This window comes from Hydra vulgaris, chromosome 08 (genome assembly GCF_038396675.1).
Source record: "Hydra vulgaris chromosome 08, alternate assembly HydraT2T_AEP".
Classification (NCBI taxonomy): domain Eukaryota; kingdom Metazoa; phylum Cnidaria; class Hydrozoa; order Anthoathecata; family Hydridae; genus Hydra; species Hydra vulgaris.
In genome coordinates this window covers 59845742-59989920 of record NC_088927.1, presented here as the reverse complement: position 1 = coordinate 59989920, position 144179 = coordinate 59845742, and the positions used below count along the sequence as shown (strand labels likewise).

At 28.0% G+C, this 144179-nt stretch overlaps 2 protein-coding genes across 3 annotated transcripts; one reads left to right on the top strand and one right to left on the bottom strand.

Annotated features, from left to right (window-relative positions):
* The first annotated feature begins 69094 nt into the window (after positions 1-69094).
* LOC100198901 (serine/threonine-protein kinase/endoribonuclease IRE1) lies at positions 69095-121371 on the top strand. Of its 2 annotated transcripts, XR_010640286.1 has the most exons (25): positions 69095-69193; positions 69921-70026; positions 70897-70933; positions 77288-77363; positions 79966-80038; positions 82948-83079; positions 83161-83262; positions 87612-87671; positions 88029-88215; positions 88435-88516; positions 90778-91104; positions 99218-99353; positions 99559-99649; positions 100263-100335; positions 105842-105898; positions 107695-107754; positions 107927-108026; positions 109450-109640; positions 109769-109913; positions 109990-110047; positions 110161-110230; positions 110319-110442; positions 116400-116467; positions 120339-120942; positions 121014-121371. XR_010640286.1 is itself a non-coding variant. In XM_065804064.1 (24 exons), the coding sequence occupies exons 1-24, from the start codon at positions 69122-69124 to the stop codon at positions 120507-120509; spliced, it is 2598 nt and encodes an 865-aa protein (XP_065660136.1). In that variant the 5' UTR covers positions 69095-69121; the 3' UTR covers positions 120510-121371. The 2 variants fall into 2 exon arrangements, 1 of the variants encoding a protein (XP_065660136.1); XM_065804064.1 differs by having other exon boundaries at positions 120339-121371.
* Positions 121372-134944: 13573 nt separating this feature from the next.
* LOC136083508 (uncharacterized) lies at positions 134945-135619 on the bottom strand. The gene has a single exon (XM_065802910.1). It carries the CDS (start codon positions 135617-135619, stop codon positions 134945-134947), a length of 675 nt encoding a protein of 224 aa, XP_065658982.1.
* Between the last annotated feature and the right edge of the window lie 8560 nt (positions 135620-144179).

The following is a 144179-nucleotide window of genomic DNA, read 5'->3' as shown; positions in this document are numbered from 1 at the left end:
CATTTTTTTAAAAAGCGGTTCAGAGTTTGAAAAACGGAGTTCGCATAAAAAATTTTAAAATTTTTTATGCGAACTCCGTGTTTCTGATGCCGATAAAGAGATTTAAGTTTAGTTTTATGTGTATTTCCCCATATAATATTTGCATATTTGATATCTGATACAGTGAATAAAAAAGTAATATAACTGTGTTAATTGCTTTTTGTTTAAAGTACCTCTAGACTTGTATAGAATTCCAATGCTTTTTGCAACTTTATTAGAAATATTATTGATGTGTGATTTCCAAGACAGATTTTCTTCTATAAAAACTCCTAAAAATTTTGTCATTTTTTCTCTTTTTAGGATTGCATTGTCTATAAAAAGATCAGGCATATTTACACGCAGTATCTGTTTTTTATAGTTTGGATGGAAAAGTATCCATTTTGTTTTTTCATTATTTCAAGCCTATTTTTTTTGAACCAAAATTTAATTTTTTTAAGTTCTCTGTTCATATCATTAAAAACTATGTTTATATTTTCATGTGACTGAAAAAAGTTTGTGTCGTCTGCAAAAATTATAGTCTTTAAATTGGATGCTTTGTTAAGATCATTTATAAATATATATAATTAAAAGAAGTGGTCCAAGTATAGATCCTTGTGGGACATCATATGTTATGTTCACTAATGTTTGAGGTTGGGAATCTTTGTTAAAAATAAATTGCCTTCGGTTGGATAGATAACTTTTGAACTAACTTAGAGTTTTACCTGGTATGCCATAACATTCAAGTTTTTTAAGCAAAATATTATGATCGACCGTGTCAAAAGCTTTTGACAAGTCAATGAAAACACCAAGTGTAAATTTTTGATTTTTAAAAGATTCGTTAATACAACGTGTTAATTGAAGAACAGCATGTTCGGTTGAGTTTTTTTTTTAAAAACGGAACGAATTTTCATAAAGGAGCTTATTAGTAATTAGGGATGCGTACTTTCTGTTATACATTATTTTTTCTAATATTTAAAATAAACAAATGGAAGAACAGAAATATGTAATTTGTTATATTGGACGGGTTTTTAATTGGCGGATATTTATTTTCAAAACTTTTAACAGACTCATCTTATAGAAAACCATAAACAAACTTAATAAATTGTTTTATATTGTTTGAGCCAGGATAACTATAATTTTTTGCTTGTTGAAAATTTAATGATGTTGTTATTCCGAATCCCATATCTATAATCTTTTATGTTTTTACTATCTAAGTCGTTATTAGGTCGATTAGGTACATCTATTAATTGTTTGAATTTTTTCAAACAATTAATAGATGTCTTTGGCGTTAAACCATAGTTTATATAAACATTTTTCCAATAATTACTTTTTCTTAATTGCTTTGCTGTTTTAATTACCGTAATGCAACTCTTTGCTTTAAAGGGCAACAATTATTGGGCCAGGATTTTTATTATTTGTGTTTTTTTTTTAAAAAGATGAATTCTTGCAATTTTAAGGCTATCAGCGCCAGTCTCCTCAAATACCTTAAAAACAGCCCTTTTATCACCAAATTCTTTTTCATTAATATCAAGTTTGTTTGACTCCGTTATGCCAAACAACATTTTAATTGTTAATTATATGTAAAATTTAATAAAGATATCAGTATTATATAATATATATTATAAAATGTATTAGCATATAATATTCTGTTTGTTATAACAAAAGTGTTTGACTTATTATTTGTTTTAGAAAAGACAGCGCACCCTACGATACAATAACATTCACTATCTAAAATATGAAAAAATTGACCAAATTTTCTAAACACAACCTTCACAAAAGCCCCCAGTGTTTGTTTATTTTTTTGACTTTTTAACAAAATATGATATTTCCATAAAGTTAAACATAGTTTATAGAGTAAAACCGGGTCAAACTGCACAACATATCATACTGCATACTTGTCGAAATTATCAATTAAAAACTAAACGGATATGGCTATGAAAAAATAAAAATAGATTCAAATACAGAACTATCTCCTCTATTCGAATTGATAAAATTATACACCAATTCAACACCATTTTTTTTTTATACAACTTTAACAGGGCACGGTGATTCAATACTTATGAAAGCTTGGGATTTTATTATGCGCATGCGTCTGTTACAAATACTCGGTTATCTAATTTTATATTTACGTGTTCAACTTGTATATTACCTTTCAACCTTGTTTCCTGTTTTAAAAGACAATATTTTAGTGGTTGCTAATAATTTTGCTCCTAAAATGAAATTAAGATAGTTTAGGCATAAAATCAATGTGAAAAATATGTTTAAACATCCACTTTATTTTTATTTTTGATAATTTTTGATTTTATTTATGATAGAGAATATTATCCTGATTAAGAATCGTATAAAAACATAGACCTGAAAACCAAAGGAATGTTCTCTAATTTGATGTTAAAGTGTCAAAAAAATATACCAAAAACGCTAATGTTCACCATCTTTTTTTATAACACTTTAAAATTTCACTATTTAATTACGCCACCTGGTTTCTGTAGTTTGAAAGAAATTAAAATACTCATGAAAATTCCGAAAGTATTCATAAAAATTCCGATGCAAAAAATTTGCAAAAAAAAATGTAGTTATAAAAGATTCTATAAAAAATGTTTCTGTATTTCTTTTTTAAAATTAAAATGGCGAACGTTAGACGACCGACTATTATCGAGTTTGATAGCCTTAATTTACCGGAAATTGGTCGCAGGTTAAAAACAAATGACGAGTGCATCCGGTGGTGCAGGGAGTTTGGTTTACTTGCTATAAATATGATCTGTCCTCGATGTAACATCCAGTGCAACGAACAAAATAGTCATAATGTCGATGGAAAGATTTGGAGATGCTTGCAAAAACAATGCAAAAAGAAAAAAAGTATTCGTGTTGGAAGTTTTTTTGAAAGATCTTAACTGAAACTTTGGCAAATAATAGGTATTACTTATATTTGGACTCGTAGCGCCGAAAAAAGTTGTGGCCTTTCAGTAGAAGACATACGAAAGGATTTAGAAATTGGTAGCAATAAAACTGTAGTTGATTCGAATCAATTTTGTAGAGACATTCCCGTTACTTATTTTCTTAACAACCGTGTGCAAATAGGAGGGCCAGGTTCAATAGTGGAAATAGATGAATCACTTTTTTCAAGAAGGAAATACAACCGAGGTTACCGAATTAAAGAAGATCAATGGATTTTTGGTGCGTACGATATAGCAACTAAAAAAGGGTTACTCATTCCTGTAGCGCACCGCGATGCAGCAACCATATTACACATCATTATACAATGGATTCGTCCTGGAACTGAAATATAGAGCGATATGTGGGCAGCATAGCAAGGTTTAGCTGCGCAAGGTTTTCAACATGGTACAGTAGACCATACTCTACTTTTTGTTGATCCTGCAATAAATGTTACAACAAACAGGGTTGAGGCAATGTGGCAAAGAAGCAAAGCCAAATTTAAAGCTATGTTTGGACCCACAAATAGAGAAATGATTCCCGATTATTTGTCAGAATTCATGTGGGCGCAACGTTTTAAAGAACATTCTTATTTTCACTTTTGGAACCAAGTTGTAGCTGAATAGCCCGTTTGATTATTATTTTTGTATATAGTAACATTTGTCTATCTAAATTCAATAATATATTTTAAAAATGTATATATATAATCTGAAAATAAAAAGAAAGACTTATTGAAATTTGAAGTTTTTTCAAGAAAAAAGTACTAAAATAAAAAGAAAATACAACAAATTTCTCCATAAAATGTTTTAGCAAAATAAAAACCGGGCTATAAAGTTTTTTTAATGATTTAGTTCATAATGTTTACCGCCTTAATTAGAACTTAGTCATGTTTCGAAAAAGATGGCAAATATTAGCGTTTTTGGTATATTTTTTTGACACTTCAACATCAAATGAGAGAACTTTCCTTTGGTTTTCAGGTCTATGTTTTTATTCGATTCTTAATCAGGATAAAATTCTATATCATAATCAAAAATAAAAATAGGGGGGTAGAGATGTAAATTAGCGCCTAATTATTAACTTTAAACTGGAATATACCTAAATTAACACTTTACATAGATGCCAATTATGGACGAAGTAAAATTTTTATGATATTTGGGTTAGTTTTTAATAAAAATATTGTTAATCGTCTCTCAAAAAATATTAGTTTCTATAACCGATCATTTTTTTTATGAAATATATTTTCATTTTTTAGTCAAGAGGTTTTTATAAAATCTTCATTTTGATGATAGCTGAAAAACATCAACAAAAATTATTGAGAGTATGCAGAATTTGTAGAAATTTGACCGGAAAAGACTCTATAAAAACCATCAGTAGGCGTGAAAGAATTTATAATATTTTTAAAATTAATATTTTTGAAGATTGTTTAAATTTTCATCCAGCACAAATGTGTTTGAAATGCAATGCAACTATGGTGAATATAGGTAACCGAGGTAATAAAACTTTCAATGCTGTACCAAAAACATGGTTAAAATCCCAAGCAAACGAGTGTAATTGTGTATTTGATAAAGCTGGTCAAAAACCAAAGCCATATGTAGGAAGACCAAGAACTTTTAAAAGATGGACACAAATAAACCTTAATCTGTTTCTAAAATCCTTACCTTTACCTTTAAACCAAGATCAGTATTCTGAATTAAATCTTCAGCTTAATCCACATTTAACATTTTGTATTTGTAAAGTTTGTGAAAAATAATGCATCAACCAGTTATGATTAAAGATTGTCAACATTCTTTTTGTAGCCTATGCATTGTATTGCTTATTAAAGGTAAATTAGAAAATAAAGCAAAATGTCCTATATGTTCAAGCTGCATCATGGTTGATAGCCTTTGCAGTTCTGTGCATGTATCAGAAATGATAAAACATTCCTATATAGCATGCAAATTTTGTGAAAAAATAATTCCTTTTAAAGACTAATATGAATGTCATAATTGCCAAAAAGATCGTTTAAAGAGAGAGCGCAGCGCAATTATTGATGATTTCTAAAAAGTCAATAAATCAAGTGATATCCCTCGAAATATTGAAGCTGCAGTCGTGCATGTCATTAAGCAAAAACTTGATCGTTCGAAAACAACTACAGTAGAATTTCCATCTGGTGGGCCAAGAGTAAGTATTCAAAAAAAAATTAAATTCGTTATACAAAATTTTGAAAAAATGAATTAGTCCCAAGTTTAAAATAAACGTAATAATAGAGATTATTGTTATGATATTTTTTGATGTATAAATATATATATATTTTTTTAAAACCTCTTTATTAACTGTAACACCTAAAGCTTACAAGGAAAGTGCATCATGCAGTACAAGTACGCCTAAAAAAAGATACAGACTCGTAATGGAGGAGCTTAGTCAACAGATTGGAATTTCTAAATATTCACAAGTAATGCAAACTGCAGCTATGCTAAAATCATTTGATTATAATCGAATGAGAAGAATTTTAGAAAATGCTAACGTTGGAAATGTTAAATAAAAATTGGTTGCCTTTAAAACCTATGTGGCCACAATTTTTATTTAACATTTCCAACGTTAACATTTTCTAAAATTTTTCTCACGTTTCTCTAAAATTTTTCTCACGTTTTCTCTAAAATTTTTCTCACGTTTTCTCTAAAATTTTTCTCACGTTTCTCTAAAATTTTTCTCACTAAAATTTTTCTCTCTTGTATCCCCACGTGGGGATACAATGGAATAAATTAAAAACAATAACTAAGTAAAATATTTTTTCAATGATTCTCAAAAAAAAAAAGATGTGTTAAAGTGAATTTTTAATAATGTGTTAATAATGCTTATATAATAAAAAAATCATAGTTTGAGGGAAAATGTTAATTACAAAATATTGTAGATGGTTGAATTCAAGAAATGTTCAGACTGCTTCTAACAGTAAACAAAGAGTTGTTGCAAATTGTTGGATATGAATTTTACATTTCAATAGAAAATAACAAGTCTATTCTTGAAATCAAACAAATCCCTGGGCATACATAGAAAATCTACCTTCAAATATTGAAAATATTCTAAAATGTTCTTCTTAAAGGTATAAAGTTTAATATATTTGGAAAAGTTATAAAGTTTGATATATGTTTTAGTTAAACAGATAAATATAAATAGTTGAAGCTATTATTCTTTTTTTAATGTTTTGTTTTTTTTTAATTTTAAGTTTCAAGTTAATAAAACAAAATGAAATAAAGTGTGATGAAATCCACATAAAAATTGGAGGAGACCATGGAGGTGGTTCATTTAAAATGAGTTATCAAATACTTAACCAAGATCAACCAAATTCAAAATTAAATAGTATTGTGTTTAGCACATTTGAACCCAAAGACTATCAAACTAACCTAATAGTAGGGCTGTCTCGTTACACACTGCAAGTTGATGAGATACAAAACATGATATGGCAGTATGTTACAATGCAAATGATAATAGAAATTATAGTTTATATAAAATTATAATCTTTTTATTTATTTTAATTTTTGTTTTTTTATGCTTACAATTCAATTGTTAATTATCAGTTTTTTATATTTAGAAAGTGTAATGTCCGTGCCTTTATGTTTGGTGATTATGATTTCCTTTGCAGTGTATATGGAGTTACAAGAGCTATTAGTAAGTTTGCTCTGCTTTTATTACACTTATACAAAAAAGCATTTCTTTTAGAAAGTAAGTAAAAAAACCTTATCAAGAAAACTTAAGAACTTTAAAAACTTTAAAAGTTAATTAAAACCTCACTATACTGTTAGCATTTCTTTTATGCATAGGTCGACATTGCTGCCTTTTTTGTGACATCACCAAAAAAAATTTATAACTGGCTTCAATATGTAGAGAGCATGTTGTTTCACAACGATCTCTAAACTCCTTAAACAACGACTTTCATCGTTTTCAAAGCAATAGAGGAAATTTGGAAAATGCTGAATTTTTTAACTATGTGATTAATGAAACTTTATTTAATATTCCTCTAGACCAGCTAATATAATTTAGCACTCTGTTTTTTAATCTTTTCAGTACTTTTGATGGTTCAATCGTGAGCTTAGTATTGATAGTCTAAAAAAACTTCAGAAATTTTCATAGGTTTGACCTGCTTTACATATATCTGTGGGTACCTATTTAATGTTCGAAGACGAATGCCACTTAATAGATATAAATCATGCTGGAGAACTTGCTTTAAAGAATAATATAATTGATAAAGCTGTAGTGCATCTGTAACTCCAAAGATGCATTTGCTTGAATCCCATGTAGTTCAATTTATTCAGAAATGGGGATTAGGCATTGGCGTTTATGGGAAACAAGGCGGCGAAAGTTTACATGCCGAATTTAACAACCTTAATCGTTTGTTTTGGCATATGAAAGCCTGTAGTCGTTTAAAAAGCACGCTGAAAGAACATTATCTGAGAAACCATCCGAAAGCTAAAGCTATGAAACCAGAAATAAAAAAAAATAAAAAAATTTACTTAGATTTTAAATTTTATTGTATACAAATTTGTATTGAAAATCCAATACTTTAATAAAAAGGTTTACTAAAGAGTATATTGTTCAGAAATGTATTATTATTTAATAATAATAACGATGGATCTCTTTTCTGCGCCATTACCGAAAACTAAAAAAAAATAATTGGACTTCAAATTTTATAGTATGGAAGTTTATATTGATATAATTAATACTGCTGTTGAAAATTTCTCGGATCTATAATCAAATAGTTTATAAGGCAACATTGTGCATAAGAAATGTATCATCAATAGAAACTACAGTAGAATCATAAGTTGTTACTCAATAAAATATGACATTATCTATGTCTGCAAGTTAAGGGCAAACGTAAAAAGTTCCATAACTGGGGAATCTCTTATACATTTCGAAGTAAATGATTACAAGTGTTATCTCATAAATTATAAATACATGAATCTCTTAACATGTTTGTAATTACTTAGTTAGAATTGAATGGTACAACACCAGTCTTCGTGCAAGTTTAGGTTTTTATAGTGGTAAGAAATTTTTTTAGAAAGCATAAAAAGTATGGAATATATACATAGCTTGCCGTTAAATCATTTTTTTTTAGTTAAAAAAATGATCGGTTAAAACAGAACATACAGATTTTTTATGCTTTTTTTACAGAATTTGAATCAATCAAACTTTTTGGTCAAAAAATTTTCAAACAAAAGATATTCTATAAGTTGTATGACAGATGTTAAGTTTTTAAACTTAAAAAACCTTTTACTTTGAACTGAGATATTTTCTTTGTTTAAAACATTCTCATTTATTTTTATGATTTAGGTTAAACATTTTAGGATATAAAATTCCAAAAATGTATTGTGTTCATTTATTCATGTGAAATTTGTACCTCATTAATAACAAATAAAAAAACCAAATTTGCCGAAAAATCTAATCGCCATTTTTTTTCTTAACTTTTTAAACGTAACTTATGCGCATGCTCACAATAAAATAACAGGCTTAAATCACCGTGAAGGAGTCAAAAATTTTATATATTTTTTGTCTTTGCGAACAAAATAATTATAAAAATAATTTGAGCACAATCTTGTCGGAGATTTAATTTTAATTCTGATAGTATAATTTTTATGCGGCTAGGACAAAAAGTTAAACAAAAAATCAAATAAGTAAAAAAAACTTTTTTTTCTGATAAAACCGCACACTCGATTAATTATTTAGTTAAGTTTTTCGCAAGTGACAAAGCGCCTATCTTTATCTAATTAACTAAGAGTTAATTCCGGTTTACTTAAAAATGAAATTTAATGTTATTTGTTAATATAATTATCTCTTACTCATTAAAAACTAAATATTATATTATTTCTCGATATAATCATCACTCACTCAATTCAATTTAACTCACTCACTTAATATTTCAAATAAAAAAACAAAAGCATTCAAGGAAGACAATATACTAGCCGCATTAACAGGTATAAAAAAAAAACATCACTGACAAAAGCTATGTTCAAGCATAGCGTTCCGGTCTCAAGGCTCCAAGATTGCAAAATCAACAATAACAAAGGATTCCTTGGCTCAGGTGCAACGACGGTACCCTTTAATGAAACAGAAAGATTGATGGTGCATGCGTTCTAATTACTTGGTGGGTTATGTATTAACCCAAAATGAAATCCTAGAATTTGTATGTGGCTACCTTAAACGCGAAGATCAATTGCACTTATTCAAAAACGGCAAGGTAAAGACTAGTTTTATGCCTTTATGAAGAGATGGTCAAAATAAATTTCAACAAGAAAAGCGGATAACTTAGCATCTAAAAAAGCCGCTTCTTGTACGCCAGAAATAATTGATCGTTATTTTGAATGCGTCGCCAAGCAATATTAACAGACTGATATAACTTCTGGATCGCATATTTAGAATTATGATGAAACAGGTTTTTGGGTGATCAAGGCAAAGCAACCGTAGTGTGTCGAAAAGGGACAAGACGTGCATTTAAAGTTACTGGCAACAATAAAAAATTCATTCAACCATCAAATGGTTGCAACGCTGATGGGTATTTTGCACCACCAAAATACCCATTAGCGTTGTGATATACCTAGTCTAAAGAATTTTTCATCCTGACTGGGCAAGAGGTGGTCCAGTTGACACTAAATATTCAATTTTAAAATGAGTTTGGATGGAGCACGATACATTTACTGATTGGCTGAAAGAAGTATTTACACTCAAAACTGAGAAAATAGTGGTATTCATATTTTAGTATTAGATGGGCATACAACTCACATAACTTTGGAAGCACGTCTGGTCACGCGTATGTGTGGCCAGACAAAATGACTTATTATGTGTTTTCGCAAGATGACTTATTATGTGTTTTTTCTCCAATTTTACGACATTTCAAAAATTACCATTCATTAGAAATAATCAAACATAAGGTAATTTTTTTTTAGTGAGAAAAAAACAAATTAATGTGTATAAAGCTATACTGTTTTCAATAATTAAAAAAAACAATTTGTGTATTAAAATACAAGATATTAATACAGTTTTGTTACTAAACATTTTAATTTTTTTTGTTGGGTTGTTAAAAGTCATCTTGGTCCGTTCGCTATCTTTCACTATTTATCCTTGTTACCTCGAAAAGTTTGCAAAAGGCGTTTTAATATTCGAACTTGCAAGGAGGTACATGAACCCATTTGCTAATACTTTATTCGCTATGGTAGTGAATGAATTCTAATCTATTAAAGACTGATAATAAAGTGCCTAGTAAGTTTTGTGTTGTTCGTTGAAGTCGAGTAAATACACTTTATTTAAATTTCGACTAGCAAAAAAGCAAATCACGTTATGGAAATATTACTCCTAATTAAGTTAGTTAACTACGTGAAAAAATGAAGTAAAAACAAAAAATTCAAAATAAGTCTAAAGTCTCGGCATCTCAACTTTGCAGTTTTAGATTGCTAAAAAGCCAACATTTTTTACAACTAAAAGATGTTGGCTTTTTAGCAATGACACGGTTTCTTAAAAGAGCTTAGCTATTTTAATTGAATTGCAAAAATCTATGCAAAATGAGATATTATCATTTATGAACTTACATCAAACGGTGATTAAAATATTTTTAAATAATAAAATATAAGATTAAATTGCAAATTTAATTAAAAAAATCTATTGTAAAGAATATTTGTACCGTCACACACCAGTAACCTTTCCTCAAAATGAAGTCGCGTCGTTTCATCAATATTTGCATATCTGCTGAAAAAAGCGAACTATTACGAAACTGATAACAGAAAAAAAATGATATTAAATAAGTTCTAATTTTTATCTTATGAGCTTTCTACTTATTTTTTCAAAATAAGTTTTGATCAAAACAACTTAATTTATGAAAACGTTTTTTCCTTAGAAAGTCATACTTGGTGTTGTTTTACTATCCGTGGTTACACATGGTTTAGGTATCTTTTTTCTTTTTTATTTCATTTATTTTGCTGTTTAACAAAAATAATCAAAATGCATATATATAAGAAAGAAAAAAATATGTCCGTAAAACGAAGGCAGTAAAATCTTGTCAACAAGCACCGTTTTTGTATAAACAATATAAAATATAAACTTTTCTAATTACAATGATCTTTATAAAAAAAAAGAACAGGCAGAAGCTCTATTCATAAAGTCCCTATTTGTACTTTCAATAGAATATAGATATTATTTTAATAATCCAAATGGGCATAAAACTGCTTTGCTGATCAGTAAACCAAATAAAGATAAAAAACTGAAGATATAGAATCAAAAAACTTCAGAGTTACTCAAGCACATATGAATCTCAAACTATAAAATTTTTTTTTTTGATTTGAAACTTAAATGAACTTAATGACTTTGCCATACATTTAAATCCTTTTTGATAGATATTCCATATATTTGGACCTCGATATATTCAGTATATTATATTCAGTATATTTATTAACGTTTTTAGGCAGTTTATATTTGTCACTTATATTTGTTCTTAGATAATAGTTTTCATTTCAAATTATTTCAAACTTGTTGTTAAGGTTTTCATGAGAAAGAGATTATTGTTGAATCAATACATAAAAATTAAATGCTGATAGATATTTATTTCAAAAATAATCATCATTTTCATATTATTCCTTATAGGTTTAGCGTGTTCACGCTTATTTCTGCACGCATTTTTTTTGCACGCTATTTCTGCACGCTATTTCTGCACGCTATTTCTGCACGCTATTTCTGCACGCTATTTCTGCACGCTATTTCTGCACGCATGTTTTTCTAAGCTATGAATTTTTTTTAAGTTTTGATGGGTGAGTACTTGCCCATGATATATTTGCATAACTGATGAAGTAATAAATTAATCCAAAATATATTAGTTTGAGACTTTTTTTTATTGATATACGAACGAACTCGATACATCATACTAACCCAGTCAGAATTGTGATGCGGGTGCCGTGTGGGACCCGTACGGGATGTCAAATGGGATCCGTACGGGATTTGGCCGCGGGATCTATATGGGTACCATACGGGCCAAATAAAAAAAAAAATCGAAAAATTTATTGGCTGCTTATCTTTTTTTCCCGTATTGATCCCAGAATTTTCACAGATATAAATTTTTATTTTTTAATATGGATAATTTAGATTTTTTATACCTTAAATAAACGACTACTTGTTTAAAGCAATTTTTTTCATTTTAAACAAATGAAATAATTTAATTATGATAATTTTTTATAAAAGTTTAGAAAGCTAAATGTTTTATATGCAAATTGAAAACACAAGGACTAATACATGTACGTTTTATCAAATAAAATAAACTGTTATTACATATGCAATCAATATATACCTACTAAATCGAGAAGGTATACTTACTAAATAAATTCATTATGTTTTATAGTAATATGTGGAGACTACCTAATGCCATACCTTTTGATAAAATATATTGGAAAAAAAGTTTACCATATAAAATATTTTGCTTTTCAAACTTTTTAAAAAAGTTATCATAATTAAATTAATCATTTCATTTGTTTAAAATAAAAAAAGTTGCTTTAAACTAATTGTCGTTAATATAAGGTATAAAAAATCTAAGTTATAGTAAAAAATAAAAAAATATCTCCGTGAAAGTTCTAGGGTTAATACGGGGAAAAAAAAAAGCAGCCGATAAATTTTTTGTTTTTTTTATTTGGCCCGTGTTGTGATCCTCCTAAGCATATAACACTTTTATATATTTGATTATATATATTATTTTAAGATCAGCTAATAATAATAGTTTTGAAAAACTTTTAAAACAACGCGAATTCTAATCATTTTTAACGTCTCTATTTCCTATTTTTATGCACGTTTTTTATAATGCGTTCCGCATGAACGCACTTACCTAATTCAGATCACATAATTAGGTAGTTATCATTCTCAACTTCTTTATCGTATGGTGATTTCTCAACTATTATTGAAGGAAATATATTTTTGATGTTTCTATTGAATAACAATGTGGCTGGTGATTTTCCGATTATAGCATGAGGAGCACATTTATAATTTCGAAACATACATTGAAGTTCCTCTCTCCAATTTCTGCCCATAAGTTGATTTTGCTATTACTTTATGAATCTTACTTACGGTTCACTTGCGGGTATCGCGGTGTTATTTTGTTATGTTTAATATCGGCATTTTCAAAATACAACTTTATAGCCTCACTTTGAAATGGTGGACCGTTGTTACTTCTTATTTTGTTAGGATAGCCAAATATAGCAAATAGTCTTTCTAGTTTATTTATGATACTTAAATAGTGCTGTTGTGATTTTCATTATGCCAATAAATGGGTATCTGGAATATATATCTTCTATAACAAATAAATACTCCCCTGATGGTAATGGTCCAAAAAAATCCATCGCTAATTCATCCCAAACATGTTCAGGTAAAATCGACATTTTAATTGGTTCAGGATCTGGCATGCATGAATTAGCCTGGCATCCATGTAATTGTACCAAAAGCCTAATTGGCTTTTGGTACAATTACAAAATTACTAATCCTTTCTTGCGGTCCTTCAACTTTTTCAATAATGTCAGCTTCTTCAAGACACCTTAGTTCTGCTCGAATATCTTTTCGAAGGTGATAAGGATAGCGACGTAAATTTTGTGCAATTGCTTGTATGTTTTTATCTACATTCAGTTTACATTGCAAATTTTTTAGCTTACCATGTCCTTTGATTAAATCTTCATAATCTGCAATCAATTTTAATAAATCATTTTTGAATTTCAAAGTCACTTTACAGTTTGTATCAAAATACTGCAAGTTATTAACTTTTTGATTTAGTGGAGATTTAATTTCATCATCAATATTTTTACACACGTTAATATTCTGCATGATTTTATTTGATTTAGCCAATGAATTTACACCATTATCTTTATCACAAAGTTTCCATTTTCATCACTTTTTAAAATATTCAGCTCCTTTGCAGTTTTAATTCCCATGATATTTCCAACAATATTTTTATTTATAACATAGATTTTGTTGGTAGTTATTTTGTTTTTTGTTTCAATTTCAGCCTTTAAACAACCTATCAACTTTAGAGGCGTTGAAGCATAAGGAAATATTACTATTGATGATTTTTCTAGTAATAAGTTAGGATTGTGGTTTTTAATCCTTTCAAAAGTGTTTTTGTTAATTAAATTCACACTAAAACCTAAGTCAATAATCATTTTTATTATAACATTTTTCAACAGTACATTTATTGATTTTGTTTTATAGGATTGTCCTCTTTGTTTTGAACTAAATGTTAGAGCAAACGTTTCCTCTAATTCATTTTCTGAGCTGCTTTCACTTTTGTTTTTATTACTTATCTCTTTTATTTGCTGCATTGTCCTGTAAAGCATTTTTGAAAACCTTCTGCAACAAATGGCTAAATGATTTTTCTTTTGACATTTATAACATGTTTTTCCATTAGCTTTGCACTCTTTTTGATGTCCAACAAAATATTTTTCCCCACATCGAAAACATAACAAGTCATTTTCTCTTTTACATATATTTTCACCTTGGTTACTTCCTGATTTAAAATCTGTTGCTTGTTTTTGTCTTCTGGAAATAGTTAGTTTTTTTAAATGATCTACCGCATCAAGTTTTTTTAAATGATCTACCGCTCCTCTGTGATTTGTTTTCTTAATTGACATTTATTTTGATTGTTGTTTTGATATTTCCATGTTGCGACCAATTTCAACACATTTATCAATGTTTATTTTTCTATCCCATCTTTGTCGCCAATTGTTTTGATCCTCCTAAGCATATAACACTTTTATATGTTTGATTATATATATTATTTTAAGATCAGTTAATAAAAATAGTTTTATACAACTTTTAAAACAACGCGAATTCTAATCATTTTTAATGTCTCTATTTCTTATTTTTATGCACGTTTTCTATAATGCGTTCCAAATGAACGCACTTACGTAATTCAGATCACATAATTACGTAGTTATTATTCTCAACAGCCCGTATGGTACCAATATAGATCCCGAGGCCATATCCCGTATGGTTCCCATTTGACATCCCGTACGGGCTCCATACGGCACCTGCATCACAATTCTGGCTGGAATAGTGCTTTAGTTTATCTAATAGAATATCTAAATATTTTCGCTCACTTCAATGATAAGTATTCGCGACATTAAGTTTCTTTCTTTTTTTTCTTCCAGAAAATTATTCCTAACTAAATTATTTTAAAATATCCATAACAATTAATCACACTTCTTTTAAAAATAAATAATCACGACGTTAAACATCCTTTTTTCATCTTTTTTCAGATATTTATCTCCTAACTTAATTATTTTAAAAATCCATAAAAATATATCACATTTATTCATACCTGTAATATTAAAGTTTTATAGAAAACACTTTTACCAGTTCGTAATAATAGTAGTAAATAAATATAACAAACAAATAACGTCTGTAAGAAATTAGGTTTTTTGTTTTGGAAAATAATGAACATTACTTTTGGTATATTTAAAATTTTTGTTGTTATTTTGATTCGTCTGTTAGTTTTGACTTAAAAAATTACTTTTTTGTGTGCGTTTTTCAGATCAGCTGATTGGGGTAGGTTACATGAAATTTTTAAATTCATCAAATTCTAGGTTGTTATATATCATTAATAAGAGATTCATTTCAATATTCCAAAAGTGAAAAAATTTTCAAAATCAAACCACCCTACAAAAAGTTATGACGTTTTAAGTACCGATTTTTTGATATTAGGATTTGTTGAAGAAACTGTGGTTAAAATAAAGTTTTTATTAACTAAAACTATTATAACTTAATCAATTCTTATCCAAAAGTTCACATCTTGGTATCAAAAGATAGCTACAAGAGTTATCTACAAATTTATAAAGGTTTCTAGACTACGGGCGCATTCGGGGGCAGGAGGGAGCACAAAACCACCATCCTTACCTGCAATAAAGACTAACTTTTAACTATAACTATTTATAAAAATTTTTTTTAATGAAAATGTAAATTTTTATATACAAAATATTTTAGTAATTAGCTATCAGACCACAGTTAATTATAGAAGTTTCATCATTGTCTTTGGGTGGATGTAAGGGTGATGGTTTCAATGACTCTTTTTTTTTATAAATATTTATCTTTATAATTAAAAAGAAATCTAGTATTCAAATTAAAAATTATATTTTACTACTTTACTACATCACTAGCAGCGCCCCGTTTTACAACCTAAAAAAAAATTATATATTTATAAGAATTCGAAAAAATATTTAAAATGTAATTAAATAAATAAACTTTAATATAAAAACATCTTTTACCAAATTTCAAAATACATCACACAATGCTTAGTGATAGCTATAGATGGTTCACCCTCTGACCTGAAAAAAATTTTAAAAACAAAAAATGTTTTACAATATTATTTAAATTAGTTTACGTCTTGGCTTTTAGTTAATAATTAAGATATTAAATTCCATTAATAAAACTGTATATTATTCATTGTTAACAATAGACACGACGTAAACGTAATTTTTTTGGTAGACGCTAGACCCGTCAACCAAAAAAATTGCAAGTTCCACTACTCGCTTTATACTTTTGCTTGTTCCACTACTCGCTGTAAATTTTTTTTTCAAGTTCCACTACTCGCTGTACATTATTTTTGCAAGTTCCAATACTCGCTGTACATATTTTTTGCAAGTTCCACTAGTCACTGTACATTTTTTTGTGCAAGTTCCACTACTCGCTGCACATATATATATATATATATATATATATATATATATATATATATATATATATATATATATATATATATACCTAGGGTATATATATATATATATATATATATATATATATATATATATATATATATATATATATATATATATACATATATATATATATATATATATATATATATATATATATATATATATATACATATATATATATATATATATATATATATATATATATATATATATATATATATATATATATATATATATATATATATATATATATATATATATATATATATATATATATATATATATATATATATATATATATATATATATATATATATATATATATATATATATATATATATATATATATATTCGTCGGTGCTTGCTCAGCAACCTTTTGTTTAATTAAGGTCCACATATTTTCAATGGGATTGAGGTCTGGGTTTGATCCTGGCGATGGACCTAAGACTTCAATCCCAGAATCCCGAAGCCAACTACTCACTGCCCTTGTTTGATGGCAGGGAGCACCATCATGCTGAAATGTGGTGCGATTGAGTATCCCCATATGATCGGGAAGTTTCTCTTGTAGGATACTAAGGTAGACCTGACCATTGTTTATTGTATTTCGTGGCATGAACCAGATACTTGGCTTTTTTTGCAGCACGATAGCACCGGAGATTGAAATCGTGTACCAACCGCCTCCTGATTTTTCGGGAACTTGGTGGGTCCGACATGGATGATGATATAGCTGAGGAGGACCGCGTGGGATGAGCAATACAGGCCCTTCGGATAAGACGATCAGCTTATAATGAAGTTACACGTGTCCTTCCAGATCTTTTGCGTGAATCCAGTGTACCCAACTCTGTTGCTCTAGCAATCCCTTTGATGACTACCGATCGGGACACCCCCAGAATGGCTAAAATTCTCATTTTAGTGAAGTTTTGCTGGTGGAGCACCATAATTTGCGCACGTTTCGCGACTGACAAATCCTTTCCACGTGCCATTAGAAGATTATGGGTCGGAATATCTGCAAACACACCCAGAACAAAATCGTGAATTGCTAATATTTACTAATATTTAACTAACTACCAAGTAAAACAAGGTAGATTGAACATAAAAATCAACCTTTACTCCTTCTAAAATATAATTTATAATTTCTACCTGTTTGAAATGATTCCAAAATATGGACGTAAAATAAAGTCGTATTTAGAGTCCAAAAATAGAAATTTCTAACGTGTAAAGCGTGTTAGCAGACGTCTACACATGCACGTGAATCAATCTAAGAATGTAAACAAGTCATACATTGCATAAGAAATTTATAGCTTTTCATATGATTGGTTGTGTGTCTCTCATAATGAACAACGGCTGATACTGAAATCAATGGTACATTAATAAGCTATAAATATCTTTGTATTCAAGCTTAAGATAGGAAACAACGCTCATTCTGTAGTTTGTCTTCTATATTTTAACAACTGACACTAATTAGTGCAAATTAGTCATTGCGGCATAGTCTATAACCGCCGAAAATGGCTAAAACGCCCAAAATGCAACGGTGTTCCAAACTTTTGGCCAAAGCTGTATATATATATATATATATATATATATATATATATATATATATATATATATATATATATATATATATATATATATATATATATATATATATATATATACACAGTAGAATCTCTCTAATTCGAATTTTATTGGGAAAAATAAAAGTTCGAATTAGAGAGATTTTGGAATTATAGAAAGTTAATTTCTCTTAAACGCATTTCACGGTGACTTTGCATTTAATCGAATTATGGAGGTTTTCGAATTACGGAGATTCGAATTAGAGAGATTGTACTGTATATACAGTAAAAAAATAGTAAAATCATGTGGTAAGATAATATATATATATATATATATATATATATATATATATATATATATATATATATATATATATATATATATATATATATATATATATATATATATTGTCAAAAAATAGTAAAATCATCTGGTAAGATAATAAAATGCATGTCCAATTATCAAAAAATAATGGCAACTTATTCATATTAGGAAAACATCAACTTACTGGATACAATGTCAGCAACTAGCTGGAATTTTTTCATATAATAACACTGTACAACAATTTTTAACTTTTTGAAAAAAACAAGAACCAAATTAGGTTATCTTTATTAATTCAGACGTGCTGATTCCAAATATGTAATCAGTTATGTTGTAGCACGTCACAATTTTTTGTAATAACGATTTAAAGATGTAACGTAAGATGCATTTTTCTATACATATGAATAAGTGTATGAACATGTTTGTTATCACTTTTAACACAAATTGTTTACTTGTATTTAATTTTATTTAGCCTGGCGTTTGAATGCTGCATCGGGTTCATCGCGCTGCAAATTCCAGCAGTAATCTGCAAGCCTGCCGGGGCTCCACTTTCCCTTGTATCTGCTTTCCATTATGGCAATACTCTGATGAAAGCGCTCGCCATTTTCATCATATACATCTCCATTGACAGAGAAGAAGGAAAGATGGGAATGAAGAAAGTGGAGCTTCAGCGACATGTTACAACCTAGTCGTTGATAGGATGTAATTTATCTGTCAACCAAATCAGCGTAATTTGGTGCAATATGTTTTCCAAGAAATCCCTGGCACACCCGTTTGAATGCATCCCATGCTGCAAGTTCATATTGATCCATCGTTCCCGAAAACGTTTTATCCAGCATCAGTTCTCGTATTTGGGGCCCCACGAAAATGCCCTCTTTAATTTTGGCGTCACTGATTTTAGGAAATTTGGTCTGCAAATTTCTGAAATGCTGGTCTGTCGTGATCAAACGCCTTTACAAACTGTTTCATGGTTCCAAGCTTGATGTAAAGATTGGGCAAGATGATCTTCTCTTTATCCACAAGAGGTTCATGAATGACGTTATGGGAACCAACCTCAAATGTTTCTCGTTGTGGCCAACATTTTCTCATATAATGTTCTGATTTCATCCTGCTATCCCATTTGCAGAGGAAATTATATGTACTTAGTAAAACCAGCCTGCAATCCATTTAGTATAGCAACAACTTTCAAATCTGCACATATGGACCATCTGTGATCTCTGTATTTAATTCTGTCCAGAATAAGTAATATATTCACATAGCTTTCCCTCAGGGTTACCGAATGTGCTATGGGAATGGAAGGCAGCACATTTCCAGTATGCAGTAATACTGCCTTAATACTATAAAGTGATGCGTCAATAAACAAATTCCACATAGATGAATCGTATTGTATTCCTAGATCATCAAACAACCCACTGATGTCATTACAGAAGCAAAGTTCTTCATCCATAGAGAAGTATTGCTGCAGTTCCCGTGATCGCTTTCTAAATGACGACACTCTTGCATCACCAGCCAACAGATGCCACTCCTGGAGACGTGAAGCCAGCAATTCACTCTGTTGCTTTGTTAAATACAAATCTCGAACGAGATCTTTCAGGTCAGATCCTGTTATGAAGTGGGGTTTACTCTCTGTATATTCTGGCAACTCGTAACTATCATCGTCATCAGTATCGTCGTCTGAATCGTAGTGTCAATGGCATTTCCGTTTTTTTTTCGTTGTTGTACAGTGTAATCAACAGCTTCAGAATCATATTCTTTTCTAGTCCAGTAAGAAATAGTAATAGCCTTCCTGTCTTTTTTACAAGTTTTTCTACTCTGCTGTTGTGCAAGACTGTCATTGCTGTATCGGAATCATATCATTCATAATTATTATTGATATAGTATATATTAAATATATACTATATTATAGTATGTATTTAATATATACTATAATATAGTATACATTGTAGTATATATTAAATATATAATATACTATAAATATAATATACTATAAATAGTATATTAAATTTAATATACTATGAATATATTATATATGTCTATATATTATTAGACAAATATTAGTATATTACTAATATACGATATATTCTAAATACATAAAAAAGCAATATATTATACGATTATATGATAAAAAGCTTTTTAAAAATGTAATAATATGATTGGACTGAGCAAAAAACATGTATTATTGATTTTATATATAATAAATGTTATTTTTTACATTAATACTTTATAAATGTAATTTATAAAGTATTAATGTATAATTAGTACTTATAACACAAAATCATTGTATAGAAAAATCACATAAATTTTTTAATAATAATTATTGGCTTATAAAAACGAATTCTGAATATCCTTCAGCATCCCCCTCCTTTTTCCCCCAAACAGAAGTCGGAAAAACAAAATTTAGGTACCAAAAGTGAGGGTAAAAATACGGTATCTGCTAGTTAAAATAAATTCTTGAAATTTGGCATGGGCATAGAAAATATGTAAACTTAAAAAAAAGAATAGGATAGAAAAAAAAGATCTAATCTTCAATATTTACTAAGCATTAGAAGTACAACACAGTTTTTGATATCAATTAGTGATGTGCCATCGGCAAAGGCCGATTAAGGCTAATTATAGAGTTTAATGTATGTATATAATAGTAATATCTTGATATAAGGTATGCAACTTGCATATATAAGGTGTGCCTATGCACCTGTTTAGTTTGGATTAATAGTCAATACCGATGCATCAACCAATGCCGATTAATCAACCGATGCCATCGGCCAATTAATCGGCCAATGGTTTAGCCGATTAATCGGTTGCTGGTTACCAATAGCATAGGCTAATAGGTCGAATCACTTCTGATGAATAGGAACATGTAAATATGTAATTTAAATCCTAAATATTATTATAATACCCTTAAATAAATACATTAAACCTATTATTACCCACAATCGGCATTAGCCAATGGCACATCACTAATATCAATAAATAACACTTTAACTTTCGTCAATATAATAAAAATATACTCTTTAAAAAAGTTTGACTATTCTACTTTTAAAAAAACATCTAAGTTAATATGAAATTCTTTAAAAATATGCTACAAAACACCATACTACCATACTGCCTATACGCGAAGTTCTAAAAAATGTGGAACAGATTTTTAGCACAAAAATTGGTTCCGTAAAACACGGGATTTGACATACCTAATTGGAGATTATGAAACAAGTTTAAAACCAGAGAAGTTAGTCCTATAAAATATCGTTTTATTTAAAGTCGAAGTCATACCCACATGGCATTTATGGTCTTTTTCATTTCACCATTAGTAAAAAAATTTTTAAATACGGAGATAGAAGTCCGACACAATGATACTAAGAATTACTACTTTCACATTGCTGCACCTATAAATGGAGATCTTAGCAGGCGAATATATATATCAAACCACTTTGCAATGTGTAGACAAACGTTGTTGTTATTCAGAGAAGTGTTAATAGTAAATTGTGATCACAATTGATTTAAATGGAACGAATGTATTTTCTGAAAGGAATAATAAACTCAAAAAATTTAACAAATGTCAAAGTTTGTGCTTCAAATCCTTGACATCCACCTCATAATGGATCAATAAAAAATCTAATTCTTGAAAATGAAGAGCCAGGTAATACTTTTTTTTTTTTTTTTTGCGGTTTGTGTCTAACGCATCTAAATTAGCCGTAACAGAGTCTCTTTTTTTGTTTTGTACTTTAGTAATTCAAAAAATACATTATAAAACTTTAAAATACACTTTGTATTGTTATTTACATATCTAATTTAATTTCTTAAACAGTACTACAAATTTTCTTTTTCATAATTTTATTTTTAATTAATTGTTTAACTGAACTTATATAGATTCCATTTTTCATACGGTATTTTAGGTGAATCTTTAGCAGAAGCCGTAGAGGGAAAAAGTAATGTTTATCAAATTTAACCAAACATTGGAACGTTAAACGTTTTTTTAATTATAGAAATGTTTTACTTTTTTATTAATTACTTGAAATCATTAAAATGTGGTTTTTAAATGTGGGTTTTCTTTACGTATATGCTTTTTGTATATTTACAACGAAAAAACAGAAAAAAAAATAACTTGGTGGCGGTTTTGTCAAAATTAAAAAAATCATTTGATATATATTTCGATTTAAAACTCAGCAATTTTTCAGATGAACATAAAAGTGTTATTCATTTGACTATACGAGACGATAATGAAATATACGGTGATCGAATTCCTGGCATTTGGATTTTTAAGCAAAAGTCACAGGTTGCAATAAAATGTTGATATAAACTGATCTTACACTGCCTCTGTAGCATTTAGAAAGGCACAGTATTCCGGTTGTTGTTTTTTTTTTTTATTGCGAAATGAAATTCACTGTACTTTCCTCTTCGTTTTGTTTGATTCTTGTAAAGACCTAACTTTCGAATGTTATATTCTTTCTTAGACTGAAATATTAATCGAATTTATCACACATTGAATTGTATTGATCAGTGTCAGTTCCTTTAAGTGTTTTGTATACTTCTTTTACATCCTTCCATGCTAGATTCAGAAGCTACGGCTTTTTTTGTGCATCTTGCATGACTACAGTTGCAACTAGGTACAACTCAAAATTTCTTTTCCATCTCTCTCACTGTTTGTCTAAACTAGTTGTGTCATTTTGATTTATAGTTAAATAATCCACAGGTAAATTATTTATTGCTTTCGCCATAGTTTAATCTTCGTCGCCATCTGTTGTGCTCTCAATTTCAAATAAAACTAACAACTCTAATTAAATTTTTAAAAATTCATTATAATAATATATAAACATATTACAACAAATATCAACATGAAGCAATCATAACGCTGCTACTTAATCTTTCTTACTAACTTAGGATTTATTATTTGATTATAATGCGTTCCACATGAACGCGCTCTTTTAAATCAAATATTATGCATTTCATTACCAACTCTCAACAGGTATGTCTTAAAGCTTTTACATGAAAATTTCTGTGACAAGTTTAATTTTACTCGTATACTATATGGTAGGTATTGTATGAGCAGTTTAATGATAGTTCCGGTCAGTTTAATGATTTTTGTTCCGGTCAGTTTACCGGTAAATCACAATAATTGAGCCATAAGTTTTTTTTTTGCAGTAACTATTTATAATATTTTTGGGTTATTCTGTTATATAGTAAGTTAAATAATGCGTTTAGGTTTTTTTTGTATTTTTGTGTTGTTGTTGCTTTTTTTTTTTTTTTTTTTTTTTTTTTCTTCTCAATAGAAGAAATATAGTAAAAACATTGCGAAGTTCATTTTATTTATTTTGTTCATTAAATAAGTTTGCTGAAACGTTTAGTTTAACAGTTGCTACTATGTATTTTGGAGTTGCAAAAATACAAAAAAAAGTTGTCTCAGATTTTTGAAAACTAAAGTCCTAGTGCTTTAAAATACTCAGATTAAAGCAAATATCAAGTGTTTTTACTCTGGGGATAGTAATCCCAGAGATTGTGACCGTCAAAAATGGTTGCCAAATTTAAGTTTTCTTTTTTGCAGTGTTTCGTGAACAATCTTTTTTTTTCTGTTAATTGATTTAAATATTAAAGAGTATCAAATTATATAGGTTTTGCTCAAGAATGCTCAAGAAAAAAAAAAACTTTTTTTTTTCAATTTTCATGATGTTTTAAACCGAAAAAAAAGTTTAAATCACAACTTCAAACTTCCGTGAACTCGCAAAAAGTATGGTATCAAAAGATATTGACCAAACTATTATTAAATAGCGTGGAATTGAGTCATTTTTTAAGAAATTAAAAAATTAGCTGCGACTTTTTGAGACTAGGCGAGAAATTTTTATTCGAAGTTTGCGCTACCTAGATTATAGCCAATTTTCAATTTTTTATTTTCCCAAGTGAAAATTAATCAAAAGTCTTCGTAAGACTTTGTATTCAATAATCAATTGAAAATGAATTTATTATAAATAATTGACATTTAATTTGGTAATTATTTGCATATGTGTTATTATTCTACGCTCAAAATTGACATTCCATGCTTGAAATTAATATAATTAAAAAAAAAATTAAAAAGTTCAAATAACAAAAAGTTATATATTCAACTAAATATAAAATCAATGGATTTTACAACTAAAAATATTATTAGCTGTTTCAAATATTCAACAAAAGAAGAAAATATAAACAATGCTTTACTTTTCATAACTTCCAGAGTTTGTATTAGTGATGGTAAAAAAGAAAACTTGGTACAAAAGTTAAATGGAGTTGAATCGAATTACTAATGATTTTGAAGCGATTCATCAAGAAACGCAGGTTTTTTTGAAAAGAAGCACTACAAATGAATAAATCAAAAGTTTGAAACAGACTTTTTGTCATTGGAGTTAGCACAAAACATAACCTGTACCTGTTTAACGTGTGAGACAAATCTTAAATGAAGATCCAAACACAGTTTGGAAAAAGCGTAAACTAAAACTTAATGCTCGTCATAAAGAAGTTAGATGACAATTAGCAAAAGAACACATGTCTTGCCAGGAAGAGTTGGATAAAATTCTCTTTAGTGATGAAAAAAGCTCAATTTAGAAGATCCGGATGGCTATCAATATTATTGGCACGATCTTCGGAAAGAGAAAGAAACTTGGATGAGTCGTAACTTTGGTGGTTGAACTGTTATGGTTTTGGGAGCTTTTTCCTTTGCTGGAAAACTTCCACTGGCATGGATTTCAACAAAAATGAACTCATAGGACTACATTGAGTTATTAGAAATAAGTTTGCTTGAACATGGTGAGGAATTGATGGGTGAAAGTTTCACTTTTCAACAAGATAATGTTACTATCCATAACTCAAAGCTTACAAAAACTTGGTTTAGAGAAAAAAATATTCACGTAATGGAATGGCTCGCATCTAGTCCAGATTTTAACCCAACTGAAAATCTATGGGGAACACTTTCTAGAAAGATTTATGAAAATGGTAAGCAATTTGAATCCACCTTGAAGCTGAAAACTCGTATCAGAGAAGCTTGGAATGAAATATCTATAGAAACTATCCAAAGTCTTGTGACTAGTATGTCAAGTCGTATATTTGAAGTCATTAAAAATTCAGGAAGCAATACTAATTATTAAATGAGCGTAAAATCAAAAATTTTTTTGTATTTTCTTGTATATAACGTAAATGAGGGTAATTTTATTTTCTCCACAAATTGAATAATTTTAATTTTTTTTTTCCATTTGTAATTAATTAAGCATACTAATTTATAAACTTTTTAGTTGTAGTAGAAGATAATAAGAAATAAATTAGATTTAATAATTGTTTCACTGCCACTTTTGTTAAATTAGAACGAAAAATAAAGGTGAGGCTAATTCTATTTTCTCCGTTGTATATTTCTTTAATAGTTTGCAAACCTATACTTCTATTATATATATATATACTTATATTTATATATACAGCAAGAAATATATCAATTTATAATAATTTTTCTGTTTATATTTAAAATTTATTGAAAAAAATAAGATTCTGTTTTTAATGTATTCGTTTTCTTCTAAAAAAAATTTTTCGCGACCAAATCTCTTTGAATATTAGGAAATATCTATTAAATCTCCTTAAAATCCTAAGTTTTAGCCTCAGTTTTAATAGTGGAACCCTGATAATTTGAGATGCATTTTCAGGTATTTTTTTTATTTTGTAACGCGAAGACCTTTCCCAACACCGTGAAGGGATTGAACAATTTAAACTTTTTGTAAAGAAAATCATTTGTGGGTCTGAGAAGACTAAATAGTTGCTATATATCTTGCAACCTGTTTAAATTCATCATTTTGCCTCAAGTTAACATTTAGACCTGACGCTGTAATATTGATTACTTTTGCTGCATTGAATAAAGATTCTTTTGTTGTCCATGATGACCATATCTTACCTAATTTTTCAATGAACCCAATATGATCAACTTTCATCATATTAAGTACAGTTTTGATTTATGTTGGCCATAATGATAGTGTAAACTATAATTTTTCTAATCCAAGATTTTTGTTAAATCTTTTGTGTCTGGCGAACAAACAAAAGGAAAAGTTTGTTTTTCACAACTTTGACTCACTTAATACTATTTAGTTACATTATTAGTTTTATATTCAGATTTTATTAAATTTATTTTATATTATGCAATTTAGTCCAATCATTTGATTATATAATAATGAAGGAAATTTACGCCGAAATTCGAAGAGTGATCATCTAATTAATACTACCACTGTTTTCTCTACATTTTTTTCTTTTAACTTGCTATCAAAGAATTAATAGAAATTGAGTAGAGAATTGTGATCTTACACTCCATGTTCTGTAGTTGATATAAGCAGGTTTGAAATCTTTTTCACGGTAGAACTTAAAGCTGTTTTACTGGTTATTCCTATTTCTTATAACATCGCATGACAAGTAACTACATCATTAACTACTTTTTTCACTGTTTAACATTATACCTGTAATTTAAAGTTTTTCAGCAAGCTCATTTAAATGAAATACACTCATTGCTTTAGTGCAGTTTAAAGCATGGTTTATAGGTAGTCTTTCTCGTCTCATTTGAGTTAGACTTGAGGGCTATGCCATAAATCTTGACCAGAAAGAACATGATATTTTATTTAGAAGTATTGCTCTAACTGCATTAAATGATGATTTGCTGTATAAACGATAGTTTTTCAAGCTTCTATTAGCATGCATATGATGCCTAGTTAGTCTTATTATCATTACTATTTACAATAAATCTGCATAGCTTGCTAAAAATTTTATCTCTGTAAGAAGCAGCTTGAAATTTTGTTTTGGGTCTTAACATGAGATTGAACCTTTTGTCTCATTTTAATTTACTTTAACTTTAAAAACAAGTTTAAAAGTATTTTGAATATTTTTTTAAAGCATTTAAATATTCTGATCAAAAAAACTTACTAAACTAAACCAAGTTTTTTGTGTAGATACAAAAAAGCTGCATTACAAAGTACAGTTGAAAAATCTGAGCATCATTTAAACATTCTATTTACATGAATTTAACATAAAACACTCATGATATTGTCGTGCTAAATTTCAACAGAAACAAAAAAGTTGTTCAAAAATTTTTGCCATAAAACAAAATCTACAATTTAAATTTGACATGGTAAAAATGGCTTTATTTTGCAGAGCTGTTATTGATTCATTAAGGTGTGTAAACGCAACAACTACTTCCAAGAAATTTAAATGACCGTTAGGGATGTTCAAACTTTAAAAATCTTTAGCACGAAAGCTATCTAACATGAGCTTTTGCGCTAAAGATTATTTTTTTTTGCCGTGTAACTATATTCCTTCCAAAAGTTACTAACAAGGTAATTGAGGCGAAAAGAAGCAGTGACGGATCCAGGAATTTTAAGTGCAAGTGGGAGGGGAGGTATGATATTTTGAAATATTTTGCATTTTGTATCACATTTGCGTCCTTAAAAAAAAGGCTCTGTATTTCTAGAATATTTTAGGATTTTTTTCTTTCAGATTCTGGTAAGGGATATGCATTCCCTAACTCCCCCTTCCCCACTGGATCCGTTACTTACAAGAAAACTTATGTCTTATTGCCATGCCCCTTGATAAATTCCGTAAATATAAAGTTTAATTCCAAAATAAGAAACTTTGTTAACTATATAAAATAAACAAATGTAATAGTGGTAAGATAATAAATAAAACATCTATTGTAAAAAAATAGCAAGAAGTGGTTTTGGCGTAAACATATTCTTTTAATAACATCGAAATATTATTTAATTTTTATTTATTAGAAAATCATGAATTCAACTTTTTTTTTTGAAATATCAAACTTGAGAAAACAAAAGTCAAAGAATCAAAAACAAAAGTAACATCCCTTATCAAACAAATACATAAATAAATTTGAAAAGTTACAAAGTAGATCTCACTCAATCTTTTCTAAAATTAATTTTTCATTTATGTGATGAAAGTTTAAATTTAATATGTTTTTAATTTATGTGATTAAATTTCAATCATCAGGGTATATTACAATTTCAGAAATAGTTTTGTGGTATATCATTCTTTAGTAATAACTGTCTAAGTTTAGCCTCAAACTCATTAAATATTGTTAGAGTATTAAGTTAAGTTAAAAATATTTTATTCCATGCCTTTGATTTAATTAAAATTTGCTTTTAATTAAAATAAAAAATTCAGTTGCCGCAAAATAACTTTTGGTTTGTATATAGGTTATTTGAATATTTAGTTAAGTATTTATTCTGATTTTTTTTGAATAAAGAATTAAAAATTTTTGGAATAATACTTTTATTAATTTTAAACATAAAAATTAGTAAATGATAAATATTTATTTGATAGATATTTAGTATATTTAACTTAGTAAATAAAGGTTGGGAGGGCGGATAGTGGGTTTCATTGGATATAATTCTGATTGTATTTTTATGCATATTTTAAAGAGATTATTCAGTTTATTTTTATCGGCACTATACTAAGCAATGCTAGCGTAATTAAGATAGGAATGAATAAAGGAGAAATATAATAGTTTTAAACAACTTGAATTTAAAAACGGTTTTGCCCTATAAAGTAGGCCAAGGCTCCTTGATATTTTACCTTCAATATATTTTATATGACCTCTCCACATAATATTTTTGTCAAAGAGAACGTCTAGAAATTTTAATGATGCTTCTCTTTTTATTTCGTAATTGTTAATACAAAGACTTAGAAGTTTTAATAGAATTTTGTCTCATTCATGATAGAGATAGGAAAAAGTATACTTTTTTTTTTTTTAGTTAAATTTAGAGATAATTTGCTTGCTCTAAATTATTAAGTTAGGTATAGTAGTTCTATGTTTACATAGAAGTTAGGTATAGTTTACATAGAAGTTATAGTTATGTATAGTTAGGTATAGTTTACATAGAAGTTAGGTATACATACAAGTTAGGTATAGTAGTTCTATGTTTTAATCAACATTTTTATATCATTGTGAGCATAAAATAGATTAGTATCATCTGTAAACAAGATTGTGTCTAATATATTACTTATAGATTTATTTAAATAACTGATATTAATCAATGATCTTAACGTTTTCCATTTTTTTTTTTTTTTAATTTATTTACAGTTGACACTTTTACATACAAATTAAGTAGATTTATATATATATATTTTTTTTGTTGTTGTTGTTCTTTATTACAATATTTAACACAACATTTACAAATATATCAATAAGAAAAATTACATGCAAAGAAATCGTTAAAAAAATAAAATAAAAATAAAGCAAAAGAGCGCGGATACTCAAAGAAGACCATACCGCTCTTGTCACCGAGAACCGTTGTTGAAGAACTTTGAACTTAATTTAGATTTTAGAAAAAACAAAAATAAACAAATACAAGTTTTAAACTTCTCTTTAGTTGTGGTCTTTATGGCTTGAATTAAAATACTAATTCTTCTGAATCGCACGACTCAAGCGAAAACAATAATATCATAATATTCTTGATAAGCAAATACGTCTCGCATCTTACTCGCATCTATACAACCACTGATTCTTGTTACTCAAATGTATCTTACAATTACACTAATCTTAATTGTTAATTAATTAATAAATAAACAAAAATAATAAGAATATGAATGCACTAGGTACATCCAAATGCACTTTAAGGTTGTCCAAAAGATTGTGTAGAAGAATTTATCAAATGTTGGTGCGTTTACGATTACGCTTCCACCGAAAAAAATGCTAAACCACTGTCAAAGGATGGTTAACTTCCAAAAGTATCATACATGCAATATTTGCAGATATATAGGCAGATATATTAGGCTAATTAAAGTCAAGTAAATTAGCTTAATGGATCAATAGTAAAAAAAACTTAATAAATCAATAGCAAAAATCAAAAACGAAAATAACGATTTATTTAAGATTTGCATAAACTAAACATGTGATTTTATAAAGCCAATAACATAGATCATTCGTAATTTGCAGCGACAGTGTTTTGAAATCCAATTTTTGATTTTTAATTTAAATTCATTCAGAGTTAATGGTGATTTGCAACTCATTGGTAGTGAATCCCAAATTGATGATCCCGAATGCGAAAGGGGTTCTAGACCGTATTTCACAGCCTGTATATTGTTATATGCAAATTTATCCCCTCTCAGACTAGTATTACAAAAACCAAAATCCTCTTCCGTTAATTTAGGGGCAAGCCCCAATTTAACTTAAAAAATTTCCGTAACCAATACATGTAAATTCTTGTGGTGTATAGTTATCGAACCACTTTTTTCAAGCAGTTCTTCAAAAGGAGATTGATAGTCTTGATATAGAATTCTATGGGATCTTTCATGCATTCTGAATATACGATTGTTCAGTTTTCTGTTGTGAAACAACCAAGTTAATGGATAATAAAATAAATGAGATGTAATAAAAGCGTAAAGTATAAGCTTTTTTAGATTCAAAGGCATAAATGAATTAAGTCTGGAGAGCACATTAACTTTTTGACTTGCTGATTTACATAAAGTATTAACATACTTATCAAAGGAAAGTTTGTTATTAAACGTTATACCAAGTAATTTTTCATTATCAGATTAAACTATTTCCTTATCACAGAATCAACTTTGTCTCCCTCAAGTCAACTTTGAGAGATTGTTTAATAACTATAATAACTAATAATAATATGATATTTATCTGAATTAACTTTCTTTTCATTGTTTTTGAACCATGAAGAATATTGATATGCAGTATTTTGCAGATCACTCACAACAGAATTTAAGTTATTTTTTGCACAGAAAGGAGTGTTATCATCAGCAAATCCTGCAATATCAACATTAGTAAAAACAGAAATAGATCACTTATGGAATTATGATGTAGTAACGGACCTAAAATTGAGCCTTGCGGAACGCCAAACAAAATATTAGAGTGAGAGCTATATCGATCATTTATTTTTACTCTCTGTTTTCTGTTACTAAGATACGTTTAAATGAGCTTCAATGCGTTACTGCTGAGGCCACATGTATTCAGTTTTGCAATAAGAAAAACATACGGAATGCAATCAAAAACTTTTGAAAGTTCTGTAAGCAAAGCTCCAAAATGTCCTTTAATTCTTTGGTAATGAAAGGTGCTTAATTTTTTCTTACGTATCTTTTTTTTGAGACGCGCGTTCATTCAATACTTTTAATACGTTGCTTATAAAAGTATTTAAACCATTTCTCAGGAGATTTTTTTCCATTATTTCATTAATTAGGTGACATCAAATGTTTTATTATCAAAATTTTTATAGTTTTGGTAAGTAACTATCTTTCTAGGTTATTTTGGAGAATGACATTTTATTAACGTTAATATCAACTTATGGAAATCAGATAATTCTTTATCTATTGCGGTGGAGTGGCAGAAACTTGAAGAGTTATTAATTAGGATAAGGTCAAATGTTTTTGGATTGATTAGGTTTTTAACTTACAATTTTACTTACATACACAATAAAATTCTATCATATACTTTTTGCTTATTACGGCGTTGAAAACCCCCATTATAATAAAATGTTAATATTTTCTTGGAAAAAAATCTAATTTTCTCCAATAATTTTTAGAAATTTTTTACTAAAAGAGTTTTGAGGGTTGTAGTAACATGCAACAAGCCATTTTTTTCAAAGATTTATTTAAACAAAGAAACTTTCATGGTTATTATCGTCACTTAATTTAACCAATATTTGTGATGGAATATCTATTCTTATATACAGCATTAAACCCCACCGTTTTTTGTTCAATTTAATCTGTAGGGTTGGCAGTAACCTTTAATTTAAAACTGGTTTTATCGGAAAAAATTGTCAATCTTAAATTCAGCTATTAATACAATATCAACTTTGCATCAAACTTATTCCTTTAGTTAATCACTCTTACTCCTAATAGAATTGATGTTGATATTTCCAACAATTAGCTTTGTTGTATTGTATATTCTAATTTCATTCAGTTCGGTAAATTAGGATAAGTTAAAGCTTTGTATTTTTTGTTGCTTCGATTGCTTCATTCCATTTGACAAAAATGTTTGATTTTTTTCAAAACTATTTGGAAAGTTAAGGCAATGTATTCAATTGCCTCAGACAACAAATCGAAAATGCTGCTCAAGAATATTTTTATTTAGTAAAGGTCTTTTAGTCTTTTTTTCTTTTTATTGAGTGCATTAAATAAAATTTGTTCGGATTTTGTTCTCTCAGGACGTATGAAAATGTTTTCATTAAACGTCAGACTTCAAGTAGGGTCCGCCACATTTCGCAGTCGCACTTTTTGTTTATGGAGGATACTGTACTCTCGATTCCCTAATAAAAGGGAGGGGGCATTTATTCATTTGGAAATTTCCTACCAACCCCAACCTTCTTTTGACCCCGTCTATTAATTTTTACTTGTTATCAAAAAATAATGTATATATATATATATATATATATATATATATATATATATATATATATATATATATATATATATATATATATATATATATATATATATATATATATATATATCAGTAAAAATTGGCCTTAAAAGTTAGAAAATATTCATTTCAGTCACTGATAACAAAATTTTCCAGTGTAAGCAGACTTTAAAAATCACCAAATAAGTAAATCTCAATTTATCGAAAATGAACTTTTAATTTATTTCTCACCAAAGTATAAAACTTATATCAACATATTAAATCCGCTCGCCTATAACTCAACCTAATTTTGAAATTATACGGTGGTGGTGTAGTGGTAGAGTGCTCGCTTGATAAGCGAGAGGTCGATCTCCACCACGTCCTTGAAAGTACCGCGCTCAACTTGTTTTCCGCGCAGTTGCCTTGTTCTTCAAGGTTCGCGTTTTAGAGTTATAGAGTTGAGAGAGGGTCATAACCACAATTAAGTAGCCTCCTTGTCTGTAGTAGCCTTCTAAAAAAAATTTTGGAAATTGTATATTATGACGTTTTTGATTTTCAACTGACATATTTTGACTTTTATATTTACACCTAATTAAAACATGTACTATTAATTTTCCCCCTACTAAATCGTTGACCGACTGAATTTTTGATCTACTAAATTTTTAACTTGCTGAATATTCAACCTACTGTATTTTCAATTTTAAACTACTCCTTTCCGGTGTGTATTTTGTATATTTTGTTGTTGATTTAAATACGAGTTAAATTTGATCAGCCTTGGGGCAGTTGTTGAAGCGCTTTCATTAGAATCGGAAGGTATAAGGTTCGGTGAATGCTTAGAAAAATGATTAATTGTTAATTTAAAAAAAAAAAAAAATTTGGTAGTTTAAAAAACAATGTTAAAAACACAGACCAGATAATCATTTGTAAATGAATTTATCTCAAATCGGTTGAAAATGGAAATCGATAAAATATGTCGAAAAACAAAATCGGTCGAAAACGAAAATGTCATAAATTGGTAGGAAAAAAAAAGACTATAAAAAGTTGAAAACAATTTAGACCCTAGTTGGTCGTCTGAAAATGAATTCCACTTTTTAGTAGATGTTCTTTTTGTCGAACAACTTAGTAGGTCAAGATTTTTGTAGATCTAACTGTTTGACACGTTAAATCCTACTGTAATTATTATAAAACAGCTGATAGAAAATGCGCATTTGACAGCAAGCCATGCCAGATTTAAATAGTTTTATGCGTATTTTGTAAAAAATATTAGTTTGGATTTATAAACTGGAAACTCTTATAAAAAATACAAATCCTTTTTTGATTTTATTCTGATTCACTCACAACAAGGCTGCAAGAAACCACAATTAAGTTGGGAGTTACTAGAAAAAAAGAATAGAGTTGTAGAGTATGGAAACGGTTGACAGAAGACTTAAAGTTGAAGGTTGTATAAGTCAGTAAAACTTGAAGATGGGTGAGAGTTCCAAAGGGCTGAAGTGCGGGGAAAAAAGCTAGACGATTAAAAGTTTTGGGAGCATTCGGAGACAAACACAGTAAAAGAATGAGACTTTGATGAATGACAAGTCAAGCGAAAATGAGTTTTGGTTGATGGAACTAGAGATGAATGGAATTATGGAATGATGGAACTAGAGATGCTCCTTTGAGCAACGGCCGAGTATTTGTAGAAAAGAAAAAGAGATACAACTTTACGATAATTGGAAAGAGGCTCATGCTTAGCAGATAGACCGGGTTGAACTACGTTTACAAAGGGTTTTTGAACATTGTCTAGAAGAAAAAGAGCATCATTAGAATAACCAGCCCAAATATGACAACAGTATTTTATTCAGGGACGAATAAGAGATTTGTAGAGTTAGAGAATGAAATCAGGAGAGAGAAAATGGCGAGTACGACAAAGAGAAGCAACCTTAGCAGATGCTAATTTAGCAATTGATGTATATATGGTGCCCATGAAAGGTCAGTAGTAAATGATAATCCTAGAAGACATAAAAAAGAAGACTCAGTGATCGGGTTGCCATTCATCAATATAGGAATGTCGACAGTATTGCGTTAGTTGTTTGCAGTAAATAACTGAGTTTTTTTGGAGTTAAAATTTACAAGCCACAGTGAGCCCCAATCAGTTACAAAAGTGAAATCAGTGTCGTGATTGACTGCATGTTCAAACAATCAAGAAGAGATTTTTTCAAGACAGGAGTATAAAGTTAAGTGATCAGCAAATAGAGGTGCTGTAGATGTAAGATTGGCATGAAGATCATCAATTAAGATAAAAAAAGAAAGAGGACCAAGAATAGAACCTTGAGATACCCCAGAAGTTACTGAAATGGTTAGCGGTTAAAAAAATTGATTCAATAATCTCAAAAATTTTTCCATATACACCATAAGAAGAAAGCATATAAAAAAAAACCAACAAGCCAAACTTTGTCAAAAGCTTTAGATATGTCAAGTGCAACAGCCCCAGCCTCACCATTTCTATCTAATTCACAATAAAATCTTTTATTCACAGCAATTAGCAAGTCAGTCGTAAAGCGAGAGGATCGAAAACTGTATTGATTGTCTGACAGTAAGTTATTTGGCTCAAGATCCGACAACAGATGCCATTTTCCAGCAGGCAGAAAAACAAGACTCAGTCAAGCACTTATTAAATAGTTTAGAGAGAATTGAAGAGAGTTCTGGAGAACAATTTTGTAAGACTATGACAGGAATGTTGTCTGGACTACATGACAGGAATATTTTCTGAACCACAAGCCGTAGATGAGTTTAATCAAGATATGACTTTAGCAACGGAAGCTGGAGTGATTTGAATGTCTAAGCATGGGTTAACCTGTTTAATTGGAATGGAAGGAAGAAAATGGCCATAATATTCGAGAGTCAAATTAGCAGTGAAGTTCTTTGCAAACTGTTCAGCTTTCTCCTTGGGAGAGGTAATAAAGCAGTCCCATGAATGAGAGATGAAATGTTAGACCTTTCTTTGTTAACAACACTGTTTTAGATTTTCCTAAAGTCTTTAGAGCCTAACTTCTGAGATAAGAAACAAGATTTAGTGAACTGAAAATAATGCAGCTTAGCATCTGACAGCACTTTTTTATATTAATTTTTTGCAATAGTAAATAGTTGTTTGTTCTCAAGAAAGTTGTTCTTTTGAAAAATATAAAAAAAAAGATTACGCTTAGATACAGCAGCTGCACAAGAGAGTGAAAACTATGGGGTAGAATGAGGCTTGACTTGGAACCGAAGAGAAGGAATAAAAGCATTTATTCCTGCCTGAATCTAATAGGTTAAGTAGGAGGCGCATTTTTTAGCTGAGAGGGAAAAGATATTAGCCCAAAGACTTTCACAAAGAAAATCACAAAAAGAGTCTCAATCAGCTTTAGGGTAGTAGTAAGTAGTGCGATGATAGAGTGAATCCGAAAATGAAGTGAGAGATGAAAGATTTAAAGAGATCATTGCATAGTCAGAACCACCCAAGGGGAGAAAAAAGGGAGAAAAATGAGAAAATGAATACAAGTTAGGATCAGAGACCAGGCATAAATCAAGGAGTGAGAGTAAATGATTAGGGTTGTCAGGCAAACGAGTTACAACGTTAACTATTTGAGTAAGAGATTGAGAAATACAGAAGCTATAGGCTTTAGTGCCAGTAGGGTCAGTGGCTTTAGAGCCAAGCCATTCAGTGTAATGAGCATTAAAGTCACCAATAGCAACAATATTGGCAGAGGGGTAAAGTGAGTGAGCATTGTCAATTTGATCAGAATATACATCTAAAGGAGTGCAGTTTTGGGAAGAAGGAGAGCAATAAAGAACAAAGAGAAAGGTGATAGAGCAAAGAGGTGCTACGCGGAAGCACATAAAAGAATGGTCAAAGGATTCGAACATGATTTTACAACAAATAGGTGAGTTGATGCGTAGTTATACCCTTAAGCCAAGCATGTGGTTTTTGGAGTCTTTGCGAATCAAAGTATAGTACCATTAACATTGAGGTCAGAAGAAGGGATAGCAGAATTTAAATTAGTCTCCTTAAAAGCAAGCAAGTCTGGTGAATTTTGCAAGAGATAAGATTCCACTGATGGAAGGTTGCTTTGCAGACCATGGATATTAGTAAAAGGTATATTAAAACAGTTAGGTTGTGAGTTTGGTTTTTCATATTTAATAATTTGATTTACTTTTGGCATGTTTAAGTTTAAAAAGAACTTGATTCATTCCTAGAGCATAGCCTCCCAAGCAATGAGTTATGCAATTTTCTTAGTCCTGTTAATTAACTCTAATTTGTAACATAGGGCTCCTTATGTGGCCTCGACAATGCGCACTTAAAGCATTAACAGGGACATCATCCATACACAACGTGGCACTGTTAATACTTTGATGTTTTGCAGCTGTTGATGGAATCAGCCTCTCTGAGAGCTACCACAGTTTGGGAAACCTTATTACCAACCGGTCTCAGAACCATTAAACTGAGTTTAAAGCTGTATCCACATTGGGAGATAACAGGAAGAGCTGCATAGCCACTATCAAGAAGGCTAAAGCAAAAACCTATAAGAAAAGTTAAGAAGATCCATCCTGAGCAGAAACAATGTAACGAAGGTTTACATCTACCTCAGTCTAATAGTTGAAGAAGGGATTCAAGGGTAATCAACAGAATTATTCTGCTTACCCCTTAAGTCTTTGCTTAGGAGGTCTCCTATAAGAAAATAGCTGGATGAAGTTAATATCTGACCAAGATGAGTATTTTTATCGAGACACCATCTCTAGTTTTTACTCAACCAAGAGCCCCAAGACAGAGGATTTTTAAGTCGCAGTTTGTTTCTCCTAGCTTTTGCCCAAATTTATTTAAAAAATTAATATAACTCAAATATACATTGAATTCTATCATTTCATACCTTGCTTATTTCATTACGTTGGGTATTATTCTATGACATTTCAATGATGTTGTTACATTTTTTTGTCCTTTTTTAGAAAATTTTGAAAAATAAGTTAAAATTTCGAGCAAACACTGACATTTTGTTGTTTGTAAAGGTTAAATTTTATTATGAGGATTGCAGTTGTTTTATTTGTTTTTTTTTTGTTCTTTATTCAATAAGAATTTGATTTAAATTAAATATGATTATAATTTGATATTTTATTACGAGATATATGCCTTTATATATGAATATATATATATGAATCTTTTTAGATTTTCTCAAGTTAATTTTAAATTTTTTGTTTGCGCAATTCAAGTTATATATGTTTATAGTTTGCATTTATGTTTATATTATGTTCAAAGTTAAAAAGTTTTTGATAAATATGTGTATGTGGTAATACGTGTTATACAATTGTTTTATAAATGCGTTTTTATAATAGTATAAAATTTTGTTTTATCTAATGTTTATATGATTGTTATATGAGGTATTTATATGTGTGATATAAAGTTAAATAAATATATTGTGTTTTCTATTTGAATATATGTTTATATTATGCTGTTTCCGTGTTTTCAAAGTGGTGTGACTTGGAAAACGTGTAGAGCAAGGTTTGTCAACCTTGCCAGTCAAGCTGCGTTACTGCTTTAGGTCTAGGTGTTGTCTAGCTTTCAATATTAATTATTCTGGAAACACATAATAATATCTTTTAATAATATTTTGCGTAATGTTGTTACTTATGTTACAAATGTTGTTACATTTACCTTTATGTTGGTGTTTATTGTTAAATAAGAGTAACAGGTACTTTTATTAATGTAAGTCACTGCTTTTCTGCTTTTAACCACTCACTAAAAAAGCCATTCAAGAAAAATCATTTTGCCATTTGTTACTTACACTTTGTTTATTTCAATTTGATTTTTCAGAACCATGATGTACCAACATGAATAGTTTTCTAAAAGCTAACATGAAATAACAATATTTAACAACTACTACTCTTAGTAAATTAATTTTCAATTCATATGTGATGTTTTTCTTTTTATTTACTTATTTGCTACATTCATTCATTTCAAATTTATTATATGATGTATTTATGCGATATAGAAGAAGAAAATATTGTAAATTTTTATGAAGTTTTAAAAAAACATCAACGAATAATTAGTCCAGTCAACATTCAAACTTCAATGTTGCATATGTCATTTTTAAGTAGTTTCTAGGCTTTTCTAAATGTGTTCTTTATTTGCGTGGTTTTACAAGCAAGGTCTGCAAGCAAATTTGAGCTGAAAAATCTTTTTAGCCTTCAAGGAGAATTGATGTTGTTCTTTGTTTTAATTTATTTAAATACAGTAATTTTAGACCGAAGAACTGGTACTGATTTGAGTAAGTTTACTGTTTTGTTTTAATTTATATTGGATTTACTTTATATTAGATATATGTTCTATTAGCAGGGGCTATTCTAAACCGTTTTCGATAGCGTTGACCGTATTCAGGCGCCACTTTGGGCGCCGCCCAAATTAAAATCTGAGGCCCTTTTTTTTAACGTTTTTTACGACAAATATTGTTTTTTCGCAAAAAACCGCCAATATTCCTCTAAAATTCTCCGGTACGAGGGGGCACCGCCGCCCATCTTTTTTTTCTTGAATAAGCCCTGATTAGATTTTATGTTTTATGTATTTAACATGGAAAACTGATTGTAACTTGTTGACACGTAAGTTCATATTCATAAATGTGCTTATATTTCAGTATACTTTATATTTCTCTGTATCTATATAAATATTCTTTCTTAGAAAAAATTACAAAGAATAGAAAAAATACATAAATTATTGCTGGAAGTAGTTGAAAAAAAATAATGATGCTTTTCCATATTTAAAGCGTTATGCTTCTTTTTAAATGTATGTAAATATATATATATATATATATATATATATATATATATATATATATATATATATATATATATATATATATATATATGTATATATATATATATATATATATATATATATATATATATATATATATATATATATATATATATATATATATATATATATATATATAGTTACTTCAGAGTAAATTATACTGACAGACATTGCTGCAATTTTTTATACAAGATTTTTATACAAGGCTTAAAGAAGTTATTTGTGCAAATGTTAATAGGCGAGTAAAATAGTAAAATAGTCAGTGAAATATTTGTTGTTAAATGAAAGAGATAGATCAAGGCAAGATAAAATTAATTACCGCTGAAATGTAAGAAATACTGCTCGGCAAACAGAAAACTTATTTTCCAGAGTTCAGTGTCATGCAGTCTTAATGTCTGTTAATTTGATTTCACTTTAGCCACTTTAGAATAAGCAAAGTATGAATTCTACTATTTGTAGTAACAATTTATAATAGTTTTAAATTTAAATGATTTTAAATTTTTTATAATTTCAAACATATTTATGTTCTTTCTTTTTTTTTTTTTTAATTAGTTGCGCCTTCACTTGATTAGTTTGCTCACTGTTGAAACAGGTTTAATTTTGTAAATTTAATATGATGTAAAATTTAATCTATTAATCATTAGTTACTATCATTTATTACATTTTTTTTTTTACTTTTTTTAAAATGCTTCTTCGGAAACACTTTCTCTCTCTCTCTCTCTCTCTCTCTCTCTCTCTCTCTCAGATGAGACTTAAATGCAAACTAGTACTTGGAGAACTTATAAAACTTATGTAATTACTGAGCTCTTTCGTATTTCTTAATACAGTGAACGCTCTATATAACCAAATTTTTTATAAGCAACATTCTTTATATGAAAGCTCTATAAAAGCATCCTTTTTATAGTTCAACTGTTCTGTATAAGCAACTTATTTTTTTGAAGTTAAATATTTGAGTTAAGTCCCCCTAAATTACACCATTATTGCAACCACGAGATCAAATAATACTTTTGTAATTAAAAATTGTAATTTTTTTTTTTTCATTGCGTTTTTTAGGTATTGACAGACTTTACTTGACTTGTTGTTAACTATAAGCGATGACTTTGCTGATAGGGAATCAAACTTAAAATATTATATATAGATAAATTTTTATTTACTTTTTTAGATAATATATCAAGTTATTAATGTGTTTTTATTGTTATTATTGATTTAATTACTAATAACTCGTATTACAGGTTGCTTACTGCTAATAATAGATTATTTTGATTAATGTTTAATTAATGAAAAGGGCAAGTAAGACAAACCTATATTTAGTAATAGGCTATAGTTCTCAATTGTTGATTGTTGATAAAGTTGGTAAATACTGACGACGGATTTTTTGTATGCTTATTATCATTTAATAATTTGACAACTGATCATTTAGAGTAGATGACCAACCATGATTCGTATAATATAACTACTAATTATTTAATATGTCCTGTTTATGCATAATTACATTTGTTTATCAAATAGTTCAGAATTTGATAGATATTAATTATAATAAGAATTGATATTCAATATATAGGGATCGTCCATAAAGTACGTACGCTCGGAGGGAAGAGGGGGTCTGCAAATGGCGTATATGAGATGGGAGGGCAGTAGGTCAATTATAAAAGAAAGGAGACACTAAATTAAAAATAATATCATAAAATGTAAGATAAATAGGTTAAAAGCGTAGGTAATTTTAGGGAGGTGGAGGGTACTCAAAAAAGCGTATTGCAAAATGCGGGAGAAGGAGGGGACGAAAAAAAAGCGTACGTACTTTATGGACAACCCCATATATATATTTACAATTCAAGGATGTTTACAAATAGTGTAATTACTAATTATGCGTAAACACCTAATAATGAATAATAACATAAGAATAAAATAGTAACAACTCGAAAAATCATAACGTTAACAATAATAATAACATTAATAATAACTATAATAATAAAAATGGTATTAATAACGATAATAATAATGGGATTAATGAAAATAATGATATTGATAAAAATAATGGTATTAATAAAAATAATAGTATTATTAAAAAATAATGATATTAATAAAAATAAAGGTCATAATAGTAAAAACAATGATAATAATAATAATTGCATATTTACATACATACATACATACATACATACATACATACATACATACATACATACATACATATATACATACATACATACATACATACATACATACATACATACATACATACATACATACATACATACATACATACATACATACATACATACATACATACATACATACATACATACATACATACATACATACATACATACATACATACATACATACATACATACATACATACATACATACATACATACATACTCTAATATATATACTCATAAACACACATACATCCATACACATACACACATACAAACATATATATATATACACACATACGCATATACACTTATACATACGCACATACATACATATACATACACATACACACATATCAACACACAACACACACACACACACATATACACACACATTTATACACATACATATACCCACACATGCATACGCACATACACATTCAATCATTGTACAAAGACTTCAAAAAACCTGTACATAAATATAATGATTCTTAAAAAAAAAAAAAAAAGTTATAAATAAGTAAAGTATACAAGAGAAAGTATTTTTAATAAGACTATTAACAGTGATATATTGCTTTTATTGATGTTATTATTCTAGTAGCTATCCAAATAGTGTTTTTTTAATTTATTGAGAGAATTATATCGAAAAATTGAGTTTTCAGTTTTAAAAGAATGAGGGAGATTGTTCCAAGCATTGGTGCACTGATGTTTAATTGATTCGCTGCCAAAATTTATTGTCTTAGTATGTTCTACAAAGATATTGTTGCATGAAGAGGATCTTAGGAAGTGAGAATGTTTGTTACATATTTGAAGGAAATAGTTCTTCAAGGAAATCGAAAGTTTATCATGAAGATAATCCCATACAAATAAAAAATTTTAAAAAAATAATATTGTCGTTTAGCCTAAGAAATTTTGATAATTTATACAGCAGAGAAACATTGTCAAATAGGAAATTTTGAAAGTGAATAATCTTAAGTGCTTTGTTTTGAAGTGAAACAAGTTGGTGTAAGGAACATTTTTTTTTTACCCCAAATCTGACTCGCGCACCTAAGGTGCGATTCAAATATGGCATGATAAATACTCATAATTGTTTCAAAATTTACGAAATGTCTGATCTTGACTAACATTCTAACTGATCAACTTAGCTTAGTCTGTAAGTAACTTTGATGGTACTTAAAAGAAAGACTCATCCAGCCAAACTCTAAGGTACTTCACAGTTTTTGACGAGGTTAGTGTCATCGGCAAAATGGTATGTTAAAACATTACTAATGAAGGTGTTTAATTCCTTGATGTATACAAGGAAAAATAGAGACCCCAATATTGACCCTTGAGGGACTCCCGAAATTATAGTTTTGGTTAATGAAGATGTTTCCTTAACTGTAACGTATTGAAGTCTGTTATTTAAGTAGGATTTACACCATTTAAGTGGAATTCCATATACAACATAGTATTGTAATTTGAAGAAGAACATCGTGATTTACTGTGTCGAATGCTTTTTGCAGGTCAAAGAGAACACTAAAAACAAACTTATTTCTATCAAGGGCATTTCTTACAGTTTCTTTAAAATCAATTAGTGCATGTGTAGTAGAATGGTTACGTCTTAATCCGTATTGTAATTTATGAAAGCAATTGAAGGTATCAAAAAATTGTGCATAGTTTTTTCAAATATTTTTCCAATGTTGGGTAACAAAGAAAAAGGTCTATAATTAGATGGTTCAAGCTTTGACCCATTTTTGTGAATTGGAATAATGTTAGCAATCTTAAAAACGTCAGGAAAAGTTCCTTTTTTAAATATGCTATTAACCATTTTAGAGATAAGTTCAGATATAATTTTTGAATATAGTTTAAGAACTGAAGTCGGAAGACTATTGGAGCCAATCCTTTTCCTATCATTTATCGCGAAAATAGTTGTTTCAATTTCTTCTTTTATTACAGGTGAATAGAAAAGTAAGTTAAAGTTTGGGAATATAAGAAAATCGTTAAATTTATTTATATTTATAGTTAAATTTTTTTTTATTGAAATTGAACGTTAAATTTTTTTTCGGAAATAATCACTGATTTATTTAAAAAATAATCATTAAATGAATTAACAATAGTTTTATTATCGATAATTAAGTTGTTATTGATCCTTAGTTTAATAGACTGCTTTTTTGTGAAACTGTTGTAATATATATATATATCTTTGATGGGCGGACATAACAGTATAACTGCATTTTTGACCATTTAACGATTTATATGAGAAAATGTGTCTTGTGTATGCCGGCATCAATGGTATTAACAGTATAGTTACACCATTCGGTTCAAACAGAATAAAAGTAATAACCCATTTCTCAAAATATGACTTCTGTAGCAAAATAATTGGTTTCATAATAACTTTTTTTTGCTCTCCTGAAAAGTTACACTTTTGCAGTTATACTCTTATGTCCGCCTATCGAAGTGTCTGGACGTTCGGCGAACAGACACTTCGATAGGCGGGTTAACAATTTTTAAAATTAGATGTTTTAAATATAATTACTAAAATTTATGTAATTAAAATTTCATAAACATTATTTAAAAACAAATTTGTTTATAATTGCTGCTTAACCTTGTATTAAAGTTATAAAATAGTTTTAACTTAATAAATCTAAAAAATAAAGTTTGTCCTCGTTCTTTGTTTACGCTAATAAATGTTTACTTTTTAAAACCTGTTTACTAAAAAAATGTGTTTCATTTATTTTATTTATTTATTATTATTAAAGTAAATAATGACGAGTAGCAAAAAAACGCAGCATCTTAATCTAGTTTCTAAAAAGGAAATTAAAAATGCTTGCATACTTCATCAAGGAGAAGTTGGTCATAATAATAACAAATTGCGTGGTTTTACTGAAAATGCGCTTGCAAAAGTGAAGAATGCTTGGTAAGTCACAACCTAAATATCCAAATCAATTTATTTCTTTATATATGCCTAAAACAATGGTACAGAAAAAACAATAAATAGCATGAATTTGATAATAATATTTTTTTACTTTAGTCAAATTCGAAATGGCTTTAAAATCATAAACATTCTACCTGATACGTGCCCAACAACTCTCTTGTTTTATTAAAGATGTTACAATATATATTTGAATATAAAAATATAAAACATTCTACAATATCGGAAAAATAGATCAGAAAAAGAGAGTGTAGGCGTGGATGATGCATCTTCATCTAATCGCAGAATCTCAGCTCGGAAAAGAGATAGATCAGGTAAATTAAAAAACCCTTGGGTGGGAAATGCAAAACAAAGAAAATTACCCTCAGTCTTCACGTTTTTTATTGTTTTATGAACTACTTTAAACTTAAAATAATTCCCTTGTTTCAGGAAAAATTATTGCGGATAAAGAATGTTGCATTAACTATTGCAAAAAGACTAATAAAGATAGGAACAGATGTGAAACGCTTACAAAATGCACAACGGAAAGTGCAGCAAACATGTTGAAAAAATGACATCCCTTGACTCATGGCTAGTATATTGGGCATAGAATGGCAAACCATAATTTCCTTAAAGTTATATTATCATTGGTTTTGTTACGTACAACTATAAAAGACCCCTGTTTAACTACCTAATTACACCTAAAAGGATACCAGAAGATATCCACACTATTAGCTATCTTCCTGCTATTAACTCATCGCCTACAAACTTGAGCACAGTGCTTGAAGTTCTGCTCCAGTCAAAAGCTAAAGCCGAGAATCTTGGTCTCTCAGAAACTGATGTTGCAATGGATCAAGCTATATATGCAAAAGCAATGGAAATCCTGATGAACCCAAATCATATTGATCTTAAAAGATTTATTGTCCTCCAAATGGGTGCATTTCACACATCTTATATTTTTCTAGGTGTTATTGGCAAAAGATTTAATGATGCTGGATTACAAGACTGGATAACTGAAGCTGATATAGCCGGTGGGTGGTTTCTTTGCCGTTTGAATCACATTTCTTCCTCACCTGAGTTCGTTAACTGTTTAAAGGAGGTAAATAAGTTTGCCTTAATATGCTTTATGTCTGTGAATTTTTTTTTTATTCACCTTCTCAAGGCCAAGAAGACCACTACAGTCGGGGAGGCTACTTTTTGTAGTTATAACCCTCTCTCAACTCTATAACTCCGAAACACGAACCTCGACGATTATTTCTAGACGAATTTTGACAGTTGGAAATCCTTGTTTGATGATGATTTCTTCAAAACTTTAGATGATTACTCAAATATGTTAAATGATATTGAAAATTTCGGACCAACTTCCACTCTTTGGTTTTCCTTTAATGAAATATTAAATTTTTTTTGGGACTCTTCATTTGGAGGCAACACACCAAATGCTACCGTAGTTTTTTGCATATGGTCGTCCGAATTATTCTCGCTTTTTAAGTTTTTTTTGGACCGAAATGATGCAAACTCCTAAAACTTTGTAGTACAAGCTTGCATAAACTGTTGATAAATACTCATCCAAGTATTTATCAACAGTTTATGCAAGCTTGTACTCCAAAATATTTTATTTGAATTTCAACAAGTTTAAGTTTTAAAAATAGCTTCAAATTAAATCTTTATAATTTATTATCTTTTTGACAGGGATGGAAACTTCTCCGTAAGAAGAACGAGCGGTACGTTAAACAAAGTTCGATCTGACCAATGCATTGAACAAACTATAAATCGTGATCAGAAATGCCAAGAAGGAATAAAAGGTTATAATACATCTGAAGGAGCTGATCAACTTGAGGTTGAATGGATGCTCAGGACAATGGCAGCCATATATATATATATATATATATATATATATATATATATATATATATATATATATATATATATATATATATATATATATATATATATATACATATATATATATATATATATATATATATATATATATATATATATATATATATATATATATATATATATATATATATATATATATATGTATGTACAGGGGCTCATAAAGACTTGTATATATATATATATATATATATATATATATATATATATATATATATATATATATATATATATATATATATATATATATATATATATATATATGTATATATATATATATATATAAATATATATATATATATATATATATATATATATATATATATATATATATATATATTTATATATATATATGCACACAAATATACACGCATGCAAAAAAATCGAAAATGTATTTATCCTTGATGTAAATGATCAACTTGAGGTTGATTGGATGCTCATTCACCTGCCCCAGAAGATGTTTTGCAATTAATTTCCTGTGCATGTAAAAAGTCAAAATGTGAAACACGGGTTTGTATTTGTCGATCACACTGATAAAATTGTACGGATTTGTGCAACTGTTCATCTTGTGAAAACACAAATGATTGGGACGACACTTTAACAGAATATTATTCGACTGATTCCGATGCAATTTCAGGACTTACTGAAACTGATTGAATATCTATTTATGATACATATATATATATATATATATATATATATATATATATATATATATATATATATATATATATATATATATATATATATATATATAAATATATATATATATATATATATATATATATATATATATATATATATATATATATATATATATATATATATATATATATATATATATATATAGGGCTACCATAGTCCTGATTTTTACGGAGGAGAGCCCAGTGCTAAACTAATTAAAATAAAAACTTTTATCGCGTTCTCCAGCGAAAAGATCAGGACAATGGCAACCCTATATATATATATATATATATATATATATATATATATATATATATATATATATATATATATATATATATATATATATATATATATATATATATATATATATATATATATATATATATATATATATATATATATATATATATATATATATATATATATATATATATATATATATATATATATATACATATATATATATATATATATATATATATATATATATATATATATATATATATATATATATATATATATATGTATATATATATATATATATGTATGTATGTACAGGGGCTAATAAAGACTTGTATATATATATATATATATATATATATATATATATGCACACAAACACACACGCATGCAAAAAAATCGAAAATGTATTTATCCTTGATGTAAATGAAGTCATCAATCAAGAAGTTCGAACTTTTTTTAAAAACCTGTTCACAAAATGTTTTTTTAGGAAGAATTTACCTTTCGTTTAAAGTTAATATATATATTTGAAAAAACAATTAGCATGACGTCATCAGTACCAAGTAAGGGCTCAAATTTGACCCATTAAGCACTTTTAGAATTGCTTGTAAGTTTTTCTCAAGATGTTGTTATTTATTGTAAGCTTATCTAACATTTAACGTAAATCTGTATTTTTTACTTTGATAAAAAAGAATATATATATATATATTAGCGTGACGTCATCAGTACCAAATAAGTGCCCAAATTTGACCCTTTAAGCACTTTCAGAAAGGCACGTAAAGTTTTTCTTACTCAAGACATCAACCTTAAACTATTTAATTAGTTTTTGTAATGTCTACTTCATTTCCTAGAAAAAATTACACGTAGCGTCCAGACTATAGTAATTCTAAAGATGGCATCAGAATTTCATGTGGGTGGATTTCTTTAAGTGAAGTAAATTTACTTCACTTAAAGAAATCCAGGATACTTTAGAAAATTACATGAAAAAATATCATGCCCAATATGATAAAAAAAAATCTAAGAACTATATCTGGTTTCAAAAAATATTTTCCATCACAGAAACATCTTGATATTCCTGACTGCCTTACGTATGGAGAAATAGGATTCAACTGCATCCACGGTGGGAAGAAGTTTAAATTAACCGCTGTTACAAGACTAAAGCAAAGGTATGCTTAACTTATTCAATTTTATATCTACTTATATGTATTAAATTCACATATGGCGATGAATAAAAAAAGTCTGTTTACCTTAATTCAACACGAACTCGTCAGCCTCAGATGAAAAATAGAAAAAAATAGAATTAGAGCTATAGGATATTAAAAGGTATACTTAAAAAATTAGACAGATATCTAGAAAGTAATCAATAATATAAAGGTGAATCAATTGATTATGTCACAACTAAAAACAATAAAACTCTTTTCAATATACATCCTAATATTGAACTCTGGTAAATCAGTAATGTAACATAGCAGATCATAAATTTGAACTTTCTAAATGTTGTTCTAATACGGTTAAGATTGTTTATTATGTAAGACAAAAAATAAAAATTATGTTAAAATTAAAGAGAAAATAAAGAGACAAACAACATTTTTTGTTAAAAAGTTTGTACTTGTCATTATTATTTGTCAGAAAAAGTTATTGGTCCTGTTGCATCTACCTACCCTATTACATTGTAGGGCTGTATACTTCTCATTTGGTGATAAACAAAACAAGTAAAAAATACTGAAGAGTGGTCATATGAAGTGTGTAGAAAGAGTGTTAGAGAACCCTTTTTGGTTTTCTTATATTAAGAACACAATGTGCTCCTAGTATTATTATCAAAGTGGTCATAATGGATTTGAGCATAATGTAAAAGTTAGAAAATAGATTGAAAAAAAATAGTGAAGGAAAGATAAAGTGTTGGAAAGTTTTTTTACTCTTAGAGATAAAATTGGATCAGCCGGTGGAGAAATGGTTTCTATGACAAGTGTATGGGCTAAGTTTACAAAACTATCTATGTTTTTTACAGTATGAGGTGCATTATTACAGATTAAAGGAAAATTATGTTCTTCAAGAATTCAGAGTATTAAGATAAGTGATAGTGAAACACTGGTCATGAGGGTTGATGTTGTATAGTGTCTGGAACAAACAAAGCTAATGATCAAATCTATGGTGTTAATCTAAACAATAAGAAAAGAAGTGGTGATCTAGACAAATATTGGAAATAGTAAGTGTATCTGATAGGATGATAATAGTAAGTGTATCTGATAGGATGAAATCAATAAAGATTAAGGTGGTTTAGGCAAGTAGAGCGAAAAGATACAGATATTGGGTATCGTCATTAGAGAGTTAGTCTCAGCTAAAGAATCAGTCATTAGTCAAAGTTAAAGAGTAAAAAGCAATCAAAGTTAATAAAAATTGAAGTTGTCGAAAAAAGTTAAAATATCAAGTGAAGGTTGAATGGGTGGGAAAAAAGTTTAAAGTTGTTAAAAATATAAATGAATTTTATTATTCTTTTATTAAAAAAAAGTAAATGCTTCTTGCATTTACTTTTTTTTGCAACTATTTTTATTTTAACAAAAAAAAGTCTGAACCAAAAAGCTTATCTACAGCCTAAAAGCCTATAACATTTCTTTGGGATTTTAAAAATGGTTTGTGCTTCAGAATATGTGTCTTATATATATCATCAGTGTATACAGCCTTGTTACTATGGGTTACTATAGCTTCAGCTTTAGCAAAATCTTGGATTCAGTACATTTTTAGATAGAAAGAAAACAAACAAAAAAAACTATTTACTTTTCCAGAACATTCGAACAAAATTGCAGAGCATACATTAACTTTCAACTGAGTGATGATGAGAAGACACTTCAAGTTGTTAAAATGATTGAAGAACGCTCTCGTTGTATCACGGAGATAAATTGCTTGTAATAATTTTATAAAATAGTGATATAATGTATTACAAAATAATTTTTAAAAAAATTGTTGCAGGAGTCATTTATGCATCTCCAACGTCAACGTCAATTGGATGTAGATGAAAAAAATGAAATGATTCATATGCTTGCTGTAAATGTTAAAAAAAAGTTGATACAGCAACATGATGAAATCTATTGGGAAAGTTATTACACTTAAGGATATTCAAAATGTAAATCAAGCTTTTAAAAATCAGGATGATAACATTTTAATAACTCTATTAAGTGAAATGCTTAAACAGAAGGATTCTGTGACAGAGGTTGTTATTAATGATGAAAATCAACTTCAGGCATTGTATTATCATGAAAACAAAATGATGAAGTTATTTGCATATTATCCTGAACTGCTTCTCCTTGATGCAACATGCAAGCTTAATAACTTGCGTATGCCACTTTATGTTTTAGGGTGTGTCGATGGAAATAGTGAAGGGGTAATTGTTGAACTCTGGATTGTTGCTAATGAGGAGAGAGTAACCATAGGATAGTTAACGAACATATTTAAAAAACATAATGATACCAGTGGTGTTCAAGTTGTTGTGACAGACAAAGATATGGTTGAGAGAGATGTGATTAGCGACAAAATTCCAAATGCTTCTCTTCAATTTTTCAATTATTCGTGTCTTTTTCACACCTTGCGCACATTTCGCAGGGAAATAACTGTTGAAAAAATGGGTATAAAGGCAGAGCAGAGACTTCTTGTCTTTGAAATTCTGCAACAATTTGTTTACTCTGATAATGAGGTTGCCTATCATATGCATTATGATGACCTTAAGGCTCTTAAATTGGAGCCTGTCATAGACTATTTTAATGTAAATTGGCATGACACAAGAATGCAGTGGGTTGAAGGTTTAAAAAAGAAAAAGTTGAGCGTAATGAACAGCACAACAAACTGTGTTGAAAATGTAAACCAGAAGTTAAAAAGTGTCATATCCAAACACTCTGGGATGGTTACATTTTTTTCGGATTTGATTGTTATCATAAGAGTATTAGAAAATGAGCACAGACATAGAGCCATATCTGTTTTTCATAAATCATCCACTAGTTTGATGTCCAGTTCACAGAAAGAGTATGCCGCTTTAGTAACATATTTCGTCATGATTCACATAAATACACATTTATTAGCTGCATAGGAGTCTGATTTAATTCAGCAGGAAACTACCAGTATTTCATGCAACTGTGTTTTAAAAAGGTGGAGATTAGATTTTTTTCAAATGACCCAGAATTTAACTAAGTCCACTAAGTATTTGCAGTCAAATTTCATTAGTGTTTCATCTATTCAGCAAGATTGCAGAAAACCTCTGTCACAACAGACAAAATATAGAAAAGCGTTCTTGATATCTTAAAGAATTGCTGCATTGGTTAGTGAAGCACAGGGAAAGCAATTAGATATTTTGCTATCAAAATTGTTAGAATTTAAAAATTCTTTACAGGTTTTTCTGAATAAAGAAGTAAATGATATGGTGTTAGATATAATGATATAATATATAATGATAAAATAAATAATCCTATAAGAATTATATTACCTAATTAATAAAAAGATTTATATTACCTAAATATTGTAATCCCTAATGTTTTTTCAAGATTGCATATAAACTAAATATGTTATACTTATTTATATATTGCTTTTATAATTTTTTATTTTGGCTTCAGTGCTGCTTGGGTGGTTAATAAAGCCAAATATCATCGTATCAGTACTCAGTAGGTAGCAACTTGTTAAGATTGTTTATATTCTACTTTGGCTGAAAATTCCAACAAAAGTGACATATGAGCCAGTTGAAATAAAAAGAGAAAAAAAGTATTTTTCTTCAGTTTCTTGGTCATATCTGACTAGTAAGCTTGAAATCAAGCAAAGGAACCTTTGGCTGTGCCAAGCTTGTGACAACAAATTCTGTGACACATTTGTGATATGTTGTGATCATTGTCTAAATTGGTTTGACAGAAAGTGTGTCGGTTTAAAGGCTGCTCGGAGCAAAGCTTAGTTTTGCAAAAGCTTTTTAAATAAGAAGTCTATGAATTTAATATCCAATCAAAAGTAATCAAGTTTTATGTAAAAAAACTGTTCAATGGTGTGCAGTTAGATATTTGTTTTTCAACAACTTTCCTATTTTAAAATTAAATCTTTATATGCAAATGTTACATCTATAACTTGGTGTTGCATTGTTTGTATTTTCAAAGTTTTTTAAGTTTTATCTTTTATCAAGCACTATCTATCCAGCTGAACTTTCATCTAGTAATGAGGATCAACTTTTTACACAAAATTATGACATCTTGTTAACATCTAAGCTTTCTGCAGCTGATTTACTAGATATTTCAGCCAAACAGATGTTATCAGACAATGTGATTCACACAGTTCAAAAAATGATAAGAAATGTTTGTGGGTTACCAGATCCAGTGCTAGAACGAAAATACTCATTTAAAGTAGTTAATGAATCATTAATACAAATTTTGCATCATGACGCTTTACACTGGGTGACAATCAGCACTTTTGAATGTGCTAAAGATTTTGTTTTTAACATAAAATCTTTTTACAAATTTTTTGAACAAATTTGACTGATAACATGCTTTTTTATGTTTCATGGAAACATAAAAAAGCATGTTATAAGACAAATTTGTTCAATTGTAAACTGTTCCAAAGATATTTTAACAGTACATGTTTTGCCAGTGTAGCAGCAAATAAATGGTGTCGATTGTGTTTTATTTGCATTAGCTTTTGCGCAGTACATTGCTTGCACTAGCTCAAATCCCTCTTTTGTTGCATTTGATTCATATATGATGAGAAAGCATTTACTTCAAAGCATTACAGAAAATCATTCAAATGATTTTCCTAAGACTACAAAATCAGTAAAGTTTTGCAAAGAAAGAAGTGTTTTCTTTATATTGTATTTGTAGGAAGTTGTGGGTACCTTTAGACAACTTCGACAAAAAAAGGTAAGTCAGTTGGTAATTAATTAAAGTCTATTTAATCAGTCACTTAAGTCTTGTATGGTTTAATGTTTTTTTAAAAATTACTGTCTCATTAACAACTAACTGTTAATAATAGAATAGTTATCAAATTAAAATTTATTATGATTGATTTTAAATATGAAATAATGATTTTAATAGAAAACTGATATTAATAGATTTAGGGATATAGTATAGTGTAACAACTGTGGAGATTGGTTTCATGGTATTTGCCAAAGCCTGCTAGAAAATGTTTCAGAAAATGAGATTCTCAAATCGTCATGTCCAGAATGTTTAGTAATGTACAGTTTGTAGTTGCTATAAATAATTTTGTAGTATTTGACATGATTATCTAATAATTCTTCTTGTGTTTTGATATTTTATTTTCTTAAAGTTTTATAAAATATTGATTACAATAATAAACAAAATAAATGTAACAGTTGTAAAAATATTAAAATATAACCATATAACTAATTACAATTTGAATAAGAGTATTAGTTAAGAATCCATTAAAGTAAAAGTTTAGAATTCATCAGAATATGAGTTTAGAATCCATTAGAATAGCGTTTAGAATTCATTAGAATATGATTTTAGAATTCATTAGAATATGAGTTTAGAATTCATCAGAATATAAGTTTATAATCCATTAGAATATGAATTTAGAATTCATTAGAATAAGATTTTATTTTTTTATTTATTAGATTTTTATATTTGCTTACATTTTTATATTTGTATTTTTAATGTTTTGTAAAGTCTGTTCTTAGGGCTGTTAGCACGTAATGTTTAATAATCTAAGTTTTTATGATATGAAAGAGGTATTTTTAACAATTTTCAAGTATTTTTAACAGCTTTCAAGAAAATCGGTATAAAAAAATTTAATTTTATTATAAAAACATATATGACATCTTTTGAATCTTTAATCACCCTCTACAACATGACAAAAGCCCTTGTAATGCCCTTGTAAAGCCCTTGTAAAGCCCTTGTTGCATGGTGAACGGCATATTGTGTAAATTCCGTATGATCCGTTAATTAGGCAATGTGAACACACACATCCTAAGAGTTGCATTTGTTTTGGTTTTTATGTGCGTAATTTTGCTGATGTAAACTATGCTCATTACAGCTAATGCTAAGGTCTGCACATGCTGATTTATTTTACTTTTTGATCAAATAAATCCTTATTTTCAACAAGTTAAGATTTCAAATTTGCAGTAAGGTACAATATAACAGTCGTTAAAAAATTCAATTTTAGTATTTTTTGAGCTGCAGTAAGTGCGTTAAACGTTTTTAAATGTCCTAAACCCGTTAGTGAACATTATTCTGCGAGTATATATATATATATATATATATATATATATATATATATATATATCAGTTGTTGAATGTACTTTATTTTTACATTTGCTCTTTTGCTTGTGTTTGCAAATTCTTTCGATGCGCTATGCCGCTTGTTTATGCTTGTCGTCTATTGCATTTCCAAATAATGTAGCAAGATATAACAATATTTTTTAGATACAAATCCATCAAGTAATAAAAAGATTCCTATACCCTTGTTTTTCCAGATAAATAGCTTAGTAATAATTACCTTCTATAAAATCTTTGAAAGAAATTTGAGAACTTTGAATTTCCGACTATCTTTTATTGGTAGTCTGCTTGCATTTAGTTATAAAAACTTCCGTGGCAAAGTACTGAAAATTTAAGTAACTACACCAAGTTAAGTCTTTATCGGCTATCATTTTCATCTATATATGGTATTTGTTTTTAAAATTTCACCTAAGGCTGGAAAGGTATGGCCAGCACTAATGTTTGATCATAGTCCAAGGACTTTAGTTATGTATATTTACGATCATTGACGTATGTTTGGGATCATTGTTGAAAAATCCATTTTAGGGGCATCTCCCATTCAGCATGTGGTAACATAACATCTTCCATTATATCTTTGTAAACAAAGCGGTCCATAATTCCATTAATTTTGTGAATAGGACCAGTTCCTAGTGCTGAGAAATATCCCCACACCATAGAAGACGTTCCATGCATAACACTGTTCTTGGTATATTTAGTATTGAATCTGGTGTTCTTTGGTTCTTGCCGTCGCTTCCAAAAGGTTATATTTTGATTCATCACTAAAAAGTATATTTTTCCACTGGTCTACAGTCCAATTTTGGTGTGCTTTGGCAAACGCAAGTCTTAGCTTTCTATTTTTAAAAGAAGTTTGTAGTTTCCTGGCAGGCATTCGATAAAACAATTTTGCTTAGTTAGCTCTTCGTCACACAGTGCGATTAGAGATTTGTGGTTCATGTTTTTGGGTTAATTTTGTGGATGACAAAAATGGATCTTTTTTAAGCTAATTAACAATTATTCGATCTAGTCTTTGTGATGTTTTTCTTGGACGTCCGCCCCGATGGTTTGTTTTATAGCAGTCACGAGATCCAAATGATTTGACAGTTTTGCTTACAGTCGATTTAGCTATATTATATTTTCTACAAATGTCAGCTTGACGCTTTCCGCTTTTAAAATCTTTAATAATATTTTCACGTAAAACACTTCCTAATTTGTCGTAAGCCATTTTAAGTTGCAATTTACTATATATTACAAGTTAAATCTATTTTTAGTTTAATTGAAAAAATATTTGGCCAGACGTTCCAAAACCTATTTTATTATTTTAGAGTAATGTTACGATAAAAGTGAAAACAAAAGAATACGGTAAATTGAATAAAGACAATGAAATCTTATAAAAAAAAGCTTCGTTTTGATTTGTCTACCTTGTTTTGTCCAAGGAGAAATGTAGTTTGTTGAGAAAAATGTGTTATACATTTTTTTGTGATTCTTAGTATGATTCAAACGTTTTAAATTTTGTTAAGAACATAATAAACTATTTAAAAATTAATATGTACAATTGTTTTACTAGTTCTTTTTAGTTTTTGATCAACTTTTGTTTTAAACTTGAGTTTGTCCACCATGTTTTGTCCAATACCGTGAATGTATGATTAATACATTTTAATAGATTAAATAATTTTGTGGCTTTTTTGTGACTAATTGTGTGAAAGACAAAAATGTCTCAAATTATTCAATTAAACTTTAAGTTATGTTGTGTAATGAGTCTATACGCAATCAATCGATAAGAAAAATAGTAACTCAATTTCAGATTTGAGGTATTTTTTTTTTTTTTAATAATGCTTTTCCATTAACTCTTTATATTCTGCGCTTTATATTCAGAAGATTTTATTTAGAATAATATCAGTATCTGCCCGACAGTGTTATTTCCGCCAGAAGAATAGCTGTCAAGTTTGTAATCCGGCAACTCTAGCTTGACGTAACTTTAAGTAAATACTCTCCGGACGTATATCCTTATCACAATTTGTCCGTTTGGTCACGTGGTACGCTCGCCGGACGAATATATCCGTCGCTATATTTCTGTTCAGTCATGTGATACATCCCCGGACAAATAGTGCAGAAGATATTTGTCCGGTCGCCGGACGCATATATATATATGTATATATATATATATATATATATATATATATATATATATATATATATATATATATATATATATATATATATATATATATATATATGTATATATATATATATATCAGGAGCGGATCCAGGCTGTAGCAAGTGTAGCAATTGCTACAGTTAGCTCAGTTTTTTTTTTCTTTTCTTCTTTTTTACATTTTTTTTTTTTTTCATGCAAAAGAGAAATATAATTTAAATAAGATATGGAGGTTAAAAGTAGTCAAAATGCGGCGCTTTAAAAATTTATTAAAAATCGAAGTTGAGCCAAGTTGACTATGTTACGGAAATACTTTCTTCCAAAAAATGAAATGCTTTACTGAAAAACCCATGTTTTTATCGGATTTTTGTCTAACATGCCCATAAAATTTTGAAAGAATGTCAAACATTTCTCAGCATATCAACTTAAATTGAACTGGGAGTTAAAAAAAATGGCAAATCGACTGTAGCAACTATTGAAAAAGTCAGTTTGTCATATTTTGAAACAACTGTATATATACCCCCGATAATTTATTATATATTACAGCTATTTAACTGCAATCTTTTTTATTAACAAGGAGGTCTTACGTATGACTAAAAGTCATCAATCAAGAACCTGTAGCAAAAGAATAGTGTAGCAAATACAGATATTCTGTTAAATATCAACTCTCCATTTAAAAAACTTATATAAAACAACTTTTTTAAATTAACTTTTTTAAACTCTCCATTTAAAAAACTTTTTCTCCATTTAAAAAACTTTTTTAAATGAAGTGGATAGCGATCATTAAATGAAAAGGATTTTAGTCTATTATGAAAATGGTGAAATTTGTTTATGTTTATGAAAGATGGTAAAATGTGTTTATTGCTGTTCTACAAGTTATTTATCATTGAAGAAGTCAAACGATTTAAAAACGTTTTAAAAGTTTTATAGATTTCCCAGAGACAAAGAGTAGAAAACACGTTGGATAGAATGTTTACCTAATACGAGTTTTAAAACACTTTATCATATGATCTGATTGACATCAAAACTCCAAAAAGGTTAAACTAAAATAACATTTTGCACAGTTTTCCTCTTAGATAGATTTTTAGGTTATTCTAAAATTGCAATGAACTTTCCACTACTTTTTTTTTAATTTAAAAGTAGAAATCTACTAGGAACTATTATTCTCTGTGACAAGGTGTATGTTACAAAAATATTATTGTATCATGAAGTTGCTGTTTTTGGAAAACCAATGGGATAAATTCTCTTTCGAAAAGTGTTTATGATAACTTGTTATACAAATTATATGTTTGATGGTCCTAAATTTCTTTTAAAAATGTTGAGAAAACCTGTAAACAAATAAATTCCTAATTTTTATGTGATCATATTCATTTAACTTTAGAATCAGTAAGAGAGTCAAATAGCAAAGCAAAGGCAGTTATATGTGATAAAGATTTAACTCTAACATTTTATGAAAAACCTTGGTTAACTACAGATGGAACTCTTTTGTTGTTTGACTTTAGTCCATGTTATCAAAAAACATACAAAATAATGGACTCAGAAGGCAAAATATTTTTTTCTGATAATACTTACAATGTACTTCTTAATCACCCTGAAATTTCTACTTCAACAAGACTGGTTATTTTATTAAACTTGCTGTCACATAATGGAAAACTTTAAATCTAAAATGTAGGCATATATTTTAGGTTCAATAGTGATCAAAAAGCTTCCTCAAAGATCTAAATGATAAACAAACAAAAGTTGTTTTGGATTTTTGCGATATAGCATTATGCATGAAAAAAATCAGAAAATAAGCATAAAATATCAACACATGTCACAAAGCATTTCACAAATTATACACGTGAAGAAATAGTCTAGCTGATTAAAATGCTATTAAGAGAAACACTTTTGTTACAAGTATATTATGTTAGGAAAATTTGTTACAGAACTACTTAAAACAGAATTTAGAAATTTAAGAAAAGTATCTTTAGACATATTTTTTAGATGTTTTTTGAAACCAAAGAAGTCTCTTATCTATATTAAAATGTATTCGCTTAACAAATATGAAATTTTGACCAGTATTTTATTTTTTTAAACTTTGATTAATATCCAAAATCATTTGAAATAGGTGGATTAAAAAGTCCTTTAGACAATACTGTTCAATGGCTTTTCTTTAATTTGATTAAAGATAAAGTTTGTTTGACTTCCATATTCAATACTTTTATGCTTTAACGCATTACTTAATTAAAATTGAGTGCTATCATCACAATATACTTTTCTATATTAATTTATAAAAAACCACTAAAAACTTTCTACAACAAAATCAAAGAACTATGTTGTTTTAAACAAAGAACGACCATTTTAAGTTTGTCTTGTTAGGTTGACATTCATTGACACTTTTTATTATTTTATTATTTGCTGAGGTTTGTTAATTGTATCGTTGTTAATTGTAATATGCATGAAGTTTGCTGTTTTTAAATTTTAAAAGCATTCCTTATTTACTTAAAGCAATATATTTTTATTGAAAAAGTTTAATTAAGTTCTATTTTTTATTTGATTTGAAACCTTTTCTTTTTTTCATTATTTGACAAAAAAGTTTATTGTAATGAAGTAATGAAGTTTATTATTAAAAATATTCAAATATTTATAAATTGTTTTCATAAATTTATATACATCGTTGCAGTATCCAGTGGTGTACACTGGATTTTTAGATGTTTGAGTTTTGACACTTACAAGCATTGTGCAAACTCCAAACTTTTGTATGTTAATGCTTATATCAAAAAATAATGTCTTGCAAAGAATTAGGGTGGTTGGAGCTTGGGAAAAAAAACCCTTAATTTTTGGACCCAACCAGCCTTTAACGTGGGAGCAACGAGTTTATAAAACATTTTCTTTACTATTTTTATCTTAATTTGTATTCATTGACAAATTTCAAATTTCATGCAAGAATCTCTTATTTTTCAAAAACTATGACCATATAAAGTTTTAACCCCCCTTAATTTGAGGGGGCTGTAAACATAGCAGGGGCATAAAAACTGAACACTAAGAGATTATTGCATGAAACTTGAAATTTGATGAATATGTTGATGAATGTTGCGTGAAACTTGAAAATTGATGAATATGTTGCTCCCACATTAAGGGCTGGGTGGGCCCAAAAATTAGAGGTTTTTTGTTCCTAAGCTCCAATCACCCTATTATTATATAATCACCCTATAATTCTTTGCAAAACATATTTTTTTGATATAAGCATAAACATACAAGTGCAAACTCCAAACTTTTGTAAGTGTCAAAACTCAAACACCTAAAAATCCAGTGTACACCACTGATATCTATTTTAATTTTCAGGTATTTTATAAAATAAGCCATTAAATAAAGCATAATGTGTTTTAAAACAAATTTTAATTAAATAAAAAAATTGAATTTTAAACAAATTTAGATTAAATTTTCCGTTTTCATTTTCAAATATCAACCTCCAATTTTTTTGCAGACAAAGCATTTTAACTAGCACAAATATTTTGTTGATTTAAATATGTAGATAAAGTTATATGATGTTTTGTGTATGTAAATATGTAGATAAAGTTATATAATGTTTTGTGTATTATTTGGCATTAATACAGTGACTGGCAATAGGAATGCCAAGAACTAAATGTAAATGCATCGATTGAAGATAAGGGTTCGGTCAGGGTTTTAGTCATGATTAAAATTCATAAAAGACAAGTAAACTATCATTTCGTTAAATAGTTTTCAGTTTAACTAAATAGTTTTAACGTCGCGTAAATCAAGTAACGTTCTTCCACTCTAAACGGACGGAGGAAGAAAGCAGTGGTAGGGGACCTTATGTATCACTATAAGCCACTGTACATCTGAGACTGGCGCGAATGGTGTGTGATAACCTCCCCCCACACCCTATCAATGAATTTTAGTTAATTATATTTGCAAATTTAGCTCACTTAGACCAAATCGGCACATGTAGATCTTAGTACAGACGGCAAACTTTTTCTTTTTTTTTAGACAAAAAAATTTTTATGGCATTATTGCTTCAGTCAATAAAAATCCTGGATCCACCCCTGTATATATATATATATATATATATATATATATATATATATATATATATATATATATATATATATATATATATATATATATATATATATATATATATATATATATATATGTATATATATATATATATATATGTATATATATATATATATATATATTTTCTTTATTCAACTATATCAATAAAAATTGACAAATGCTCATCGTAAATTAATAGAATTTCGTTAGGTGTCACTATAAATTATTTGTATTGTGCTAAACCAACAAATATTTTTTGACCACTTCAAAAATTTTGTTTGCGTAGCCTTCTGCAGTTGATTTTCAAAACGCCTTAAGATGCTTATTTCGTATTTCGAGAAAAAAATTATTTTTATTTGAACTTGTCCTGTATGTTTATTTTTAGGTATATATTTTGAACGTAAAGTAAATGCAATTTTCATATGCATTTTTTAAGAAAGATTTTCCCAGTTTTCCACAATGACCCAACGAATAATTAAAAAATATGATGACGGCATGATTGCCAAAGAGGAGTTTTTATTAGATTTTGAATCTCAAGTGAAAATAACTTTTTGCAAATTATCTATCCTGCCTATTCAACTAGTTTCAACTCTATCCTGCCTATTCATTTAGTTTCAACTTTTGAGAGCTGCAAACTAGACAATGTCTTATCCTAAATCAGTTGGAAAATGAATATAAAAAATATTATCCATTGATTGTTTGAACAAGTAACTTTTTAAAATTATTTTTTATTCATTCATACTTCCACTGTTGTATAAGATATGCAATTGTTAAGATAGTTTGAATTTATATTATTAATGTATATGATAAATATATTTCCTGTGTCATAAATCCATGAACTTTTGTTAGAAAACATTGAAAACATGTTAAATTCTTCTAGGTTGTAAAATAAGGTCACCCCGCAATTAAGATTATAAACCGTCATTTATTTAATCTTGTTACTACTACTACTACTAATACGTGTGATTTTGCTGAAAATCATTTAAAACTTGTATAGATTAGTAGTGTTTAGAACTTTAGAACATTTTTAAAAATTCCAAAATATTTTAGATGACTTTAGAACATTCTGCAACAATTTAGAACATTCTGAAACAATTATGAAAATTTTAGAACAATTTAGAACATTTTGGAACAATTTAGAATATTCTAGAATAATTTAGACTGTGTATATATAGCTGATAAAAGCCTAGCGATAGTAGTATTCAGAAGGCTGTAGTAGCGATAATAGCATTCAGACACGACTGTCTGGACCAACAATCTGGTAAAATTTAAAGACTCATAAAAGAAGAATGGTCCCTTTGAAAGAATATTCACTGGAAGAAAAGTGCAGAATGCCTCTCCAAACGCAAATTATCAGACGCTACCATTTCCTTCGACCAAAAATCAAAGGAAGAAAGGAGCGAATAGCGGTTTTTTCCGAAAAAGTCACAAATTGTGGAAGAATAAACTGAATTTTCCTCATGTATCTGATCAAGTTATACGAGCAAAATTGATAAAATACTGAAATGTTATGATGAATGTGTCAAGCGGGGAAGCTACGAACCCCTTGATGAAATTTTTAATATTACTAAAGTGGATAGAACATGGTTATCTTCTGAGGACAAGCGATTGTACCATCTCCAAGTGAAAAGCAAAGGAACCGTATGATACTCTACAGGTCAAGTAACCAGTAAAGAAACAATCGATCCTTCTAAAAGACAAAATCTTTCCAATAGGTCATATAACTCATCATCTTACTATCCTAGTTTTAGTGATTCTGACTCTTAGGCTAATGACAGTGAATATGAAAATGATGATGATGAAGAAGAAGATGAAACTACTTTTACACCAAGCAGATAACATCATAACAAAATTTCAGTCAACTTGGTAACCTATACAATAGTATCAACAAACAAAGCTGCCAACATATGCAAGCAATTGGCTTGTGAAGACATTGACATCCCAACTCCATGACAATCAGCTATTTACAAGTCAACAAACAAAGAGGCAATCAAGCTGAAAAAAGAAATGATTGAAAAGTTGCAAAAAGGAAGTTGTTACTTACACTTTGATGGCTAGCACATCAACGGAATTAATTATCAAGTGATCAAAGAGAAATTTAATTGGATGTCCTGGGCTTGGTAGATGGCAAGGGAAAAATTATTGCTTAAGGAATTTCTACAGTCCTTGATGAGTTTTACCTATGGAATTCAACACAGATGATTGTTGCAGATACCACCAGCGTTAAAACTGGAAAAAAGAATGGTATTGGTGTAATATTGCAACGAATGTTCACATAAAAACGCATCAACAAACCTCAGTTAATCAGTTGTCAACATCATGTATTAGATAAAATCCTCCGTTTGGTGATGTATGAAGAACTTGGAAGTATAACATAATTGCCAAACATCGAATATCCATTTGTATCTTAACTGTTAAAGGAGTACAAACAACTGAAAACACAGTTTGATAGCAAAATAGAAGTAATTCTTGAAACATCAGGCTGGAGAGATGATGTGAATTTTTTATTTTATCTCACTCGAGTGTTCCAATTTTTTTGATGAAAAGAACATTTTCCATTAATCAGGTTTCTGAAATTACCCAACATCAGCAATGTGAGGTGGAATTCCAGAGTTGTAGGAGCGATCCTGGCTTTCATTTTGATTCCTTCAACAAGGACAGTTCTGCAGAGAGTATGTAGATTTACAACGTATGGCTGGGCAGACCATTGATTAACTAACTAACTGCACAACAAAAATGACTTTAAAAACATAGCTTAAGTACTGAATCCATACAAAGAGGCTTTAAGCTCTTTGAAAAATCACTGGGAGCGAGAGCCATCCATACAACATCAATGTGCAAAGCGTGCAATTAAAGTAATGAAGGAAATGTATTCGCAAAAATAAAGACAAATTGCGCCTTCTATTCCTTCTATGCAACATGCAAGACTATGACATTCTTAATAAATTTAAATACATAGTAGTACTTATGTCAAAATCGATTTTTCAATAGCGGAATGAACTTTTTTCAAAAGATATTCAAATAATAGTTCATTTCGTGCATTTTAGGTAAAAGTTCATCAAACTACAGTACAGGAGCATGGGGTATAGACATGGAGCATACATACATATATATATATATATATATATATATATATATATATATATATATATATATATATATATATATATATATATATATATATATGCACTCCATTAACTGAGTAGTTACAGTCTGATAACGGGCTGTGACAGTTTATGTGCAGTGCACGTTCTGCGCTTTGACTTTATATGGTCCAAGTGAAGAACTTTATTTAGCTGGTGCACAAATTTTTTTTTTACGGTTAAACTAAATGAAAGAAATATTTTTAGGATTTGTTGGGCCCTAATGACTGCTTTTTTAGGGGAAAACTCCAAACAACCACTGGTTATATTATTTATCATTAATTATATTGCTTCGTTAGAGCAGATGACTTGTAAAGATAACTCAATACCCTCACAGACCTAATTAGTAAACTGTGTAGTAGGCCATAAATACCAAAGAGGACACTAGTACTTCTACAAAAGGTTACAAACTTGTTTTAATTTTAAAAAGAGAATATTAAAAAAAACTTTCTTTAAAATAATAATTTTTCACAACTTTTACTTTTAATATTGCAATATTTGTTTCACATATTAATGTTTTCATCTTCCAAATAATCTTCATTAGAAGCATCTAAATCGTTCATTATTTCATCTTCTAAATTAATAATTTCTGTTGGTTCCGATAATTCTTAGCCTGACAATTCTAGTTCTGTCGGTTTTATTGATTCCTTATTTACACTACTAAAATTAAAGAACTCTTTATTTTTTCTGGACGTTTGAGTACAACTTTCTTCGTTCATCTAGATTCCAAGGTGATAAAACTAATAAGAGGATTGGATGATCTCATTGCACGGTTAAAGACGTCTTTAAAATTTGCTTGTCTTGAACATTTATGAGCATGTAGTTCACTTCTTTTGGGTCAGAGAATGCTTTTCTGCAAACATTTCCGGTGGTAGATGTTCCTGCTTCACTAACTGCAGGAAAATCAACTCGGAGATGCTTCCTTTTGAACATTAATAGCTGGATAAGTTTCTTTTTATTATCGTAGACTGTCTTGAACTCTTTGGTTACTCTCCATTTTTTGAATTCGAGTTGGTATGAAATATGTAAAAGACACTTTAGAAATCTTATCTAAGCATGTAACGGAGATATCCCATAGATAAGTGTACCTTTTTTAGCTGTAAATGCACTTAGAAAGTTCTTCAAACAAGTCATTGCAGTTGGTGTAGCTCCGCAAATACAACAGCACTGCGTTGACGATGTGTTTGTTATAATTGCTAAAACCATTCTATTTATCATGCACAAAATAAAATTGAAATCAATAATAACAAACTTTCCATTAACCAATTCAATATTCGCTGAATGCAAATCCAAAATTTCTATTTGACGTTTTTTTTCCTAAAACGACTACGACAGTTTCTTTGATGAAATGAAGTTCAATGGGCCCACAAAATCCAACACCAAGAGGCATTAAGTTGGTCTACAAAATGTCATTTTTTGAATTTGACACGCTAAGCCTCAAAGCTGTTGTTACAACTGCAAACATGCTTGAATCTTGACTGTCAACAGAATCGGAAAACGCTTGGTTGTGCAAAACCTGCTCAGTAGATACATCCATACCTAACCTATTTAAAAGTAACATATTTTCACTTAGCTTGTTACTGATATCCAAATAATCCATTATTTCTCTTTGCCTCATTTTTACAGTTCTTTCAGCGGTATGATTCATAAGTGCTAGTAAATCTACTTTGACTGAATCACTAACTTCTAAGTGATTATCCTGTGAATCACACAACTTAAGTGCTTTTTCAACTGTTGAATAAAATGGATATCTTATTTCAAATGCCTTTTAGATTCGTTTACAGCCAGATATGCTAAGATCTACGTCAATTATTATTGCAGTGGCTTCTTCAGGTGTCATTTTATCGTTGTCATTTGTCAACTGAACAAACATACGATGTGAATATTTATGATTTTTGATGACATGTGTTAAAACATTGTACAAAGAATAATTTTTTTTATTATATACTTTTCAACGGGCTATAAGTAATGATTTTTCAATTGAATCAAAACTTGAATTTGTATGCTCTCCTGCAATTATCCGACGTTTACTTCTCTTACTCATATCATCAAAATCTTTTTTTGGTCGGCCTTTTATGTTTTGTGCTAACTCCAATGGCAAAAAGTCTGTTTCAAACTTTTGGTTTATTCATTTGTAGTGCTTCTTTTCAAAAAAAACCTGCGTTTCTTGATGAATTGCTTCAAAATTATTGGTAATTCGATTCAACTCCATTTAACTTTTGTACCAAGTTTTCTTTTTTACTATCACTCATACAAACTCTGGAAGTTATAAAAAGTAAAGCATTGTTTATATTTTCTTCTTTTGTTGAATATTTAAAACAGCTAATAATATTTTTAGTTGTAAAATCCATTGATTTTATATTTAGTTGAATTTATATCTTTTTATTATTTGAACTTTTTAATTTTTTTTTTTAATTATATTAATTTCAAGCATGGAATGTCAATTTTGAGCATAGAATAATAACACATATGCAAATAATTACGAAATTAAATGTCAATTATCAATAATAAATTCATTTTCAATTGATTATTGAACACAAAGTCTTATGAAGACTTTTGATTAATTATTACTTGGGAAAACAAAAATTTGAAAATTGGCTATAATCCAGGTAGCGCAAACTTCAAATAGAAATTTCTCGCATAGTCGCAAAAAGTCGCAGCTAATTTTTTAATTTCTTAAAAAAAGATTCAGTTCCACGTTATTAAATAATAATTTGGTCAATATCTTTTGATACCATATATTTTGCGAGTTCACGGAAGTTGGAAGTTGTGATTTAAACTATTTTTTCGGTTTAAAACATCATGACAATTGAAAAAGAAAAAAGTTTTTTTTTTTCTTGAGCATTTTAAGGCGTATATAATTTGATACTCTTTAAAATATAAATCAATTAGCAGAAACAAAAAGATTGTTCACGAAACACTGCAAGAATGAAAACTTAAATTTGGCAACCATTTTTGACGGTCATAATCTCTGGGATTACTATCACCAGAGTAAAAACACTTAGTATTTTCCTTAATCTGAGTATGCTGCTGTTTTTTAAATCAACTTTATGTTCGCTCAACACGGTCGAGAAATCTAATCATTTTTTTAAATATTACTTGAAATTTTTTTAAGTATCTTTTTAAACTCCAACAGCTCCATACACAAACCTTATTGAACAGCTCCATACACGAACCTTATTGAACAGCTCCATACACGAACCTTATTGAACAAGACCTATGCGCAAATAAACAGGCTTAGTGCTGAGAGTATTTAAACATTAAAACTTTTAAATGAATGGAGTGTTGCACTGAAAGTCTACTACTACATCTCATATTCTTTTTCATAGTTAATTTTAGACATATATTGCTTTATAATCAGCAATAACAGTCCGATAACCTAAAAACTGTCTAAAACTAAGAAATATTCTTTTCCAAACATATAAGGTATGTATGAACGTTTATACAAAATCTTTTAAATATCAATGCTGAATATTAATCAATACCAAAAATTAACCAATTAACTTATTTCACCTACTTCTCTCAAATTATTATACCTAATTCAAATTAAATAAAGATATTTTTTAATTAATTAAATATCCTTTTTTTATGCCATCCATTCTTATTAAAATAATCCTTTTTTTTGCTACTCAATCATCCTAGTTTAAATAGTTAACAGTTTCTCAACTAAAAAAGGTCTGGGTGGTGACAAGGTTCGTTGTTTTTATCTGAATTTTTAAATCCAGGTTTTTTAAAATAGTAAAGTAGTTTGTCTATGCCTGTTTGTCCATTTTATGTCGGCCCACTAAGCAATGGGGTATTAAAGTTTTTTGTTTTTATGACGTGTACGGTGTACGGAAGCAGTGCGATATTTACTTTTTTACATCAAAAATATTCACAAAAGTTTACATACAAATAAACAAATAAAAAATAAATTTGTAAAATTTTTAGCTAGGATTTTATTTAAAAAAAATTTACTCATGCTTTTTGAAATCAGAGTATATTTTTTCATTTTATGGTATAATATTATATAGGAGAATTAATACTTTAGTTGAGGAAGTATAAAGTCGCTGTAAATACCACCAGCTGAGTAACGCGACAAGTGTAGTTACACAGCTGAGCAGGAAATATGAGATTTACACTAAAGTTTTCATTTTTTTAAAAACTATGTATAATGAAAACAATTTCTACTTCTATAATTAATGATATATTTATAATATATTCAAAATCGGTTTTTCCTCACTTTTTATAAATACTTATTGACTTGAATAAATCTAAAAAAAAAGTCGTAATTTTATTAAGGGTATGTATATGTATGTATGTATTTATGTATGTATGTATGTATGTATGTATGTATGTATGTGTGTATGTGTGTATGTGTGTATGTGTGTATGTGTGTATGTGTGTATGTGTGTATGTGTGTATGTGTGTATGTGTGTATGTGTGTATGTGTGTATGTGTGTATGTGTGTATGTGTGTATGTGTGTATGTGTGTATGTGTGTATGTGTGTATGTGTGTATGTGTGTATGTGTGTATGTATGTATGTATGTATTTATGTATGTATGTATGTATGTATGTATGTATGTATGTATGTATGTATGTATGTATGTATGTATGTATGTATGTATGTATGTATGTATGTATGTTTTTATGTATGTATGTATGTATGTATGTATGTATGTATGTATGTATGTATGTATGTATGTATGTATGTATGTATGTATGTATGTATGTATGTATGTATGTATGTATGTATGTATGTATGTATGTATGTATGTATGTATGTATGTATGTATGTATGTATTTATGTATGTATGTATGTATGTATGTATGTATGTATGTATGTATGTATGTATGTATGTATGTATGTATGTATGTATGTATGTATGTATGTATGTATGTATGTATGTATGTTTGTACATTATTGTGTGTAAGATATGTGATAATATGCAATATTGACATTAATAATTATATATTTTCTTAACAGTGCTAAATAATAAAATGACGACTACTTTGTTACTTGTAATCATTCGACTTGCAATGTCATATGAATCACAAGAAAACACTCAAAATGTAATCTTCTATTAGTTTTTAAATGTAACTGAAAAATAATAATTATACTTTTACATAATGTAATATAAAACTTTAATTTCTTTCTCTTTGTTGAGTTTGTATATTTATGGTAACCAATTTTACATTTATCTTTTATGTTTTCAATATATATTTTATGTTGTCAATATATATATATATATATATATATATATATATATATATATATATATATATATATTTATATATATATATATATATATATATATATATATATATATTAGTAAATACTGTATATGTTGACTCACAATGCTAATAGTATGTTATTTTATAAAGAAAACTAATAAAGTCAAAATAAAATAAAGCGGTAAAATAATTTTATTAAGTACTAGAAGTTATTGAGTAAGAATAGGGTTTGAATTATTTATTCTTGGTCTCTGGTGTCCACGAGCTATAAAAAAATTCCATATGGCTTCTAATTTTGGAGTTTATTATTTTCAGCCTAGAGTCTCATAGTCCATTGCTTTCTATATATAAAAAGATAATTGTTTCAAAATAGATAATTTTTTTTTATATTTAATGTCTTACTGAAGTAGATCAAAGTCTAAAAGTATTCCTAGTATCTCAAGGTATTTTTTCACCATGTATCAGGAATAAATAATGAATTAGTGACTCTAAACTGTAAAGTTCCAAAATAGATTTTTTTGGGACTTGCTATTCCTACTATCAACTATTAATTATTTTTTTTTAGAATCAGCTTGTAATGCCAGAAAAGCTTTTGTTTGTTTCCACACTTAATGGAAGTTTATTCGCAGTTAATAAATACATTGGTGACATTAAGTGGGCAATGAAAGAAAGTATGAGTTGACTTTTACTTAGTAACTTAACATGTGACATAAAACTAAAAAATAATTCTCAAATAGTAATTAAACATTTAATCCAAAAGAGATTGGTCTTTCAAAAAAGCTTGAGCCAGGTCCACTGCCAAGGTCTGCTTAAATATTGATAAATTTCAATAATATTTAATAACAGTAAATCAAATTAAAGTAAATTAATATGTTTAATAATGCAACTTTTGTAATGTTAATCATAAAATTTACCTCGATAAATTTAAAATGTAATTTTCTAAAACAAGATTATTTTTTTTCAATTTGAAATCATTTTTTAAATTGAAAATTTTTTTTTTATTTTTTAAATTAAAAAATTTTTAAATTAAAAATTTTTTTTTTTAATAGTTTTTTTTTTCTATGGATACATTATTTATAGTTATTTTTTTTAAAGTTGTATATCTTTTAAAGCTATATCATATTTTTTAACTTTTCTACATTGTATTTGTATCCAAAAAGTGTTAAAATTAATAAATTAAAAATTGCCCTACTTTTTTCCCCATTTAAAATGAGTTTTTAAATAACCATAATCATTTTTTTGTTATATGTCACAAATGACTGGTTAATTATCATTTCTTTGTTATGTGTCATAAATATTTCTAGTTCAATCTAAACTTTTATTTTTAATATCTAATTTTATTCATTTAATTTTGAAAAATATATCAGTTATATATATATATATATATATATATATATATATATATATATATATATATATATATATATATATATATATATATATATATATATATATATATATATATATATATATATATATATATATATATATATATGTATATATTCAGTTATTTTGAAATATATATATTTTTTCAAATCCAGATCCAGTTCTAGCGGCACCTCTTGGAGCTCATCCAGGGTAGGTCTTCTATTTATTCACTCTATTTAGTAGATTTATAATTTTTTAGATAATGTTTTGTGTAAAATTACATTAAAAACTTTCATGTCTTCTTTTTAAATGGTTTGTTTTATGTTATTTTGTAATGTTTTATTATTACCTAATGACACTGACCCCAATAGGTCAGCTAAATATTGTTAATATATTATTATATCAAATATATTTTAAAATAGTTATACGCTGCCTTTTATTGAAATCGACTTAAATATTATAAATATATCGTATAACAAGAATATGACTTTTAAAGATATATATATATATATATATATATATATATATATATATATATATATATATTTATATATATATATATGTATATATATATATATATATATATATATATATATATATATATATATATGTATGTATATATATGTATATATATACATCTCTCTCTCTCTCTGTATATATATATATATATATATATATATATATATATATATATATATATATATATATATATATGTATATATACAGTCCGTGCCAAATAGCACATGCAATAAATTGGTAATAAAAATAGGTGTATGAAGGTAATAAATTTAACACAATAAGTAATACATATTTAACACAATTTAACACAAGAAATAAAATGCAAAAAAAAGAAAATATTGTCTTTGTTTTTGTTTAAAACATATAAAAAAAAAAAATGAATAAAATGAAAAATATATCATGTGCAAAACCAATAGCACCACGCCATTTTAGCAGGTTTTAGAGATTACTAAGACTTAGAAACGTACCTAATAGTCAATCTTTTTACCTTACTTCATAATAAGCTGAATCGAGGAAATGAGCATTTCAAGCAAAGCTTGGGGGATTTTGTTCAATTCCATCTGGATGGCCATTTTCAGTTACTTGACACTACTGTATTGTTTTCCATTTGCATACATGTGATGAGACAAGTAACCCCAAATGTTTTCAATTGGATTCAAGTTGGGTGACAGTGCTGGATGATCAAACAACTGGATGCCTTGTTCTGTTACAATTTCCATCATGGTCTTTGCCATATGTATCAATGTGTTATCTTGCACAAAGACAAACGTATGTTCGTAGTTGGAATGTCCATCTGGCATTAAGTAATCAGAGAGTGTAATAATATAATCTTCAGCTGTTTGTTTCCCTTCTAAGAACTTTAATTCCAGCCTTGGAAAATGCACCCCAAATTATGACAACACCACTACCATTTTGTCTGGACACGAAAGTCTCGGGCTCTTTTCGTAAGACGTGCCAATAATATTGATATCCATCTGGTCCATCAAGATTAAATTTCTTCTCATCAGACCAAATAATTGAGCCTCAATCAGGTGGACAAGACAAATGTTTATTTGCATATATCATACATTTCTCCATATGATGTTTCTGCAATGCCGGCGTTAATATTTGCTTCGCGTACCTAGATGTTTGGCCTCATGTAACGTTTTTATCATATATATATTTTTCATCATACGCAATGACACATCAATATCCAGCTGGGCGTGTATCAATCAGGCACTACAGCCAGTGTTCGAAGCCACTTGTAGTATGTGACATTTGTCACGCTTGGTTAATGTCAAAGCATTTGGTTGGATTTTGCTTTCAAATGTGTATCCGGATCCTTCAAAATCTTCTTGATCACCTTCCGACTTCGCTGTATATGTCGCAATATCTCAGACATTAAAACATTGGCAGTCTTGAATGCCTTGATCATATCGACTTCTTCAGCATTTAACTTAGTTCCACGTCCCATAGTATTCCTCTGTAACACATATTATTAGTTCACTTTTGATGGCCCTTTGGTCTACCTTAATATAAGTATCACTTACCTAGCGTTAGCAATTTGTCTGTTACAGTCAAATGTTAAATGACTGACGTGTGCTCTTCGTTTGTCACCAGAGAATATCATATGGTCTACCATATTTTGATGTGGGAAAACATTTGGCGTCAAAAACTATATGTTTCTAATTACTTTTCTGATTATGACTATTTTTAGATATTTTAGTAATTAAAACAGTATAAAATGAATAAAATATATTATATTTATTGTGTGTGCTATTTGTTTGGCGCAGACTGTATATATATATATATATATATATATATATATATATATATATATATATATATATATATATATATATTATATATATATATATTTATATATATATATATATATATATTTATATATTTATATATATATATATATATATATATATATATATATATATATATATATATATATATATATATATATATATATATATATATATATATATATATATATATATATATATATATATATATATATATATATATATATATATATATATATATATATATATATATATATATATATATATATATATATATACAGTAGCATGCAAAAGTAACCGGACAAGAGCATAACTTGAGAAAACTTTTGAATGAAAAGTTCAATTTCTTTCAAATTTTCACTAAAATGTCAAAATATTGATTACAAATCTAAAAACAAATGAATTTTTACTAAATCTAAGCAATCTAATCTTAAAAGTTTATTTAATTAAAATTTCTGCGTGCAAAAGTATCTGGACAGAAAAAAAAAACTTGAACTAGATTTTTTTTAAACATTTTTTTAATTGAAAATACTTTATTTTAAAGTAAATTGCTTTAGTACTTTGTTGGGAAGCCCTTAGCATTAATTACTGCTTGACAGTGACAAGGAATTGAGTCCACCAGATTCATAATCACTATAATTTTGATTTTTCGTCATTCTTGTTTCAGAATATTCAATAAATCAAATTTACTTGCTGATTTTCAACCTGAAATTTGTCAATCTATGTGTTTCCATAGATGTTCAATAGAATTAAGACTTTGCTATGTCAATTCCATTAATTGAATTTTTTTGTTTTTGAAAATGTTTTTTATAAGGGTTGAAGTGTCTGTTGAGTCATTATCCTGCTAAAATATCCATCCTCGAGCCCTGAAAAATATTCCATGCAAAATGCTATCTTGGTAAATGCTGAAATTAAAGAACTTTATAATGAAAAATGTGGTGTTGACACAATCAAATGTCTTTTAAGGTCTGCAAATCTACTTGGAAGATGTCCTTCAAAGAAACTTTTCATTTATATAAAGAATCGAAAAGCACGCTTAAGATTTGCTAATGAACATTTGATTTGGGCAAGAAAAAAGTGATTGAAAGTACTTTCTAGTGATGAATTTAAGTTTATGTTATTTGGATCTGATAATATTAGATATGTCCGTCGACCAAAAGGCCATAAAAACGATCCTAAATACCAGCTACCTACAGTAAAGCACAGAAGTCGAAACGTTATAAACTGGGCTAACTTAAATTGAGATTGTATCGGTCCTATCCATTTGATTGATGGCATAATGGACAAAAGTATGTACAAATATATAGTTAAGAATGTTATGCTACCACATGCTAAAGACAAAATGCCTAGAGGAAGAATGTTTTAAAAGGACAATGACCCAAAGCACACTTCAACCCTTGTGAAAAACTTTTTCAAAACCAATGAAATTCGATTAATTGAATAGCCTTAGCAAAGTCCTGACCTTAATTCTATTGAATGTCTGTGAAGCTCATTGATCGACAAATTTCAGGTCGAAAACTAACAAGTAAACGTGATTTATTGAATACTCTGAAAAAAGAATGGGAAAAATCAAAATTATTGCGATTATGAAGCTTGTGAACTCAATGCCTTGTCACTGTCACTGAGGATAATTTCATAAACTATCTACAATCAATAAACCAACAAACATTATAAAGTATCACTTATTATTAGATGGATCTAAACAAAATAGTCATAGCAACAAATTGGTAAAAAACTTCATAGTAAAGTATATTTTTCAATAGCAGGCCTTGGAATTAGGGTCGGGATTTGGCAATGCTACCTAACTGCTGACCTGACACTGTTTTGACAAACCTGACATTGTTGGAAATTTTTTGTTGACCTCGGAATTTTAAAACTTGATTTTATTTGTTATTTTGAATAAATTAAAAACAGTAAAACAAACTCTTTATTTAAATTTTAAATAAAGTTAGTATAAAAGTAAAAACTAACATTTTAAATTTTGGATTAAAATAGAATTTAATTGAATAAATAATTAGAAAAAATTTAATTAAATTTTAAATTTAGGTTTCAAATTTAATAACATTTTTATTAAATTCTAAATGAATGAAAAAAAATAATTAAAATAAACATTTTATTCAAATCCTTAAAAAAAAAGGAAAGTTTTATTTAAAGTAAAATGAAAAAATAATTGTTTTATTAATTCTAAATAAAATAATTAAATTAAAACTTGGAAAACTAATGTTTCATTCCTAATAAATTCCTAATAAATGATAAAATGTTCTTTTTTCACATTTTTAAGCAAATGCAGACGTTTAAAAGAAAAGTCTGCAAACTCTGCGTTTGTTTTTCTCTTATTTTTATGCTAAATTTTAGCATTTTTTTTGATTTTTTGAACCCTATTTCTAAATTTTGTGCCAACCTGATACTGACCTAAAACAGTTATAAATTGGCAATTTTTTGCTGACCTTATTTTTCCCAATTCTGAGGGCTTAATAGCAAGAAAAGTCTTGTATATAGAACATTGTTAAAGATTTCATTTATTTTATTTTTTTAAAATAAGATAGCAAGAAAAACATATATTTAAATTTAAAAAAAAAAATCAAAAATAATGTACTGATAGAAAAAAATTAATATTAAAATTAATAGAGGGACTATTGTTATTTATAAATACATTTATGTTTACTTTTTAGCTTAAAAATTAAAGTAGAAGCGATATTTTAAATTTTCCAAAAATTTTAAATGTTAGCTATTGTATTACTTAATTTCAGCACAAGTAGAGAGAGTTAATCTCCGATGATGATGATGATGAAAATTATCACTGCTCAGGGTACCCTAAAACTATGTATACAGCTGAAAATATTGAATGCCATTATTAAAGAAAATGTTTGATTTAATTGAAGCACTGACATTTTAAAGTAATTGGTGTTTGTGATTATTCCTTTTACAATCAATGAAATTGTTCATAACACTCTTAAAAAAAAGACATGTTGTATGTTGACAATGAATGTTAATGTTGCATGTTGCATACCCAATGAGTTAACTGATTAAAATCTAAAGTATAAAAGTTGAGGTATCTAAAGAAAATACAACTAGTCAATACTATGTAAGGAATTGTTTGAAACCAGTTATCACAAAAGAAATAGGCAAAGACCTGTAACAGGCTCTCAAAGTTTTAAATTTCTTTATGATAACGCTCAACCCCATGTTACTCAAACAAACACAAATTTTTAAATTTGTGATTATATAATTTGCCACCCCCTGTACTTGCCAGACATTATAAAATTTGCCACCCACTTGTACTTGGCAGGCGAAGCTCCATTCGATTATTGGTTATTTAACTTAATAAATAAAAGTCTTGATGACTATACTGATATCAAAAGTCAAAAAAATCACATAAACAAGCCACACCCAGAGAAGAGCATAAAAAAAAGTTTGAAAAATGACTTGAAAAGATGCAACTTTGTATAGATAATGATGTACTTTATTTTGAACATTTAATAAAATTAAATTAAAAAAAATCATTTTTAATTTTAAAAGAGATTCAACAAACTTTTCTAATGACTTAAGTATTAGATGAAAGCAATCATTTTCCAATCATTATCAGTCTGATAAGAGGACAATTTTTTAACGGTGTATTAATATTTTTAAGGTGTATCAATATATTTGCAGCCCCATTTCCTGCTTTGTTTTATTAAAACTAGCTCTTGAGTATTAGCCCCAGTTATTTATTAACTCTCATTTTATGGAGGTGGTCAATAGTACAATTATTATTTTCTCTAAACTCAGTTGCTTGGTTAAAAATTATCAAAAATTAATTACAAAAAAATTAAAAAACCATTAACACCACTTTAATTCACAAGTAGACTGTTACCATAACAAATATTATGAATCTTGAATCTCATCATATTCCTGGTCATTTAAGCTAAAATTGTGATAGGTATGGTTGTATACCTGTATGATGTTATACACATTATACAATGTTACAGGCATACCTGTACCATTGTTATACCTGTACCACATGTTATACAATGGTATAGGCATCCCTGTACCATAACTTTTCATGACCCCATTAATTTAAATACATAGCTATTTAAATTTAAATTAAGTATATAAATAAGAAAGTTGTAAAAAAAAGAAAAACAAAGTTTTACTAGAAACTTTATATTTATTTTTCGTTTTATTTTGAGACAAAAGCTTTAAAAAAATTGTTGTGCATATTTTAATGTTTTATATAAAGTTGACAAAACTAATCTTTTTTTATTTAATTTAGACCAACTTTTCTACCAAACCCTCATGATGGTACATTATATGCATATCTAGGTAGTCATGTACAAGACAGCTTGAGAGTAAATATTTTTCATTTAGTTTTACATAGTATATTAAATAACTAAAATGTTTTTTTTTTCATTTTAAGTTATATTGAGATAAAAATATTTATTTGAACAAATGTTTATTAATTTTTTTTTTTGATTTGTGATAAAAATATTAAATTTTAAAATATATCTTTTTTGCCATTTTTTATAAATAAATTTAGCCTTTGCCATGCCTATAGATAAGTTCTTACCTATGAGAAGGAAAATATATGATACATTCCCCCAATATAATTGTGGATAAAAAAGTAGGAGGTTGTAAATTTTAGGTGGTAATTCCTCCTATTGATAGTATAACAAGATACCTAGTCTAAGAAAGATTAGAAAGTCGTAAAAAAATGCTTCCACTCTTCTATGTCACATTTAAACAAGAAAAAGGCATAATGGAAAATTCACAAGTGTGGAAGATTAAACAAAAGAAAAACAGCCTAGAAGGTTAAACAAATCAAAAAAAAAATACTGCAGTAGTTTCGTTTACATTAATGTAAAGCTTTCATATTTAAGTGAACTTTGTAGAGATTGTATACCTATATAACAGAAGGAAATTAAAAAACAGGAATGTCTACATGCATTTTTTATTTAAAAGCAGTTTTTGGAGAAATTAAATTAATGAAAAAAAAATTTACATAAGAATACACAATATACATGCCAAGTATAAAGAAGTCAATAATTGATTGCTTTTTTTTGTCAAATAACATTTTTAAATGAAAACTTCATGTATTTAGGTATATAAATTTATGTATAAGGCTGTAAAGGCAATTCTGTTTCTATTTACCTTATGCAATAAAGGTATTCAATCTATTATTGCCTTATGTTATATAGATATTCATTCTATTATATAGAATGAATATCTATATAACATGTATATAAGTTGTATTTCCAGCAGTATACAGCAGTATACATTTTTGCTCAAAAAGTTTTACCAGAAACATTTTGTATAAAATCAACTTATAATTTTCCCCTCGCAAGTTCTTTAGATGAGCGCGATTTTTTACTCCCATAATGAAGTTGGCAAAAAGTCAAAAAGTCAAAAAATTTTTAATTAAACAGTAGAGTTTGCATAGAAGACAAAAATTATCGCCTAACTGGGACTTTTACTTTGAATTGCATTAAACTCCATGTAATAAAATATCAAAACTTGCAACACTTCAATAAAAATTCCAAACTTTGAAATTTTTAAATGCTTAAAAATTAGATATATAGTAATACTTTATTTATAATACTTATAATATTTATAATACTTTAATATATTATTTATAATATTATTTATAATACTTATACTTATATATAAGTATTACAAATATAACACTTATATAATACTCATAATTCTTATAATAGCTACAATTTATAATATAATTTATAATACCTTATTTATAATAATTTATTAAACTAAAACTTCATTAATAGCTTCAATTTATAATATAATGTAATACCTTATTTATAATAATTTATTAAACTAAAACTTCATTAATAGCTTCAATTTTGTACAGGTTTGATCACATTCTATTTATTAATGGCTATTACATTTAAAATTCAAAATGTTAGAATATCTTTTTTTTAACTTTTGTGTCAAATATAATTTAATAAATATTTTTACTGATATCTTGAAATTGGTCAAGCTTATAATAAAGTCTATTTTTTAAAAAAAGTTGAAGCTGAAACAGAAGAATTCAAAATATAAATCTCTTCAAAGAAAAATAATTTACTTGATAATAATTAAATCGCACATTCAGTTTAAATTAGAAAGCAGTTTTCTGTTTTGTACAAACAATGAATGGAAAGTTATAAAGTCATTACTGCTTACAGATAGATTGGAATGTTAACTTTTTCAAAATGTGTTCGTTCAAATGAGAATAGAAAATTTAAAGTATAAAATTGACGCTTGATAGAATTTTGAAAAATCAAAAGTTTTAAACAGCAAATTTGGAAAATGAGATGAGAAAACTTAGTTTAAAAAGTTATGCGTTAAACATTTTAATGAGTTACTAAAATTTTAGTAATAACATTTAAACATTTAAAAATTTTTTTAAAATATTTTTTTTTACTTTAGTAATAAGTTAAATAAACATTTATAAATAGTTTTTTTTTAAATTTAATTCTTAAGATGCATACTTTTTTAATAACTACACCATATTTCATTGTTTTTATATAATATCAAAGCCGCAGTAACATTCGGTTCTGGTAGATAGACTAATGTATTAACAAAAAAATCAAAGCTTGTTCGTCTGATTTCCTGGACTTTTTTGTCTGATTTCCGATGGCTTCACATAAAAAACTTCCCTTTTACGCTCTGGTACTTTTGGGTGTCCCCTCCCCATAACTGCATACATAATTTATGGATGGCCTATGGAAACCAATTTCCAACCTTGCATATCACTCTTGAAGATATATATATATATATATATATATATATATATATATATATATATATATATATATATATATATATATATATATATATATATATATATATATATATATATATATATATATATATATATATATATATATATATATATATATATATATATATATATATATATATATATATATATATATATATATATAAAATTTTTAGAAACTACCATTTACAATTCCAGAGTTGGTACATGCTTCACCATGTCGCAGTTCTGAAGGAGTTTTATATGTTGGTAAGAATTTTTTTTTTAACAAGTTTTTTTTTTGTTATTGTTGTTTTAATTTAATTTTTGTTTTTGATTTAATAACAATGTAATATTAATTTACATTTTACATTTTTGTTATTCTTCTTTTTCTTTTGTCATTCTTTTTTTTTTTGTTTTTCCTTTTACTTTGTCATTCTTAATTTTTATATTTAGATTTATCTGTCTTTTAATACCTTTTTATCAAAATTTCTCACTTAAAAAGTTTTTTTTTACTATTATTATGAAATTAAAATATATTGGTGTTGAGTTAAATTAGATGTTGAGATAAGTGTTAAATGACTTTAAATTACTTTAAATTGGTTAATGTTGCGTTTGAATTTCTTTATAATAGACTTAGGGAAGTTATCACTGATTTAAATGCCTACTGTCTTTGGGTGGTTCAAAAAACACCATTATTTAAAAATATCTGCTGGCACCCCCTAATGTGTTCCATATAAAAAAATAACAGTGATTTCAAAATTTTTATAATTAAAAAAATTTCCTAATTAGGAATCAAGCAACTGTATTAAGGTGGTTAAGGTATTATTTAAGGTGGTTGAGGTATTAATTGCTGAAAGTGCCATCTATGATTGAGTTTTTAATTTAATAAAAACATGAATAATGCATGGAGTTGTCCATTAATTACGTCCCACTTTAGGGAGTAAGCGAGTAGTATGCAATTTTGTGACAATTTATTACGAGAGGGAGAGGGGGAGGGGTTTTCAGTTTTGTGGTGCAATATTTTTTAAGTTTTAAATCTAGAGAAGACTTTCTTTTTATTAAAAGAGTATCTGACCAAACCACAACCCACAGTTGATGTATATACATGTTGATTGCAAAATCAACTGAGCCTAAATCTTACTTAGTCAATGTGTACACTCCATTAACGGAGTAGTTACATCTTTTTAACGGACTGTTATAGCCGTAGAGGCAAGGCATTGCGCCTACAGTTGTAACAGTCTATGTACAATGCATATGCACTTTGACTTTGAATGGTCTAAGTGCAGAACTTTATTTAGTTGGTACACCAAAGTGTGCAGCAACAAAAAAAACAACCTTTGTGCACTAAAAAAAAAATAAAAATAAAAAAAAAAACTAAAAAAAAATTAAAAAACTTTGTTACCAATAGATGAACCTGGAACCCTTGGTTTACTAGCCAGAAGTGGAATCCACTCAGCCACGCCAACATGACTATTTGTGAGAAAATTATTCTTATAAAATAATTTTTTTGCGTGTTTATATTGGCAAAATAGCCATTTAAAATTTGTTTGATGATTTGTATGATGAAAAATTGCGTGATGAAATTATGACCCCTAAGTATATCAATAAAATAAAACTTTTTTCAAAATTCACCACACTTATTTGCTCTTTGTGAGTCTAATTTAAATTAAGCTGTTTCATCTTTAAATCTTCCTGTTGATGGCTATTGCAATCTAGTTCACAAAGACTCCAATAGTCACATGGTTGGCCTGGACATAACTCTAGTATTACTGACCAAATGATGACTGATATGATTTAGGCTATAGGTAAGGATAGAGGTAACTAGGATGCATACCTGATAAGTGGTGCTAGTTACTGTTTATCAGTGATAAGTAATGTTAGTCACTCCTGATCAGGGTCTCTGAAACATTAGTTAATGCATTGTGGCCCTGAAAAGTTACACATTCAGTTATTTATATATATCTTATACTGCTGGTTTAGGTGAGTAGTCTGACATCATACTGAAATAGCTTGCTGCCGGGGGTTATATATATATATATATATATATATATATATATATATATATATATATATATATATATAAGAATTTTTAAAATCACTATTTATATTGTCATAGTTGCTAATTAAATGTTATTAAAACATTCCTAAAAAAACAAAAACACTTTAAATAAACAACCTTTTTGTATACCAAAATACTGGTAATATTTTTATTCATAAAGGATTTATTTGCAATCATTAGTACATTTTAATATTTTTATCATTGTGTGGACCTTCTTATTGCAGACAATGGAAATATAAATGATAAATAAATATAAAATGAAAATATAAATGATAAACAAATTAAATCCTCTACCTTTTTTCGAATTTACAATTTTTTTTTCTGTTAAAAACAAATTTGTAAAGTTAAAAAAGATAAAGGCTTAAAAAAAATTGAAGAAAATAAATAAATTTTTAAAGAAAATTGTAAAAAAAAATTATTTATGCTTTGCTCTAAAACAATTAAAGATAAATTTTATAAAAATTTTATTTACAGATTTTTTAAAAGATTTATTTAAACAATTTTAAAAATCATGTCCCAAAGATTTTTAAATTTTAATAAATGCAGTAAAATAGTGCTTATTACACAATCAAGAGTTACCTAGTTCAAGAAGTACCTAGTTCAACAAGTACCTAGTTCAACAAGTACCTAGTTCGAAAAGTACCTAGTTTGAGAAGTACCTTGTTCAAGAGGTACCTAGTTTGAGAAGTACCAAGTTCAAGAAGTACCTAGTTCAAGAAGTACCTAATTCGAGAAGTACCTTGTTCGAGAAGTACCTATTTCAAGAAATACCTATTTTGAGAAATACCTAGTTTGAGAAGTACCTAGTTCAAAAAGTACCTAGTTTGATTCCCAACACATTAAGTGCCACTTAATACATTCAGTAAAAAAACAAAACAAACAATAACTTGGTTTGTAAAGTAGCACTGATGTTTTGTATGTTTTTAAACATGTCTTATGTTATAGTTATTCAAATCATTTAAGTAATTCTATTATAAATATTTAATTAATTTATATTATATTTGAACTCTTTATTAACCTTTTTATTTTAAGTATTCATTTGTTCAATAACCTGGTAAGCTTACTAATAGTTACAAACAAATTTTTAAAATTTAAAGTTTTTTAAAATTTTTTTTAGGGCAAAAACAAGATGTGTGGTATGCAGTTGATCCTTTAACAGGTATCAAGCACCATCGTCTTACAATGGATGGTATAGATCATATGTGTCCACCAATTGAAAAGCAATCTTTGTTTTATATAGGCCGAACAGGTAAATATTTTTAATGAGAGCTGGTGTTATTGTAAATTTTACAACTTAGCGATGTTTTTAATGATTACAACATTTTTTTAGAATATGTTGTTTCCATGTTTGAAGTTCATTCTGGTAAAAAGAAATGGAATGTTACATTCTATGAGTATTCTGCTAAAGAAATGGAAGAAAATAGTCTTCCAGGTTACTAGTTTTTTTATTTACTTAAATGTTTAATACATTAAACACACAGTTTAACATAAACATTTATAGCAAAAATATGAAATCAAGATACATAATTAACACTCATAAATAACAAACATAAATAACACTCAAATGTTATCATTAAAATAAAAAATGTATAAAAAATGGGCACAACCTAAAATTATACTACTAAATAAAAATAAAAAAGATAATAGAACAGATAGTAACAAAAAAAAGATGATTTTTGATGCAGATTACTAATCAATGTAAAAAATAAGCAGTGGTCTGTAAAATGTCTGCAAAACTGTAAAAGGTCTGCAAAACTACTAAATTAGTCACTCATAACCACATAAGCTCTAAACAAGTTCATAATTGCATAAATTTATCAAAAACTGTTAGCAGATCTTTTAAAAACATAATGTAAAGAATGTATTAAGCGAAAAATTTCTTGAAATAAAAATTCTCACTGCTTGTCCTAGTTTTTTTAATAAATTCTTTTTTTATTTCCATTAAGTAAAAAAGTAAGAAATGTTAAAATTTGTAAAATGTTAAAAAAAAAAGTTAAAATACTTTAAAATATTAAATCAAACGCAGTGTACAAAGGGTGCAGGGTACAAAGGGTGCAGGGGATGGTAGGAGCAAAACTAAAAAAATTGAATAAAAAATTTTTTAATAGTTATAAAACTGTTATTGTTGAAGCTTCCTGCAAAAAATTTTAAAATTATTATACTTAAAATTATATCCTTTTGCATAAATTAATTATACTGTATTGGATGCAGTTGGTAAAGATATAATGCAAGTAAAATATCGTATTACAAAATTTTTATTATTAAATTGCCAAGTATAATATACATTAAACCAAACACAAAAATAAACAAATCATAATTAAATATTAAAAGCAAATAAAGTAAAAAAAAAAAGAATAGAAATTAATAGAAAGTATTTAATGTTTGTATACTTTCTATTAATAAGTAAAAATTTTCTTATTGTTAGAAAGTTTTCTTTAATAAGTTATTAAGTTACTTTCTATTAATTTAGAAATGATACAAAATTCTTTAGGTTATTGAGATTTTGATAAAATATTTAACAAGATTTAATAATAAATATTTTGCTGGTTTTTGTTGTTCACAAGTTATAGAAATTTTCACTAAATATAAATACAATTCTAAACACCCAAGAGCATAATAAGCAATATAATACAATATATACAAATACAATATAATAGCTATGTACTAAACACACTCACAACTTTCCTTCTGATGCAATTCAAATGGAGGTCCTCTTTTTTTGAATATTTCTTCTAAATGGAAGCAAACTGTTGTTTCTTTCTCGTTTAATAATTTTCTCCATATTTCAAATTTGCTCTTTTTACTTCAATCAACAATTGATAAATATATTTCCGACTTGTGATAAGTTATGTCAATTGCCAGACTATACCAACTGTTTTCAACTTCATGACTTCCTCCCATTGAATCGGCGCAAGATCTACTGATTAGCATCTTTCACAATTTTTTTTTTCACGTTTTTTTTGGATATGTTCTTCTGTAGGTTTGTCTGCTTTATCAGATATAGTGTTTGATTGACTCCAAAAGTATGGAGAATATTTAGCGACATTACATCAGCTGATCTGACATTAACTGTAATTGCAGAATAGGTTGGATGCAGCCAGTACTGGGATAACCTTGTTAGAGTGTGGACTTTATTTTCTGCTGACTTTACATTAATCAAATTAAATTGCACTCTTTCACAAGATCTTCAATCAAAGATAACTGGCATTGGACAAGTAGTTCTTTAAGAACATGAACTCAAACAGGTTTGTCCCCAATGATTAAAGAATTTAATCAGCCAACAACTGTTGCAGAATTGCTCATTAAGGTAACATGTTCAAAATCCCATTTTAATGCTAGTTTAAATCCTTTGATTGTGGCTTCCAACTCTGGAAAATTAATGTGAGCCCTATAATCTAATTTCCTCACCCATGAACAATCTTCGACTATTTCTCCAGCCATATAGAAATATGGCTTGAAAAATAGTTAAAGAATGAACTATGTTAATAGCCAAACTGCTTGTATCAAACCATACAGTTGTTTCAGAAGTGTTTTTGACATTCCATGATCCATGAACAGGTTCTTTGTTACTGATTCTTTTATTTTGGCTGCTTACTAATTTCATTACATATTCTTTTACCAGAGAGGTCCACTCACAATTAGTCGCCATTCTCTTTAGATAGCTGCACGAAGGACACAACCAATTTGCTTTCAGGAAATGCCCGATCAGTTGTCCTCACTAAAAAAAAATGTGCTGATGTGCAATCCATCCTATGGGAGTTTTTAGTAGGTTTTCATGTTTCCAATTTACTTTGTTGCCGTGTTTATACACTTGTAATCCATGCACACAACCGCTAACAAGTTTTTCCTGCAACTTTGAAACCAGTCCATATTTTTTAAATTGCTATTGAAACATGCAACTTGACACAATGTTATTGTTAACAATGATGTCATCAATGAATAAATTCATCCCAGTTGTGATAACTTAAAAATTTTAGTCATTTTTCTTGGTGCTACATTGAAACCAAAATCCAATCTTGTTAGACAGTAACGTTGCCTATCATATTCCACAACTTGATATTTCTACAATGCTTTACCAACATGAATCTGCAGCTACTCTTTTTTCAGATCAATTATCTCGAGGTTCTCTCCCAACTTTCTCCAGTTGCGAAGCTTGGTACTGCTTGCGTCTCCATCTGCAGTGTGATTGGTTACATATTGATTTAGTTCAGGATAGTCCTTCATGACTATCCTGAACTGAATCAATATGTAACCAATATCTGAAGTACTTTTGATTTGTTCCGCTAAATTACTGCCATCAATGGAATGATACTGTTACACATTCCTTTGAATTGCTTTAGCCATCCATGTGTTAACTGTTCTTTTACTTCCATTTTATACTCACTCCTAACATTTTCAGAGATATGATAGTTTGGTATTTTGTTTATTGGAGTTAATGTTACTTGCAGCTATTTCCAAGACACATTCTAACTACCATTCTTGAAATCTGTTGTGAAGTCTTTCTGTTAAGTCTTCAATGAGTTTTTGAATAGAGGATGAAGAGATTATATTGCTTGTTTCCTGATAGACTGCAGTAGTGCATACATCCATTTGTTTCACAATTAAACTTTATGGTTTGGCTGTCTCTTCCGACTTCCAAGACACTTCCAAGCAGTCATACTGCATTCATGCAAAGTAACAGTTGATATTCAGGAGCAATATTCAAAGTAACAGTAGTTTCATTTAGGAATAGATCAACATCAGTTTAGTGTCTTGATTTAACTAATTCCCCATTGATCGTGACAATCTTTTCTCTTGTTAGTGTGACCATAACAATTTTTTCTCTTGTTATTGTAACATTTTTAACATTTACAATGTCATAATTTAAAATAAATTTAGAGCTTCTAGTGTCCAATAGTGCTGTCAATCTTTTTCCATTCACAAACACACAAAGCGGTGTTAAGTTTTGTGGGAAACTGCTTGCACAAACACAGTTGGCCTCCTTCAGACGTTTTTTGGATTTGCAAATTTTTTGGAGCAGTGTTGCCTTTGGTGGTCATCCATTCCAAACACGAAACATAAACTTTTCTTCTTAATTTCCTTGCAAGAGTCCCAGCTCTTATGCCCATCTTCACTGCAACTATAGCACATTATCATTTTGTGGTTGCGTTCTCTAGGAACTTGTCTCGAACTGGCAGCAGCCCGATTCAAGCAACAAACAAAACAAGATTCTTTATGATGTGAGATAATCAAACTTTTTGTCTTTTCAGCACCCTGGGACAGCAACATACTCGAGTGAGTATGCAACCTGCAGCTGTTTTCTTTCTTTGTCGAGCAGTCCCAGAATAAAATAATAAACTGCAAATGCCCTGCCAGACAGGAACAAGTGCAGTACTACATGTAAATCACCAACTTTTTGAAATTTTGCTACAAGTTTCAATTTCTAGATCCACTCAGAAAATTCACCAGAAACTTTGTACTGCAACATTAAGTCCGCAAACTATATCACTATACTCATTGCCAAAATAGCTTTTAATAATGAATGCGTTTTGCTGGTTTTTGTTGTTCACAAATTATAGAAATTTCCACTGAATATAAGTACAATTCTAAACAGCGAGAACATAATAAGCAATATAATTCATTATATACAAAAACAATATAATAGCTATGTACAAAACACACTCACAACTTTCCTTCTGATGCAATTAAAAGTATATAATTTATATACCAAGCAATTAAAAATATACCAAACATTAAAACTAATCACCCAAGACAAATTCATATTTATTTTAAATTTTTTAGATCAAGTTCACTTTATATCAAGTTCAAGTGGAAGAATGGTCACTATGGATCAGCTTACTGGTTTCTAATTTCTTTTTAGTTTAGTTTAAAATAAAATATTAACTAAATTTAATATCTCACTTCTGTAATTTAAATTTTTATAAGTTTAATATAGATTTCTCTTTAAATTTCAAATTAAATTTTTTAATTTATTTATATAATTTGTTTAGTTTATAAATTTCAGTTTTAAGTATTCTTAAGATTCTCTGATTGGTCATTTTTGCTTAAAATACACTTTTTTGCAATATCATCTTACTTCTGCATTTTTGGTGTCCTTGGTGGACAAAAATGAAGTATATTTCATAGAATAATTAAATACTTTAAATAAGTAAAAGTCTCACTCTTAATACAATTATAATTTTCACTTTTAACTTTCAGGTGAAATATCATGGGAAACTGAGTTTGGAACACCTATTGTTGCTATTTATCAATGGCATCCTGACGGTTTTCAGAAAGTTCCTATAACATATGTAGCAGAAGAGACTCTTAACATGATAGTCTCATCTGCTACAAGTGGAGAAAATGGAAGTCGTTTTCTCGGGAAAGGAAATGAATTTGTTTTAAAGTAATTTTTAATGTTTTATGAAGTAATTTTTTATGTTTTATAAAGTAATTTTTTATATTTTATAATTCTGTTCATACATTTTTAATATTTACTTAGTAATATAATTTTTGCGAAATTGTTTTCATTTTTTTTATATAAATAACAACTTAAAAAAATATTTTCTAAATAATTTTTTAGTTATTACTTTTAATTTGTTTTTTAAATTTATTAACAATTTAGGCCAACTTTATATATTGGAAAGCATAATGGTGGTCTTTATGCCATACCATCATTAGTTGATGAAACCAATGTAGTCATTGATGTAAGTCTTAACTTTTGAAATTATTCAAAATTATTTTTTTATATCTACTGTAACATATTTATGTAACAAATTGTTACTATATTTTTGTTACATTCATTAAATATGAATTTTCAGAAAAAGAAGAAAAAAACGAAGAATTATGCGAGAAAAGATTGCTGCCCCATGCTAAACCCTCAGTCGATGTAGCAGCACTCCTCTGTGAGTCAGTTGATGTATGTACTGAAGCCCCTGGCAGCAGGCTATTTCAGTTTGACATCAGACTGCTCACCTTAACCAGCAGTATGATATATATATATATATATATATATATATATATATATATATATATATATATATATATATATATATATATATATATATATATATATATATATATATATGTATGTATGTATATATCAGGCCTTGATATGAGATTTCGTTGCGTAACAAAAATGCGTAATGCATTTCTAAGTAACATAACTCAGCAGATATATTTTGTATTGTTAGAAGTTATATTGCGTCACTAGCGTCTTTTCAAGTACCGCATTGCTATTCAAGTTATTTTATTAACGTGTTAAAAATCATACAGTTTTTTTTTCTCACTATAACAAAAGTTACAAATAAAATCTAAGTTCCTATTTGAAAAATCATTTTTATTATTTTCTTCAAATATGAACTAAATTTTATTTTAAAAAAAATATTTTATTCATAAAACATAAAATAATATTTGTTTATTTTTAAGTAATTTTACAGTTAGTTTTTGGTTATTTTATTAACTGTTAATAAATTTTTTCTTATTTATTTTGTGAACTCTTTTTAATAATGTTTTTAAACAATAAAGAGTTTTTCTTTATTATTTATCAGCTACCGATAACATATCAGTGATCATAATTTATTTCATAAATTAAACAAACGTCATTAAAACTTTACGTTATTGAATTAACAGTAAACAAAATATCTTATTAATAAAATATTGACATCGAAATAAATCGTGCATTTTTTTAAACTATTATGACAAAAAATAATTTTTATATTTAAAAGGAATTTATATATTTAATTCCTTAAGATAAAACTTAAAACACTTTATTTTTTTTAACTAATTTTTAACAACAACAAAAAAATTATTAAACAAACTGTTTCTTTAGCAAAAAATCTATTAGTTTACATTTGCGGTTAAATGCTTTTACTTACGACTTTGTTTCTTCTAAATAAACGTCACATTAACGACGTCAAAAGATAATTTAAATATTCTAAAAGATAAAAGTTTTTGCGTAGCGCAAAACTGCTGAACGCGTAGGCAAATTGCCTTTTCGCAGGCAAAATGCGAGCTGCGTAACGCTTCTTAACAAGGCCTGATATATACCAATTTTAAATGGATTAATTAAAAACAAAAAATAAAAATAAATCTCTATACAATTGTGCTTCTTTTGAGTACTCATATGATACAGGCATATACACTCTTAAACAAACATTATTTACACTTTGACTGATTTACACAAATTGTGGCTAATAATTTGGTTTGAAAGATTAACTTGGTTTGAAAAATAATAAAAAGTAATGACCATTTAGTTTTTTAAGTTGGTTATAATAGAATAAAGTCTGATTGTGATCTGAATACAAAATTTATACTTGAAAGTAAATACTAATTAATTTATTTGTATTAATCACGATAAAATTACTGTCATTTACAACATATAAACCTCTTTCATCTTGCACATTTGTTGTAAAATAACTAAACTATATATATACACACAAACAATTTATACTGTATTCTACAAAATAGAGCGCTTAATTTTCTTAAAAAAACAGCAATAAATTATTAGGAAGTCACTTATTATATTTCTTTAATTTTACAGTTTCATCAATAAAGACTGATCAGAAATTTTGTTGTTGTTTTTTTTCATTTGTTTTTCATTTCTGATGAGTCTTTATTCATAAAACACTGTGTAAAATGTAAAAGTTCAATAATACTCATTTATATATTAATTAGTAGAAATATATATATATATATATATATATATATATATATATATATATATATATATATATATATATATATATTCGTATATTATTTGTAAAATATATATTACACTAACATAATTTATAGTTTTTATATATATATATATATATATATATATATATATATATATATATATATATATATTCGTATATTATTTGTAAAATATATATTACACTAACATAATTTATAGTTTTTATATATATATATATATATATATATATATATATATATATATATATATATATAATTGTATGTTGTATAGCCCAAGATGCTAATGATTGCTGGTCCCAAAACACATGAAAATAGCAACAAAAATCAGCAAAGATCAATACCTATTCTAATGGGTTATCACACAGTCCCTAAAATTTCAATGTCTACCCTTTTTCCAAATGGTCTTCTCACATTTAATGATAAATCTGTGCCAGAAAAGTCAAAGGATGAACAGATGGGAGGAACTATACATCCTAAACACCAACAAAAAGAACTTTTGAAATTTCTGGAAGATGCTAAAAGTTATCAAAATATGATTTATATGGTGCTGGCATCTGTTGGCATACCATTGTTCATCATATTTTTAATTTATTTTGAAGTAAGTTAAAAGTTAATATGAATTTATTTGCTATTTTGTTCATTTAAAACATTTTTTAAAACTACTAAGAAATTAAATTTAATTGTTTATATTGCAAAGACTTCAAATAGAGACAAACTAGTTTTACTTCATATTATAAATAAGTATTCATTTGTTATATAAAAAAGTTAATTTATGATATACTACCACTAGAAAAAATTTAAATTTGGAATTTTATATTAGGTTTCTTTCTATTTGTTAAGTTGTTTTCTTAGCTAAGAAATCTCATCAGCCCAAATTTATTGATTTTAAATTTAATAATAATTATTAATTATTTTCCTAATTACAATACAATGTACTACAAATATATAATTTAATAATATATATTAAATTAATTTTAGATTTTTTATTTTATCACAAATTTTGAAGTTTTATTTCTTATTGCTTTTATTGCCATTTACTGGAAAATAAAAGATGATAAATAAAAATAATAAGTAAAAATATTTTACTTTAAAAAAAGTTGTTTATTAAATTAAAATATTTAGCAGTACTTTGCTGTATATAAACATCTGTTTTTAAGTGTTTTTAATTGTGTTTTCAAAAATTGTGAAAGAAAACTGTTACTTTACAGTATACAAACAAACAATTTTTTACTTGAATTAAATTACTTATAATTTACTTAAAATAAATATGATACACAGGATTTGTCAAACATCAAAATGTAAACCAAACCTAACTTGCTGAAATTAAAGCATATTATTACTGTACTGTGATTAAAGGTTACAAATAGCTCTGATTACCATGATGGTGATATTAAAAATTACGGTAATTCAAGTAAAAAAATACTAAGTAGATGTTCACATTTGAAATCAAAATTTATGGTAATTCGATTTAAAAAAACAAAGTGGATGTTCACAATTTAGATTTTAGTTCATCTATGTTATAAAGTGCAGACCTTTCACATTGCATTACAATATTGAACAAATTTATGAAATTTAATTCAGTATTTGTTTGATATGCCATAGGAAATTTATCCTTCTAGTAGATTTCTAGTTTACTGGAAATGGATTTGAGATTGAAGAGATTAAAAAAAATGAAATGAAATTTCAATTTTTAAAAAACTTCTAACTTAGATTGTAGAGATTAGTCACATGACTATGTCTAACATAATCACATGACTATTTTTAACATAATCACATGACTATGTTTAACATATTCACACGACTATGTTAAACAAGAGTAACAATCACATGACTATGTTTTCTATGTTTGTAATAATTATAATATTATTTATAAAAATGTTTAATCAAATTGGCAAGAAATCAATAAACAATCAGTTTGATTGATAATTGTGCTTCAGAATATGATAAAATTATTTTATTTAAAATAAATATAGTTTTTTGCTACCTATTTTAGCATCTAGGAAACATCGAAGCACCGTTATCCATAATACCCAAAGCATTAGGTCAACAATGGTCTCCTCAAACAGAATCATTTGATGAATAAGTTGTTTGGTCTCAGTGATTCTAAAATCTTCTGTATTTTGAAAAAAGAATTGATTTCAAACATACTTTAGAAAATAGTACTCAAATTATTAAATATTAAAAACATAAAGATTGTCAGAATATAAATACATGCTCACAGAGCAAAGAGAGAAACGTTTTTGAGTTTTTTACAAAAACATTTTTCTGGAGAACTAATGTTTTTTTATAATTGCTAAAATTCAATGTAAAAAGGTCCTGTTTTTTTGTTGTGTTTTTTTTTTTATTCTGATTCACTTCCAACAATGGTGCAAATAACTATTCTTAAGTTGGGAGTTACTAGAAAAAAAAGAATAGAGAAGAATAGAGTATGGAAATGATTGACAGAAGGAGTTAGGAAAACATGAAGATGGAAGAGAGTTCCGAAGGGTTGAAGTGCAAGAAAAACTAGACAATTAAAAGTCTTTAGAGCATGCAGGGACAGATATAATAAACAAACAAGGCTTTGCTGAGTGACAAGTCAAATGAGAATGAGTTTTAGTTGATGGAACTAGAGACAATAACTCCTTTGAGCATTGACTGTAACAGTATTTGTAGGAAAGAAAAAGAGAGGCAACTTTATGGTAATGGGAAAGAGACTCTTGCTTAGCAGATAGAGCGGGTTCAACTATGTTGTTACATATTCCATGCAGGGACAAATAAGAGATTTGTAGAGGTAGAGAATGGAATCAAGAGTAAGAAAATGGTGAGCACGATAAAGAGAAGCAATCTTAGCAGATGCTAATTTAACAATTGATTGTATATACGGTTTCTATTTCTTCTAAGGTCAGTAGTAAGCAATAATCAAAGAAGATGTAAAGATGAGGACTTAGTGATAGGGTAGCTTTTAATTAATATAGGAATGTTGACAGTATTGTGATAGTTGTTTTCAGTAAATAACTGAGTTTTGTTGGAGTTGAACAAGTTTACAACCCACAGAAGTGAGATTAGTTTCAAGATCAGCTGCCTTTTCTAAGCAATCAAAAAGAGAAGGTTTTTTGTCAAGACAGGAGTTAAAAGTCATCAGCAAAAAGAGCTACTTTAGATGTAAGGTTGTTAATAAGATTATTAATGTAGGTAAGAAACAAAACAGGACCAAGGATAAAACCTTGAGGTGCTCCAGAAGTTACTGGAAATGAAGAAGAGTGTTGGCCTTTTGATGATGACTTTTATGAAACAGTTAGAAAGAAATGATTTGATAATTTCTAAGACTTTCTCAAATACACCATTATGAAGCAAGCTTATTGAGAAGACCAGCACTCCAAACTTTGGTTGAAAGCTTTAGATATGTTGAAAGCAATAGCCCTAGCCTCACTGCCTCCATATAATGCACTATAAAATATTTTAGTTACAGCAGTTAGCAAGTCAGCCATAGAACGAGAGGATTGAAAACCGTATTGATTGTTTACTTTTAACAAGGTTGCAAGCAACCACTATTAAGTTATGAGTAAAATAGAGGATAGGGTTAAAAAGATAGGAAATGGTTAACTGAAGACCTAAAAAATTGAAGGTTGTATATAAAAGGAAAACATGAAGATTAGTAAGAGTTAAAAGGACAGATTAGAAAAAATGTTGTATCAAACAACGTTTGTTAGAGAAGATTAAAGTGATTTAGGTATCAGCATGTAGAGAGGTAGCAGCTTCAGGATTAAATGGTAAAGGTAGAAGTAAGAAAACTTAAAGAGAGTACCTTACATATTGTATGAATGAACTTTATTTTAGTTATAGCTTTATTTTAGTTTTAGCTTTACATTAATTTAGTTAAGGAAAGAAATTGCTCTAGATTGTTTATATTAGAGAAAAAACATAAATATGGAAGGCTAAAGCCTTATGATGATGATCATGATCATGATCATGATGATGGCAATGATGATTATGATGACCATGTTGATCATAATGATGTTATATATATACAAAGTATAACATCAATTTTGAATAAAAAAAATATATTTTAGGATGTTTATGCAGCCTCGTTCACAAACCTGTCCTTTGCCCCAGCTATATTTTATCAAACCCAGCTGCAGCCCAGTCAAGTTTCAACCCAGGTCACTTTCTAGATGGGGCATGAGAAATTTGATCAAAGACTCAAAAATCTTGCTAATAATAGAATGAAGACTGGCCAGAGTGTAATCCTGAGTTTTTAAAAATTAAAACACCAGATGCCATTTTTCAACAAGCAGGTAAACAAGACTCAGTCAAGCGCATATTAAATAGTTTAGAAAGAATTGAAGAAAGTTCTGGAGAACAATTTTGTAAGGCTATGGCAGGAATGTTGCCTGGACCACAAGCCTTTAATTGAGATATGACTTTAGCAACGGAAGTTGGAGTTGTTTGAATTTCTAACAATGGGTTAACCTGTTTAATTGGAGTATAAGAAAGAGATTGGCCATATGATTTGAAAGTCGAATTAGAAAATAAGTTCTTTGCAAATAGTTCTGCCTTATCTTTGGGAGAGTTAATAAGATCATTCCCATGAATTAGAGATAGAATGTTAGACCTACCCTTGTTAATATTGCTGTTGAAGATTTTCCAAAAGCCTCTTGAGCCTAATTTCTGAGATTAGATACAAGATTTGGTAAACTAGGATTAATGGAGCTTAGCATCAGATAACAACTATTTACATTGATATATAAATGGCTGTTTGTTCTCAAGAGAGTTGTTCTTTTAAAAACGATGAAAACATGATTGTATAGCACCTGCATAAGAAGGTGAAACCATGGAGTAGAATTAGGCTTGACTTGGAATCGACAAGAAGGAATAAAAGTTTCTATTCCTGTCTGAATCCAGGAGGTTGCGTAGGAGGCTCATTTATCAGCTGAGAGAGAAAGGGAAGTACAAGATTACAAAATTTTTAGAGATCATTGCATAGTTAGTACCACCTTAGGGAGAAAAAGAAGAAACTGAACACAAGCTTGGGTCAGAGACAAGACATAAATCAAGGAGCGAAGGTATATGATCAGGGTTGTCAGGAAACCAAGTCACAAAGTTAACTATCTGAGTTAGAGATTAAGAAATGCTAAAGTTAGCAGAGTCAGTGGCATTACAGCCAAGCCATTCAGTGTGATGAGAAATAAAGTCACTAATAATATCAATATTGACAGAGAGGTAAAAAGAAAGGACATGGTCATTTTGATCAGAGGTTACATCTAAAAGATTACAGTCTTGTGAAAAGAAGTTTTTTACTACCACTACATAAATTATGATTACACAAAACCAATAATGTTTTTTCTTTATCTTATACCTCCTATCATTTTATATTTATTTATTTTTAAATAGTGATATTCCTATGCATATGTTTATTTGTGTTAAAGTAAGTTAAACATTTGTATTTAATGAAGATTTTTGTTTACTCATATGTCCTGTTTAGTTTTAGGTATACTTTAACGGTATATTGTGTATAAACTTTTTCTTCTTAAAATAAATGTTTTTATTCTGAACATCTGTTCATTTTTCTTTGTCATTATTAGTTATCCTCCTTTATATAAAAAGTTTTTTAAATAGAAATGTTTCATATTTCTCTGTGACCTTTCATTGCTCAGTCTAGTTCAAACAGGGGATCTGCATCAAATATGATGATCATATTATGATCATATTTGATCATCATGGTCAATTTGATCAGAAGTTACATCTAAAAGATTGCAGTCATGGGAAGGAGAAGGATAAAGAACAAAAAAAAAGTAATAGAGTGGAGAGAGGGATATTGATTTAGATTGTCTGGAAAACAAATCAGAAAGTTGACTATTTGTGTTAGAGATTAAATAAGACAAAAGTTGTGGGTCTAAACACCTGCAGAGTTACTGATACTAGAGCCAAACCAAGCCAAGCCATTCAGTGTGATGGGCATTAAAGTCATCAACAACAACAATATTGGCAGAAAGATAAAGAGAAAGGGGATGGTCAAATATACTTTTTCTCTAATTTGACTCTTGAATCTAATAGCCATCTCTTTCTGTTATTCCAGTTAAACAGATTAACTCATTGTTAGACATCCAAATCACTCTGGCTTTCGATGCTAAAGTTAATTCTCAATTAAACACTTCTACAGTTTGTGGTTCAGCCTAGATTTCCTTTATTGTTTTAAAAAAGTGATCACTAGAGCTCTCTTCAATTTTTGCTAAACTATTAAGAAGTGCTAGTTAAGTAGTTCTTATTTTTAAAAAATTCTAGAAAACTCTGACCTCTCCAACTATTCTAAGATTAGTTTTCACTCTATTTTTAGTTTCTTTATATAAAGTTTTAAGATAGCACTTAAAAGAAATTAAATCATTTCTTCCTAACTGCAGTATTAAAGTTATTCTTAAAGCCCTACATTCTTCTTCATTTCTTTAAGGGAACCGTAAGCTTCTATCTTTGCTCCTGTATTGTTTCTTATCTACAATAATGATCTTCCTGAAAGTCTTATATCTAAAGTGGCTCTATTTGCTTATGACTCAATTTTATACTTTTGTCTTGACAAAAAGTTTTCACTTTTTGATTGCTTTAATCAAGCAGCCAAGCAAAACGATTTTTGATCTGATTTCTCTTCTGTAGCAACTTGTGGTTTGCAGTGGCTTGTTGCACAATTTTTGTTGGACAACAAAATTCATTTACTCACTCCAAACAACCATCACAATATTGTTGGCATTCCTATATTGACAAATAATATATATATATATTGACCCTCTCACTCTAAGACTAAGTCTAAAAGCACATTATAAATATAATTAGACCTGCTTTATCTGCTAAGTTTGAGCCTCTCTCCTATTGTTGTAAGGTTGCATTTCATTTTTTTTCTTCTGCAAATACTACCATGGTCACTGCTCAAACAAGCTATTAACTCTAGTTCGATCAACCAAAACTCATTTTTGCGTGGCTTCAACAAGTCGCATCCTTTTGCTGTATCTGTCTCTTCATACTATAAAAATTTTTATTAATCCAGTTTTTTCTCTTGTAGATCAACAAAACCTCATAACTCTCACCCATCTTTATGTTTTCCTTTCTTATACAACCTACAAAATTTTTGTCTTCAGTTAACCATTTCCCTGCTTTTTAACCCTATCCTCTATTTTATAGTAACTCATAACTTAATAGTGGTTCCTTGCAACTTTGTTGGAAAGGAATTAGTTTAAAATATATAAATAGATGCCAGTATTTAATAAATAGTAAATGTGAGCATAAAATTATAATATGTTAAGTATTATAGATTTTTTTTCTAGCCCTAGCTTTCAACCCTTGCTAAATCTTATAATTTTGTTGGGGCCGACGAAAAGTCTCATTGTTAGCCAGGGCTGGGGCCCTGGTCACTTACTAGGGTAGACCAGAGCTATCATCAGTCATGCTAGGAGGGAAAATTTACCATTTTCACTATCTTGTTTTACCAAAAGATCACAGTTATTTTTGCCATACCCACAGTACTAAGACAATGTAATACTTATTATTTTTAAATTGTAATTTACTAACAATTGACTGATCATAGTTGGTACTTGTTATCATAGTTACTGCTTAATGGTACTAAATTCTATTGGTTGTTGTCATAGTTACTGCTTATTTATATTGGTTGTAACTTAAATATAATTTACTTTTTATTGTTATTAAAATTGTTGTTATTGGCTTTTTTTTTAAGTTATAAAATTTTATAAGCTATGTTTATGATAAAGTTTTTCATAAATCTGTTAGTTTTTCACTAACTTTTCATGTTTGTGGTAAATTGTTTAAATAGGTTGTTTTTTTTTTAACTAGATTAATTAAAAGCAATTTTGCCACAAAATGATAAAATAACCCTACAATTAACAAAAAATGTTATGTACAATATTTTTGATAAACTTTTCAAAATGAAAAAATAGCCCTATAATTAAAAAAAAAGTTATGAGCAATATTTTTGGTAAAGTCTTTTTTAGAAAAAATTTTATAAAAAAAAAAATTATAATAAAGTATCGAAAAAAGTCTTTAAAATGCCTTTTAATATTTAGTATTGCAAATTCTAACTTCCAGTGCAATGTCTGTCTGTTTTCTCTATTTTTTCTAACTCGACTACTTCTGACTTTTTACTTATTTTACTGACTCTTACTTATTTTGTTTTTCCTGAAATTCACTTACTCTTGGTCTGTCAAAGCAAGTTGTGATGCTCTTTAATGAGATGAAATTGTCTTCATGGGTCTCTGTATGAGACTTTTATATGGTAAGTAGCCGGAAGGGAATAAAATACCTAAAATGTTAAGGTAATAATACTGTAATGAGTTTTTATGATCAGAAATTTTTATGTTCAATAAAACTGGTTTGTTGTTGGTGTCATTCAACTGGATTGTTGCTAGTATCATCTACATTCAAAAGTTATCTGCAGTTAAGCAAGCTACTTTGACAACAAGCATACTGTAAATTAATTATGAATATTAGAAAATGTAATATATTTATGACTTTTCAATGTTTCATTACTGATAAACAATACCATAAAAAATACCAAAAAAAACCATAGCATCATAGCATGAACATTTAAAAGTTGTTTAATATCAAAGTAAATGTTATATTTAATACAAATTACACACAACATACAATACATAATTTACACAATAACTAATTTATACAATACATAATTTATGCAATACATAGTTTTAATTATTTTATAACTTTTTTAATAGCGGAATTTAACAAATATTTCTCCAGCAATGTCGCCTTTAACTCTAAAAAGTTCTCAGAATTCATTAAGCTCCAATCATTCAAATTCATCAACAAGTTCTTTATCAGGTGGCTCAACAGATCACTTTTATCCAATAGGTATTTTGTTTTATAACTATCGAAATCCTAATATAACACTATCATCATATGCTATAATATAGTAGTTGTTGTATGGTGAATGATCTTGGTGTTGTATTCTTTTCTTCTGTTATTTAATGTAACTATTGTAAATCAACTTAAAAATTTTATTTCCTTATCTTTAAGATTTTTTAAACTTTGAGTTTATTGTTTAATGATTATTTAGAAGATGAAGAAGGATATGTTCACATAGGAAAGATTCAATTTAATCCCAAACACCTTCTTGGAAGAGGTTGTGAAGGAACTGTTGTCTACAGGTTTCAATTGATTCTCAATGATTTTATTGCTATTAGCTTTGAGCTTACTCTGCCTTTATTTAGGGTTGGGGAATAGGTTGATTACATTTTAGGATTTTTTAAAGTTTAAACAGTTTTTTCAGCTTTGTTTTTTTTTAAGATTTTCATCATTTAATTCTCTTAAGTATTGTGGAGTTTCTAGCATTCCCCCTCCTCCAATATTTCGGTGTTATTCAATACTTTTAACTCCAAAATGTTCAAATTTTTCAAACTTTCAATCAAAATGAAAAAATTATTCATTTCTAATAACATTAAGTTACTTAAAAATATTAAAAAAAAAAATAAATATTTATATTTAAAAACCTTTATACTAAAATTTAAAAACATATTGAAACATATTATTTATTGAATGGATATGACATTTTTGCAATATCATTTAATAATATCATACTGTAACATAACTCTGTAATATTGTTTAATAATATTATATATATACTGTAATGTAAAATTAAAATTTAAAAGTAATTAAAGCTTTCAAAGTCAACTTAAAAGTGTTAATTTATATTTGATTATAAGTATTATATTTATATATTATAAGTGTATTTATATTTGATACTTTTTTGGTTATATGTAGAGGAAAATTTGATGAACGAGATGTTGCAGTTAAAAGAATTCTTCCAGATTGCTTCAGTTTTGCTGATCGTGAGGTAAATTCTTAAAAGTATAGTGTATATCTGCCCTCCGAATTAGGGTCAACATTGCAGCATTCTGCTAACCTTAAAGTGTTTGAGGTCAGCAAAAAATTCCCAACCTCGTCTTTTTATTTTATGACAAATCTTTGTGTCAAATTTTTTTTTGCCAACCTAATGCCGATCTCTAATAGTTTAAGGTCAGCAATTTTTTTTCCACCTCATTTTTCCTAATTTGAGGGCTGAGGGTTTGGCATGGGGCAGCAATCTTTTTTTTCATTATTCTTCATTTTTTCTTTTTTTTCTGAAAGCAACGTATGCGTATATGGGTACAACGTATTCATTTTTATCATTTTCTTGAATTTTAAGGTCTCAACACACTTAGGTACTCAACATTGTGTATTGAAATGCTGACCATATTTCTCTACATTTGTGAAGAAATCTTTAGATAATTCATTTGATAACGCAATTTACATAATTTTTTTATTTGATAATTTACACACTGGTTTCACTTTCATATCGCGTCTTCATTAGTTTATATAAAGCTATTCTTATTCTTGTATTTCGTTACTGTACTCCATGTTTCTGGGTAACGTTCCTTCATAAATGTCAAGTTTATTCCAAGCACTTTAAACATATATATTTTGATCTCTTTGTTACACTATGAACTAAGTTCATGCCTACAATTTTATTCGATAATCTTTTGCCTTCAACATTTTTTACCTGGGTGTTTTTGACTGACTTTTCAAGTGGAATCAACATTGTTTCTTTAGTTTGGTTATCAATATCGCTGCTGAAAAAAGAGAGACTTAAAAGGTCTTCAGTTTAATACCATAAATGTCATGCAATGATATTTATGACAGATTTAGCCATTTCTTTGTAAAATATTTTGAAATCATTTAATTTCTTAATTAGTGTCAGGTCATTGTGAGAAGCATATTAAGAGATTGGAGCCTGAAACCAATGTTCCATGCAAATCAAATTTGAAAAAATCAAAAACTGTTGAAGATTCTTCTCATTGTTTCTTTAATGAAATTTTTCATTGAAGCATTGTTTTCATTGAAATTTCAAAGAAAACATTGGTTTCATTGAAATTTTGAAAAATATGATTTTTTATAGAGTACAGTGCTTTCATCATCCGTGGTGCTCGGTGCCCCATCATCCATGGTGCTTGGTGCGCCATCATCCATGGTGCTTGGTGTGCCATCATCCATGGTGCTTGGTGCATAGCACCAGGAGTTTGAAAAGTAATCCTGCTTTGAGCTTGTTGAGTTTTTTTCTAAAACAAGTATTGACAGTTGCAAAAATTCTTTGTACTCATAAAAATATTTGTTCCTTGCAGCATATTTACAGAAAAATTTACTGCTGATGGTACAAGCAAAACATACACTCTAAGAACTGCATCAGTTAAGACCCATGATTCAGAATTAAGTTTACTCCAGTTATCATGAAGTCGTGGAAACAACTAAACCTCTAAGATACTCTAAAACAAATTTTGTAAACATGAAAAAATCACTTCATGAACATGGTGTTGACAGGCTGTGTATGACAAAAACATTTCAATTAATATTTCCAGCAAGGTACAAGCACCTGGATAAATATCTGTGTTGCTTGAAGTAGTATCAAAACAGAGTGCCACAATTTTGTCATATGAAATGTTCCAATCTTTTAAAGCTTGTTCTGTTGTGTAACTCATTTGTTCACTAGTGCCTCTGTCCAGTTTTGTTGTCAATTTTTCCTACTAGTTTTTCCACATCATATCTTGTCACTAATATGGGCATTGGATCCACTTTGTCTCTGCTGTTCAAATTGGGTAACAGTTTTCCATCCTAATATACAGAAAATGATTTGAATTCTAAAATAATTCTTTTTGCAACTTCTTTATAATTTTTAATACATACACATTGAAGAAATTCATATTATGTAGAAAAATCTTCAATATTGGCTCCTAACCCTTAACAAATTGTGAACAAAACCAAAGAGCCAGAAGGATTGGAAATTTTTAAGTGATTAAGAGCTGAGCAAAATGCTGGAGTAATCAATTGCTTTGTTTCTTTTTCTTCACTCTATTTCAGTTTTAGTTTCTTTGCTGATGATGGAATAAAGTCATCTACTTCATTATTGGTAAGAGGAGTCTGATTTTGTCAAAACTAGGTCTGTGACAATAAAACACATTCCTTCTTTGCTTCTATTTAGCTCTTTTGTTTCTATTTTGTTATTTTTTAAAAGTTAACATCGTAGATAAGTTTTTGTAAAATTTAATTAAGTTGAAACATCTGGTATAGTATGTAAACTTATCCTTATATCTTATATTATAACTTATATCTTATAATAAATTACAATATTTCTAGGGGTTATATATACCCTTGTTATTCAAGTAATATAAAAAAACCGTCAAAAACAACAAACATATAATAAAAAAAATAAAGATTGAAGAAGAGTCACTCATGCAGAACCCTGATCAAAGGAGTGACACCAAATAATTATATTTATAATATTAATTTAAAAATAATAATAATAATAGCAATAATAACTTTATTCATTAATAGAGCATTTTTAAATCACCAAAAAACCGTCAACAATTAATAACTCAAAAAAACAAGCCTCAACTTCCCAACAACTCTTACCCAGGAGTCTACAAACTGGACTGTTCGTGTGGAAAGCTCTATGTAGGTGAAACAAAACTCAAGATTTCAACTCGCATTTGCCAACATCAAAAACATACTTTTGAGGGAAAATGGAAAAATTCGGCCGTAGCGGGGCATTCCAGACATTGCCATGGTGCCTTTGGCTGGAATAAAAACAACACTGTTAAAGTAGAAGAAGACTATTTTAAGAGAAAAGTGAGAGAGTTCTTGGAAATACAGTTTCACCAGTGTTTTCCAAATGAAGGCGGTTTGAATGAAGACGACAGTGATTACGTCACATCGTCGTTTTGGAAACTTTATTTTTTTTATTTAAGACGCAAGAACACATTACATTGAAGTTTTATTTGTTTGTTTTTTTAACGGTTTTTTTATATTACTTGAATAACGAGGGTATATATAACCCCTAGAAATATTGTAATTTATTATAAGAAATTTATAAGGATAAGTTTACATACTATACCAGATGTTTCAACTTACTTAAATTTTGTTATTTGGTTTTTTTCTGTCTAAAATTTGTTGTTCTTGTTTGTATAATTCACAATCAACTGAACTTATATAGTCTATTCTTCCTTCTCTTTGTTGTATTAGAAATTTTTGCATTCTTGTCTTCTTCTATCGTGATAAATTTTAAAACATCTTCATGAGCAATATCAACCAGTTCTTTGATTTCTTGAGAAAAAGTTTCTTCATTTCTTTGATGAGTTAATGCTTTGCGGCCTTTATTCCTTTTCAGTTTTCTGTATTTCTCAACAAGTTTTTTAACATGTGTTAAAACATGATAACATTGCTTTCCCATGGTTATAAAGTTGCATCTCTTTCTCTTTTCTACGAATGCTATCGTGGTTGCTGTTCCATCAACTATAACTCATTCTCATTTAACTTACCATTAAGCTAAGTCTCATTTGTTTACTGTATCTGTCCCTGCATGATCTAAAAAACTTTTATTTGTCTAGTTTTTTTCCCCACACTTCAACCCTTTAAAACGCTCCCATCTTCATGTTTTCTTGATTCATACAACCTACAAGTCTTCTGTCAACCATTTCCTTGCTCTATAACTATATTCTTTTTTTTCAAGTAACTCCCAACTTAAAAGTGGTTGCTTGCAGCCTTGTTAGGCTTTTTTTTTTTTTAATCCGAATTTAAAAAAAAAAAGATTCGCCTCTAAAAATGTTATTTTGTGGTTTTTAAAAAAACATCAAAATATAATTTAATATAATAATAAAATATAATGTACTTCTGCAACTAATATTGGTTTAAACAGGTAGGTACTTTATAAAGTTGCTTAAAAATTGAATAAAATTGTGATTGTAGGAGACCTTCTTTTGATTTACCATAAAAATATACACATATAATGTAGTTGATAATTAAGCTTGTGTAAGTTCTTCAGTTTTTACTTTTAATAATTGTTTAACAAAAGTTGTCTACTAACTTAATGTTAGTTGACCACCAATTTCTACTACAAAACATTTTTGAAGAAATATTTTTCTTGTGCAGACCAGCATCACCCGGATCTTTTTTTCTAACATTTCTGGACATTTTAATTAAGGTCACTCTTTCTTGTATGCATTGTAGTTGCTATTTGACTTATGATGAACTCCTGAAAAAAAGATTAAGAAAAGTTCCCCATTTATTTAATGAAAAAAAGCAATTTTTTCAGTAAAATAGTATTGCATTCACAAATCCTAATTGAACATAGTTATGCAGAAGGCAACCAGCCACGAAAAACTCAAACTGAGATAAAAGCACTTTTGTCTCATTTGAAAATGGTATTTTCGCTATCAACAAATATTTTGTGATGCAATTACTGTGAATTTTTGTATGAAAGCCGCCTGTCTGGTTTTAGTAGAGCATAGAGTTGACCTTTCTCCGTTGGGTAACATCAATATCCTACTTTGGCTGAAATAATGGACTGGCTGCTTTCTGCATAACTACGTTCAATTAATAAAAACTTTTTTTTTTTCAAATAATTTTTAAGATAGAATTATACTTTTTATATAAAGGTTAAACAAAAGAAGAAAAATTAAGTATCACTTTTTACATAAACAAATAAAACAAAACAAAAAAACAAAAAAATTCTTTATTCATATATGACCATATTTGACCAACCTTTTTTTTTTTTCATAAACATTGGTTATTTTCAAAAAACATCCATCCAAGAATAAAAGAAGACCTAGTGTTCTGTTTAATATTAGACTTTTGGTTTCTGAGTCAGACAGCATGCTATCTTTTTTGTGAATCTTGCTGAATCTGAATTGCATTGTTACCTTATGGCGTCATAAAAAAACGTAAAATTAAGTTATAAAGTTTCTTATTTTTACTAAATGTTTTTACTGAATGATATATTTAAAATTTCTTATTTTTACTAAATTTGTAAATGAATTGTCCATTTACAAAATATAATTTACATTGAATTATTCAAAATTTGGTATTAAAAACCGTATAAATTAACTGTAACAATTATTAATTAGAAGTAACTTTAATCATAAACCATATAAATTTGTTTGATGATTCAAGCATTTTTCTTCACAGAGTTACAATATCAACAATGCTCAACTAGTAAACTATTAGTAATAATATTTTTTTTAAGTATAAAAAATTAGAGAATAATTTGTATTTTTTTTTAAAGATAGATTTATACTTTTTATATAAAGAAAAATGAAATAATATAATTGTTGCAAAATTAAACAAAAGAAGAAAAATAAAATACAATATACATCCAAAAATCCATTTAGAATTCAAATACAGAATACTTAACTGAAACAATATTTAAAATATTTGACAAATCTGATGAATAGAATGTGAAGGTTATTGATATTACATGATATCAATAAATTTGCAAGGCCAGTTTGTTTATGTATGTTTATTTTTTTATATAGGTGCAGCTTTTGCGCGAATCTGATGAACATCCCAATGTTATCAGATACTATTGCAGGGTAGGAAGTTTTTGTTATCTTCTTTAAATACTTTTTTTTTTTACAATAAGTTTGATTATTTGATTATTTTTGAATCAAATTTTAGCATTGATAACAATATCTTTTTTTCCTAAATAAAACTTATAAAGTTATGCAAAGTTTCGTTATGCTGTATCAATTTACACTTTGTTTACAACTCTGTTGTAAACAAAATTTGCAACGGACTAAACCAGTGAACTTGGCACTGTGTTTTGACTGTTGCCTGGGATATTTTTTCTCACCAATTATAAACATAGTCAATATTTTGGTAAATCATCTTATTATCACTCATCTTATTGGGTTTATTAAACATTACAGGTGAAAACTAATTTATCCATGTCTGGTAGACCTCAAAAAGGATTTTTTGTTTATAACTAAAATCATGCTTGGTTTGATTTAAAGTATGGACAACATCTAGTAACTTACAAACATACATCTTACATCTTAGGGACAACATCTAGTAACTTACAAACATGAAAGCCTCCAAAAATATAAAGCTTCTTGTGTGCAAAAAGATATTAAAATATCTATAAGATAAAGAATGCAACAATATGAGCCTCCAAAATCATTGCTGCACTGAATATTAAGCCTATTTATTTACACTGTACCTACATTTATTTCTATACAGTTAATATAAGAACTGCTGCTAAATCACCATTAAAAATGTTTGGTATACCCCCCAAGCAGTACTAACCGTGCATAAAGATATTCCTGATTTTATTTAAAACTGTGAATGTCAGATAAACGTCATTTTAAGTTTAAGTAGAAATAAAATAAAAAGTTACAAGAGAAAAAAAAATAGTTAGAGGACATTTAATATACTTTGTGTTTTAAATTTATATAAGTAAAGAATGTTATTCCTTTTTACTAAACAACAAATTTTACATTAGTTTTTTTGACTCTATTTTTTTTAATCTTTCACTAAATCAAGGCATAATTTAATTCATTTCTCGCGCTTAAATTTAAAAGTCAATAAAGGATACAAATTAGAAAACTAAGTTTTTAATATATATTTAATTGTGAATCTATCCAAAAATTTAAAAAAGTATATTACAAACTATATTTGTTGTTGAATAAGTTCAAATATTATAAATTTTATTACTTTAATTTTATTTCTATAGCAACTATGTTGCTTTTATGGCATGTTACTATGTTGCTTTTATAGCATATTACTATGTTGCTTTTATAGCATATTACTATGTTGCATTTATAGCATATTTCTATGTTGCTTTTATAGCATATTACTGTTGCTTTTATAGCATATTACTATGTTGCTTTCATAGCATACTACTATGTTGCTTTTATAGCATATTACTATGTTGCTTTTATAGCACATTACTATGTTGCTTTTATAGCATATTACTATGTTGCTTTAATAGCATATTACTATGTTGCTTTTATAGCATATTAATATGTTGCTTTTATAGCATATTACTATGTTGCTTTTATAGCATATTACTATGTTGCTTTTATAGCATATTAATATGTTGCTTTTATAGCATATTACTATGTTGTTTTTATAGCATATTAATATGTTGCTTTTATAGCATATTACTATGTTGTTTTTATAGCAAATTACTATGTTGCTTTTATAGCATACTACTATGTTGCTTTTATGGCATATTACTATGTTGCTTTTATAGCATACTACTATGTTGCTTTTATGGCATATTACTATGTTGTTTTTATAGCATATTATTCAGTAGAAATGTTAATATTTGTTTGATTTACAAACAATTTATTATTTTACATCGTTTTTACATTTTCTTTTATTATAGGAAGATGACAAGCTGTTTCAGTATATTGCTCTAGAATTGTGTCAGGCAACATTGCAGGAGGTTAATTTTCTTTTACAATGCTAAATTATTTTTAAAATTAATAATTACAAAGAATACGATATCAAATAATAATGGGAATAATAGCTTTTTTTGTTTAGTAATTATGATTGATGTTGTTTAATAGTTTGTTTTTATTGGTATCATTAGAATCTACAGAATGTTTTTTTATTAGTATGTACATGTATCAACATTTGAAAAAAAAGGATTGACACCATCAGATGTTTTGTTCCAAACACTCTCTGGAATTGCTCATTTACATTCATTAAATATAGGTAATGTTTATAAGGTTATAAGTATATATATATATATATATATATATATATATATATATATATATATATATATATATATATATATATATATATATATATATATATATATATATATATATAAATATATATATATATATATATATATATATATATATATATATATATATATATATATATATATATATAAATATATATATTTATATATATATATATACAGGGTGACTAGAAAAAATAGAGACAAACATTTTTAATCATTTTTTATTAAACCAACAAAAATTAAGTAAAACCACGATTAATAACAACAACATGGACCTTCCGCAATAATATACTCAGCCCGTTTCGAAGTGGTCTCGTCCCGCGGCAATACATAACCCCAAACGCGGCAATACATAACCCCCCAATGTGCGGGGAGCCTCAGTGGACCAGCTTCTGTCATTTTGCTGGTTGTGCGCCTGCTTGATGGTGAACAGCTTCTTATCCGTGAACAGGATAATATATATATATATATATATATATATATATATATATATATATATATATATATATATATATATATTAGTAGTAGAAAATCACTTAACAAAAATTTTTTCCATTTAACACTGTGTTTCATCAACAAAGATTAATCAGAAATGCATTTCTGATGAATCTTTGTTGTTGAAACACAGTGTTAAATTGAAAAAATTTTTGTTTAGTGATTTTATAATAATAATATAATTGCTCTGTTCTTTTAAGAACATTGAGCACTCTATTGTGTAGAATACTTTATAAAGTTGTTTAAATATATATATATATATATATATATATATATATATATATGTATATATATATATATATATTTATTAGGGCAGGTTGATTTTGAAATTAAGTTATTGGACTAGTAGAGATAGGTGTATTAATGCAAGTTAGAATATCACTCTGAAGGAATTTTTGTAAAATTGCTTAGTTTTTTGAGGATAGGTATTTTTTATGCATTTTAATGTATAAAAACAATAATTTAAAAAAAGTTTCAATAAAAAACGCAGGATAAAAAACATTGCTTTGAGAAAAAACATTCTACAAATTGAGCGCTCAATATTCTTAAAAAATAAAGCAATAATAAATTACTAAAAATACTTATCTAATTCTTTTCATCTGCTTTCATCTTTCACCTGCTTTTGTCATATGCTTGTCATCTTTTTTGTCTTTTGTCATCCGCTTGTCATCTTTTTTTGTCATCTGCTTTCATGCTCTTTAGCTCTCTGTTTTTTGTTTAAAAAATAAAAATAAGGTTTGTTTATAGTATTGCAGATATTTTGTATTTTGTAAGCTGATTATAAGTTATCAGATTGCTCTAGTTTATGGGTAAAATTTGCATTTGATAAATTTAAAGGATGAACCACTATTGATTGCACTAATAAAGCAAGCTATACTTTGTACATTTTAGTTCATCGTGATATCAAACCTCATAATGTTTTGATATCTTATCCAAATGCATCTGGTGTTATAAAAGCCATGATATCTGATTTTGGATTATGCAAAAAGTTAGCATTTGGGCGTCACTCATTTTCATCTCGATCAGGCATTGGTACTGATGGTTGGATTGCACCAGAGGTGCTCAGCAGAGAGGCTAATATTGTAAATTTAATTTTTTTAGTGTAAATTATTTTTTTTTTAATTGTATGTTTTTTAAATTAAATTTTTTATAGAAAGGAAGCTCTGTATTTTCTAAAATGTTTAAAATTAGTTTTATTGCATTCCATTAGACTCGAGCCTGTGATATCTTTTCATATGGTTGTGTCTTCTACTATGTCCTGTCTGGTGGTCTACATCCATTTGGTGATAACTTCTGTAGACAGTCAAATATACTTTCAGGACAATATTCATTGGAAAATCTCGGCTACTTAGAAAGTAAATATATAGAATTTTATTGCTTGATGTTAAATGTATTTTTTCAAAATCATTCAGAAACAATTTTGATTTTTAGATGAATTTGAAGCAAAAGATTTATTGAAACTGATGTTAAGTGTTGAACCTTCACAAAGGTTGCTAAATTTTAATTGCAGAAATATTAAGATTTATGTTGTCTCTGAATCTTGAATCATAAACTGTACTACTCAGAAATAATGATTATATAATTTTTTATTTGGTTTTTAAGACCATCTGCAAATTGCATCTTAAAGCATCCTTTCTTCTGGACCAAAAGTAAACAACTTTCTTTTCTACAGGTAATTAGTTCTTAATTTTTTAACTTCTTTTCACAAGATTATTTTCTTTTTCAATATCTTTTTCTTTTTCTTCAAAATTTTTTTTTAGGATGTTAGCGATCGTATAGAAAAAGAACCGGAAGGTGCAGAAATTTTAAAAAAACTTCAAGATGGATCAATTGCTGTGGTACGAGGTGATTGGAAGTTGCATATTGGTGAAGAACTTCAAGAAGGTTGTTCAAAATTTGAACTAAAATTTGATTTTCATAAAATTAAAAATATTAAAATCTTGTTGTTATATATATTTATATATGTGTATATATTTTATAACTATATATATATATATATATATGTATATATATATATATATATATATATATATATATATATATATATATATATATATATATATATATATATATATATATATATATATAAATTAGTAGAAAATCACTTAACAAAAATTTTTTTCATTTAACACTGTGTTTCATCAAGACACTCATTTTGGGCATCTGTGGACTCATTCTCAACAAGACAATCATTTTGGACATCTGTGATTTTTCCATTGTAAATTCATCAACTCATAAACCACATTAGCATGTAACCTTTTAGAACACTTATTTTTTATAAAAGTATATGGTAACACATTGTAATATACAACTACAACGTACTAAGTGTGTAATGGGATAATGAAGTTGTCCCCCCCTCCCCCTCCTTTCCTTCTATTGAAACAAAAAAATTCAAATAAAAAATTATATGAAAGTTTTTTTTAATATAATACAAAATACCATTGCAACCTTATCTCTTGCCCAACCTTATCTCTTGCCCAACCTTATCTATTTACCATAGATGATTCCATGATGTCTGTGTTCCATCACTCTATATCAAGTTTATATAAACCATACAAAAACTAATTGTGAATACTTCGACCTTTGATCTAAACATATGAGATGTAACACACGTAAAATTAAATTTCCAATTTTCCATACAAATAAATTTTAACTAGCCTTTAATATTTCAATTTCTCTAAGTGAACATAAATGAACAAACAACCAAGAAGTTTGTCTTTGAAACTTTGCAAATTTCAGAAATTTTTCTTGTATCATGTTTATATACAATATTGAATTTTTATAGTTTTATGTGAAATTGTCTAATGTTTCTGACAAAAACTTTTAATTTGCAATGGCCATGTTTCTTTCAAATTCTATAGGTGTTATGCCTATACAGAATGTGACAGAGTTCTAATTAGTAGTGAAATAGTAATGGTGTCAAGTTTTTCAGTTTTCTGAACTAGATAATAAAATCAATATAAAACTTTTCATTTTATATTTTGCCTAGCACATAAAGTGCAAATCAGTTTGATATCTTTTACATTTGAGATAATTGATAATTTAAAATCATGCTGCATAGAACATGCATCATCAGACCATCTGTTTCCAGTTTATTGAGTCGATTTTTTACTTTGTTAGAATACAAAGGTACACTTTATAAATAAAAACAAAAGTTGAAATAATTCAAGAGAAAATTTTTGTCATTATGAAAAAATTTTGTTTATTATTTATATATATATATAATACATATGTATAAATAAAAAACAAAATGTAGGGCCCAATCTTTGTGTTGTTTTGCATATTTAAGTTGTTTTTTTTTATTGCCACACTGTAATAATGGTTTTTGAATTGCAACACACCCTCTTAATCCCGATTTAAGTAGGTGCCGTTGAATAAAAGAAGAGCTGACATTTTCCCCAGTTGCTGTGTTAATGTCTTTTGCCAGCTCGGTTGATTCTTTTTTTGTATTTCTTAAAGTAGGGTTTTTAAATATTTATTGTCATCTTTTGTTACCTTAGGAGGTCTACCACTTTTCTTTCTACCTTAAAGGGAGCCAGTTTCTCTGATTTCTGTAACAGCATTCTTTGAATATCCTGTTTTGGATGTAGCTGTTATGACACATCGTTTTAATAAATAAACAAACAAATCCCTCATGTTCCTTCGTCAATTTTGTTTATTTATTCAAAATAATTTATTCTTTAAACTTTTCTTATATATTATTATACTTAAGTACGCTTTAAAAAAATTATATAGGAAAAAAGTATATATATATATTCATATATATGTTCATATATATATATATATATATATATATATATATACTTACATATATATATATATATATATATATATATATATTCATATATATATATTCATATATATATATATATTCATATATATATATATTCATATATATATATATATATATATATATATATATATATATATATATATGTATATATATATAAATAATATATATATATATATATATATATATATATATATATATGTATATGTATATATATATATATATATATATTTATATATATTTATATATATATATACAGTATTGGACAAAACATTTGCAACCAACATCGAACAGTGCTAAAAAATGTTCCTAATTTTACATGTCTTAAAAACGAAACAAACTATACTACCACAGCAAACAGTTCAGGAGTCTGGAGTCATAGCATGCCATGACATAAGCAATCAGCTGACAGGTGACAGCACACAGGCAGAATTTCGTTGACAATTGCCATTTTGCAGCGGACAAAACAAGTGTAACTTTTTTGGTTTGTTTCATTTTCTTAAGTCTGGTCTGTGTCAGCGTCATGGACGTTTTTTAATAATTAAAGGAAGTATCCAGAAGTTTCCAGAAGCATGCAGAAATATCCAGAAACATTCAGAAGCATCCAGACGCATCCAGACGCTTCCAGAAGCATCGAAAAGAAGCATCTAGAATCTTCCAGAACAGGTTCATTTTACTATATAAGAGACATGTAAATCAACATGTAATTCAGTCAGTATATGGAAGTCAATCAGTCAGTATTATCAAGACAGTTTATCGAAGCGAGTTTTATCAAAGTGTTTTATCGAAGAACATCAATACAAGAAGTGAAATACAACAAGTGTTTCATTACATCAATACAGTCCACATCCAACCAAGACGTTGTGTTCCACAGAGCATTATTGTATCATCACAAGGTAACACGGTAAGCCTTGAAAAGCGTGATTATTTATTTTTATTATTTTTATGACTTTAAGTGCAAAAATGGCTCCCGACAGTCTTGGATCGGAACTAAGAAAGAAAATTATTGGCGATTACGTAAGTGGAATGTCACAAATAAGTATTTGTGATAAATATCGCGTGAAAAAATGGAACGTATCAAGACTATGTTCCAAATATCGTTCTACGGGGAAGTTGGCAGCAGATAACAAAGGTGGAAGACCGCGTTCCACCACTTCTAGAAAGAATTCTATGATTGTTAGATCCGTCAAGAAGGATCCCTGGATGTCATCAATCGAGATACAAAAGCAATTAGAACTGCCTGTATCGGACCAAACAATCAGACGACGTGCTGTTGAAGCCGGATTGTTTTCTCGACGCCCTGCAAAGAAACCGCTGATTTTACTAAAAAACCAGAAGAAAAGACTCTGTTTGCTACATCTCGTATTGACTGGAATGTGCAGAAATGGCGAACTGTCCTGTTCAGTAATGTATCGAAGTTCAACATCATTGGGAGTGATGGCATTTGCCGTGTACGTCGACCGGCCGGAAAACGCCTTGATTTACGTTACTGCCATAAGACCGTGAAGCACGGTGGAGGCAATGTAATGGTCTGGGGGTGTTTTTCTGCTAACGGTCTAGGTCCAATACATCGAAACGATGGAATAGTGGATCGTTTCATGTATAAAAATATCCTGGAAGATGTTATGTTACTTCATGCTGAATGGAATATGCCAATAAAATGGGTTTTTCAGCAAGACAACGATCCGAAACACACTGCAAAAGTAGTCAAGCAGTGGTTTCAAGTCAACCACCTATCGGTGATGGATTGGCCGCCTCAATCTCCAGATCTCAACCCTATCGAGAACCTGTGAGAGATCGTCAACGGCAGAATTAATCGTGAAGGTGTTTATAATAAGGATCAACTGTTTGAACAAATCCAAAAGGCCTGGGCAGCGATTCCACAAAGTTTCATTGATCACCTGATTGAATCTCATCCTCAAAGATGCAAGACTGTGATCGACAACAAAGGATTTGCCATGAAATATTGATAGCGAAATACAGCTTGGTCAACATTTTGTCGAGTTACACTTGTTTTGTCCAGAAGGAAATCAACTTTTTTTAATACTTTTGATTAATTTATTAGTTTTTGTGTAAAATAATGAACTTTGTGATGATTAAAACTTGAAGAACTTTGTCTCTAAACAGTTACATAGTTATTCCTCTAAATGGAAAAAATGCAGCACTTTTATATAAAGAAACTAAATTAGCATTATTTGGTTGCACTTGTTTTGTCCGTTACTATATATATATATATATATATATATATATATATATATATATATATATATATATATATATATATATATATATATATATATATATATATATATATGTATATATATATATATATATATATATATATATATATATATATATATATATATATATATATATATATATATATATATATATGTATATATATTTATATATATATATATATATATATTTATATATATATATATATATATATATATATATATATATTTATATATATATATATATATATATAAACTTCTAATTGGTTGTCAGAAAGTTTTACCGTATTTTGTTGACACACACAAAAAATTAAAATGCAACATCGAAATTTTTTTTTTATTACTTAATAGTTTGCATGCCTTAACCAAACCCTCAGTCGATGTAGCAACACTCCCTTGCGAGTCAGGCTATAAGATAGTCGATGTAGCAGCACTCCGTTGCAAGTCTGGCTATAAGATAGTTGATGTAGCAACACTCCGTACATGATTTACAGTAAAAAAAATAAAAATAAAAACTTTTTATTAAAAAAAATAAGAATAAAAACATTGTTTATATTATTAAAAATATTAAGAATGTTTCAAAAACATTCAGAATGTTTTTAAAAAGATGTTGGTCAAATAAATTTGCGTTTTTGCGTTTTTTTTTAAAAAACAAATAATTTGTAATTAATTTAATGGTTTTAACTTTCTGACAATACGAAAATGCTGGATGAAAGTCAAACGTAATTTAAAGCGATGTATTTGTTGGCAAAAGAATCATTTTTTACCTTCCGTACTCCCAAATGCAACAGTTTATATATATATATATATATATATATTATGTATATTATTTATATATGTATATTAGTATATTATATATATATATATATATATATATATATATAATATATATATATTATATATATATTATGTATATTGTATATATATATATATATATATATATATATATATATATATATATATATATATATATATATATATATATATATATATATATAATATATATATATTATATATATATTATGTATATTGTATATATATATATATATATATATATATATATATATATATATATATATATATATATATATATATATATATATATATATATTATATATATATATATATTATGTATATTGTATGTATATATATATATATATATATATATATATATATATATATATATATATATATATATTTATACTTCTTATGCGTCATCAGGCATTAGTTTTTAACATTTAATTCATCTTATAAAAAATCTGATGAGAGAAAGATCTTGTGATTGAGGAGGCTAAATCTTTCCATTCAATATTTGAACTCAGTCAAATAACTTTAAGTTAACTACTTTTGTTACCTCTGTTACTTGCATTGTGGCATTTCCGTCAAAACACCCCGACACCTTAACACTTCATACACCATGTTTTACAGTTGATAATACACACTATTTTATCATACATTCAACAATTTTTTTCAGAAAAACACCCTTTTCTTGAAGCCAAAAACTTAAACCTTCGACACTTCGGTCCACGTTTAGTCATTGATGGTCCATTTTTTATGTACTTTTGCCCATTTTAGCATTTTTATTATTCTTATGATTTTTGTCTAAGCATTTTAATCAAAATACTTTTATTTTTTAATTTATCTCATAATGCAAAAATAAGCATTAAAAATAGGTAATCAAAAAATAGCATTTTTTGAAAAAGTTAATGTTATTCGAATAATTATAAACGGTAGTGTATATACACACACAAAATGGTGAAAATGCATTAACTTTTGTTTATTTAACTATTGTAGTTCTTTTTACTAATTTGCAGATTTGCGCAAATTTCGTACTTACCAAGGGACCCATGTTCGTGATTTATTGAGAGCCATGAGAAACAAGGTAAGTCAAAATGACATCATTTCCTAAATTATTTTTTATTTTACATAAGTTTTATTTTTGAATTTAAAATCTAATTAAACAGAAAAAATAAATATTAAATACTTAAAAGTCTTTATTTTGATAAGAAAATTTTTTAAATGATAAGAAAATATAAAATAAGACAACTTTGGTGTGTGTATATATAGTTAGTTATAAAACTGCGTGGATCTTATCCACAAGCTGAGACATAGCAATGTTCAGCTATAGCAGTCCAGTACTTTTAATTTTTTTTTAATTAGATCAATATTTCTTCATTATTCATAAACCATTCATCAAGGCTTGCTTTAAACTTGTTTAAGCTCTCGGCCTCTACAACAATTTTCGGAAGTTTGTTCCAAATTTGGCACACTCTGTTTGAGAAGAAATGTATCCTTGAACTGACCGATGCACGAAAGTCATTTATTTCGCGAGGGGTGAAACACTGCATCCTGCTTTTATATTTGTGACCACTAGTTGAGGAACACGGACCATCTAATTCGAGATTTGACTTGAGACTGGTTTGACATTCAGATTAACATACTCTAAATGGTTCAATATCTTGTATAAGTGAATCAAATCTCCTCGTTTTCTTCTAAGATTTAAAGTCGTTAACCCCATTCTAACTAGCCGCTTTTTATAACAAAGCCTTCAATTTGAGTAAGGTATTTTTGTGGCCCTGTGTTGAACTCATTTTTCACATATTACAATCTCTACTTTCAAATGCATTTTTTAACAAACCTAGTATTTTTGAAGCTTTGTTAACACATACTTGTGTTTGATGTTTCCATTTCATATCCAGTTGTATAAAAATACCAAGATCTCTCTCTATTACACTGTTGGTGATGTCATAATTCATTCCATTTACATTTAATGTGTATGATTTATCTCATCACCTTACATTTTTTTGCAATTAAGTTCCATACGCCAATCGTTACACCATTTCACAATGTTGTCAAGGTCAGTTTGTATTTCTGATCAATCATCTCTATCAAGAGAATCTTCTATGGCTATTAATTTGCTATCGTCAGCATACATTTTAAATGTGTTTTGCACAACTTCTGGCAAGTCGTTTATGAATAGCAGAAATAAAATGGGACCCAGAACCGAACCCTGAGGAATGCCACTGGTAACAGATACCCATTCTGAAAATGTATTACCAATAGTAACTCTTTGTTTCCTATTTGTAAGGAAACTTTTAATCCAGTATATTTTCCTGTTATAGCATATGCTTCAATCTTTTTCAACAACCTTTTGTGTTCTAATTTATCAAAAGCTTTTGAGAAGTCAAGATATATTACGCACAACAGTTACCCTTTGCAGCTTCATATGTAATGGTGTCAATTGTCTCAATCAAATTTGTTGTGCATGATTTGTTTGGAACAAAACCGGTTTGCCTTTCAGAAATAAGACTATTTAAAACTAAATGTTCTAGAATTATGTCCCGAATAAGCTTTTCAAACAATTTACAAATCACAAATGTCAAGGATATTGGTCTATAGTTTTCTGGTTCAAGTTTTGATCCCCCTTTATAAATAGGTGATATATTTGCAACAGATCAATGGTATGGGACACAACCAGTGTCAAAACTCAATTTGAAAATACAGACAATTGGATCAACAAAACCTTTTGCAGCATGTTTTAAAACAAACGGACTAATTTCATCAAAACCCATTGCTTTTGACTCATCAATACTTTCAGACATTATAAGTATTTTTTCATTGGTAATCATATCATATAATATACTGTCATCACACTTATTTTTATATCTTTGCAAGAACTTGGGTATTGCTTGGTCATCATCTTTTATAAAGACTGACTTAATTTGCTTATTTAATATATTTAAAATGTCTGATATTTCAGTTGTAATTTGTACTTTTTTATTGTTCATGGCTCTAATTTGGGACTTAACATTTTGTTTTTTATTTACGTAAGAGAATAAAAGTTAAGGTGTTAGCTTTGCTCTTTTTACTAAATCCATTTCGTATTCTCGAGTTGAGCTTTTAATTTGTTTTTTTAACATTAGCACAAATTTTGTTGAATTCCTTTCGAGATTCTTGACTTTGCCAATGCGCATTCCAATAAAATAGAGATTGTTTCATCTTTATTGCCTTTTTAACTTTTGCATCCAGCCATGATTGGCAACTCTTTTTTTTTTGTTATTAAAAATAGGAACAAACAATCGACAAGATTTATTATAAATATGTAAAAATAACTCATAGCACTCACAGACTGATTTATCATAAAATAGCTCAATCCAGTTGACTTGTTTCAAGTATTCAATCATTGGTGTATATTTACCCTTTTTAAAGCAAAAGTTATCTCTTGTGAATACTATATTGTCACTAAAACTAGTAAAATATTGCCAAGTGATGGAGTAATGGTATCTTCCCTTTTTATAGTGACCTAACTGTGGACCACATTGAAGAAAATCTATGCAATTCAGATTGCAAGCTAAAACAAGGTCAAGGGTGTTAACTGCAGGAACAGAATCACTTTGTTTAAATGTTGGAAAGTTTATTATTTGGTATAAAGAACAATCATTTAAAACTTTAATAAATTCATGCTCAGTTGAGTTTTCATTTAAATGAGTTATTGGACCGTCATCTGTCCAATCTATATAATGGAAATTGAAATCTCCTACAACAATGAGATCCGTGTATTTTTTGCCACTTATGAGTTTTGATTGAGTCTAAAATTGATTTTGAGTAATCAGCTGTAGAATTTGGTGGTCGATATATACAACCAACAATTAACTTAAAATTATTACAATTTATTGAGCACCAGACTTGTTCAATCTTTATATTGTTAAGATGTGGATTGACAACTTCTATATTTGTAAGATTTTTATTTACATAAATGGCTACTCCTCCTCCAGGTCTGTGTGGTATAGGTCATATCCGTCAATCTCTATCTGTGTGGTATAGGTAATATCCGTCAATGTTTTTAATTGTATCCAATTTGAACCAAGTCTTTGTAATATCGATAATATCTATTTTGTTTGTCAGAGCAAGTGCGGACAGCTCGGATAATTTATTAGAGTTCAATGAGGTAGCATTGGTGTAATAAAAGTTAATTGGTTTGTCATATGTCATAATATTTTGCTTCAAATATATAGGTAGTTGTTCATTATGTAACTTTTGATGAGATTTATAAGATTGGCTGGTATGGGCTCCTCCGGGCCTGCTTGGCAATGCTTTCTTTGACAAATGGGTGAACTTTGCGGTGTATATATATTTATATATATTTATATATATATATATAATAATATATATATATATATACATGTTTATTTATTTATGTATGTATGTATGTTTGTATGCATCCATGTATGTGTGTATGTATGTATGTATGTGTGTATATATATATACACACATACATACATGTATGTATATATATATATATATATATATATATATATATATATATATATATATATATATATATATAATAATTATTATATACCATAAGTATGGTGTTTATATACACATATTTATTACACATATTAAAATTTATCTTTTCAAATAAAAATTCAGTTTTGAAATAATAAATTGAATTTTAGTTGCAGTTCTGCTTTATAAGTTATTTGTATCAAAACAGAATCATAAAAATGAGAAGAAAAAAAACCTTATGTTATTAAATGAATTAATTCAATAAAAACTTTAAATTAAAACTGTTTTACAATTATATTATTCCTTTTTTCCCTTGAAAATTTTCTCTTTTATTTCCCTGAAAAGTTTTTCTTTTTTTAAGAGTTAGTTTAGTTTTAGGGGACAGCATAGCTTAAAAAAATAAACATTGCAGTCGGCGTTAAATGAAATAATATTTTTTTCTAATATTTTTACTGAATTTTTAGAAACACCACTATCGAGAGTTACCGGAGAAACTTCGTGAATCTTTGGGATCAATTCCTAATGAATTTCTTACTTATTTTACAAAAAGATTTCCTAGGCTTGTTATACACGTGTATAATAATATTAAACCGAACTGTGAGCATGAAGCCCCTTTCAGTCCGTATTATAATTGATGGCTGTTTTAGTCTTGAGTAGGGTAATTTCGTGAGGCGAAAAAGAAAGAATTGAGAGATGTTCCTAACAAAAATTTACTTGAACTGGTTTTTTCCAGATATGCTATCCGTGAAGGTAATGGAACTGTTTTTTAATTTTGAAGACGGAAGCAATTTATTTGCTGTAGTGAAAGTAGTTGGAAAATGAATCAGAACAAATGTGAGAGTATTCTGCTATAGAAGAAATCATTTAAGTACTTTAATTCCGATTGTTTATTTGGCTAGTTGTGTATTTTAGTATCGTATTTTAGAATTGCTAATATTTTCTGATGTATTTTAGTATTGCTAATATTTCAATTCTGAGGTAAAATTTTATTTACGTTTAGCGTCTTCGCGTCATTTTTAGAATCATCTCGTTTATTGAGATTCTTTTTTTATTATTAATACTATCTAGGTATTATTGAGTTGGGTTTTCCTTTTTCACGCTTTTATTTAAATTCTTTTTTTATTATAAATACTATCTAGGTATTATTGAGTTGGGTTTTCCTTTTTCGCGCTTTTCTTAGTGAGTTCGAATATCTATATTTATAATTTATTGCAAGGTCTCTTATAATTTATTGTAAGGTTTCATATATGTTTTGTTACGATTTTCAAGGTTTTACTTGAAAATTCTATTGCTATCCCATGTCATTTCCCGATATTTATTTTATATCCATGTAAATATTTCATGAATTTTAATTAATCTTTAATTTATTTTGTAATTATAATTTCTTTTTAATAATTCTTTTTTAAGTGAAAATTGGCAATTATATTTTATCTATTTTGAATTTTAAATGTTTGAGTTATTTATAATTAAAATGTTTTGAATTAAATTTGAGCTTTATGTTCAGTGTTTTCTCTTTCGTGCGTGCGTGACTTTTTTTATGGTACTTCAAGAAGTCTTAATGGTCCTAGTCACTTAGTATCGCGATTCCTTACCACGGTTTCATCCTAGTCATTTAGTACCACAGTGCCTTCATTGCCAATATCGCTTTTATGGCCAGAGCATCGAAGCTTTATTGATTTTGCTTTTCTTGAAGTTTCAATAAAGCTTCTTTTTGGAGTTTCTTTTTTAAAATTTTAGATTATTTTTTTTAATATTGTCATAATACAATGCTGTGTTTTGTACGATTCCATTATAATTCTTAGAGTACAACGCAGCATTTTTTAGATTAAATTGTAACTTATAAAATAACAAAAATATGTAGTGTTTGAGTCAACTCTCAGATATTTACTTTGAAGTAAGCTCCTTGTTTTAGCTCATGATTATGTTAAATGACGAGGTTTTGAAAAAAATTATATTTATCTTAGCATCCCTAAAATAATTTTATTAAGTTAAAATACAAGCACACTACATAGGTGCATTTTTTTTCCAGATGCAGTTTTTCAAAGTAAGATTTTAATTTTTTTTTTTTTTTTTTTTTTTTTTAATTTAATGATTTGTTGTGGGTATCTATTGGCAAACTCCATTCCAATTTTCTTCCAAAGCAATAAAAATTTTCCCATTTAAGGGAGGTTGGGGCACAATGAATCGGATTTCTTTATTACTTAAATTAAGCAAAAGTTAAAATATGTATTTTATCTTCTTCAAGGCGAAAGGATTGAGATATTAGTCCTTCATGACAAAAAATCACTAAAGGGAGTAAAAACACTGTTTTTGACTTTTGATAATTAGACTAGTATAAAATCCAAAAAATAGACAAAACTTATTCAACCATTTAAAATAACAGCAATTTTAAGAAAACGAATTAACAAAGTGCATCATCATAAGCTGTTAAAAGTTGATATGAAATAGTCCATGAATAGACGAGAAACTCTAGTAATCCCTCCACGTAGTTGTGGTCTGCGTAGTGCTAATAATTTTACGAACAAAAATAACTAAATTTTTTTAGTAGTAAGTTTGGTTAAAGCGTTATCACTGGGAATCAATTTGTTTTTGTTTTGAAACATGGTCTCATTTGTAAAACCACTGGTGCTATCCATTTCACTATCTGTTTAGTCACGACTTAAAAAACTTGCACTACCTGCCTCATTAGATGGACTTACACAAGCTTTTATGGCTACAATTTTAGCTGCAATTGTTTTTTGCAATTCTGCTTTGTCTTATTTTTCTTTGTAAACTTATATCTTTCTGTTTGGCGAAGTTCTTTTGTTACAGGAGTATCTGTTAAATTTAATATTTTTCCTTTTTTTCTTCCACCTCTTTCTTTTCTTGAAGGTGCTGGTGGAAAGGAGGCTATTTCTTCAGGAGACAATTTTGACGTTGAAGATCCTGGAAGTTGGAAGTTTAAATGCAGGAATTGCATTTCCTATAGCATTTACTGCGGAAGCATTCTAATCAGAGCACCCCTTTCTTCTGAAGTAATTTTTCCTATTTGCCTAACTTTTTTACAGGCAATTCCCTGTGGGCACAAGTATGTTTTTCAAACGTTTGGAAAACGTTTAATGGTCGCTTGAACGACGTTTGTATAAGTGAAACGTTCGATAAGCGTTCAAAAAACGTTTTAAAAGGAATTTTTTTTCATTTGATAAAATATTTTACGGTACCTTAAAAAAACCTTTAAAAAACGTTTTCTCCAAGCAAAAACGGCGAACTGCCGTTTTATTGCCATATATATATATATATATATATATATATATATATATATATATATATATATATATATATATATATATATATATATATATATATATAGTATATATATATATATATATATATATATATATATATATATATATATATATATATATATATATATATATATACAAATAATTTTATATCTATTCTACAAAACAGAGAGCTCAATATTCAATATTGTAGAAAATTACTTATCAAACATTTTTCATTTAACAATGTGTTTTTTTTATCATTTTTTACAGTGTTGATGAAACACAGTTTTAAATGAAAAAGTTTGATAAGTGATGCTCTTCTCATTGAAGACTTTTCAAACATAATAAATATTTATTGACTTTAGTACATACATAATACTAAGTTTTTTTGATAATTAATGATTGTTACTACCTAATTCAGTATTAACAATAATTGATTATAAAAACTTAAAAAACATGTCTGTATAATAGGTAGACGAGTACAGAAATATTTACTTATTTTGTATAGAAATATTTACCTGTTTATAATACACTTTATTTTGTCAATATAAATTATACAAATAAATATAATATTGACAAAACTATATCTTGACTAAAATATAATAGAAATGTGTGATACATGCATAAAGTTTATTTCAAAACTTTAGAGTCTTCGAGTTCTACTTCAAAAAACTTCAAATTCAAAAAACAGTTTGTTTCTTTTATATTTTATTCACATATATGCAAACTTATTGAAAAATTATGTAAATGTTTGAGTTTAGGTTAGAATTATTTCATAAATAAATCTTTTAATGAATATATAAAGCTAGATCTATATTATTTCTACTCCAGCTAGCATTTGCTCTACATTATTTATACAAGTAGAACTTCTAGTAGAAATAGCTTTGTATACATAATATTGTGAAATGATTTTTTTTAGCTTAAACGAAAGACTTTATTCAGTAGTAACAACCATACATTATAAAAAAATTAGGAATGCAACTGTACGTAAAAAAAGAAAAATATTTATTTCACCATATAAAGAATGGCAAATATAAAGATTGTCTACCTAAATCTTGACTAAAGAACTAAAACGATGTAAGATGCATGCATAAAGTGATTCAAAGACTTCAAGTTCTAAACTTCAAGAATCAGGTTGTTTTTTTTAAATTTAGCTCATGCATGTAATCATCTTGATAACTTTTCAAAATTGGTTTTATATCTAATATTGCTAACTAAATGCTTCAATTTAAGTCTATATAAAAGATTGGAGTGTGCAATCTTTTGCATTTGCTTTTTAATATCAATTTTAAAAACAAAATGTGCAACTTATCTTAATTGTTTGCACTATAAGAGAAGCTAGTCCTGAAATTACAGTGCAAAAAGTTGCCAAATATAAGTTCATCTGTTTTTATTTAATATTTTATGCTAAATAAAACCAGATAATTATTTTTCAAAAAGTTTAAAAAATGTTTATTTATTTTTAACAAGTTAATTGATAATACATAAAACACTTCTTAAACAAGTTTTTTTTTAGGTGCCCCAAGAAGTCTTTATGGTCTGATCACAGTGCACCGTGGATGAGCATTTAATTAGAAGTTCACGCCTCCTTCCTAATCAATGTTGCAAAACTTGTCCAGAGGTTCATATGGACGTTCAAAAAACCAATAAAAAAGGTTTTTGTAGGACCCTTAAAAAACGTTCACAAAACGCTTTTAAAAAAACGTCCGGTCACCGTTTCATATAGACGTTTAAAAAACCAATAACCGTTTTCACCATTAAAAAACGTTGACAAAACGTTCTTGTGCCCACTGGGTTACTTTTATATTTCCCACTTTTTGTACAGCACAACAACCTGTCTCATCGGCATTATAGATATTAGGATTAAAGTTATATTTTCAAAACAATTTCTTTGAGATTTTTAAAAAAATTCTGCAACATTTGTTTTCATAAAACTTGTTGCACGTGACAAACTGGTGGCTTCTGGTCTATATAAAGGAAAGATTTTTAAATATATTCATAAAACCATATAACCAATCTTCTCTAGCAGTTAAGTTTTTTGTCCATGGTTGCGGAACAACCTGCTGTGGTCAGCAAAATCATAAGCAAATTATTTTAACCCATAAAGTATCTTGGAGACTTTCTTACGTAATCTTTTAACAAAATTTCTTCTTCATCAATGAAAATCTGTCAGCATTTATAGTTTGGTGTGTACTTTACTTCATCAAGACCGTATTGTTTAGCTTTTTCAACATGCGGTCGTAAACTTAAAAATACAATTTTACTATTTTACAGCAGAAATGCTTTACCTTTTTTTATTACCATACGCACTGCATTTACAGAACTTGTGTTACCAATTTTTTTGTCAAATCTGTTTTCGGTTTAAGACCATATTGACTAAAGCAAGTAAAACATAAAGAGTATCAATCAATTCACTGTATTCCGACTCACTGTGCCCCACCATAACAAATAAAGTTCAAGTCTAATTTCTTGTGACATGAGACATGAGTGAGGAAAAGCTAAACTACAAAAAAGAAGCGTAAATATCAACAATGAAAATATCAAGCATAAAAACTTTATCTTTTAAAATTATCTCAACCATAATCTCCACAATAAACATTAAGAAGGTTAGAAAATTTACATTAGCTAAAAACAAAAATTACCAACCAAAAACCGGTAGTCAAAAATTAAGTGGTAACAACAATAAATAAAGATGGCTGATATATGAGCACATAAAATGATTACATTATCATGATAAAAAAATCCTAATTTTTCAGAAAATGTCTCTTTCACTGGGCCCCTCGATCCATTGCACCCTAACTTTCCCTACCGTATTTTGCCAACAATTCTTTAAACACTGTTCAAAAAACCTAAAGGATGGCCATTAATTCCATAAGTGGAATATATTTTTTTAGAAATCGATCAGAAATAACATTAAAGGCGACCACAATTTTCACCTAAAATTCAAGAAAACCACATAATTTGTAATAGAATGCTGGAATCCAAATGAGCAAAGAGACATATTTAAACGAATTTATTAGGAAAGAATTTTTAAGTGAAAATCCCTGGAAAGAACTTTCTTGTAATTGTTTTTATTTTTACCTTGTAATTATTATTGGATTGGGTGTTCAATAAATTTACATAATAGTAATAATAATTCGCGTTTTAAATAGCAAAAATATTTGCAATAAAATCCGCCGTTCGTATGAAATTAGTTACGCTTTTATATATATATATATATATATATATATATATATATATATATATATATATATATATATATATATATATATATATATATATATATATATATATATATATATATATATATATATATATATATATATATATATATATATATATATATATATATATATATATATATATATATATATATATATATATATATATATATATATATATATATATATATATATATATATATATATATATATAAAGAGAGAACCATTAAATCATATAATACTATATTATCATTCAAAAAAAAAAAAAAGTTAGATAAGTGTTTTTTACTAATTTAATATTTTATTATTGCTCTGTTCTTTAAGAACATTAAGCACTCGATTTGTAAAATACACTAACATAATTTACATATATATATATATATATATATATATATATATATATATATATATATATATATATATATATATATATATAACATTATCTAGTAAAGCTTACCCAAAATATTGTATTAAAAATTAAAAAAGCATAAAATATTCAGGTATTTTGTAGACTCACATCCTTTGTAGAGAGAACCATTAAATCATTCCTTCTACACAATTGACTTTTTAAATTATCCCATGTAGCATTAAAAGTGTCGCATACAAATGATTGCCTCCAATTTCTTGCCACAGCAGTATCTTCAGATTAACTTTCATATAAAGTTTTGGACTTAGGTATCCGCCTCTTGCAAGATGCAGTATATGATATTTCTACTTTATACACTCCTTGAGCCTCTATTTCAAATTTCTCAAAGTTTTATAAGTGAAACATATAATGGGACAATGGTTGAAAGTTCACAAGAGTATGACTGCAGTGTTTTATTGAACTTATTGTTCTTTTGAAGCAATCTGTGCCAGATTATTGTTAATAATACATTTTCAAAAGATTTGATTTTCTTCAGCAAACAATTTGCTTCAAATTGTTTTTTTCTGTTTCATCATGAACTATTTGCGTCAAAATTAAAGTGATGGCATCGTAGTCTTTCCTTAACGCTCGAACCGCATCTGCATTACTAGACCACCTGGTTCCAGAAAGCGATTTTAAAGTTAGTCCTCCTTTTACGTTTTTTATGTTGAAAGTGAATAATTTCCACCTACGTGGAGAAGCTGAGAAGAATGTGTACAATGCTTGCATAAATCCGAAATAAGCAGTTGCAGGTCTACTCGACTCCACTGCATTCACCCCCACCAAATTAAGACAGTGAGCAGAACAGAGAACAAATTCTGCTAGAGGATATGCAGCTTTTAATCTTTCTTGCAGCCCAGAGTATCTTCCAGCCATATTACTTGCATTGTCATAGGATTGTCCACGACAACATTGGAGATCTATTCCAAGATCTTGAAATATTTTAAATTATAAATTATAAAATATTTTAAATTATAAAGTCAGAAATAGTTCTACTGGAATAGGCTGCAAATTCACATATCTCACCACCAAACAAGCTGGTCAATGTGTGTTATGCCTGGTGTAGAATCTATGATGATTCCGAAGTACTTTGCCTTCTGAATTTTTTTGACAATATGTTGTTGGACTTTAGAAGACATTACTTTTAAGATTCCTGCCGCAGTCTGAGAGGAGAGATAGTTGACATGGCCCTTTCCTTTATTACCATGTTCACCGATGTGGCCTGCTAAGACAGGATCAAACTTGCTGATTAACTCTAATAAACCTAAAAAATTGCCATTTTGTTCAAAACCAAAGGTTTCATTATCACCAAAAATACCCAAACCTTGCTGTGCAATAAACTTTAATACTTCGACAACACGCACTATAACATCTCTCCAGTATGCACGCTCATTTTGATTTTATTGTGCCATTTGGCTGTCAAACGCCCAGCGGTTTTGGAAAGTTGAGACAGTTGGCACACACTAGTATGATGCAAAAGTGACGTTTCATGACTTGCCAGTCTTAATGTGACATTCTTTCAGTCCCGGAATCCAGTGGTGCAAAGACCTTGATCGCTGTTTCCAAAAAGCTTGCAGACATAGCAAAATACTGATTTTGAACATCTCTAGAATATATGAGCCATTCCCGTTGAATCTTTTCATCATTTTTTTTAAGGCGAAAAAATTGTTCTTTGAATACATTCTAACTTTTTCTCCAATTTGTCGTCCCAAATCAGAAATAAATTCTACATTTTGCTTTGGTGGATTAAGAACAAAATATTCTCGAATTGTTGAATTCATAGGAGACCACAGAGCAGGATTATCCAAGTTATCAGGCTTATCTTGCAATGTTACAGGTATCTCCAAAGGCAATTACTTCCTATAAAGCAATTTCTTTTTCAACTGTATTTTCTTCAATAGGAGGATTTTCTTCATGAAGAGCTCTTTCTTCATGATGAACATTTTCTTCATGAAGAGCAATTTCTTCATGAAAAGCAATTTTTTCATGAGGAGCAATTTCTTCATCAGGAGCAATTTCTTCATCAGGAGCACTACGAACAATAATTTATCCAATGACATGCATTTTGGTTTTTCTTTGACAAATTTTTCTTCTTTTCTTTTATGTTTTAAAGATCCAGACGAATATTTTCTCGGAAACATTTCCAATAGCTCAATATATAGGGATTAAATAGAGATTAAAATAGTAATATTTATATTCGCTCTCTGGTTGAACAAAAAAAGCATAAGGCTAGAGAAAGTTATCGAATTACTGGAAATACAGCTTACGCTTAATGGCTTTTAGGATTACCGTAATCTTAAAAGCCAATAAGCGTCGGAAGAGAAATTATAATATGTTTAATGAATGTACATATTTTACCGCTTAAATCGAAACAAATCATCTTGAAATCGTTTCAGTTCTTTTTTACACATAAAATATTATTTATAGAAAGAGGTTAAAGAAAAAAATTAAATCACAACTTAAAATTTAAATCTTAAACTTAAATCATCATAAAAATTCATATTTTAAATATCCTAAGTCAAGAAAAATAAACTAAATGTATATACCATCAAAGTAAATCTACAAATCATCTTCATAATCTTCATTTTTACTGTTTTCTAGATCATCTATGAAGTTCTGAATTTCTGATTCAGCTAAATGGCGACATTTATAAGTCATAACTGTTATACTTTTTTAAGTAAACATTTGGCGAAAAGATCTAGATAAAATGACTTTTCGGACTGTTGTGGACCATATGTTCATAATTTTAATTCCGAAATGCAACAGGACATAAGGTTTTTGATATTTTGAGTAAAACGTAGAGGTATATTTAAAAACATTTTAGTTCTTTTTTACCTAAAAATTTTTGAAATGAAATAAATATTTTTAAATTCTACTGTTTCGTCAGAAAAGTTCTGATGGGCTAAAAAAGTATTAAAAGCTGAAAATTAGGGGGCCCATTAAATTTTGGGGGCCGTAGGCGCGGGCCTTACGTTCCTTGTGGAAAATCAGGCTCTGTCTCTGTGAGAAATGAACACGGCGATGATCTGACAATCTATTCCCGCTCTATCTCTAAATTTTGTCAATTTAAAGAGAAAGCTCCTTATTTATTGAAAACAAATATTCTTGAATCAGTTTTCCAGCCCTAAACGCGCTTTTCATTGTCGTTAATTATCCGTATTGGGCTTTTAACATGGGTTAAATCGTATTTATTTTATCGCTCTCAAAAAATTGTTATACCCGAAGTCTCTCCGACTTCAATACATTGAACTAATACCACTTGTAGAGTTTCACAATATTCTGTGCTAAGCCATTTCTCTTCAACAAGGTAGTCAACAGTATGTCGGTTCTTTATCAATCCAGAAGTCTCTTAAGCTTGTACGCCGATGACACTTCACCATTACATCATATCATTGAAGGGGCTTGGCAATAAGAAAAATTTGATTACTTTTTATCCCAGCTGTATATTTATATTTCTTCAGTAGAGAACCAGAGTTCCAGAAGTTTCCAGAAGAAGCATCTGGAAGCATCCAGTAGCATCCAGAAACATCCAGAAACATTCAGAAGCATCCAGACGCATCCAGAAGCTTCCAGAAGCATCGAAAAGAAGCATCTAGAATCTTCCAGAACAGGTTCGCACTGGTTCATTTTACTATATAAGAGACATGTAAATCGATATGTAATTCAGTCAGTATATGTAAGTCAATAAGTCAGTATTATCACGACAGTTTATCGAAGTGAGTTTTATCAAAGTGTTTTATCGAAGAACATCAATACAAGAAGTGAAATACAACAATTGTTTCATTACATCAATACAGTCCACATCTAACCAAGACGTTGTGTTCCACAGAGCATTATTGTATCATCACAAGGTAAATGTAACACAGTAAGCCTTGAGAAGCGTGATTACTTATTTTTATTATTTTTATGACTTCAAGTGCAAAAATGGCTCCCAACAGTCTTGGATTGGAACTAAGAAAGAAAATGATTGGCGATTACGTAAGTGGAATGTCACAAAAAAGTATTTGTGATAAATATCGCGTGAAAAAAGTGGAATGTCACAAAAAAGTATTTGTGATAAATATCGCGTGAAAAAATGGACCGTATCAAGACTATGTTCCAAATATAATTCTACGGGGAAGTTGGCAGCAGATAACAAAGGTGGAAGACCGCGTTCCATCACTTCTAGAGAGGATTCTATGATTGTCAGATCCGTCAAGAAGGATCCCTGGATATCATCATTCGAGATACAAAAGCAATTAGAGCTGCCTGTATCGGACCAAACAATCAGACGACGTGCTGTTGAAGCCAGATTGTTTTCTCGACGCCCTGCAAAGAAACCGCTAATTTCACTAAAAAACCAGAAGAAAAGACTCCTGTTTGCTACATCTCGTATTGACTGGAATGTGCAGAAATGGCGAACTGTCCTGTTTAGTGATGTATCGAAGTTCAACATCATTGGGAGTGATGGCATTTGCCGTGTACGTCGACCGGCCGGAAAACGCCTCGATTTACGTTACTGCCATAAGACCGTGAAGCATGGTGGAGGCAATGTAATGGTCTGGGGGTGTTTTTCTGCTAACGGTCTAGGTCCAATACATCGAAACGATGGAATAGTGGATCGTTTCATGTATAAAAATATCCTGGAAGATGTTATGTTACCTCATGCTGAATGGAATATGCCAATAAAATGGGTTTTTCAGCAAGACAACGATCCGAAACACACTGCAAAAGTAGTCAAGCAGTGGTTTCAAGTCAACCACCTATCGGTGATGGATTGGCCGCCTCAATCTCCGGATCTCAACCCTATCGAGAACCTGTGAGAGATCGTCAACGGCAGAATTAATCGTGAAGGTGTTTGTAATAAGGATCAACTGTTTGAACAAATCCAAAAGGCCTGGGCAGCGATTCCACAAAGTTTCATTGATCACCTAATTGCATCTATGCTTCGAAGATGCAAGGCTGTGATCGAAGACAAAGAATTCGACACGAAATATTGATAACGAAATACAGCTTGGTCAACATTTTGTCGAGTTGCACTTGTTTTGTCCAGAAGGAAATTAACTTTTTTTAATACTTTTGATTAATTTATTAATTTTCGTGTTCAAATAATGAACTTTGTGATGAATAAAACTTGAAGAACTTTGTCTCTAAATAGTTACGTAGTTATTTCTCTAAATTGAAAAAATACAGCACTTTTATATAAAGAAACTAAATTAGCATTATTTGGTTGCACTCGTTTTGTCCGATACTGTATATATGCAAGAAAATCTTTAATTTTTAAAAACGATGAAACTATTTGATGTCACAATGGGTGCATTTGATGGAGCTGAAGTTTGCGAACTAGTTGGTATTTTTATATTGTTTCAGCTTACTCAACATTACAATAAAATTAATTTTGGCTTGTATCGTGATGACAGACTTGCTATTTTTGAAAACAAAAGCGGCCAACAAATGAAAAAAATCAAAATACATTTTACGCATATTTTTTAAGGTAACAACCTATTTATCTCCACCCAATGTAATATTAAAAGTGTCAATTATTTTGATGTAAGATTGAACCTGATTGACAGTTCTTATCAACCATATTGTAAACCTAATAAACAACTTTTGTATGTTCATTCTAAATCAAACCATCCACCTAATGTAATAAATGAAATCCCTCGCGCTATTGAGTTAAGATTATCAACTAAGGCAATAAATGAAGCTGTGTTCAATACTCCATTCAATGTGTTCAATACTCCATTCTGTGTTCAAACTCCATTCTTCCGTATGAAGAGGGTTTGCGTTAATCAGGAGACAATTCAAAACTCACCTACCAACCGCAAATAGACAAAAATCAAAAAAAACATAGCAAACGTAAAATTATATGGTACAACCCCCTGTTTAGCAAAAATGTTGAATCTAAAATTGGAAATCGCTTCTTAGCTTTTCTTGACCAACACTTTCCAGTAGGACACAAGCTTCATAAAATTTTTAATCGAAACTATATTAAAGTTAGCTATAATGTCAAGTCTTTAATAAATGCACATAACAACAAAATTTTACAAAGCCATAAAAATAAAACATCAAAAAAATGTAACTGCATAGACAAAACAAATTTTCCGTTTAACAACCGATGCCTTTCTAGCAATGTCGTATACCAAGCCACTGTAAGTTCTGGAGATCCTCAATTCAAAGATAAAGTTTATTTCGGTATAAGTGAAACCATATTTAAACTAAGATATGCCAACCATCTTAAATCTTTCAACGCAGTCAAATATAAAAATGGCACTAAACTTTCCGAAAAAATATGGAAACTAAAATCAAAAAATATAAAACCTGTGATTACATGTAAGATAATAGCACAATGTAAGCCCTACAATCAAGCATCAATAGTTTGTATCTTTGTCTGCACGAGAAATTTAATATATTATCATATAAAGGAGAAAACTTACTTAATAAAAGATGTGAAATAATACCAAAGTGTCGGCATGCAAAGAAATTTTTACTATCCTTATTCGTCAGATCTCGTTCTACTGTCACGGAGAAAACTGTCCGTCGGAGTAAACTGTCCGATAGAACATTTACTCCGGAGTAGATAGTCTTACGTTAGAGTAAGTTGTCCGCTTTGAATAATGTGAAATGTCATCAGACAAAATAGCTTAAATAAGATTGCGCATCAAACATAAATAGATTCTTAAAATTGTTTCGGAATTTGGAAACACAATTTTCATTTTTTTTTCTTTAATAATTTTATATAATGATAAATGACTTATAGGTAAATCTTCACTTTTGCAGGTTAACTTAATATAGTTATGTAAATGAATTAGTTTATTATACAAAGCTTCATCGATGTCTTCACTGTATTGGTCCATAACTTTTTGGACGTTAGTTTTTAAATCCTCATGTGATATGTTTAAATTTGTCAAAAATCCAAATAGTGCAAAAATATCCTGTTAAGCTTTAGCCCGTTCTTCTAAGTTTACACTGAGTATTTTCAAATTTTTCTCAAATATATTTGTTTGAGATGCTTCTTTAGGAGTCAATTTGGTTTGTGGTGTTTGAGATTCATCTGGAAATCTTTTGTTTGTTTGTTGCTTTTTGATTGTGTAGTCGGTGTCTGGAGGCAACTCTTTCGCTTCTGCTTCAGTAACATTATAATCGCCAACTAATTTATCAAAAAAATCACCAAGAAATGAGATTAAATTCAAACAAGTGTCTAGGGTAATTTTTGAATCTTGTAGACATTTTGAAACTAAGTTTATTCGACTCAAGACGGTGTTCCAAAAAACTGTTTGTAATGCAAATTCAAATTCGTCCATCTTTCCGATCAGATTTTGTGCCTCCGCTCTCGAATTCGAGTCAAAACTTGAATCTTCTGCGATTTTATTCAAAGAATCTTCTATGTCTTCGTAGTTACGATATATTGTATTCACAGAGTCTGCACAAGCACTCCATTGGGTTTTAGACAAAGATTTAACAGACCTATCCAAAAATTTCTCTAGAACAGCCCATCGTTTGGTTGATGACGAAAAAAGTTATATTTTTGTTGAACTATTCCGAAAAATTAATTGACTCTATAAAACAATCAACACCAGATGAACCCACTAAATTCAATGAATGTCCAGCACACGGCCAAAAAGTGGCCAACTTATTGATATTCAAAATTTTCATCTTCATATTTTATATTTTCCAGACATGTTTAGCATGTTGTCATATGATTGTGATCTACAGTTGGGTATGTCCAAACTGAGAATTGAATTCAGAAAATTGATGGTTACTTCAGCTAATTTCTCACCCGAGTGATCCTCAACTTGCACAAAATTGATAAATCTTTCAATTGGTTCAAATGTTATATCATCAACATATCTCAAGATAATACAAAGCTGATCTTTGTGACTAATTTCTGGTGTAGAATCGACGGATAAACCAAAATATTTTGAATTTTTTACTTCGTTGCTAATCGACTGGAAAACTTTCTTGGCGATCAGCACAACAAGTTCGTCACAAACAGTCTTTGACAAATAATTAGTTTTTCCAGATCCAACATTTCCATAATTTTCCACATGTTCAGATGATAAAGGGTCAAACTTTGAAATAAGCTCTAGTAATCCTATAAAATTGCTATTGGATTCTTTGCTGAAACTTTTGTTGGATCCTCTGAAAGTCAAGTTTTTTTCTACAGTACAAATCACTGCTACTACTCGTTTCATAACTTGTCACCAGCAATTTCGTTCCTTTGTGATTTTAGAGTCTAGCTGAACTTTTACACTATAATTATTTTTATGCTCTAAATACTTCAGCAAAGCTTCTCTATGTTCGGGTGAATTCCCATGACTTTTTAACGATGAAAACGAATTTTTCCAGTCTCTAAATCCATGCGTTGCTAGGGCGAACTGAGAAACTCTAAACAGCTTGCGCACACAGCAAAACACACTACCTAGCGATGGTGAATATATTAACCATTCTCGTTTAAATTCTTCACCATTGGCTTTTTTGCTAGTGAAAAGGTTTTTTGAGCAATAGCGATCGTTTTCTGCATACGACGTTTTTGAAGCCAAAAATGTGTCTTTTATATTCTGACAGACTTCAGGCCCCTTTTGAATCCATAATTTAACATACTCCTTAGACAAATCAGCCCATAGTCCGACATCACTCTGTCTATTAATTTGAGCACTCAGATCATTTAAAGTTATTGCACTAATTGGAGATGATTCACAACAAGCTAGAGTTGATGTTTCAGTGATTGCTGACAAATTATTTGTTTCCAATCCAGTAGCATTTTCATTTACTTTAATGAAAAACTGATCAAGCCTTGGTAATTTTTTGACTTCCTCATCTTTTTCAGCTTTTTTCTTACGTTTTTGAGCTCCGCTTTTATATGTTCTTTTCATTTTTTAGTTTTTTTAAAATAAAGGAAAAAGTCAAATATTCTTATATTTCTTTGCTGAAATGAATGAAATAATGCACAAATTAAATTCTTACATTAATTTATTGAATTGTACTATACTTAAAAAATCATTTTTAATCTAAGTTTCTAGTTTATTCTGTAAAAATAGAACTCAAATTTCAACTTATTAAGTTGAAATTTGATTTCTATTTGAAAATTTGATTATACCCTACATTATTATTTCACAAATTATGAATATACATGGAAGGGGTCTATGTTTTCACTAAAAAATTACTAAAGTAATTTTTAAGAGATGGCGCCCGTAGAAAAAACATGTTTTTCAAATTATTAATTTGAAATTATGAATGTTTATGTGCAAACTCACAATATATAAAGTTTTTTTTCAATACAATTGTTGATTTTATATCAAAAGTTTTCAATTCAAATATTTATCTGTTTTGGAATTGGATCTCCTGATGCTTGGGGGCCCCCAAAATCTTGGGGCTCTAGGCAATGCCTAGTCTGCCTATAGGTAAATCTGGGCCTGTTATTATTATTATTATTATTATTATTATTTAATAATAATATTTACTACAATAATTATAATATTGTAATAACTAATTTCATTAGTTTTAGATGAAACTAGAGATGATAGCTTCAACAGTGATATACTGCATTAAAATAAAACATACTAGTATTTAGTAATTAGGCAAATATGTTGTTTTTTCCCCCGCACTTCAACCCTTTGTAACTCTCTCCCATCTTCCTGTTTTCCTGACTCATACAACCTTTAACTTTTTTAAGTCAACTGTTTCCTTGCTCTATAGTTCTATTTTTTTCCAGTTACTCCTAAATTAATAGTGGCTGCTTACAGCCTTGTTGGAAGTGAATCAGAATAAAACAAAATAAAACTTAGTATATGAAATATATAATCATTCTATATTTCATATACTAAATTTTTTTACATATATATATTTTTTACATATATATTTTATATTAATATATACATATATATATATATATATATATATATATATATATATATATATATATATATATATATATATATATATATATAAATATATAAATATATATCTATAGCTTTGAATGATAATATAGTATTATATGGTTTAATGGTTCTCTCTACAAAGGATGTCAGTCTACAAAATACCTGAATATTTTATGCTTTTTTAATTTTTAATACAATATTTAGGGTTAGCTTTACTAGATATTGTTATATATATATATATATATATATATATATATATATATATATATATATATATATATATATATATATATATATATATATATATATGTGTGTAAATTATGTTAGTGTATTTTACAAATGGAGTGGTCAATGTTCTTAAAGAACAGAGCAATAATAAATTAGTAAAAAACACTTATCTAACTTTTTTTTTTTTTTGAAAAAAGTTAGATAAGTGTTTTTTACTAATTTATATATATATATATATATATATATATATATATATATATATATATATATATATATATATATATATATATATATATATATATATATAGTTTCCAAGATTTATTATATATTTTATAAGGCAAGGTGAATTAATCCAAATGTTTAAATTAGTAAAACAAATTGACGAACTAAATTTGCTTAACCAAATTAAATATTTTAATACTAATTGTCAAGCAAGAGTCAATTACACAATCAGACAAAATTTTTTCACGAAAAGAATTGTAAATGACTGGAATGTACTAACACAAGAAATCATAGAGTCTCCAAATGTAAATCCATTTAAAAACAACACTTATAAATACTTTAAATTTTAACCTCAAATCTCAGATCTTATGTATTGTTTTTAATCCTTGTTAACTTTTTTGGCTGTTATAAACTGAAATTCAATGTAATTTCAGTTTCAACTCTTATGAGTTACACCGCCATTTCTATAAATTCTATAATAAAATATCTATTAGTAATTTTGATTATATAAAATTTTAATATATAGTTACTACTGATAATAGTAATTGTAATATTATTGTATTTTGATAAAGACATGAGCCATATCATAATAGTATTATGATGTTATTCTTTTTTTATTTTTGTATCTATATGTATGTGTGTGAGTTAAGTTAAGAGTGTCATAAAGTTTTATATCAGATTTAAAATCAAGTAATCATTTTCATTGTACTACTAGTGAGATAATTGTTTGATTTTACAAGTTGTAGTTAGTTTATGGTAAATAAGCTAGAAATTTAGGTTAAATAGTAGTATTAATTAAAGAGTAGTATTAGTTTAAAGCTTTATTGTTCTTCTTCTTTATATTTATACTTATTTTGTCTATAATTTTATTTATGCTGGAGCTTTATTTGTTTATTTGGATTTTTTTTTTTTTTTTTTATTTATGCTTGGAGTTTGAAGAAGTTTTTTGTTATAAAGTTTCAAAGACTTGAAGTTTTTGATTTGTTTTTATTATTAAATAATTATATTTAAAAATTATTATTTTTTATTCCTTTATTTCATGGATTTTAACTTTGCCATTATTTTATTTTAGTTTGCCTACTGTTGAAATATGGTTTTAATTTAGTAAACTTTCATGAATTTAAGTTTACTTTATTAATCATTCACCAACAGTTAAAAAAAAATTGAATTCAACTCAATAAAGGGTGGATTAGTCTTATTATCAGGTAACATTGCAAAATATGATTTAACTGTAGTTAGATAATATCTTATTGCTGATTGTACTATTATTTATTTACATTTACTTTACATTTATTTACTCAACTATAATGTCTGTTGTACTATTTCTTAAACCCTACAAAGTATACCTTATCTAATCAAACAATCATATCATTGTTGTTTATGCAGTTGTGTGTCATTAATAGAACGGTTTATTTAATAGAATAGTGACAAACTAAAGCAGTTTCCAACTGCTTTAGCTTATTATTATTGTTGTTTAAAAACGAATACTGATTTATTTTAAATTATTAAGTTATTTTATCATTCTTGTAATTGTTTCAGTTGGTTATTTTAATTTTATCATTGTTATTTGTATCATTAATATTATTAGCTGGTATTTACTTAAACTTTTCGTAAATGACTTACATTATTAGGGTTTTTTTGTAAAAATATATAATTTGGTTGTCAACCAGTTTGGTAGATGCAATTTTTAAAAAAAAACTCACTTAGGTTTCTTAAATAAAATGGGTCAAGTAAATGATGAAAAAGAAGAACAAGACTTTCTCAATGTTAATATTTACTTAACTAAAGGGGTCTATCCCATTAGTTGTACTCCCGATGAAAAGAGAATATATGTTTTCCAGGTTTAGAATGGAAGGTAATCAATTAAAAAATATGCCAAAGAGTTTATTGGTTGAGATTATTTTTAGCAAAGAGCAGAGAAAGTAAATTATTTGTTTTTGTCATAGGAAACATCTTACTTATCACCTTAGTAGAACAAGCACTACAAGGTTTCAGAACGTTTTTACTGGCCTGGAAATTTTTGATAAAAATTTTTCTATCATTATGGCAGATTTAAGCAGTTAAAGCCAAAATAAAAAATCTATTTTTTATTTAAGATAATTGTTTAAAACTTAAAATATTATCATGAGTTGACTATGATTCTGCTACAGTCCCTCAAGTAATTGTAGAAGAGTATACCCTGAAAATTTCAAGTTTTCATTTTCAATTTAATGTTTTGTACAAGGTCAAAAAAAAGAATTTTGCTTCAAACACATTTAAAAAATATATACTAGTAATATATGGCAAAAGTTAATTAGGTACTAAATAAATTGAAATAAAGGTTGCAAAAATAGTTAGGTACTAAATAAAAAATTTAGTTTAATAAAAGTCAGGATATTGCCGTTGATATGGGCGTTGCTATTGGAGCTGAAAAAACTTCACTTTAAAAAAAATCAATTATTCTTATAATATAGAATATATATATTCTAATAATATAAATACATATACATATATATATATATATATATATATATATATATATATATATATATATATATATATATATATATATTTATACATATATATATATATATATATATATATATATATATATATATATATATATATATATATATATATATATATATATATATATATATATATATATATATATATATATATATATATATATATATATATATATATATATATATATTATATATATATATATATATATATATATAGCCTTTGCCCCTCCAAAAAATTTTTAAATTATCGTTATTAGGGAAAAACATATACGTAAAATAATTTTAGCAAATTTTTTATCCCCATCCTCCTTTAAATAAACCCTAGGGCCCCTAATATCAAAATTGTGGTTACGGCTCTGATTCTGAATCTAGAATAAATTTCAAACAAGATAACATAAACAACATAATTTTTATTTTTTTACTGTTTTTAACTTAAATGTCAGTGTAAACATTTTTTTAATTTTTTAAAACTTTTAAACCGGTAAAAAATGACCTTGTGAACTAAAAAGCTTCAGGTTTATTTGTATGAGTTACATGAGTTATATTACTATGTTAATTATAATAATATTATGCTTAGTATATAAAGTGTTAAAGTTTTCTTTATGCCGCAGAATAATGCGCGAGTTCTCAAACCATCGTTTAAACAAACGCTAAAACACCTTGCTTGAGTGGTCCGGAGTAAATAATCCGCAAAAAAGTAGGACAGTTTACTCCAACGTAGGACAGTTTGCTCCGGAGTAAATTGTCCTAGACGGATGGATAGGATTAACTAGGACATTCTACTCCGGAGTAAAATGTATGACCGGACGACTTAATCCACGGACAGTTTTCTCCGTGACAAAACCGTAAGGGATGAAACTCAAAGTTCCATCAAAAATTGTTTTTATTCATTATATATATATATATATATATATATATATATATATATATATATATATATATATATATATATATATATATATATATATATATATATATATATATATATATATATAAAATGCAGAAATGAGATTAAGTCAAAAGTCAAAATTAGGCATATTCCGGAGAATGTCGAGGGTATTGATGAGTATTTTTTGCATTGTTAAGGACGAAGTTTTAGCCAGAGATAGAGTAGTTAAGAGTAACTGGTTCGGGACTGGGTATTTTTTAATTCTAAATTCTTTTAAAACAAAATAGTAAAAAGTTCTATCAAATCCATAAGAAAACTATTTAAAGACATGGTAGATAGGTCACAAACTATAAATAGAGTTCTCAATAATAATTTACATTTTAGCTCATATGCAGTTTTAAACCGTAGCAACACTCATACATTGTTAAATCACCACCAAATGTAAAAAAAATCTTTACCAAACACCTAGCTTAAGTCAGTTACTTGGAGCTGTAGTATCTTATTGCCACTTTTGAAAATTTATATGTTTCTTCGATAAACGGTTTTGTCATGAATAAAGTTTATCTACTTTAATAAAATTATCATAAAGTGATAATTTTATTAAAGTTTATCTACTTTAATTGAAACTCTGTCTTGATCTTCAAGACAGATTTTTTTAATAAAAGCTCATTAAAATTTTATCATTTTTTATCTTTAAGGGATAAATTGTCGATAAAGAGCTCAGGCATATTTACAGAGTGTATCTATTTTTTATAGTTTGGGTAGGAAAGTATCCTTTTTGTTTGAAAGTATCAATTTTAAGAGGAAGCATAATAATAATAAATAATAAATAATTTTTTTTAACAAAAATAAAGTTTTTACTCTGTTCTTCTTATTAAGTATGTTTATAATTCATGTGAATGAAACAAGTTTGTGTCGACTGTAAAAACTAAAGCTAATATTTTTTCATAGCAACAACAATGTTTACTTTTTTGAACGGAACTACTCATGAAGCATTTATAACTATATATCAAAATTGCTTGCAATTTTGATAGTTGTAAATGTTGATATACTAATAAATATTTTTATTAGTGTATCAACATTTTTGATAATTATAAATGTTGATATAATTTTTTAGTTGCAATGCTATTAATTTATTTAACAATACTGGTTCATTAAGCAACAAAAAATACAAGTCTTGCGAACGAAAGAAAACCCCCAGAGAAGACGCAGCCATTGTCCGTATCACAAAGCTAAATCGTTTTGCTAGCGCACCAAAATTTAAAAATTAAAATCGCTTAAAACTTACGAGTCAATCTGTCTTTCAGCACTGTCAAAAGTCGCCTACGCAAAAATTAGCTATTTGACTTATAAGAGTTGCCAGAATTAAAACTATTTGTCTCAAAACGCAATCTCGCCAGTCGTTTGAAGTTTGCAAGACAGTACATCTACAAGGGGTTACGTTTCTGGAAAAAAGTGCATAGGACTGACGATTCTAAGTTTAATTACTTTGGGTTCGACGAAAAACAATATGTTCGTTGTCCCCAAAACCAAGAACTTAGCCTTCGGTATACACTAAAGACTGTAAAAAATAGTGGTGGTATGGTGATTGTTTAGGGCAGTTTTTTATAGTGTGACGTGTGACCGTTGCATAGAAATAAAGGGACAATAGATCAACACACGCATAAAGAAATACTAGAAAACGTCATATTGTATCATGCAGAGACAATCCTCCTATGGCTTGGAAATTCCAACAAGACAACGACCCCAAGTATATCGCCAAAAGGGTTAAATGTGTTTTACGTTAACAAGGATGATGTTTTGGAGCGGCCCGCACAGTCACCAGACCTAAATCCAATCAAAAATTTGTGGAAGAAAGTTGACAGAATTATAAATCGATTAACTGCAACAAATTTAGACCAATTTTTTATCGAAATAAAGACTGCTTTGACGCCATTACGCATGAACAATGTCAAAAATCGATCTCATAAATGGATCGTCGTTGTCAATCAGTTATTGACTCGAAAAGATACCTCAATAAATATTAATTTACCTCAAATAAAGTTTTCTTAACTATTTATACAAAGAACTTCTTTGATTTTTATAGCAAAGGGGCTGATAATTCTTTAACAGTATGTGCTATTTAAATTGCCCCCTTACTCTGTACCTCTAAATCATTTATATGTTCGAATTTTTTTTTTAAATAAGTTAATTTATTTTTTTATTTGGTAATGTTATCTTCTAAAACTAAGATTTTATTTGGCTAAAAAGTTTAGATCTCAAAAACTCAGATCTCTGGAAAATATTTGATTACATATTAAAAATCAATATGTGCTATTTATTTTTTCGCCACTGTAATTATAATAAAAAGGAGTGGTCCAAATATGGGTTCTTGTCGGAAAACATATGTTCACGGTAATTCAATGCTTCAATAAAACATGGAGTTTTATTATGCACATGCGTTAGCTGCAAATATATAAATATCATTGTTTTGATTAACCGTGTTAGGCTTTCATTATATATCGTTTACCAGTTTGCTTATTTGCTTGTGTTTCTTGTTGTTGGTAAACTATTTCTTGTGAAATGAGATAAAAAAGATCATAAATGAACTTGATTAAGTATAAGATTTAATAGATTTTGAAGTAGCAAGTTTGCTTTACTGTGACCTACAAAGCTTTGTAATTAGCAAATTTAACACATTATATTAATTTATATTTTAGAAGAACAAAAATTTTTGTAAGATTTTGGTAAGTTGTTAATAATACTCCTCCTTTTTATCTTTTCGAAAATAGTAATCTTTATTACCTGTCATTTTTTCATAAAAAAATATAATGGCTTTGAATAGGGTGGTTAAAAAAAATATAATGGTTTTGAATTGGATGATTACTCGCCATTATTTGCGGACCTATTTTCACAAAAATAGATTCGCAATTAATGGCGAGTAATCATCAGCAAAAGTTATCAAGAGCATATAGAATCTTTTACGAAAAGACAAAAAAGTGAAAAAAGTGACAGTAAAATTGATCAAATATAAGAATATATGAAATAAATATATCAAAGATTCTCAGTGTATTTATCTAGAGAAAATGTATATGAAGTGTTACACTACTCTTTGAGACATCAAAAATAACAACGTTTTCAAAGCTCCAAATAATTGGGTAAAATGTCTAACAAATGAATGCAAATCTACTTGAAATTTTTTATTATGTTAGAAGATGAACGTAATTTAATAGATGGTGTTCTATTGACGTCACGATGTAAACATTGCTACACCGACTCCATCTTGTAGGTTAAACAAATGCACATTAGTTTAACGCAAAGCTAATTACTATTATCTGTTAATATGGTTTCTAGGTAAGCAGAAGTTAGTATGGCTCAAAATGAGGTTTTTCAGCTTTCAAAAAACGCAGACCAGACATTATATTGATATAATGAGAACTTGTAAGAAGACGCTGCTAAATCGACTGATTTAGGTAGAACATGCAAGGGCATGTTGCTACATTGACTGAGGTTTGGGGTCGGGGCAGGTATAAATTTAGCAATACTCTTATTTTTCTCATAAAAACAGTATGATTTCTGGTCTGGATTTTTTTAAAAGTTCAAAACCCCATTTTAAGCCATACTACCTGGTTCCTATCAAAAAAACAGTTAAAAAGTTTATTATTATATGAATAAATTTATGCAGAATTAATTCTCTTTCTCATGATATAATTAATTTTTTTTTGTTCAA

Bases quoted from the DNA above. Each gene is read 5' to 3' on its own strand.
- LOC100198901 (XM_065804064.1), top strand. From the start codon at position 69,122: ATGACGACTACTTTGTTACTTGTAATCATTCGACTTGCAATGTCATAT. The intron at 70,934-77,287 runs GTAGGTCTTCTA...TATTTAATTTAG, and splicing joins CCTCTTGGAGCTCATCCAGG to ACCAACTTTTCTACCAAACC. The intron at 88,517-90,777 runs GTAAGTCTTAAC...TATGTTGTATAG, and splicing joins AAACCAATGTAGTCATTGAT to CCCAAGATGCTAATGATTGC.
- LOC136083508 (XM_065802910.1), bottom strand. From the start codon at position 135,619: ATGAAAAGAACATATAAAAGCGGAGCTCAAAAACGTAAGAAAAAAGCT.